Genomic DNA, 134,200 nt, shown 5'->3' with positions numbered 1-134,200 from the left:
AGGTAAACTGACACAAGGTAGAGCTGCCTGAGCTCCTCCTGCACCATACTTCAAGTATGACAAGCGAGGACATTGGGCAAATGAATGCCCTTTCTGCAATCTCAAGTGCCATTGGAAGAGCAACTGTCCTAGTCACCAGAGAGCAGATAAGCTATCCTCTAATTCATTGCCTTCACAGGAGTTCTTGCCACCACCAGATTCATCACTGACTGGTCTACTTGGACTTGCTGTTGAAGACTGAGGGAGCTCAGTGCGCACAGCTCCCATTAAGGTATCCTTCTCCAAGCCTTATATCTCACTGGAGGTCTCAGGTAAGACATTCTCTGTACTTGTAGACACAGATGCCATGTATAGTGTTCTTCCTGAGTTTTCAGGCCATTATATTAAATCTTCAGCCTCTATAGTAGGTGTTGACAGCAAACCTACACAGCTTTTTCAAACAGAGCCCATTCCATGTAGGTTCCAGAATTCCTTCACCCATAAATTTCTGGTAAAACCAATGAGTCCTGTACCCCTCTTAGGTAAGAATCTCCACCAAAAGCTTAACTTCTTTATTCTCTCCCTCCCCAAATACCATCAAGTCTCATCCTCCAAATACCATCAATGCACCACAAAGTCATCCCCTCCTCTCCCTTCTTCTCTGGTCAATCCCATAGTTTGGGATACTTTCAACTCCACCCACACTACCCATGTGTACCTGTTTTAATTTGTCTCATGGAGTTTTCAGTTTTTCACATCCCCCAATATCCTCTAGCTCCAAAACATTTATAAAGGCTTAAATCTATAATCAAGCATCTTTAGACAATGGCTTTCTCAGACCTTCCTACAATTTATCCTACAATACTCCCATTCTCCTGGTACTCAATCCTAATTGTTAATCAGTTATGCTGTCACCCCAATTCACTCAGTGGTGCCAAACCCTTATACTATGTTCTCTCATATCCCTCCCTCCACCACTCACTTCATAGTCCTAGACCTTAAAGATGCCTTTTTTAACCATCCCCCTGCACCCAGATTGTCAGGATTCCTTGGTGTTTATGTAGACTGACCCAGACACTCTCAGGTATCAAAAAATTAGTCAACCTGTTATCTCTGTGTCAGAACCTCTCCTCAGGGACACATGACACCCCTTTCCTTTCCTCTTTCCTACTCATCAATTTCACAGACACATCTTTTGTCAGGACTGGCAGGTAGATTTTACACACATGTTCTACCACAAAACTCTCAAATATCTTTGTATCTTTGTCTGTATGGTTTCAAGATAGATAAAAGCCACAACCAGGGAGACTGCTGATGTAGGGTTTTTTAGGTAGAAATAATACATGTGTTCAGAGAAAAAAATAAACAGTAAGAAATCACTAGTTGATGTTTACATATTGTCATTTTACAAATAGTTGTTCAAGGTACAAGAGCAAGTATCCAACAAACAGTAACATAGTTGTCAATCCTGTACTCTTAAACATACATGCAGTTATCCATATCTTCATTTATGTTTAGATTAAACAAACTAAAGCAGGTTAAAATCATGCTGAACAAAGAATAATAGTATTGCTGGACTTCACATCATGACACTCTCTGTGGTTAGCACTAGGTACTGTAGTGCCCTTTTTTATTTAATTTAAACAAAGGCTAAACAAAACAGAAAATGGGTAGAAACAGTACACAATTTCAAAGAAAAAATAAACAGTAAGAAATAACTAGTTGATGATTACAGATTGTCTTCTTACAAATAGTTATTCAAGATACTAAAGTGGAGTCTATACAGTGGGGATTCACACAGTGAGACTGCAACCAGTTCTATTCAACTATCCAACAAAAACTTAGAAATATGGTTATCAGTCCTATACACTTAAACATACATGCAGTTATCCATATCTTCAATTATGTTGACATTGAATAAACCCAAGCAGGCTAATATCACTCTGAACAAAGTATAATACTATTGCTGGGTTTCACATTATGACAGTCCAGGATCAGCACTGGGTAATTTACTGGCTCCCTTTCTTCAAAGTATCTGTTCATTTCATCATGTGTCATAAAATGTGTTCCCATAAACTATTTACAGAGTCTAAACATGCATGAGTCTTAACATGTATTTCTATCCTTTCTATATTAGAGGGAGAAACAAAACAAAGCATGGCAAAACAAAATATATTCCTATAAACACATGAAATGAAATAAACATATAAGATTATTGTACAAAGAGTTCTACCATGGTTCCTGTGTTGTCTCTTGTTATCTCCAATAGAACTGGCTATATCATCAGACATAGTAGAATTGAATTTATCAGTGCATTACAGCATTAATAAAAACACAACTTTACATATAGTATATTACTTCAAAAACCAGCAGTTATCAAACCAGAATGTGTATCGTAGAGTCTTGTCATCGTCAGTGTAGTTGCCTATACTCTCAGACTTGATACTATCAATCATATCAGTTTTGAATAAAATCTTCTCTGCTTCATTTCTGTTATGCTCCTGTTTACCATCAGTTGTTTGCCTATCTTCTTCATTCTTTTTTGTGCTCCTTTCATTTAGGCTTCTCTGCCACTGTTCCTGGAATCTTAGTACTTTTCTCTCTCTCTAGAATGCCCTGCAGTATTCTCTGTAGACTTGGATTGGTGGTTGTGAATTTCCCAAGTTCGTCTTTGACTTGGAAGCATCTTGTTTTTCCATTAATTTCTAGAGACAGTTTAGCAGGGTATACCAATCTGGGCTGGAGGTTATTTTCTTTCAGGGCTTGGAATATTTCACTCCAGTTTCTTCTTGACTTGATGGTTTGGGTTGAGAAGTCTGCTGTTATTTTGATGGGCATTCCTCTATAGGTTATCTGTTTCCTTTCTCTAACAGATTTTAATATTTTGTTCTCATATTGAATTTGTGGGATCTTGATTGTTATATGCCTGGGTGTAGCTCTGTTTTGTTTGTAGGTGGCTGGAGTTCTGTATGCCTCATATAACAGAATTTCATTTCCTTTTCTTATGTTTGGGAAATTTTCCTTAATTATTTCTGTGAATAACCTTTGTAGTTCCTTTGTTTGTACCCCAGTTTCTTCATTCACATTCTTTATTCTCAAGTTATAGATCCTTTTGTCATCTTCTAGCCTTTGTATAGTTACTGCTTGTTTCCTTGTTATTTTTTAAATGTTTTCCCTTTCATACTCCCACATTTCAAAATTGTCCTCCAGTTTGGATAATCTATCCTTAATTTTTTTCAAGCTGATTTGCCATCTTTCTGTAGAATTTTAAACTTCCTGGTGATGTCTTTGAATCTGCTTCATGTATTTTATATTTTCTTTATATTCTTCATCAAATGGTTGTTTCCTTTGTTTGAGTTCCTCCCTTCTTCCATCTGTGTCTGCTTGAGGGGTGCTTAGCATCTCTTTAATTAATTTTATTATATCTTGCTTTCTTTGGCTAAATATTTCACTTTTGAATTCGTCTATGAGGTCCCAAAAATATCTTTATGTCCACTGGCACTGTGTCTGATATTACATGTTTGCTTTTCTCATTCTCCTTTGAATTTACCTGTCCTGGGTCAGTGTTCTCAGGATTGGACCTGGGGACTTTTTGTTGTTGCTTCCTCTTTTCATCTTTTTTGCTTCTTCCAGGAGGTCCCAGTTTCTTTCTTTGTTGGTTACAATTCCTCTGAAGCATGCTGGCTAGATAACCCTTCCCACTGAAGTGTGTTAGTGAGTTTCAGACCAGGACAGCATATGCTGCCCCTTCCCTCCAGATCAGTCAAGTGCTGTGGCCTGCACTGTATTACTTTGCATCACCTCCTCTCCAGGTTGGCGGCTGCAGTGGGGTCATGGTTGGGGACAGATTGTGGGCACCCAGTCACTCCCAGGCCCAGGGTCACATGTCTCACCGGCAGCCCAGAGGCATCACATGCAGCAGCTGGATTGTGGCGGCCCGGGGTTCAGTCAAGTTGCTGTGAGGTGCACTGCATTTCTTTGCGCCACCTCCCGTCCAGGTCAGTCAAGCTGCTATGGCATGCACTGTCAGTCAAACTTCTGAGATTTCATTGGGTTAGTGTGGTTAGTGTGCACCACCACCGTAGGGACTTGATTTCAGATAATGTATTGGGTCTCAGCCAAGTCACATGACCCAGACCTAGTTCACTCCATCAATCCCATTCAGGAATGGAGCAATTGACTGAAGTCACTGGTGCCCTTTGTACTTGCCAATCCTGCCCAGCCCCAGAATGTTGTCTGCCAGAGCCCCCCTATTTGTGGAATGGATCCACTCCCATCACTCACAGCAGGTCAGTGTCGGCACCCTGCCATCTCAGCTCTCCCTTTGGCTCACTGGCCCCCGAATTCAATGTCAAAGCAGCAGGACCTCAGACAGCTCAGCAAGTCACGACAGGACCTCGGCAAGCCATGGGGGGACCTGGGCAAGCCACAGGCAGAACTGGGGAAGCTGCAGCAGGATGGCATTGGGACCTCAGATGGTCGGCAAGTCACCTTAATTTCTTCTTGGGATGACAGAATTCATCTCCCTCTGTTTGGGGCTCCCCACTCTATTATGTTGAATTCTAAGTTGACTATCTCAGAGAGCCTCTGTAGCCAGTTGTTATCTATCTGCCATCTTGCACTTCCTCCTGCTGATGTAGTTACTAAAATCCTATTACAATAAATCATTCCAAAGTGTGGTCTACCTCAGAGTATCCAGTCAGATAATGGTCCAACCTTTATTTATCATATCACTCAACAGGACTACAACCAAAGTGGAGTGGCCTCTCCTGGTCTTCCTCACAATGCTAATGGTGGTCAAGGTCACTTGGACTGCCATCCTGGTTCCATGTCATTCAAGCTAAGCAGTGCCCTCCTAACCCTGAATCTAAACATCTGGAGTGGTTATCTCATCTTCTATCTCCGACCCTTCTCCACTTCAACATGGCTGCTGCAGCCACAACTTTCAGGCTAGGTCATGTTTTGTTATCCTATTTGGTTCCTAATCCCTTACTTTCTAAACATGAGACCCCTCTTGGTCTAAGCACTCATCTCACTTACCGTGACAAAGCCACAGCCCTTCCCACCCTTAGTTTATATTTTCCCAACCATGATTCAACTGTCTGGCCTTACATTTCTCTGCCTCCCATTCTCTCCAGCTCAACCCCTGGAAGGGCAAGTCCTAGGTACACTTTTACTTTTACTCTTTCAAATAGGGGCATAACTGCCCATAACTTCAACATGTCCAACTCCATACTTATATTTCTGTTTCTTCCTCACCATGGTCCTGATAGAGTGACACATTCAGATCAAGGACAGCTTTCCTTCTAGCTCTCTTGGGTCCTTAATTATGCTAATAACCTGCATCCTCATAGCACCTTGTCTTTTTATTTCTCCTTTCTAGGATGTGAGCATTTACCAGCAAGTTACTCCTTGTCTTGACTGAAACATCTGGCACCAGCTTCTACATAGGCATCAACCATAATCTTGTCAACCCTCCTAAACCCCAACACGATGCCCACATAGAGCAGGAAGTAGGAAAAAAGAGTCTTCACCCTTTTTCTAACAATACAAATTTGTAATGAAAGGTTCTTGTTCTAGTAGAAATTACTGTACAATTATGTCAGGTGGTCTAACATGGCAGAAGGCCAAAGAGGGAATGCTTACCACTTCCTCCTTCTTCTTCAGCCCTAATTACATCTCCCTTTCCTGTTTGCACATGAAGAAAATTCCAATTGATTCCTCACACATCTTCAGTGTCTGCTCCATGCACCACTTCCATTTAGAGGTCATAACCCTCTGCCTCTCTGTATCTGGTCTAAGGAGATAGCCCAAATGCCCTGTGCTCCTTTCCACATTCTCAATAAACCTGTTCTTTTCATTTTTTACTTTTTTCTTCTCTATTGCATCAGAAAACTCTAACATATATGCAATGCTTTGCAGGCAGGCTGTAAATGTGGCCTGACAAGTCAGTTGAGAACTCTGTAGGTGAAGAGTGGTATGAGATGGAGGGAGGTCATAGCCTTGAGCCCAGGATGTTAGCAAGTTTTCTGTGTTGTTCTCAAGTGTTCCCAAGCCTATTTATTCTAGCCTACTAGCCAGTTTCCAATGCCATTAACTTAAATAGAACATAGAACCTATATTTTCCTTGAAATCTCTTTTGAAGTACTTTCTCATTGAATGCCTTTTGTTCTCATTTAGTAAAGAACACATTGTTCTTCTTCTGTATTTAAGGCAATGTGCTCTTTTAGTACATGGAGTGACAATCAGCCTTCTCCTTGTGTAATGAGTCTTTTTTCATCATGTGCCACAAGTCATTGGAGATCAGCCCCAATACTAGTAAGTGGACAACTCCAATCAGTTTAGATGGCATAGATATTTTAAGAATATTCTTGAGATAAGGTATATCTACACACCTCAGAGATTCCAATGTAAACCCTATACAAACTTCATAATCATCCATTGAAATGAAAAGGCCTGGACAGTCTCCTCCTGTATCTTTCACACCCCAGTGCTGAAGACAAAGCTGTTGTAGTCAGGGGTTGCAAGGAGAGCAATTACGTACAGAACTAATTATTTATAATATTATTTATAATGGTCACGAGAAAGTGCAGGAACTCTGTCCACAACATTAAAGACCTAGAAAATCCAGCTGAAGGTCTGGATCCCACATGGGTGTCCTGCATGAGTCCAGCTGAACACCTACAGCTCATAACAATGTCTCCCACAAGTCCAACTGGAGTCCTAAAACACACAACAATGACTCATGCAAGTCTGTTTTACAGATCTGCACCAGGAAGGCCTAAAGGTTTATGGTGGAAGCTAGAAAGTTTGTGCCAGTAGGGTGAAAGATCTGTACTAGTAGGTTGAAGATTCTGTACTGGATCCAAGAAGCAATGCTCAAAATAAGCACCAGGACTCCCCTGTAAAATTCCACATCCATCCTCAATGACAATGAGGTCCTAAGCTTCTCTGATGATAACAGTTGAGTACTTATCAGGAAGCCAGCATTACAAATTTCTCCAGGAGATTGAACAGCACACATCTTCCCATCAAGATCCAGGAAGCAATGCTCAAAGTAAGGACCAGAGCTCCCCCAAACTGAACCACAGCCATTCTCAGTGACAAGGTTCTGAGATCCTCTGATGATAACAGTTGAGTTCACATCAGGGAGACCAGCAAGACAAGCTCCTCCAGGAGAACTAATGGCTCCAAACAACAACACTTAGGAGAACCCACAATTCTGCTCTTCCTTTACAGGTCTCCTTTTTACATTGCCACCTGAACTCAGGTGAATCATTCACACTCAGCAACACATTGATTCAGTTTGACTGGTGTTTAAATTGACCAGCAGTTACCAATCAACTACAAGCCACCCCTTGTCAACTTGATATTCACACACATTTCTTTTTTTTTTTTTGTCTCTTTCCTTTTTATCAGTACCAGGGATCAAACTCATGTCTGCCTGCTTGCAAGGCAGGCGCTTATGCCGCTGAGCTAAATCTCCAGCCCCCCCCACACATTTTCTTAAATCATAGTCTCTAGTGGCAGATTTGTGAAAAGTTAACATGTCTTGGCCTATTCAGATTTACATTAAGACAGCAATTACATATATACATTTCTTATTGCACTCATTCCTGCACGAAAAGCAAAATATACAAATGATGACCAATATTTCAGGTTAAAACCCAATATGTTGGTTAATTAACCTGGTCACAAGCATACAGAAACAACATTAAAATGAAATTTAAAAACTATTACAATCATGGTCCTTATTTCCCATTAACTTTTAACATGGCATGGAAAGGCTAAAAATCAGGAATCTGCTGCAATTCAGATAAATTCTTCCCGTCAGGTGAAAGACTTCAGTTCACTTTTCCACTGTCCTGTTCTTCCAAATAACTATGTTTTGTGTTTTATCCTTAAAATCCACAATTCCACTAGAACCTTCTATCTGGTCAAATGTTACAAATTACTCTACTGGCTCCTTGCTCTCAATTTCTAACATAGATGTGATGAAGCAGTCTCAGCATTAACTTTGCCACCATCTCAATAAAAGCTTGCAATAAGATTTTCCTGCCACCCAGGTAATAGCGCTAAACACAAGAAAATGCAGACCAATTTTTAGCCAAAATGCAATGTATTACCTGGGGTCCAGCAATTGATGCAATCCTCAGTAGAAATGTCCAGAGCTTCATTTTAATCGGCAGCATTTTCATCAGTACTATGATTTTCCAGGTTCTGATCAGAGTGTCCAATATTGTGTCCAATATAGCATGCAGGGGCTGCCTCTTTGGACAGTCTCTCAAATCTTCCCAAATTAAATCCAAAGGCTCTTAAACCACATGGCCAGGCAACACAGCAGCAATGGCCCCACTCCCAGTATCACAGTCTGTCTTGATTACCTTTCTCTCATTGCTGAGACTAAGTATTTGACATGCAAAATGAAGGAAGTAAAGATTTATTTAACTCATAGGTTTTGGAAGTTTCAGCTCATACTCAACTGGCTGCCAGGCAGGGTGACATGGCTAAGGGGCAGCCATTCATGGCAGCTGCAAGTGACAAGAGTGAAAAGAGCAAAAGAGGAGGAGCACTGAGAGAAGACTCTTTCTGTCCCTTATACTCTAGGTAGACCACACCCTCTTGGGTGTAGCACATAGACTTATAATCCCAGCATTGGACTGAGAGGCATTCATAAATTCAAGAAGCCTGTTTCTGTGACTGTATGAGGCTTTGGGGAACATCAAGACTCAAACCACACCAAAAATGTTTAAAGATACAAGGTTCTGTACAGTGATGCACTGGAAGCAGGTAGGACTCATAAGCCACTCCCAGAATCTTGTCCAAACTATCAGGCTGCATCAACCACTTCTTTCCTGAGAAGCGGTGATACTTTTCCTCATAGCTAGCTTGGACTCTGAAGAATGATGATGGTAGCAAATGAAATATAAAATATATGAGTTGGAAAATTCACCCCAGTAACTGCTTTATGTAAGACCAAGCTCCAGGCTGAGAAACTCTCTGGTGAAAATAACTGTGAAACCCAGCAGAAGGAAGGTAACTTCAACAAAAGAGACAGGAGCTGGGGCTGGGCATTTAGCTCAGCAGCATAAGTACCTGCCTTGCAAGCAGGCGGTCGTGAGTTCAATCCTCGCTACTGAGAAAAATGAAAAAAAAAAAAAAAGAATTTCACTTCTTCATTTTCCAGAACTATACCGAGTAGAAGTAGAGATAATTGATACCCTTGTTGTGGTCCTGATTTTAGAGTGAAAGCTTTCATTTTTTGTCCATTTAGTGTGATGCTGGCTGTTGGCTGTTGATATGTCATAGATGGCTTTTATGAGACTGAGGTAAAGACCGTCTATTCTGACTTTCTGTTGGGTTTTTATTATAAATGAGTGCTGGGCTCTATCAAAACTTCTTTCCTCATCTATCGAGATGAACCTGTTATTTTTGTCTTTGTCTCCATTTATATATTATGTTTATTGACTTGCATGTGTTTAGTCATCTCTGTATTCCTGGGATGAATTCCACTTGTGTATAACATCCTTGATGATTTGCTGCATTCCACTTACTAGTAGATTATTAAAGATTTTTGCATCTAAATTTATAAAGGATATTGGCCTGTGGTTCTCTTTCTTGGTTGGGTCTTTTTCTGGTTTTGGTATCAGGGTAATACTTGCCTCCATGAGTAAATTAGGGAGTATGGATTCCCTTTTGATTTCATTATAGAGTTTGAGGAGTACTGGCATTAAATTGCCCCTAAATTTCTTTTAAAATACAGTTGTGAATCCATCCACACTTGGCATGTTCTTTGTTGGTAGGTTTTAAATTATATTTTCCACCTCATTATCTGATATTGTATTATTTGGAGTTTTTAGATCTTCCTCATTTAGCTTTTGTCATTCATGCATATCTAGGAATCTGTCCATTTCTTTTGTGTTTTCCATTCTAGAAAGTAAATATTTTCATAGCAGGTATTGATGATCTTCTGAATTTCCACAGAATCTGTAGTGATTTCACCCTTTTCATTCCTCAATGCACGAATTTCAGTTTTTCTTTCCTTTTTTTATAAGGTTGGCTAAGGGTTTATCAACTTTATTTCTTTCATAGAACCAACTCTTCTGTTCATTAATTCTTGTATTGTTTTCTTGGTCTCCATTGCATTAATTTCTCCATTGTCTTTATAATTTCCTCCCTTGTATAGACTCTGATTTGCTCTTCTTTTTTAAAAGTTTGAGGTAGGTTGTTTATTTGTGTTTGTTCTGTTTTTTGGATTTGAATATTTACCATTATAAATTTCCCTTTTGCACCCATAAGTTCCAGTATATTGTATCTGCATTTTCCTTTATTTGTAGATATTATTTAATGTTTTCCTTTATGTCATCTGTGACCCACTGGTTATTTAGCAGGGTATTATTTAATTCCTATCTGTTTATAGAGTTTTTGTGGTTTATTTTGCCAATTATTTCCAATTTCATTGCACTATTTTAAATAATATGCATAAAATAGTTTCAATTCCACTGGGAAACCAAGCAACCACCTCACCTCCCTGGTAAGTGGCTGTGGTGTGGCAGGCTGCAGCTGCCCCAGGGGGAGAACCATAAGCATCTCCTGAGATACATGCCATGTTGGAACTTAGGGTGCTGGGAAACCAAGCAACCAGCTTGCCTCCCTGCTAAGTGGTAGTGAATCTACCAGCGCATGGGCTGAGAATCCAACTTCCACCTCCCCCCATTAGCAAATGGAAGCCAGAGATCTGAGCCTCTCAAGGGAGGTTAACCATATGAAATATAGCAAATAACAGGGGTTTCTTTCTACTATCTCTTTGAAGGAAATATTTTTACCACTGTTTTGCTTTATTCTGATCAATGTTATTGCTCTATTCAATATTCTGTTTTGATAAGCTCTATAATGTTCTGTATTTCATTTTATTTTACTATACCTGATTGAATGAACAACTATTATAAAGATAATGAGATATACTGTGGTACCTACTACTGTTATCCCAATAACCTGCTGTGAAGTTCTGTACCATTTTCACTAAGCTGTCTAAATTGGCTTTGTTCTATCTTGTTCTGTTGTATTCTGCTACCTTCAGAATAATAAAAAAAATTTAACAAAATAAAATAAAATAGTTTCAATTCCTTTGCATTTATTTAAGCATATTCTGTGGGTTAATATGGTCTATTTTAGAGAACATCCCCATATGTAGGTGAGAAGAATTTGTGTTCCAATGTTGTTGGGTACAACTCTGAAAATATCTACTAAGACCCTTTGTTCACAGGTTTGTTTCATTTCTAATATTTCTTTCCTGTTTTTTTATCTAGTTGATCTATCTCTTTGTGACAATGGGATATTAAGATCCCCCATTAATATCATGTTTTTGCTTGTTTGATTTTTCATCTCTAGTTTTAAAAATATTTTAAAAACAATTTATTTAAAGAAAGACTAAACAAAAACAGAAAATGGGTAGAAATAATACATACTTTCAAAGAAAAAAATAAACACTAAGAAATCACTAGATGATGATTACAGATTGTCTTCTTACAAATAGTTATTCAAGATACTAAAGTGGAGCATATAAAGTGGGGATTCAAACAGTGAGACTGCAAGAAGTTCTGTTCAACTGTCCAACAAAAACTTAGAAATATGGTTATCAATCCTATACACTTAAAAATACATGCAGTTATCCACATCTTCAATTATATTGAGATTGAAAAAACCCAAGCAGGCTAATATCACTCTGAACAAAGAATAATACTATTGCTGGGTTTCACATTATGACACTCCAGGATCAGCACTGGGTACTTTTGTGTCGCTTTTTCTTCAAAGTATTTGATCATTGCATCATGTGTCATAAGATCAGTTCTCATAAACTGTTTATAGGTTCTACACATGCATGAGGCTTAACATGTATTACTATCCTTTCTACATTAGAGGGAGAAACCAAACATAGCAAGACAGAACAAAATATATTCCTATAAACACATGAAATGAAAAAGACATATAAGAGTGTTGTACAAGGAGTTTTACCATAGTTCCTGTGTTGTCTCTTGTTATCTTCAATAGAATTGCCTATATCATCAGATATAGTATAATTGAATGTATTAGTACATAACAGTATTAATAAAAACACAAATTTGTATATAGTATAAAACTTCAAAAACAGCAGCCTGAAGAAACTCACTTCCTTGCCTGGAGACCAGGCTGTGGTTTCCTGCCGGAACCAGTGAGTGGAGCAGCATCACAGAATCTCATACCCGCCTGGCAGAACTCTCTTCCTGGCCTGGGGACCAGGCCGTGATTCCCTGCCGGAACTGGTGAGTGGAGCAGGGGTGTGGAATCCCGTCCCAGCCTGAGGGAACACTCTTCCTTGCCTGGGGGCCAGACCAAGGTTCCCTGCCGGGTCCAGTGAATGGGGCTGCCTCAGGGAACCCCATCCGAGGCTGGCAGAACTCTCTCCCACACTTGGAACAACACTTGAAGCTCGAAAATATAAGAAAATGACAAAACCAAAGACCAAAATGCAATCACAAATATCCATCCCATCCCAAGAAAGCCTAGGAGCCATGTGTATAGAAGAAAACACATGCCACATAGCTGAAATACCTGAAATAATAGTAACTGAAATAAAGAAACAACTCTAGGAAGCCTTAAAGTAATTCAAACTAGAAATAATCTCTCAGGTAAAAGAAGAAATGATAAATGAAATTAAGGAGATGCTGAACATATCTAAAGAAGACACAGTTTAAAAATTTGAGGAACTAAACAAAACATAGAATCCATGGATGAACAATATAAGAAACAAAACAGAATACATGAAGCAGATGCAAAGAGATATACAGGAGATCACAAACTCCATTGAAAGTTGTAAAAACCACCTCAAGGAATGTGAAGATAGAATTTCACACCTCGAAGAAAAGATTGCAGCCAGTGAACAGGAAAGGAAAGATCTTTTAAACATAACAAGAAATCAGGAAATAACAATGCAACACCTGCAAGATGACACAAAGAGGAATAACATAAGGTTGATATGGATAAATGAAAAAGAGGGGGACAACATAAAGGATGTCAAGAGGATATTTAGAGAAGTAATAGCTGAAAATTTCCCAAACAAGAGATTAGAAACTGATATCAAGATCAATGAAGCATATAGAACTCCAAACAGCCATAACCAAAATAAATATATACCCAGACATATAATAATGACCATCCCAGAAATCTAACAAAAGAATAGAATATTAAAAGCTGTCAGAGAAAAAAGACAGATCACCTATAAAGGAAAACCTATCAGAATCACAGCAGAGTTCTCAGCGCAAACAATAAAGTCAAGAGCATGGACTGAAGCATTTCAGATCCTAAAGGAAAATGATTTCCAACCTAGGCTGATGTACCCTGCAAAACTGTCCTTCACAATCGATGAAGAAATAAGATACTTCCATGACAAAAATCAGCTGAAAAACTCCATGAACTCCAAGCCAACCCTGCAAAGAATACTGAAAGACAGCCTAGATACATTTAGGGAAAAAAACATTAAACAAAGCAGACAATTAAACAGAGCAGAAAGATAAAGATGCAACATTAGAAAGATAACATGTCAACATACCCCAATATATAACACTTCTAACTATTAATGTAAATGCTCTCAATACACCAATTAAAAGAAACAGACTGGCAGAATGGATCAAGAAACAAAATCCAACCATATGCTGTCTACAAGAAACCCATCTAAGCCAAAATGATACTCACAGACTGAAAGTCAAAGAATGGAAAACAATACTTCATGCAACAGGAACCCAAAAAAAGTGGGGGTAGCTATTCTGTTTGCAGACAAAGTGAACTTCAAGCCAATAATGATCAGAAGGGATAAAGAAGGTCACTACATGCTGGTTAGGGGAAAACTCCAAGAGAAAGAGATAAGTATCTTAAATATATATGCACCAAACTCCAGAGCACTCAGTTGTATAAAACAACTACTAACAGAAATTAAAAACCAAATTAGCAGTAATAAAATTATAACAGGAGATCTTAACACACCATTGACACCAATGGACAGATCAACCAGACAGAAAATCAGAAAAGAAATAAAATAACTAAATTGCACCTGTGAACAAATGGACTTAATAGACATATACAGAGTATTCCACCCAACAACATCAGAATACACATTCTTCTCAGCAGTACATGGGACATTCTCTAAAATAGACCATATATTAACTCACAGAACATATTTAAACAAATGCAAAAGAGTTGAAATTATCCCTTGCATGCTATCAGACCACAGCACTATGAAATTAGAAATTAATGATAAAAGATACTGCAAAATTCCCACAAAAACATGGAAACTGAATAACACACTCTTGAGTAATCAGTGGGTCACAGAGAAAATTAAAGAAGAAATTAAACAATATCTGCAAGAAAATGAAAATACAGACACAACTTACCGGAATCTGTGGGATGCAATGAAAGCCGTCCTCAGAGGAAAATTTATTGCACTGAGTTCCCACATCAGGAAAACAGAACGAATACAAATAAATAACCTGATGCTACAACTCAAACAGCTAGAAATGGAAGAGCAAGTCAAACACAAAGCCAAAAGAAGAGAGGAAATTATAAAAATCAGAGCAGAAATCAACACAATAGAAACTAAAAAAAAAAATCCAAAGAATCAATGAATCAAAAACTTTGTTCTTTGAAAGAATAAATAAAATCTATAAGCACATAGCCAACCTTATTTTAAACAGCAAAGAAAAAGCTAAAATTCATGCAATAAGAAATGAAAAAGCTGAAGTCACTACAGACTATAGAAATACAGAAGATCATCAATGCCTATTTCGAAAACCTTTACAGCTATAGACCAGTCTCCCTAATGAACACAGATGCAAAAATCCTCAATAAAATATTGGCAAATAGGATGCAGCAAATCATAAAGAAGATTACATAGCATGATCAAGTGGAATTCATCCCATGCATGCAGGGATGGTTCAACATACGTAAATCAATAAACATAATCCACTACATCAATAAAGCCAAAAGTAAGATCACATGATCATTTCTATAGATGCAGAAAAAGCCTTTGATAAGGTCCAACATTCATTCATGATAAGAACTTTAATGAAATTGGAATAGATGGTCTTTACTTTAGTATAATAAAGGCCATCTATGACAAACCAACAGTCAGTATCATACTAAATAGCCAAAAGTTGAAAGCCTTTACTTTAAAATCAGGCACAAGACAAGGATGTCCTTTATCACCACTCCTATTTAATATAGTACTGGAAGTACTAGCCAGAACAATTAGACAAGAGAGAGAAATAAAAGGGGTAAAAATAAGAAAAGAAGAAGTTAAATTATCATTGTTTGCAGATGAAATGATACTCTACATAGAAGACCCCCTAAACTCCATTGAAAGACTCTTAGATATAATAAATAAATTCAGTAATATAGCTGTATACAAAACCAATACTCAGAAATCAATACCATTCCTATACACTAACAACAAAAACACAGAAAGAGAAATGAGAGAAGCCACAATCTTCACATTAGCAGGCAAAAAAATGAAATATTTAGGAATTACTCTTACAAAAGAAGTGAAAGACCTATACAGGGAAAATTATAATATACTGAAAAAAATTGAAGATGATCTCAGAAAATGGGAAGACATCCATGCTCATGGATAGGAAGAACAAACATTGTGAAAATGGCCATTCTCCCAAAACTGTTATACAGATTCAATGCAATCCCAATAAAAATACCATCAACATACCTCATAGATCTAGAGAAGTCACTCGCAAAATTCATCTGGAACCAGAAGAGACCTAGAATAGCAAAGGCAATTCTAAGCAGCAAAGGCAAGGCAGGAGGCATCACAATCCCTGACTTGAAGTTATACTACAAAGCAACTGTAGTAAAATCAACATGGTACTGGAATCAAAACAAAGACGAAGATCAATGGAATAGATTAGAAGATACAACCACAACTACAAACACACTCAACCACCTTATCTTTGATAAAGGAGCCAAGCAGGTTCACTGGAAGAATGACAGTCTCTTTAATAAATGGTGTTGGAAAAACTGGCTCTCCATTTGCTGAAAACCAAAGCTAGACCCATGTCTATCACCATGTACTAAATTAAAATCTAAATGGATCAAAGATCTGAATATTAAAACAGAAACACTAAATCTATTGGAAGACAAATTAGGTAGAAACCTTCAAGACATAGGAGTAGGTAGAGAATTCATGAACAGGACTCAAACTGCACAGGAAATACTTCCCAGAATCAATAAATGGGACCACTTCTTATTAAAAAGTTTCTGCATTTCAAAAAAAGTCTCCAGCATAGTGAAAAGAAAACCCACAAACTGGGAAAAGATCTTAGTGAACTCCCCCTCAGACAAGGGACTTTTGGCTAAAACATATAAAGAATAAAAAAAAACTCAGATCCACAAAATTCAAAGATCCAATCCAAAAATAGGCATCTGAGATGAATACACCCTTCTCAGATGAAGAAATACAAATGGCAAATAAATACATGAACAAATGTTCATCATCATTGGTCATTAGGGAAATGCAAATTAAAACCACACTGAGATTCCATCTCACTCCTGAAAGAATGGCCAGGATCAAGAAAACCAACAACAACAAATGCTGGAGAGGCTGTGGGGAAAAAGGAACTCTCCTACACTGTTGGTGGGAGTGTGGACTGGTACAACCTTTGTGGAGGTCAGTCTGGAGATTTTTCAAAAAGCTGGGATTGGAAGTCCCATTTGTTGCAGCTATTCCACTTCTAGGCATATTCCCAGAAGAACTGAAAGCATCATACCACAGTGATATATGTGCACCTATGTTTATAGCAGCACAATTTGTAATCGCCAGATCTTGGAAACAACCTAAGTGTCCATCAACTGAGGAATGGATAAAAAAGTGATGGTATTTCTATACAATGGAGTACCACTCGGCTATAAAAAAGGATCACATTTAGGTATTTATCAATAAATAGGTGCACGTTGAAATCATACTCATAAGTGAAATAAATCAAACTCACATGTCTGAATACCGAATAGTTTCCCTAGTGTAGGAAATGATTGAAATATATAAAAGTACGTGGTAATCATGATTCCCCACTATGTGGCCTTGAAGCCTTATAAAGTTTTCACTTATTAATTGGAATGGCTTTATTCTGAGTTGCTTGATATTGTTTGTGATGAAATGAACAGCTATTTTGAAGGAAACAAGACATCATAATAACTAGTGCTGATTTAATACCATCTTGTTTTGAAGCCCACCAAATTATGGCTCTTCAGTCTCCATTGGTTTTATCATGTTGTATCATGGTGAATTTTATTATAAGTGATAGTATAAACAAAAATTGTTATAGGAAAAGAGATAATATAGAAACCATTGTTCATTTTCTGTTACCTGGTTGTAAATACCCTACAACACTTTCATCCACTTGAATGGTTTTACACTGTCTTGATATGTTTGATGCTGTGGTATCCAAAGTTATATTCAAATATTTCAAGGAAAAAGACACTGTGGTAACTACTATTAAGTTGGGTTACTTGATTTTGAAGCACTAGGTTGATGAAACTGTCATGCTTTGACCTGTACTGTTATGTTGTTATGTTCTCTTTCATCTCAATCTCTCCCTTATTCATTAAAAAATTATTTAATTATTTTTATTACTTTTTTAACTAAGGGGGAAAATCAAAAAAATTAGCAGGAAATATTATAGTAACTGTTTGGATTTCCTATTAACTTGATTTGAAGCCCTGTAATACTCCCACTATCTTGTTTTGACTGATTAGACTCAGTTCCATTCTGTATGATGGTATCAAGTTTGAGGGTATAGGCAACTACTTTGAAGGCAATAAGATTCACTATGATGCCCATTCTGGTTTGGATATTATCCTCTTTTGAAGTCCTGTAATGTTTACAAGGTTTAGGTTTTATTGGTCTTGTTCTCTACTGTTTTGTTCAACTTTATAATACCTAATGAGATAGACAATTCTTCTTAAGGAAGCAAGAGGCATTATGGTAACCATTGTTGATAACCTTGTACTCTGTTTTTAAATCATGTGCTATGTCTATCCTTGGTTTTGACTGACAGCTTTGTTTCACCATATTTGATTTTATTCTCCCAAAAAAAGTAATAAGAACTATCGGAGTAATAAAACCCAAAATGTGTAAATTTTGTTGTAATAAAGAGAAAATAAAAAGTGCTCTAAAGGATACAACAGCAAGTGTGTTTAGGTGTGTTAAATAGATGACCATAATAATGTTTTTGATTGGATCATTGAACACAACTGTTTTCAGTCTCACTGTTTGAATGTCCACTTTGATCCTGTGACTTGAACCACTATCTCTAAGACGATAATGTATAATCTATTAACTGGTGATTTCTTACTGTTTTTCTTGTAGTTCTGTATTACTTGCACCCTTACACTGTTTTGTTTTGTTCTGCTTTTTCTCTTTTTCCTTTGAAATAAAATTTTTTTAAAAACTTAAAAAACAGGCAGTTATCAAACCAGACTGTGTTTTGTAGAGTCTTGTCATCTTCAGTGTAGTTGCCTGTACTCTCAGACTTGATACTATCGCTCATATCAGTTTTGAATAAAATCTGTTGATACCAAACAGAAATCAAACAAACCAGATTTAACTAAGATCAGTCATGATAAAACAGTATAAATCATGCAGGGCTCCAGATTAAGTTAATAGGAAATTAAATATGATTCCTGATGTTTTTGGAATAGCTGTCTGTGTCCTCAAATCTAATGCAAGTAGACAGATTGGGAGAGAATAAAAATTATCTAAGCAGAGTGGTGTGAGTAATGTGGGTTTTAAACCCTGGTACACTATTAACAACATCTTCTGCCATCTTTTATAAGACTCTCCCTCCCCTCTCTTCCCCAGGGTACACTGTGCATTTTGGGGTGTCACCAAGACCCTTGTTTTTAAATTGGGGGGAAGGCAACCTGTTATTTACCCAAGTGGTTCCAAACCTCTCTCTCTTTTTGGTCTCTAATTCTATTCCTTTACCTACTAGAGCCTGTCTGTCGAACCTATCCACAAATACTGGTCTAGTTGCCCCTTTTTCTCTCTGGTTCTCTGTCACACAGAGCATTGTTTTCCTCATCATTGATTTTCAGTCCATGTACTCTTTTTCATATTAATTATATTTCCTATAAATATCATCTCAGTGGACCATACCTCCTGATCTACTCCACTTGTGGTTCTTTTGTTTTCTTTTTTAAATTTAGTGTATTAAGGCCATATATATTAGAGTTTATTTATTTTTTTAATCATACGGTTATTTTTTTTATTTAAGGAGAAAAAGAAAAGAAAAAAAGCAGAGAAAGGGTACAAGTTATACAGATTTACAGAAAAAAATAAACAGTAGGAAATCACTAGTTAATGGATTACATTTTGTCATCTCAGAAACAATTGTTCAAGTTACAAAATTAAAGCTTATAAAGTGGACATTCCAACAGTGAGACTGCAAACAGTTCTGTTCAATGATCCAACAAAACTCAGTAATATCATTATCTATCTTATACACTTAAATGTACATGCAGTTATATCATTTAGAGCACTTTCTTTTTCTTTCTTTTGTACAATGACAATTACACATTTTGGGTTTTGTTGCTCCCACAGTTCTTATTACTTTTTTGGAAGAGAGTAGAACCAAATGTGACATAACAGAACAGTCAGTCAAATCAAAAGGGTGGATGTAATAGATAATGTAAAAGTATAATACTAGGTGATCAACAATGGTTACCATAATGCCTCCTGCTATCTCTAATACAATTTCCTATATCATTAGTTATAATAAAATTTAACAAAACAGTAGAGAACAAAACCAAAACATTGGAGACATTACAGGTCTTCAAAAGTAGATAATAGTCAACCAGAATGGGCGTCATAATGAATCCTACTATCTTCACAGCTGTTGCCTAAACTTTCGAACCTGGTACTATCAAGCAAAACAGAATAGAGGAACATCAGTCAAAACAAGATGGTGAGAGCAATACAGGGCTTTAAATCAAGATAATGGAAAGTCAAAGTGGGTTACTGTAATATACCCTGCTATTTTTTAATTTATTTTTCCCTTAACTAAAAGGATAAAAAAGTAAACAATAAAATGGAGATTGAGATAAAAGAGGGCATAACAGCAAATCAGTGCAGATCAAAACATAACCATTTAAGCAAAATAGTGTTTCACCACAAGATTATCCCGACCGAAAAGTAGTTACCATATTGTTTCTTTCCTTGAAATCTTTGAGCATAACTTCGTATACTGTAGCATCGAATACATCAAAACAATGTAAAACCATTCAAGAGAATGACAGTATTACAGGGTATTTAGAATCAACTAACAGAAAATAAACAATGGTTTCTGTATAATCTCATTGTCTATAAAAGGTTTTGCTTATAGTATCATATATAATAAAATCCAATAAGATACCACCTGTTTAAACCAATGGAGACAGAAGAACAAAAGCTTGATGAGACTTCAAAACAAGATGATACTAAATCAGTATTACCTCTTAAGACATTATTTTCTCCAAAATAGCTGTTCCTATCATCCAATCTTCTCTGCCTCATTTCTGTTGAGCTCTTTTTCTGTCATTAGTTGTCAGTTTTTCTTCTTCATTTTGTTTTCTGCTCCATTAATTATATTAGAGATTATAACCAACCTTCTCTGTCTCATTTCTGTTATGCTCTTTTTTACCACCAGCTGTCTGCTTATGTTCTTCATTCTGTTTTCTGCTCCATTCATTGAGGCCTCTCTGCCACTGTTCCTGGAATCCTAGTACTTCTCTCTCTCTCTCTCTCTCTCTCTCTCTCTCTCTCTCTCTCTCTCTCTCTCTCTTTCTCTCTCTCTCCCTCTCTCTCATGTCCTGCAGTATTCTCTGTAGAATTGGACTGGTGGTTGCAAATTTCCCCAAGTTCCTCTTTGTCTTGGAAGCATCTTGTTTCTCCATTAATTTCTAGAGACAGTTTATCAGGGTACATCAATCTAGGCTGGAGGTTATTTTCTTTGAGGGCTTGGAATATTTCTCTCCAGGCTCTTCTTGACTTGATGGTTTGTGTTGAGAAGTCTGCTGTTATCCTGATGGGCCTTCCTTTATAGGTTATCTGTTTCTTGTCTCTAACAGCTTTTAATATTCTGTTCTTATGTTGAATTTCTGGGATCGTAATTATTATATGCCTGGGTGTAGCTCTGTTTTGTTTGTAGGTGGCTGGAGTTCTGTATGCCTCATACATCTGAATATCATTTCCTTTTCTATGTTTGGGAAGTTTTCCTTAATTATTTCTGTGAATAGCATTTGTAGTTCCTTTGTTTGTACCCCTGCTCCTTCATTCACATTCTTTATTCTCAAGTTATAGACCCTCTTGTCATCTTCTAGCCTTTGTATTGTTACTGCTTGTTTCCTTGCTATTTTTAAAAAGCTTTTCCTTTCATAATCCCACATTGCAAACCTGTCCTCCAGTTTGGATAATCTATCCATAGTTTGTTTCTTTCAAGCTGTTTTGCCATCTTTCCATAGAGTTTTTAATTTCCTGGTAATCTCTTTGAATCTGCTTCATGTATTCTACATTTTCTTTATATTCTTGATGAAATGGTTCTCTCCTTTGTTTGAGTTCCTCCCTTCTTCCATCTGTGTTTTCTTGAAGGGTATTTAGCATCTCTGTTATTAATCTTATATCTTGCTTTACTTGGCTAAATATTTCACTTTTGAACTCATCTATGAGGTCCCGAAGATATCTCTTTATGTCTACTGGTGCCGTGTCTGATATTGCATGTTTGCTGTCCTCATTTTGCTTTGTATTTACCTGTCCTGGGTCAGTGTTCTCAGGGTTGGGACCTGGTGACTTTTTCTTGTTGCTTCCTTTTCCCATCTTTTTGGTTTCTTCCCGGAGCCCCCAGTTTCTTTTTTGTTGGTTGCAATTCTTCTGAGATGCTTGCTAGGTGACACTTCCCACTGTACTGTGCTAGTGAGTTGCACACAGGGGCAGCTTATGCTGGCCCCTACCCTCTGGACCAGTCAAGCTACTGAGTCATTCACTGTATTACTGAACACTGCCTCCCTTCCGGGTTAGTCAAACTTCTGATGCCTTCACAATGTTTGTGTGCATTGCTTCCATAGGGAATTGATTTCAGATTATCTATTGGGTCTCAGACAGGTCGCATGACCCAGGCCAAGTTCACTCCACCAATGCTGTTTGGAAGGGAAAAACTGACTGAAGTCACTGCTGCCCCTTGTACTTGCCAGTCTTGCCTGGTCCCAGAATGTCATCCACCAGAGCACCCCTTTCTGTGGAATGGCTCCACTCCTGTCATTCACCACAGGTTGATGCAGGCTCCCCACCAGCTCATCTCTCCACTCAGCTGGCCAACCCCTGACCTCAGTGTGATTGCGCCTCCAGTGAGTCAAAGTGGCAGGACCTTGATGGCTTGGCAAGTTGCCCCCTGCGATGGGAGCACTGAACCTTTAGCTGTTCCAATAATAGCACTGGGACTGTATGCTTGTTTCTTCTCATCTTAGTTTCTTCTTGTGACGAGAGAATTCATCTCCCTCTGTTTGGGACTTCTCACACTATATTATATTGAATTCAAAGCTGACTGTCTCAGGGAGCCTCTGTAGCTAGCTGTTATCTATTCACCATCTTTCCTGAGTTGATTTTCATCTCTATTAATAGTTGTCTTATAGAGTTTGGTGCTCCTATCTTTGGTGCATACATATTTATGCTTGTTTCCTCTTCCTCTTGAATTTTTCTCCTAACAAGTATGGCATAATATTTATCTCTTTTGATCATTGTTGGTTTCAAGTTCACATGTCTGTAAACAAAACAGCTACCCTGTTTTTTCCTGTATTCTTGCTACATGGAGTATTATTTTGTTTTTTGAGTTTTTTCACAATATTTTTAAATTTTTATTTAAACAAAGACTAAACAAAACAGAAAACAGGTAGAAATAATACCTAATTTCAAAGAAAAAATTAACAGTAAGAAATCACTAGTTAATGATTACATATTGTCCTCTTACAAATAGTTGCTCAAGATACAAAAGTTAAACATACAAAGTGGGGATTCAAACAGTGAGATTGCAAACAGTTCTGTTCAGCTATCCAACAATAACTTAGTGTCATGGTTTATGTCTGTGTCCCCATGCCTCGTGAGTTTGCATTGTGCGTTTGTAATTGATTCATTGTCTAGTGCTCAGATTGATGATGTCAGTGCTACACCCACATAGGGGTGGAACCAGGATATGATGTAATGGCAGGAAGAAGGTGTGCTTTCTCTCTTTGCTGGTTCCTGCTTGCTGTTGACAGCTGCCATGAACTGTGGCCCAGCCATGCCCGCCTGCCTTGGAGCCAACTGAGTATGGACTGAAACCTCTAAAAACTGTAAGAAATAAACCTTTCCTTTCCTAACTTTGGGCTTCAGGTATTTTGTCTCAGCAATGAGTAAAAAGTAACTAAGACACTCAGTAATATGGTTATCAATCCTATATACTTAAACATACATGCAGTTATCCATATCTTCATTTATGTTGAGATTAAATAAGCCATAGCAGGCTAAAATCACTCTGAACAAGGAATAATAGTACTGCTGGATTTCACATCATGTGACCATGGGATAACCACTGGGTACTGTATTGTCAAAGTAGTTGTTCATTTCACCATATGTTATAAGATCAGTTCTCATAAACTGTTTTTAGGTTCTATGCATACATGAGTCTTAACATGTATTTCTATCCTTTCTATATTAGAGGGAGAAACAAAACAAAGCAAGCAAAAACGAAACATATTCCTATAAACACATGAAGTGAAAAAGACATATAAAACCACTGTCAAGGTGTTCTACCATGGTTATTGTGTAGGCTCTTCTTCAATAGAATTGTCTATATTATCAGACATAGTATAACTGAATACAGCAGTACATAACAATATTAATAAAGACACAACTTTGTAGATAGTATAAAACTTCAAAAACAGGTAATAATCAAACCAGAATGGGTATCATGGTGAATCTTGTTATTTTCAGTGTAGTTGTCTATACTCTCAGCCTTAATACTATCAATCATAACAGTTTTGAATAAAGTCTGTCGATACCAAACAGCAATCAAACAAACCAGATTTAACTAATATCAGTCATGATAACAGCATAAGTTATACAGGGCTCCAGATTAAGTTAATAGGAAATTAAAAAGAGAAAAAAGCCAATCAAAACAAGATAGTATAGTGACACAGGATTTCTTTTTTTTAAATTTTATTTAAGGAGAAAAAAGAAAAAAAAACAGAAAAAAAGATACAATTTATACAGAATTTCAGAAAAAATAAACAGTAGGAAATCACTAGTTACTCATATATTGTCATCTTAGAAATAGTTGTTCAAGTTACAAAATTAAAGCATATAGAGGGGACTTTCAAACAGTGAGACTGCAAACAGTTTTGTTCGATGATCTAACAAAACTCAATATGACACAGGATTTCAAAGCAAGGTAATAGGAAATCAACAATAGGTACCATACTGCCTCTTGTTGTTTTCAAAATAGCTGCCCATACCTTCAGACACAGTAAAATCAAACAAAACAGAAACAGAACAGAAGCAGTAAAAACAAGTAAAGAATGCAATGCAGGCCTTCAAAACAAAATAATAGTAAATCCAAAATTGCTACCATAATATATCTTCTTATCTTCGAAATAGCTGCCCATGCCATCAGACACAACAAAATCAAACCAGATAAAACAGTAAAACCCAACCAAAACAATGAGAATGATACAGGATTTCAAAACAAGATCATAAGGAATTAACAATGGTCACCACCTTCAGAGGAAGATCCCCCATGTATGCTGCATTGCATATTGTTATCCTATGAATAGATCATCAGACTACCAGCTTTAGGCTGGCAAAGTCAGTGAAGCAGTAAATACTACAAGCATTAAGTTGTATTCTACCTCATTAGCTATCATCACAGCCTGTGTTCCTTTGGATCAGCTGGTCACCGATGGGGGGGGGGGAAATGTTGGCTCTTCATGCTAATGGCATTTTGACTGATACTGCATTGAATCTGTATAACAATTTTGGGACTATGGTCATTTTCACCATGTTGGTTCTCCCTACTCAAGAAGACAGAATATTTTTCCATTTCCTTATATCCTCTTAAACCTCCCTTTTCAGAGTATTGTAGTTTTCAATGTTGAGATCTTTTACTACCTTTGTTAGACTGATTCGTAAGTATTTCATTGTTTCATAGATGACTTTTATCAGATTGAGATAAAGACCATCTATTTCAGTTTTCTGTAGGATCTTAATCATGAATGGGTGTTAGACTTTGTCAAAAGCTTTTTCTGCATCTATCAAGCTGATCATGCAATTTTTGTCCTTGGCTCTGTTAACATGGTATACTACATTCATTGATTTGCATATATTGAACCATTCCTGCATCCCAGTGAATCCCACTTGGTTATGGTATATAAACTTCCATACAACTTGGTTTGCTGCATTCCAACTTGATTTGCTGCATTCTATTTGCTAGTATCTTACTAAAGGTTTTTATGTGTATGTTCATTAGGGGGATTGGCTGGTGGTTTTATTTTTGGTTGGATCTTCTGGCCCTTGTTCTACCTGACACATTCCAAAGGCTGAGCCATGCATACGGTTAAGGAATATTTACTAGGAATGCAAAGGAAAGGTTGAAAGCTTTTTAGATCATAAAGTTTAATTCTGATGTTTTTTGTATTTCTTAATTGTAATGGTAAAGCATGCTCTTAAAAATCACATGTAATTAAGTGAATATGTGACTTTGAGTTATGTGACTCAGACTCACTGTCTGCTCACCAGGGAATAACTAAGGATAGTGGTTCCAGATTTGCAGGACTGAAGGCAGCAAACATGATCATAGGGAAGAATATAAAAAATTGCATAAAGTGCTCCAACAGGCTACCACATGCAGCAGTCAGGATGTCCCCAGTTCATTTTTTTGGCCTACATTAAATGACAATGAATTCTTTACTAACTGATTGATCACCAAACTCTTCAATCCAAAGCAATTGCAGGGATAAATCAATGCACATTTTAAAGAGAAAATAATGACATTTGATTTTATTTATGATGTAGAGGAGGAGGAAATTTGGCTGATGAGAGAACCGCATAGAATCAAAGAGTAAAGCTACAGAAATCAGTTACAGAGCAATTATGTGGCAGCCACATCCTCTTGGGAATCTGGGGGTCTTACAGGCCCCTAAGACTAAAGAAACAGAAACTTCCTTGTTTCAAGATTCACCTAGTGTTTGTGGTCAGATCAGATGCCCTGTAGGGGTGAAGAAAAAGTTATTAGAGAGTGCTGACCTTTCTTCCTCTAAATCTGACATAAAAGAATGGTTTTATCAGATAAAACACAGCCTGATTTTAAAAATACTACTGATCTCAGCTTTCTTGCTCAGTAAGAAAATGTTCTTTCCAACATTCATCCAAGGGCTGAGGCTGAAGCATTAGTCCAGGCCTGAAGCCCTGCTCCCTGTAGCCAGTGCTTCAGTGAGAAGAAAGCGCTCACACTCCTCTGCAACCCTCCCCTTGGGAGAAGCAAGCAGGAACATTACCTGCTTATTGAGGTCCTCGCTGACCTGAAAGGAAAGGACAGCAGTGCATTAGCCATCAAATCCACCTCAGATGCCGAAGGAAGCCTTCTCCTCCCACCTTCCACTGCCCAGTGTGAGTCTGGATCCCTGGAAACCACCCTGCACCTGGTGGTTTAGGTCCCAGCCCCGGAATTCCTCTGTCCCTCATCTTGATTCTGACAGTTTGATTACAGTGGCTTCTAGAACTCTGGGGCATCTCTCTTCTGTCTCATCCCTTATCACAGTGAAGGGAAAGTCAGGGAAGAGGTGGCCTCAGTCCCCGGGCAGCTTTTCCTACCTTTCTTGCTCCTCACGTGCATGACGATGCCGACTGTGAGGAAGATGAGCCCCAGCACGAAACCCCCGATTCCAGTCAGCTTCTTGTTCCGGGCAGCATCAGACTGAGCCGCTGACGAAAACAAAATCCAGGGTTACTGTCACCTCCACGGGGACATCCCTGTCCATGTCCTATGTGAGACCCTGGAGTGGATGTGGAACATCAGCAAGAGGCAGTGACCAGGGGACCCACTAAGTCCCGGTTCCAGACTTAGGCTGGTGACTTCAACCACAGGACAAATGGGCACTCTGCCAGCTGCCTCTCAGTACAGGCCGAACAGTGTGAAAGCTGACAGAAGAGAGCAGCTCCTATGTGGGAGGCCAGTTCAGGAGAGTCCCCTGAGTTTCTCATTACTGAAACTCTGCAGGGGCAGGGGAGCCTCTGTTTCCTGAAGCTCAGAATTACACTCAGAAAACACAGTGTGTACTCATGGCTCCAGTGTAGACAAGAAGAGTGGACCTGGGAGCCAGTGTGTTCCCTGCCTTTCAGACTGTGGGCTCTGGAAGGTCCCTGAAGGCGGGAAACTCACTCCACTCCACAGTGACAGGGCTGTCCAGGCTGGGGTGCTCCACGTGGCAGGTGTAGACGTCTCCCTGCTGGGGGGTCACTTCCAGCATCACTAGGATCTGGAAAGTCCAGTCCCCATTATGGATCAGGTTGGTGGACTCGATCCCAGCTGTTTCCTCCTGTCCATTCAGGAACCATCGCACCTCAATGTCACCCGGGTAGAAATCTGTCACGTGGCAGATGAGCTGGTTGTGGTGCTGCAGGGTGCCCTTCTTGGCGGGGGACACATGTACTTTAGGCTGGACTAGGATTGGAGGGAAAAAGGAATGATGCCAGAGATTATTGTTTCTTATATGCTTTCACTAAGAAAGTGTTTTCTAGGTGTTAAACGTACAAATGTCATAATTCGGTGAGCAGATACTGTTTGTACTGCAGTGATATAAATAGACCCTCCAACAGAATATGCCTGATCACTAATCACATAATAAACTACAAAGATTTGAAGGAAGACAAAAGCAGTACTTTGTAATATATTAGCAGAAATTGTACCTATAAGCCATTGATTACCAATAATAGTCTTTTGAAAAAGAATATTTCTCCAGTTTTCAAACTACCTATATTTTCAATGCTGTATCTTTAGCAAAATGAGGCAAAATTGCCTAAACAGGGTAAAGTTAAGATACATAGAAAATAGTATTCTCTTGTCTACCACATTATATCATGAACATTAAAAGTATATAAAACAAGTGTGAAATTGATTTAATTTTCAGATAGTCTGTGTATTTTATGGCCTCTTCTTCCCAAAAGTCCATGACTGATCTCCATATTTACAGTAATACTGTTTCCCAGAAAATATGGTCTACTCTAGAAACAATATATAACATGATTTTAGAAGGCACCAGAACTTAGTTAGGGATAGCTTTATATTTAGGGAATCAGTGCACACTGAAATCTAATATCCCAAGTCCCATCTGTTTGAGTATTAGGAATTCCAATCTATTTTTAATTTTTTTTTAATTTTAAAGAGATTAAGACAAAAGAGAACATAACAAAGAAGATAAGAACATAAAACAACACAGTATTTCACCATAAGACAACCCAATATAACAGTAGCTACCATGTCTCTTTCTTTGAAATAGTTGAGCACACCTTCACATACAATAGTATCAAACATAACAAAATACTATAAAACCATTAAAGAGAGTGAAAATATTACAGCGCATTCAGAACCAAATAACAAAAAACAATGGCTACTCTATTATCTCATTGTCCATAAAAAATTTGTTTATAGTATCACACATAATAAAATCCAATAAATACAACACGATAGAACCAATGGAAACAGAAGAACAAAATCATAGTAGGATTTCAAAGCAAGATGATATTAAATCAGCACTGGCTATTACAATGTCTTGTTTTCTTCAAAATAGCTGTTCATACAGAAATTCCAATGTATTGCAAAGTCTCTCCTATGCAGTCTCTTTCTTGGTTGCTTGAGATAACCTACAAGCAGGTGTTGTCTGTTCCTCTCCATCTTTCTGTCTGATGTTCTGTGCTTTCCTCCGCGTCTTTTTTCTGGGTCACTCTTGCCTGATACTCCTGTCAATTTCCATGCTGCTTGTGATTTTACCAACGGTGAGTTTTTCTGGGTCTCTACTGCCAGCATGTTAAGTCCCTCCCAAGATCAAAAATATCTGTTTACCTCAAGAGAAAGTATATTCAGAATTTCACTCTCCACAGCTTTTAGGTGCTTAATAGCTCATTTTTCCCCAATGTATGTTTCCCATATAGCACAAATACATGGAAGTGAGACAGGGTCAGGTAAAAGGATGCTTCTGAACTGTCCATGGAACCACTGTTTTCTTTAGCAGCTTGCTTCTGTGTCCAGATGTGCCTACACTGCAGCCTTGTCCACTCCAAGTGATTTACATTTAGCTGTACCTTTCATTTAAACACATTTATAAGCTCACAGTTCACCTGCCAGTTCAACACTGCTCTGAGTTGTAATTTGTAACTTAATTTAAATTGCTCTTTTTTGGGGACTCCTTGGTCTCATGCAAATAAGAACCTAAAGTAGCTTGTCTATTTTAAAGCCCAGAATATTCTGTAAGAAACTTTGCCTTGAGTACTGTGAGGAAAGCATAGTCATAAATTAACATAAACTTGTATAATCGTTAGTTACCCAGGAGTTTGTACTTTACTAGGCAACATGATTGTTTGTTCTTGAGGAAATCTTACAATGCATTGTATATAAGGAAATGAAAGCAGGACGTTAGTCCCAGTGGAATGCTGCTGGCACAGCACAAGAGGCTTTGCTAAGATGTGTCCAATTGAAGTAAAGATGATCGTCAGGAAGGACAGTAATAGTCCCTGAGATAGTTAAACAATAGTTGTTCTGCATGTGGCCAGTGTCTCCCCTCTTGTTTTTCTCTTATTGCCTATGAAATGATTGCCTATAAAAGTCTTGAGTAAAATATGATCAAGGATTCAGTCCTAGAAGCTGTAGCCTCTTGATTCCACACCTTTTTTTTTTTTTTTTTTTTTTTTTTTTTTTGGTACCAGGAATCAAACTCACAACCTCGTGCTTTCCAGGCAAGCACTTACACCACTGAGATAAATCCCAAGCCCCCAGCCCAGATCCCAGACTTTTGTTTCTTTTGTCTTTCTTTTAATCTGCTACACCTCATCATGGAGACCTGTCATTTTCACAGAAACCAACATTTTGGTGCCTGAACAGGGACCTGACAATGAAAGGAGACTTCGAGATATCAAGAAGGGATTTTAATGTTTAGCGGACAAGGAAGCATCAGATGGATAAGTAAGGCCAGTCTCCAGGAATTTTGCATCAGGGTTGCCATGGGAAATTCCCTGTCGCAACAAGAATGAGCTCAGATACTTAAAACTTTGTTGAAGAGCCTGGGGGTTAAAGTGAAACCACAGTCTTTCACCAAATTATTCACCTTGATATGGAAATATTGTTATTGATTTGAACCCAAGGGACATAATGTTTTATACTTAAAGCTGTTGAGATTGGTAATGAAAGCTTTGAAATGTACTTATCAGCAAGGGAATTCTATTCCTTTACATGTTTGGTCTTTATGTAATTTAATAACTTTGGCTTTAGAACTCATATAGTCTGAATTTGAACAGAAAATTTTGTCTAATGGGGAAAATGAGAAAGGCAGGGACAGTTCTGACTCTGAATCAGATGATTGTTCTTGTGAGGGGACTACTGCTTCAGAATCAGGGACAAATTACAGAGGAGGTATGGATCTTCTGGAAACACTTCTGTTACACTAAAACCTTCCTTACCATGGCATATTGATAAACCAGTACAATCTGACTTTCCTTCCATGCTGCTTCTTAGGTCCCAGGAGTATTCTGTGGCACCGTTAGCTCCAGTATATGATAAATCTAACCTTTTCTTGATCTATCTCAAATAACTGTTGCAACACCAACACTGATGACCACTGTGGTTAAGGTTTTTGTTCAAGCAAAACAGGAGGGTGATTTGTGCTTGTCAACCTTTTGCTATGTGTCCAGTTACTATCATCTAATTGCCAGGAGATCAGCAAAATCCTCAAGGTTACATTAAATATGGTTGTAACCCACTATAAAAGTTATAGTAGTAACTTTTAAATTTAATTTTATTTTTTGGTACTGGGAATTGAACTCATGACCTTGTGCTTACCAGGCAGGTACTTATACTGCTGAGCTAAATCCCTGGCCCCACTACCTTTAAAGAAAGTTAAGAAAATAAAACAAACTTTTATATCTTATGGAGTAAATTTTCCTTAACTAAAGCTGTGATTTTGGGATTGGCTTAATCTGAACATTTGATTCCATGGGACTGGGTTCTCAGCTCCATTGAATTCTTTCAGTTTAAAACTTGGTGGAGAGATAAAGCAGAATTGACTGCCTGACGCAAAGAACATGCTGACCCTTCAATCTCTCCCTCTGCCAACCAACTCACTGGGTCTGGAGACTGGTTTGGAATAAATCAACAGCTACAATATAATGATACTGCTATTGTTCAGGCAAGAATGTGCTGTTTAAAAGCATGGGAAGAGATTGCTCTCCCTGGACAAGTGGCTCCATCAGTGGTCAAAGTAGTCCAAAGTGCCAATGAACCTTAAGTAGAATTTATAGCTAGATTAACAGAAGTTTTTCAAAACACAGTGTCTCAGCTGGATTTGAGGGACTTTTTTTGCAAATGTTATCTTTTGACAATGTTAATTCAGAATGTAAATGGGTATTATGACTTTGAAAATCTTAGGGAGCCACTTTAGATGAATATATCAAAGCCTGTCAGGACATAGGGTCAGAAACTTTTAAGGCCAGATTGCTAGCAGCCACATTAAAAGAGACTGATCTATTTGCCCCAAAAACTACTAAATGTTTTGGATGTGGAAAGATTAACTATATGAGAAAGGAGCATAAGGCAGGAAAATCAAGAGCAGGAAGTCAAGATCTAAACCAGTAATACTTTTAGTCTTTCCATCAACACATTCATCTACAGCTAAATCATCACAAGAAGAAGCTGTGGTAGAATGGATTCTTCTTCCTACAGTGAACAAAAGAGGCTCACTATGTACAAGTATAAAATAGGCTTTCTGTATAAGGGACACTGTTGCTCATGGCACTTATCAGGAAAAGACCTCATATCTATTATTTTTGCCCTAACAAGACAGGAGATAGAACATGCTTTATCAATAAGTGAACAATGGTAAATGTCTTGCTGACTATATAGGAAAAATAGACAATCATTTTCCTAACTCTAAGTTTTTACAATTTCTTAAGTGGCATCCTTGGATTTTACCTAAAATTGTTATGTATGTTATGAACCTAGAGATGAAGCAGACACATATTTCACTAATGGTAGCAGCAATGGAAAAGCTAGATATGGGGGAAGGGTTTCTAAGGTGTGGCAAACTCTCTTCCATTCTGTACAAAGAGCATAACTTTTATTGTATGTTCTAGAATTGATTAATATTGTTACAGTCTCCTAATCTGTTTGGTTCACAGTCAACCAAAATAGCCACTTTGTATAATGCTAATGACCTGATCAATTGTTCTGTCAACTATAAATTGGTATTCATAACAGATTTTCCTATTTTTACAACTTATATCCATTCTCATTCACAACTTCCTGGTAATAGGGTTAAGTATAAAAACGAAGTAGATCATCTTGTTGCTGTCTCTTGAAAGACTTCTTTAGAGGAGGGGCTGGGCGGATCTGGGGCACCTGAATCAGCCTCCCTGTGTGTCTGGAGGACTGTGGATATCTCAGCAAGCAGGGGAGGATCGCAGGTTCCACAGGCACCGCGGCCTGTGGTGAGTGCTCAGCGCACTCTGCCCAAATCCCAGACTGTTCAGGACCCTCCAGAATTCTGGGTGCAGTGAAGTGGAGAAGTGCGTTTGAGGCCTCTACATCCACCTCCCCATCCCGGCTGCACTTAGAGAACTGCTGAGCTTCCAACAGGTGGGCGGACCCACGCTATCCCTGGAGCCCAGCCTGTTTGAGACTCCCGAACCTCACCATCGGTGTGCAGAGGAGGGGCTGGGCAGATCTGGGGCACCTGCATCAGACTCCCTGTGTGTCTGGAAGACTGTGGATGTCTCAGCGGGCAGTGGAGCATCGCAGGTTCCAGAGGCCCTGCAGCCTGTGGTGAGTGCTCAACGCACTCTGCCCAAAGCCCAGACTGTTCGGGTACCTCCAGGCTTCCAGGTGCAGTGAAGTGGAGAGGTGGGTTTGACGCGTGTATATCCGCCTACCACATCCTGGCTGCGCTTGGAGAGCTGTGGAGCTTCCAACGGGCAGGTGGGCACACAGTGTCCCTGTGGCCTAGTTTATCTGGAACCGCAGAGTTCTGAACAGGCGGAGGATGGCCATTGGTTCTGCAGGCCCAGTGGCTAGGGGTAACATGGTGCGAGAGACTCAGTAGCTGCAAACATAGAAGGGGATTTCCAACAGATCCTGAGGAAGCTTTCAAATAACACTTGAAACACAGAAATATAGGAAAATGACAAAACAAAAGACCAAATTACAACCTCAAACCTCCAGCCCATCTCAAGAAACCCTAGGAGCAATGTATATAGAAGAAAATATATGCCATTCACCTCAAATATCGGACACAATAGCTACTGAAATTAACAAGCAACTCCAGGAAGCTTTAAAGAAATTCAAATTCGAAATAATCTCCCAGGTAAAAGATGAAATGATAAAAGAAATGAAAGAGATTCTGAATATATCTAAAGAAAACACAGATAAAAAATTGGAGGAACTAAACAAAAAGATAAAATCCCTAGACGAGCAATATAAGAAACAAACAGAATACATAATGCAGATGCACAGAGATATACAGGAAATAAAAAACTCCACTGAAAGTTGTAAAAACCGCCTTAATGAAAGTGAAGATAGAATTTCAGACCTTGAAGACAGGATTGCAGCTAGTGAACAGGAAAGGAAAGATCTTTTAAAAATAACAAGGAATCAGGAAACAACAATTCAACAACTGCAAGACGATGTAAAGAAAAATAACATAAGAATGATAGGGATTAATGAAAAAGAAGGAGACAACATAAAGCATGTCAAGAGGATATTTAGAGAAGTAATAGCTGAAACTTTCCCAAGCATGAGATCAGAAACTGACATCAGGATCAGTGAAGCATGTAGAACTCCAAATACTCATAACCAAAATAAAACTACACCCAGACATATAATAATCATCATCCCAGAAATCCAACACAAGAATTGATTATTAAAAGCTGTCAGAGAGAAAAGACAGATCACTTATAAAGGAAAACCTATCAGAATCACAGAAGACTTCTCAACACAAACAATAAAGTCAAGAAGAGCATGGAGTGAAGTATTCCAGATCATAAAGCAAAATGATTTCCAACCAAGACTGATATATCCTGCAAAACTATCATCCAAAATTGATGGTGAAATACGATATTTCCATCACAAAGAACAGCTGAAGAACTTCATAAACACCAAACAAACCCTGCAAAAAATATTGAAAGACAGTTTAGATACACAAAGGAAAAAACCACTAAGCAAAGCAGATAATTAAACAGAACAGAAAGATAAACATGCAACAGCAGAGAGATAACATTCCTACAATTAACCAGCATTTAACAGTAATAACCATTAATGTAAATGGTCTCAATGCACCAATCAAAAGAAACAGACTAGCAGAATGGATCAAGAAACAAAATCCAAACATATGCTGTTTACAGGAAACCCATCTAACCCAGAAGGATACTCACAGACTGAAAGTCAAAGGATGGAAAACAATTCTCCATGCAGCAGGAATCCAAAAAACAGCAGGAGTAGCCATTCTGTTTGCAGACAACGTGAACTTTAAACGAACAATGACCATAAAGGACAAAGAAGGTCACTACATACTCGTAAGGGGAAAACTCCAAGAGGAAGAGATAGCTACCATAAATATATATGCACCAAACTCCAGAGCACCCAGTTATATAAAACAACTATTAACAGAAATGAAAACTCAAATTGTCAGTAACACAATTGTAACAGGGGTCCTCAATACACCATTGACACCAAGGGACAGATCAACCAGACAGAAAATGAGCAAAGAAATAACAGAACTGAATCACACCTGCAAACAAATGGATTTGATAGATATATACAGAATGTTCCACCCAACAACATCAGAATGCACATTCTTCTCAGCAGTACATGGATCATTCTCTAAAATAGACCATATATTAGCTCACAGAACATATTTAAACAAATGCAAAAGAGTTGAAATCATCCCTTGCATGTTATCGGATCATAGTGCTCTGAAATTAGAAATTAATGATAAAAGACACTGCAAAAATCCCGCTAAAACACTCTTGAGTAATCAGTGGGTCACAGAAGAAATTAAAGAAGAAATTAAACAATAGCTAAAAGAAAATGAAAATGCAGATACAACTTACCGGAATCTGTGGGATGCAATGAAAGCTGTCCTGAGAGGAAAATTTATTGCACTGAGTTCCCACATCAGGAAAACAGAACGAAAACAAATAAATAACTTGATGCTACACCTCAAACATCTACAAAAAGAAGAGCAAGTCAAGCCCAAAGCCAAAAGAAGAGATGAAATTATAAAAATCAGAGCAGAAATCAAGGCAATAGAGACTACAAAAACAATCCAAAGAATCAACGAATCAAACAGTTGGTTCTTTGAAAGAATAAATAAAATTGATAAGCCCCTAGCCAACCTTATTTTTAAAAAAGGGAACAAAAAGCTCAAATTCATGCAATAAAAAATGAAAAAGGTGAAATCACTACAGACCCAATAGAAATACAGAAGATCATCAACACCTATTTTGAAAACCTCTACTCTCAAAAGTTTGATAACACATATGATTCTTAGAAACATATGAAGTACCAAAGCTAGATCAAGAGGATGTAAAACTGTTGAATAACCCAATCACTGTTAATGAAATTGAAAATGTAATTAAGTCCTTACCTATAAGGAAGAGCCCAGGCCTAGATGGATTCACTGCAGAATTCTACAAGAAATACAAAGAAGACCTAATGCCAACACTCCTCAAACTACTAAATGAAATTGAAAGGGAAGCAATCCTTCCTAGGTCATTCCTGGAAGCAAATGTTACTCTAGTACCAAAACCTGAGAAAGACGCAACTAAAAAAGAGAACTATAGACCAATTTCCCTATTGAACACAGATGCAAAAATCCTCAATGAAATATTGGCAAATAGGATCCAGCAAATCATCAAGAAGATTATACACCATGACCAAGTGGGATTCATCCCAGGAATGGAAGGATGGTTCAACATAAATAAATCAATAAATGTAATCGACCATATCAATAAAGCCAAAAATAAGAATCACATGATCATTTCTATAGATGCAGAAAAAGCATTTGAGAAGGTCGAACACTTATTCATGATAAGAACTATACAGAAAATTGGAATAGATGGTCTTTACCTCAATATAATAAAGACCATTTATGACAAACCAACAGCCAGCATCATACTAAATGGCCAAAAATTGAAAGCCTTTACTTTAAAATCAGGCACAAGACAAGGATGTTCTTTATCACCACTCCTATTTAATATAGTACTGGAAGTACTAGCCAGAGCAATTAGGCGAGAGAGAGAAATAAAAGGGGTAAAGATAGGAAAAGAAGAAGTTAAATTATCATTGTTTGCAGATCACATGATACTCTACATAGAAGAGCCCCTAAACTCCATTGAAAGACTCTTAGATACAATAAATAAATTCAGTAATGTGGCTGGATACAAAATCAGTACTCAGAAATCAATACCATTCCTATACACGAACAACAAAATCACAGAGACAGAAATAAGAGAAACTACACTCTCCACATTAGCAAGCAAAAAAACGAAATATTTAGGAATTACTCTTACAAAAGAAGTGAAAGACTTATACAGTGAAAATTATAATACACTGAAAAAAGAAATTGAAGATGATCTCAGAAAATGGAAAGACATCCCTTGCTCATGGATAGGAAGAACAAACATTGTGAAAATAGCCATTCTCCCAAAACTGTTATACAGATTCAATGCAATCCCAATAAAAATACCATCAACATACCTCATAGATCTAGAGAAATCACTCGTAAAATTCATCTGGAACCAGAAGAGACCTAGAATAGCAAAGGCAATTCTAAGCAGCAAAGACAAAGCAGGAGGCATCACATTCCCTGACTTGAAGTTATACTACAAAGCAACAGTAGTAAAATCAACATGGTATTGGAATCAAAACAGAGCCGAAGATCAATGGAATAGATTAGAAGATACAACCACAACTACAAACACACTCAACCACCTTATCTTTGATAAAGGAGCCAAGCAGGTTCACTGGAAGAATGACAGTCTCTTTAATAAATGATGTTGGAAAAACTGGCTCTCCATTTGCTGAAAACTAAAGCTAGACCCATGTCGATCACCATGTACTAAATTAAAATCTATATGAGTCAAAGATCTGAATATTAAAACAGAAATACTAAATCTATTGGAAGACAAATTAGGTAGAAACCTTGAAGACATAGGAGTAGGTAGAGAATTCATGAACAGGATTCAAACCGCACAGCAAATACTTCCCAGAATCAATAACTGGGACCACTTCTTATTAAAAAGTTTCTGCATGTCAAAAGAAATCTCCAGCATAGTGAAACCAAAACCCACAAACTGGGAAAAGATTTTAGTGAACTCTCTCTCAGACAAGGGACTTTTGTCTAAAACATATAAAGAATTTTTAAAAACTCAGACCCCCAAAATTCAAAGATCTAATCCAAAAATGGGCATCTGAGATGAATATGCACTTCTCAGATGAAGAAATGCAAATGGCAAATAAATACATGAACAAATGTTCATCATCATTGGTCATTAGAGAAATGCAAATTAAAACCACACTGAGATACCATCTCACTCCTGAAAGAATGGCCAGGATCAAGAAAACCAACAACAACAAATGCTGGAGAGGCCGTGGGGAAAAAGGTACTCTCCTAAACTGTTGGTGGGAGTGTAGACTGGTGCAACCTTTGTGGAGGTCAGTCTGGAGATTTCTCAAAAAGCTGGGATTGGAAGTCCCACTTATTCCAGCTATTCCACTTCTAGGCTTATTCCCAGAAGAACTGAAAGCATCATACCACAGTGATATATGTGCACCTATGTTTATATCAGCACAATTTGTAATCGCCAGATCTTGGAAACAACCCAAGTGTCCATCAACTGAGGAATGGATAAAAAAGTTGTGGTATTTCTATACAATGGAGTATTTTTCAGCTATAAAGAAGGATCCCATTGAGATATTTATCAATAAATGGGCGCAGCTTGAGACCATACTCATAAGTGAAATAAATCAATCTCGCATGTGTGAATACCGAATAGTTTCCCTAATGTAAGTAATGATTCAAATATATAAAAATATGTGGTAATCATGATTCCCCATTATGTGGCCTTGAAGCCTTATAAAGTTTTCACTTATTAATTGGAAAGGCTTTATTCTGGGCTTCTTGATATGGAAATATTTGAAGCTATAGTAGATGAAGTTTTATTCAAATATTTCAAGGAAAAAGACAGACACTATGGTAACTACTATTAAGTCGGGTTATTTGGTGGTGAACCACTAGGTTGCTGAAACAGTCATGCTTTAACCTGTATTGTTATATTGTTATGTCCTCTTTTATCTCAATCTCTCCCTTATTCATTAAAAATTATTTAATTAATTCTTATGTTTGTTTTAATTAAGGGGAAAAATTTAAAAAATTACCAGGATATATAATAGTAACTTTTTTTGATTTCTTATTAACTTGTTTTAAAGTCCTGTAATACTCCCATGATCTTGTTTTGACTGATTAGACTCTGTTCCATTCTGTATGACAGTATCAAGTTTGAGGGTATAGGCAACTACTTTGAAGGCAATAAGATTCATTAAGATGTCCATTCTGGTTTGACTATTGTCTCCTTTGGAAGTCCTGTAATGTTTACAATGCTTAAGTTTTATTGGTCTTGTTCTCTACTGTTTTGTTCAACTTTATAATATCTAATGAGATAGACATTCTTTTTAAGGAAACAAGAGACATTGTTGCTAACCATTGTTGATAACCTTGTACTCTGTTTTACATCATGTGCTATGTCTATCCTTGGTTTTGACTGACAGCTTTGTTTTGCCATATTTGACTTTAGAGAAGTAATAGATGAAAATTTCCCAAACATGAGAATGGAAACTGACATCAAGATCAGTGAAACATATAGAACTCCAAATAGTTATAACCAAAATAAAACTACACCCAGACATAATAATCACCATCCCATAAATCCAACATAAGAATAGAATAATAAAAGCAGTCAGAGAAAAAAAACAGATTACCTATAAAGGAAAACCTATCAGAATCACAGTGGACTTTTCAGCAAAAAACAATAAAGTCAAGAAGACCATGGAGTGAAGTAAAGTAAAATGATTTCTAACCTAGATTGATGTACCCTGAAAAACTGTCCTTCAAAATTGAAGGAGAAATAAGATTCTTCCATGCCAAAAACAGCTGAAGAACTTCATGATCACCAAGTCAACCTTGCAAAGAATACTGAAAGTAAGCTTAGATATACTTAGGAAAAACACTAAGCAAAGCAGGCAATTAAACAAAATGGAAGATAAAGATGCAAGAGCAGAGAGATAACATGTCAACAATAAGCCAGTATATAACAGTTATAACCATTAATGAAAATTGCCTCAATTCATCAATTAAAAGAAACAGACTGGCAGAATGCATCAAGAAACAACATCCAACCATATACTGTCTACAAGAAACCCATCTAACCCAAAAGGATACTCACAGACTGAGAATCAAAGAATGGAAAACAATACTTCATGCAACAGGAACCCCCCCCCCAAAAAAAAAGAGGGAGTAGCTATTCTGTTTGCAGACAGTGTGAACTTCAAACCAAGAATGAGCAGAAGAGATAAAGAAGGTCATTACATATTGGTTAGGGGAAAACTTAAAGAGAAACAAATAACAATCTTAAATATATATGCACCAAATTCCAGAGCACCCAGTTATATAAAGCAAATATTAATAGAAATGAATAACTAAATTAGCAATAAGACAATTATAACAGGAGACCTTAACAAACCATTGACACCAAGGGACAGATCAACCAGACAGAAAATCAGCAATGAAATAACAGAACTCAATCACATTGTGAACAAATGGACTTGATAGACATATACAGAATGTTCCAACATCAGAATACACATTCTTCTCAGCAGTACATGGAACACTCTCTAAACTATACCATATACTAGCCACAGAACATATTTAAATAAATGCAAAAGAGTTGAAATTGTCCTATGCATGTTATCAGATCATAGCACTATGAAACTAGAAATTAATGATAAAAGAAACTACAAAAATCCCACAAACACACTGAAATTGAACAACATATTCTTGAGCAATCAGTGGGTCACAGGGGAAATTAAAGAAGAAATTAAACACCTACTAGCAAATGAAAATACAAATACAACTTACCAGAATCTGTAGGATGCAATGAAAGCTGTCCTCAGGGAAAATTTATTGCAGAGTTCCCATATCAGGAACACAGAACTAATAAAAATAAATAACCTGATGATGCACCTCAAATATCTAGAAAAAGAAGAGCAAGTCAAGCACAAAGCCAAAAGAAGAGCAGAAATTATAAAAATCAGAGCAGAAATTGATGAAATAGAGACTAAGAAAAGAATCCAAAGAATCAATGAATCAAAGAGTGGATTCTTTGAAAGATTAAATAAAATTCATAAGTCCATAGCCAACCTTATTTTAAAAAGAGAACAAAAAGCTCAAATTCATGCAATATGGAATGAAAAAGGTGAAAGCACTAGAGACTCTATAGAAACACAGAAGATCTTCAACACCTATTTGAAAACCTCTATTCTCATAGGTTTGATAACACAGAAGAAATAGACAGATTCCTATAAACATATGAAGTGTCAAAGCTATATCAAGAAGATGCAAAAGTGCTGAATAACCCAATTTCTATCAATGACATTGAAAATGTAATTAAGTCTTGACCTACAAAGAAGAGCCCAGGCCCAGATGAATTCACTGTGGAATTCTACAAGAAATGCAAAGAAGACTGAATGCCGATACTCCTCAAACTCTTCAATGAAATCGAAAGGGAAGCAATCCTTCCTAAGTCATTCCTGGAAGCAAACATTACTCTAGTACCAAAATCTGAGAAAGACTCAACTAAAAAAGAGAACTACAGGCCAATCTCTCTAATGAACATGGATGCAAAAATCCTCAATAAAATGTTGGCAAATAGGATGCAGCAAATCATCAAGAAGATTATACACCATGACCAAGTGGGATTCATTCCAGGCATGCAGGGATGGTTCAACATACATAAATCAATAAATGTAATCCACCATATCAATAAAGCCAAAAGTAAAAATCACATGATCATTTCTATAGATGCAGAAAAACCTTTAGATAATGTCCAACATTCATTCATGATAAGAACCTTACAGAAAATTGGAATAGATGTTCTTTACCTCAGTATGATATAGGCCATCTATGACAAACCAAGAGCCAGCATCACATTAAATAGCCAAAAACTGAAGGCCTTTACGTTAAAATGAGGCACAAGACAAGGAAGTTCCTTCTCACTGCTCCTTTTTAAATAGTACTGGAAAACTAGCCAGAGCAATTAGACAAGAGAGAGAAATAAAAGGGGTAAAGACAGGAAAAGAGGAAGTTAAATTATCATTATTTGCAGATAACATGATACTCTACAGAGAAGGCCCCCAAAATTCCATTGAAAGACTCCTTGATATAATAAATAAATTCAGCAATGTAGCTGTCTATAAAATCAATCCTCAAAAATCAATAGCATTTCTATACACTAATGACAAAATCACAGAGAGAAATAAGAGAAGCCACACCCTTCACACCAGCATCCAAAAAAATGAAATGTTTAGGAATTATTATCATGCAAGAAGTGAAAGATCTATATAGGTAAAATTATAATACACTGAAAAAAGAAATTGAAGAAATCTCAGAAAATGGAAAGACATCCCTTGCTCATGGAGAGGAAGAACAAACATTGTGAAGATGGCCATTCTCACAAAACCGTTATACAGATTCAATGCAATCCCAATAGAAATACCATCAACATACCTCATAGATTTCGAGAAATCACTCCTCAAATTCATCTGGAGAGAGAAGAGGCCTAGAATAGCAAGCACAGTTCTAATCAGCAAAGGCAAGGCAGGAGGCATCACAATCCCTGACTTGAAGTTATACTACAAAGCAACTGTAGTAAAATCAACATGGTACTGGAATCAAAACAGAGCTGAAGATCAATGGAATAGATTACAAGATACAACCATAAGTACAAACATACTCTATCACCTTGTGTTTGATAAAAGGGCCAAACATGTTCACTGGTAGAACGATAGTCTCTTTAATAAATGGTGTTGGAAAAACTGGCTCTCCATATGCCGAAAACTAACACTAGACCCACGCCTATCACCATGTACTAAATTAAAATTTAAACGGATCAAATATCTGAATATTAAAACAGAAATACTAAATCTATTGGAAAACAAATTGGATAAAAACCGGGAAGACATAGGAGTAGGTAGAGAATTCATGAACAGAAATCAAACCACACAAGAAATACTTCCCCTGAATCAATAACTGGGATCATGTCTTATTAAAAAGTTTCTGCATGTCAAAAGAAATCTCCAGCATAGTGAAACCAAAACCCACAAACTGGGAAAAAATTTTAGTTAACTGTCCCTCAGACAAAGGGCTTTTGCCTAAAACATATAAAGAATTTAAAAAACTCAGACCTCCAAAATTCAAAGATCCAATCCCAAATGAGCATCTGAAATGAATACACAATTCTCAGAGGAAGAAATACAAATGGCAAATAAATACATGAAAAAATGTTCATCATCATTAGTCATTAGAGAAATGCAAATTAAAACCACACTGAGATTCCATCTCACTCCTGAAAGAATGGCCAGGATCAAGAAAACCAACAACAACAAATGTTGGGGAGGCTGTGGGGAAAAAGGAACTCTCCTGCACTGTTGGTGGGAGTGTAGACTGGTGCAACCATTGTGGACGTCAGTTTAGAGATTTATCAAAAAGCTGGGGTTGGAAGTCCTATTTGTTCCAGCTATTCCACTTCTAGGCATATTCCCAGAAGAACTGAAAACATCATGCCACAGGGATATATGTGCACCTATGTTTATAGCAGCACAATTTGTAATAGCCAGATCTTGGAAACAACCTAAGTGTCTATCAACTGAGGAATGGATATAAAAGATGTGGTATTTTTTACAATGGAGTACAATTGAGCTATAAAGAATGACCACATTGAGATATTATAAAGAAATGGATGCAACTTGAGACCATATTCATAAGCTAAATAAATCAAACTCACATGTATAAATACCGAATAGTTTCCCTAGTGTAAGAAATGGCAAGAATACATAAAAGTATGTGGTAATTATGATTACCCATTATATTGTTTTGAAGCCTTATAATGTTGTCATTCATTAGTTGGAATGGTTTTATTCTAGGTTGTTTGGTTTTATTGTCTGTGACGGTATAAACAGCTATTTTGAAGAAAACAAGACATCCTAATAGCTAATGCTGGTTTAATTTCATCTTGTTTGAAGTCCCATCAAACTGTTGTTCTTCTGTCTCCATCAGTTTTATCATGTTGTATCTTATTGGATTTTACTATATGTGATAGTATAAACAAAAATTTTCATGGACAAGGAGATATTATAGAAACCATTGTTTATTTTCTGTTAGTTGGTTCTCGGTACCCCGTAATACATTAATTCTCTTGAATGGTTTTACACTATCTTGTTATGTTTGGTACTATAGTGTATGAAGGTATACTCAAATATTTCAAGGAAAGAGACACTATGGTAGCTACCGTTATGTTGGGTTGACTTGTGGTGAAACACTATGTTGCTTAAATTGTTCTGTTCTGACCTGTTTTGTTATGTCCTCTTTTATCTTAATCTTTTTTTAAATAAAAAATATTCTATTCCTATACTGAATTCCTGAGATCTTGATTATCATATGTCTGGGTGTAGATTTATTTTGGTTATGGCTAATTGGGTTTCCATTTGCCTCACTTATATGTATGTTCGGTTATTTTTCCATGTTTGGGAAATTTTCTGCTATTACTTCTGCAAATTTTTTTATGTCACGTTTGTTGATTCCTTCTTTTTTATTGACACCAATCATTATATTACTTTTCTTTGCTTCAACTTGTAGCTGTTGAATTGCTTTTCCCTGATAATTTGTTGTTTTCAAAAGTTCTGTTCTTTCATGATTAGTAACCATGATTCTGTCTTTGAGGTCTAAAAATCTGTCTTCAGTTTCATTAAAGTGATTTTGCCAGCTTTCAATGGAATTTTTGATTTCCTAGATATCTGGTTGAATTCACTTCATGAATTCTATTAATTCCCTGTATTGATCATTAACAATTTTTATCCTATTCCTACCAACATCTATTCTCTTATCTATATCTGGTCTAGATTTGCTGAGCATTTCCTTTAAAAATGTTGACATTTCTTTCTTAACATGATAGAGTATTTCTGACCTGATTTCCTCTATAACCTCATGGGTTTGTTTCTTTACTTCAGTTCCTATCATTTCTAAAATTTCAAGTGTGTCTCTCTCAATTTTGTGTATATTGATGTCTCCTAGACTTGTTCTGGGTGAGCTGGACATCTGAGATCGCTTTTTGCTTTTTCATCTTGTCATTTTCTATTTCAAAAAATTTTATTTTGTTTTCTGTGGTGATTCTTGTGAGTTTTTTGTAGCTAGTAATTTGTAATAGCTAAATCTTGGAAACAACCCAAATGCCCATCAAGTGCCGAATGGATATAAAAGATGTTATTTTTACACAATAGAGCACTACTCAGCTATAAAAAGGAAAAGCTCAAGACTTTTATAGGTCAATTGATGCAACTTGAGACCATACTCATATGTCAAAAAAGTAAGACTTGCATGTGTAAACATCATATTTTCTCAATGGAAAAAAACTGCAAGAGTAAATAAGATCTAAAGTATACAATAGACACTGTAAAAGTGAAAGGTGGAGAAACTGCTTAAAAAGGAAAGAACAACTGGGATGGGGGAAAGGTAAAAAGAAAGAAGGGATCATACACATATGGTAATTGTAATAACCTCTGTTCATCAAAAAAGAATGGTTTGTTTCTAATTATTTTGGTACTGGGAATCAAGTCCAGGACCTTGTGCTTGCCAGGCAGGCACTGTGCCACTGAGCTACATCTCTGGCCCAAAAAGAACAGTCTGTGCTTTCACTGTTTGATCATTTTTTTCTTGTAATCTGAGCAACTACTTTGAAGACAGCAATACACAATATAGTAACCATTATTAATTTCCTATTGTGCTGATTTGAAATTCTGTATCATTGTTTTCATTACTTTTTTGTTTTAAAACTGAAAAAAAAATGTTTCACCAAGGGAAAAGACTTCTCTGTGTTCTAAGACTGCCTCATTGAATGCCCATGAGACACCTGCTTGGTTACTTCTAGAATTTTGTTATATACCTATGTTAAAAATTCTATAGCCTTCATTTTACTCCTCAATTTATGTCTAATTGCTATTCCTCTGATGATATTTTTCTTATTCCATCTCTCTGATTCGAGTCCTCCTCTTTCTAATTCATTTAACACACTGAAAGCACAACTCTGACTTTGTCATTTCCTGTTTAAAAAAAAACAGCTTCTTATAATCCTTACCTGGAAATCACAGAAGAAATAACCAAAACACAGATCAACAAATCCTTATTCAAAGTTACAAAACAAAAAAAGAAAGGAAAAGAAAAAAACCGTATCAGTGCAATTAGAAAAGAAAGAGATGAAAACACAACCAACTCTGTGGAAATCCAGAGGATTATAAGAAAAAAATTATTATATTCCAATGAGTTAGAGAACTTAGAAGAAATTCGGAGACACCTATGGATTATCAAATTGAGCCAAGAAGATATAAAAATTCTCAATGGACCAATAACATGCAATGAAATAGAGGCAGTATTAAAATATCTACTAACATTTAGAAGCCTATGTATTGATAAATTCAATGAAGAAGTCTACCTGAATTTCAGGAAAGACCTAAAGCCAATACTCTGAAAACTCTTAATTGACATTAAAAGAGGACTAATGTTATTCCTGTAAGCTAGCATTACCCTGATAGCAAAATGAGAAGAGGACTTAACAAAAATAGAAAACTCCAGGCCAACCTCCTTAATGAACTGTTACGGTGTCAACCTGAGAAGTCTAAAAGCTTAACTAAGTAACTGAGAAGCTCTACACCCTGAGGTGTAGAGGACATATCCTTACCACTGTAGCATGTTGTTCATTGTGTCAACTCCAGAAGTTCAGAAGTTTAACTAAGTGATTCAGCAAGTCAAGGTCCTCCCTTCATAAACATCCTGAGCCTGTGCAAGAGGAGGACAGGAGATGGTGTGAGTGTTACACTCACCAGGGAGCGGGTAGGGTATCATGCTTACCATATAAGAGAGGAAAAGAGGCTTTCTCTCCTCCCTCCCTTGTTACTTTTGTTGCTTTTGCTTCTTCTGCCACCTTGAAGTGTTGCCCCTGTGCCATGCAACTCTGCCTTGGAGCCAGCTGATTACAGACTGAAACCTCCACAAACCGTGAGCTAAATAAATCCTACCCTCCTTAATTTTGGGTGTTAGGTATTTTGTCTCAGCAATGAGAGAAAAGTAACCAGGACATGAACATAGCTGCAAAATACCTTAACCAGGTATGTGGAAACAGTCTGCCACAAATTAAAAAGATCACACATCATCAGATGGTTTTGCCTCGGGAATACAAGGTTGATTGAACATATGGCAATCAAAATTAAACCAGTAAACCACATAAACGGAAGCAAGGATAGAAGTCAAAATTTCCTATCAATAGCTGCCAGAAAAGGCTTTGACAAAATCCAACATCCAATCATGATAAAAAAAAAAACAGGTATATAAAAACTCTTTCTCAGACTGATGAAGGTCATTTATGACAAACCCACTGCCAAAATCATCAAATGAAGAAAAATTGAAAGCTTTCTCTCTAAACTAAAAAACAAGACAATAGTGTACACTATCACCACTCCTTTCACTCTAGCACTTTACACTTTAGCCAGAACAATCAGGCAGAAGAAAGAAATAAAAGGGATACACACAAGATAGGAGGAGCTCAAATGTCCCTGTTACTAGGAGTCAGTGCTTTGTGCTCTTCTGGCTCCATCTTTTTAAATGACCTTGTCCCACCCAGGCCATGCTCCCTCCAGCCTGTCTCTCCTGTCTGTGAGAAGATCCACCATGCCTCTGTTGGACTACTGTTTTCCCAGGGGTGTTTCTTTTCCCAGGGTACTAGGAGGTGCTGTCTCCTTAATCACAGATTACATGATCCTTCATATGGAAGACCCAAAAATTACATTTAAAGTTTTCTATAACAAAATCAATAAAGAACCAGGACACAAAATAAATACACACAAAAAATCAATAGTTTTCTCATATACCAACAAGGAAACTATTAAGAGAGAAATTTGGTAAATAATCTCATTCATAGTAGCTTCAAAAAATGAAATACACATGAACTAACCTAACCAAGGAAGTAAAAGATCTCTAAATTAAAACTATAGTACCCAAAAAAAGGAGATGAAACAGCACTCCAGAAAATGTACGGACATCTCCTGTTCCTGGATAGGCAGGACCAGTAATGTCAAAATGGCCAAATTACCAAAAATGACATCTCGATTTAATGCAATTTGAATCAAATGCCAAAGGCATTCTTCACAGAACTAAAAACAATCCTAAAATTTATATGGAATCAGTTGAGATCTAGAACAGCCAAAGCAATCCTGGGTAACAAGAGCAAAGCAGGAAGCATCACAATCCTGGATTTCAAATTATATTACACATCTATAGCCATATAAATAGGATGATACTGGACCCAAAACAGAATGTGGATCACAGAAGAGAGGGTGCAGAAACAACCCAGGCACATGCAGCCATGTGATCTTTTATAAAGGGGTGCAAAATGTATGTAGTAGACAAGATGGCCTTTTCAGGCAAATGATGCTTGGAAAACTGGGCATCTGTATGCAGAAGAATGAATTTAGATCCATATATTTCATGCTGTAATAAAATCAAATCAAGAGGGATAAAACCCTAGGTATTAAAATAGAAGCACTGACTAAACTGGAAGACAAAATAGGTTAAACTCTTGAAGACATAAACATGGGCAAGGACTTTCTGAACAGAAATCCCAATTCCACAAGAAATTGCAAATGGTGGGACTAATAATATTATATAAAATTAAAAACCTTCCACAAAGCAAAGCAAACATCCAGTAAGTGAAGAGACAACCTATAGAATGGGAAAGACATTTTCCAGCTACTCACTAGATGACTAAAACCTAGAATATATAAAGAAATAAAAAATTAGCCTCAGTAAATAAAATACTTTTCCAAAATCAGAAATGGAAATGAATATACATTTCTCAGAACCGTGAATGACCAGTGTACACATGAAAAGATATTCGGTATCTTTTATTACTAGAGAAACGCAAATCAAAACAACCCTGACTTTCCCTTTTACTCCATAAAGAATGGATATTATCAAGAACTCAAAAAGCAAGTGCTGGAGAGGCTGTGGGGAAAAGGAATCCTCCGTTGTTGGTGGGAACATAAACTGGTAAGACCACTACGTAAATTAGTACAGAGATTTACTCAAAAACCTCAAAAGACAAGCCCTTCCTGCAAGTCAGTGCCATGCGCAGGCCACTGGGGAGAGAATCAGATGGCAGACTCTTGGCGCATGAGTTGGGAGACAAGAAGGGTCAAGGCCAGTGTCCCGCCTCCCTTAAGCGACTGGCTGATCTCGAGAAACACAGCCTGCAATGATAGCTTTGATACAGCTTCACGCTTACAGTGTTTGGTGTTTCACTGACTTTGCAGGCCTCAGGATAACAGTACCCAATGTAGCATCTATGAGGCATCTCCTTCTGGAGGTGGTATTCATTGTCGATTTCCTATTTTCTTGTTTTGAAGTCCTGATTCATTTTCATTGTTTTGTTGGGTTGGATTTTACTGTTTCGTCTTGTTTGATTTTGCTATATCCAGTGGCATGGGCAGCTATTTCAAAGATAACTAGATATATTATGGTAGCCATTTTGGATTTACTACTGTCTTGTTTTGAAGTCCTGTATTGCATTCGTTGTTTTATTTTTATTGGTTTTATTCTGTTCTGTTTTGTTTGAATTTTGCTATGTCTGAGGGTATGGGCAGCTATTTTGAAGACAATAGGAGGCATTATAGTAACCATTGTTGATTTCCTGTTATCTTATTTTGAAGTCTTGTGTCACAGGTTTTTTTGTTGTTGTAGTTTTGATTGGCTTTATTCTGTTTTGCATTGCTTCGTTTTACTCTCTTTAAAATAAAAATTACAAAAAACAAAAACAAAACCCCTCAAAAAAGAAATTCCATTTAACCCAGCCACGCACCTTCTGGGTATTTTCCCAAAAGGAATTACAGATATCATATTACAGTGATACCTGAGCACCCATTGCTATAGCAGTGCTCACAATATACACAACAGAGTTGTACTGGGCCATTGTTATGGTTTGTGTCTAGGTGGATGCCCCTCATGCAGTGATGCAGGTGGCAGAATCTAGTGATTGTGATTGGTTCTTTGTCTAGTGCTGGGATTGGTGATGTGAGGCTCCACCCACCCAGGGACCCAGCCAGCACACAATATAAGGAAGAGAAGAAGGCGGGCCTATCCTCTTTTTGTCCCTTTTATTCTGCTGCCACTGTGATTGGCTGCCCCTTAGCCACACCACACTGCCTTGGAGCCAGCTGAGTATGGTCTGAAACCTCCAACAAACCTTTCTTTTCTTCATTTTGGGCATCAGCTATTTTGTCTCAACAATGAGAGAAAGTAACCAAGACAGCCATGAACAATACATTTTGTCATTAGTAGGAAAATGGATGCACTTTGAGTTCATAATGTTAAGTGAAACAAATGAGACCCAGCAGGTTAAGTATCACATAGTTTCTCTTACATGAAAAACTAAGTATAAACAAATTAAAAGGCAAAATAAAAAAATAGGGGATAGGCAGATGGAAAGGTGACCCAGGGACGGAAGGGGAGAAAAGGGAAGGGAAAGAAGGAGAAAGAAAAGGATTAAAATGTAGTAACTATATGTACCAAATCTCCATAATGAACGCATTCATTATTGATAGGTCCTGCCAGTCTGGGGCTTAGCTATATCCTCCCAACTTGGAACGGAACCCAGAGAAACAATTTATCTCTTCAAGACTACTATGTTCTCATTCCAGAGATAAACCTCCCGCTCCCTTTCTGCACGTGCTCCAAGCCCTCTGCAACCCCAAGACTCCACAATACCCAAGCCTCCACCTCCAGCCCCCACTAAATCTTTCTGTCTCCTGTTTTGCACAGACAGATACGCCTTCAAATCAGTGGTTAATATGTCGTGCTGTCCACCTCCCAAACTCCTCCCCAGCCGGAACTGAATACAGTAGTGCCACGTCTTCCTTCTCACCTAGAGCCTCTGTATCCCTGCCCTGTGAAGCTTGCCCATGCCTTCAATAAAGGCCTTCTCCTTTGTCTCCTAATCTCTCTCATTTTCTCTGTGCTGCTTCAGATTGAGTGCCCCAAATACTTAAGTATGTATCACAAATAAATACCAATGAAAACAATTTTAAAGAAAGTAAACAAACAAAGATAAAAGAAAACGATGTCTTGTAGATTTATATTCCTACACACTACTGGCAGGATCCTGCAATGGTTGCCAACCATCTTTCTGGTTGTGGATATTTTCACCTAATTACTTTCCCTAAACTCGTCACCTCCAACATCTATGGGGTGTCTAAGAGGAGCCCCATGTCAGTCTCCAAACTCGTGCTCTGGGCTCAGCCTGCAGGGACCGCTCTCAGCCCAGCGACCAGCTCCTTCCTGACATGCCCCTGGCCCACACGGCCCAGCAGAGGACCGCTCCCAGTCCAGGCCCAGTCTGCCCACCAGATCCTCGCTGCGTCCTGCAGAGCAGAGAATCGCCCCGCCCCCACCTCTGCGCATGCGCGCTGCCAGTCTGCTCCTCCAGGGCTCTCACCTCGCACAGCGGACGCCCTGCTGCTGCTCCCTCCTCCCCCCCCCCCCCAGCTCTGTTGTCTCAGGTGACTGTGTCCGGTGCTGTCCGCAGGAAAGCCCCGAGGTGGCGCTGCCCGCCCGCGGCCTCACCTCGGCGCTGCACCGTCAGGGGGGCCTCCAGCTCATAGTTGTATCTGCACACGGAGTCCAGCTCGGCGCGCCTCTCCTCCAGGAAGTCCTTCTGGCTGTTCCAGTACTCGGCGCTCGGCCGCCCCAGCTCGGTCACCGCGCGGAACTCGCCCACGGCGCTGTCGTAGCGCACGAACTCTTCGCGGTTGTAGATATATCGCTCCACCAAGCGCTGCGTCCCGTTGCGCGCGTAGCACTCCCACCGTCTCAGGTACACGCAGTTCTCTGCGGGGAGCAGGGGCAGCGCTGACGAAGTGTCCGGGGTCCCCGGAGCCCGCGACCCCACCTGGGGCGGAGCACCGAGCCGCGATTCCTCCCTTGGCCCCTGAGGCCGCTTCACGGGCCTGGACCCGCGCCTTTGCGTTCCTGGACCCCGGCTTGCCCTGACCACGGCTAACAACTGGCCCGCCAGAACCTTCCCACTCGAGGCTGAGTCTTGAACCACCGAGTCCCGTGGGCCTAGGCTGACCCTGAACCTTTCCTCTCGCCCTCAGACCCTTTCTTTTTCTTTGAGGCAGGGTCTCACCGAGTCGCTGAGTTGCTAAATTAGTTGCCTGGACTGCACTCCAGCTTGCAGTCCTCCTGCATCAGCCTCCCAGAGAATCAGGATTACAGGCGCACACCACGAACCTTCCTGGGCTTTTCTTTCCTGGGTTTTGTCATCCCTACATGGGAGGTTACTAAACAGGTGACACCCTGCCGAGAAGGCTTCAGTGGCTTGGAAAGGAGGGCCTGCCTGGGCCAGCAATGGTGCCATGGTGCCAGGGCTGAGGCAGCCAGAGCTACTTCCCGTGGATCCCTAAGGAGCAGGGCCTCACGGGTCCCTGGACAGAGAAGCTGCAGGGGCAGCAGGGGCTGGGAAGGCACAACCAGGCTGTCTCTCTGTCAGGGTCCCCACCTGACCCACGGGGCCACACCCAGCTCAGATGTCCCCTCCTCAGGGAAGCCTTCCTGGCCTCTTTCTCTTCCCCACCGTGGTGCGCTCCCTTCTGGGTCAGTGTCTTTAATACACCGTTTACTCTGTGTTTTGCAAGCTGGGAATTAGACACAGATTTCCTGCCAACCTTCTGAACCTGAATGTGAAAAAAGGCTGCCCAGCCCGATGGGTAAGGCTCGTTCTCACTCACTTTTCAAGCTTGGCTACAGAAAGACATGATCTCAGAAGGTCTGGAAAGTATTTAATGAGTGAGGTCATCGCAAGCAGAGACCCCTGAGCTGGGCGTCCTTGCTGGAAGACCCAGCTGCCCTGACCCTGGAATTCCCCACATGGAGGAGTGTGGCCGCCTCCCCCAAACGCTGTTCTTTCCTTTCAGGGCCACAGAGTCTGGCAAGTGCAGAAGTCACAGTTAGCTTCTGCAGGGCCCCTGGGCCTGCTGTGTTCCTGACCACACTGGAAATTAAGGTGACCTCTGTGCATGTGAACTCCATCTGCACAAATGCACATCTCAACGCAGATTCTGTTCTATGTCCAATATCTGAGAGTTCTCAGTAAATGTTTCCTCATAAGTGAAGCAAAACAAACCATTAGAGGGAGCGCTAACGAAATTTATGAAGTGTGTTTTTAAACACAGCGATCTTTGACACTTCACTGAAAAGTATATCAGAAGTTTTCTTATTTATTTATTTTTTGGTACCAGGGATTGAACTCACAACCTTGCACTGGCCAGGCAGGTGCTTGTGCCACTGAACTAAATCCCTGACAATATAGCACAAGTTTAAATGCCAAATCCAATCAATTGCACAGTTTCTGAGGCTGCACAGTGTATAGTTGTGGTGCGCCGCAAATGTGCTATGCGTAGGATGCTTTCGATTCTCACTGTGCCTGGCTTTTCCTAGCAATTTACTTGGGAATAAAAATGACAGAAGAGCAAGTCACAGGGAAGGCTGGAATGCACAGTAAGATTCTGCTGGAGGCCAGGTGAGGTGACAGGGGCAGGGGTGCGGCCTGAAGACCTGGCAGGGGTGTGAGGTGAGGGAGACCAGGCCTTAGAGAGCGCACATTAGGTCTCCCAGAGTCAAAGCTTGTGGTCCCCCTCTGGTTCTGCTGTGTGGCTTCTTCCTGGGGTGATCTCTTTACCCCAGCCCTATAGCAGGGGAGCTCAGCCATATCCCCCTGCTCTCTCCTGCCTTTCCTGTGCTGTTTAAGGCTGGAAATCTACACTGAGTGGTGAAGTGTGAGGGGCAGTGTAGTCCGCTCTCCCTGCACCCCCCGCTGCTCTGGAAGTTTTTACTGAAGATTTGCTCTGGGTGGAAGTTACCTTCAGTGCTGTTCACAAACCTGTATGTCTGCGTTCCAGTCCTCCTACCAGTGTCCATCCACCACTCCCCTCCCACTGTCTGCTCCAGCTTGGTGGTTTCCTACCCCACTCCCCCTGCCTGTTACCCCACAAAACTACTCTCACTGAGGGACGCTGACACTGCCTCCCACCCCTGCAGGCTTTTAGTGTCCTCTATAACCTCCAGGCTCCTTCCCCAGGCTGCCTGTCTCTGTGATTCCTAGGATGAGGAAGGCACAGTTCCCACTCAGCTGTGCTGATGTTGGGGCTCAGTGTCCTTTGTGCCCCCCAAGAGTAAGTGCTCCCCACCCTCCCAGCAGGTGGACCTGAGGCAGCAGCAGAGGCCCTGGGGTTTGAGGAGCTGGACTCAGGAGGTTGAAATACAGCTGTCCCAGGAAAATGAGGTGAGATGAGTGTATTTAGGAGAGGTGCGGAGGGTCTGAAAGAAGAAGGCTCTGTGAGGGAAGGGGGAGTTCATGGAAAACTGAGATAATTACTTTACAGCCCTGCCTCCTGTGGTGCTGGGCACAAATTTGAACTAGAAAGATCAAAAGCAACCGAGAAATGCTGACTCACAGAAGTCCTGTATGTTCTAGCCACAGTGGGGCAGCGTGAGGAAGAGCCCTTCCTTTAGTCTCACCTTCCCGATCCTCCCTCCTCAGTCCCTTTCCTCACCCCACACCCCCTCATCGCATTCTCTCTGCAAACCTCACCACTGTGGACCTGGGCAAGCTGCAGGGAGGCTGGAAGAGTCCCCTCGAGGAGAACGGACTCAGAGCAGGACCATGGCCCATCCATCCCTTCCTCTCCATCTCTGCCCCACGGCACAGGCTACGTCTCCACTCTGGGCACTGAGTGGGCAGGGTGAGCTTAGTCCTCAGGGCTGGGATGCAAATGTGAGGAGGCCCCGAAGCCCATCTGGTGTCTGGAAACCCTGTCCCCCAAAATTATTCCAGGTTTCTTGGCCCACTGTCCACAAGAAGCAGGCACATCACCCCCTTGGCAGCTGTCCCCTGCCCAGGAGCCTGTGTCCCGGGAAAGAACTGACTGGCTGGATGGAAAGCAGGAGGTGACTTGATTCTCTAGCTGGTAAGGAAGGACTTGGGCTGTGGCAGGAGAACCCACAGCTGTTCTCAAAGTCTGGTCCCCAAGCAGAAAGTCCCCAGCAGTGACTCCCTGAGCCCGGCCCTCCAGCAGTGGCTGCTCTGCTCTTACCTGGATGGGTCCTGCTCTGAACCACGGTGCTGCCCAGCACTAGCAGCACCACGGTCAGAGCCGATATCCAGGGGGCCTCAGGGACCTGTGGAGCCATGCTGGGGTGGAAACTGCTGGTGAACAGAGAAAGCAGTTTTCAGGGAATGAAGGACTCACTCAGTGGAGCTCCTGTGTGAAATGTCAGAGACCATGAGTCACAGTAGTCTCCTGAGACCCTGTGATTGGACAGACTCTGAGCAAAGAACCAATGGGCACAGAGCTTCCTGTGAGTCATCACTCACTGGGCAGAGGGTTAGCTTGAAAGGTCTGGCAGCTTAGTGTATATTGCCCTGAAGGTTTCAGAGGGAGGAGAGCATTGTCACTTTAATTATGTCTGTAGATCACGGGGTTTTGGAAGATTGCTGTTCTCTTTGATCTTAAAGTGATCTCTAATATTCTGTCATACTGTAGTTACTGCTCTTTATTTTACAAATGAGTGCCCGGATGCCAGCCCAACACGCACTCCTGGCTGCTTTTGGTTCTAAGCACAAAAGGCCAGTCTCAAGGGCCAGCTGAATCTCCTGAAGGAAGGGCAGGTCTCCTGGAACAGGATCACGGTTGTCAGGGTTGGGGCTGCAGGTACAGACTGTGCCATCAGTGGAGGACCTTAATGGAGGATGGACAGATGAAGCTGCCATTGCTAACGTCATGGAGACAAACTGACAGCAGAGATGACGGATATGCAGCACGGCAGCCTTTTTCATAGAACACCAAAACTGTCTCTGGCAAACTCCAAGCGGGTTATTACCACAGCTGGGTAATATTACCACAGCAGCAAGAGGGAGAAGCCATCTTAAGTTGGTCCCGTGTAATGGGAACATCTTTATCATATTCCTGATGCTGTAAAGCACAGCCCCAACTGTGAGTTGTTTGTTGTTTCCAACTCAGTGGATCTCTTGCCTTTTCTGGCTGGTAAGATAAGTGGCTTTCCTGAAAAACGTGAAATTGGAAGTGGTTGCAATCTGGATTCAACTTGGTTTCTTTACCTGATGGAGGAAGGAAGGGAGTTTTCCCACAGAGCTGCCATGGGTGGGTCCTGGGGGAGCATGGAGAGTCCAATGGGCCTGTGTGGAGTGAATGCTGCTCGTGTCTCCCTGAGGGATCTGCACCCCGAGTTGGCACTGAGGGGGATGAGGAGCATTGGAAAGAGCTTCACAAACAGGTGGCTGACAGTGCTTACAAAGTGACAGAACTAAAAGGCCACACATCCCGGGTCATTGGACTGTCTGTGACTGATATGGCAGCAAGCATAATGAAGAATGTTAGAAGGGAGTATCCAACCTCTACCATGATTAAAGGTCTGTGTGGTGTAGAGGATGATGTGTCTCTTAATGTACCTTGTGTCTTGAGACAAAATGGGATATCAGATGTTGTGAAGGTGACTCTGACTCCTGAAGAAGAGACCAGTTTGAAGAAGAGTGTGGATCCCCTGTAGGAGATTCAAAAGAAGCTGCAGGTTTAGTCTTCTGAAGTCACCATGTCAGTGTCCAGGCCCCTAGAAGACTTAGTAGGAGGGGGTGCATATTGTCCTCTTCATTTGATCTGTGGTAAAGAAGTACTATTGATCTGGTCTGGGAAAATCATCTATCCTCCAAAGTTAGAAATACAAATGGTTCATAAATCCCCACAGTTCTGTCCTGATGCTGGATGGCACTTAACCTGTGCAGTCCCATTGGTACCATTGCCAGTGTCACAGGCTCCAGATGCCCTTTGAGACAGATATCTGTTACTCCATTTTCTAACCTCCTCAAACAAGCCTACTCTGATTTTTTCCCAGGTGGTGACATCCTGGGGTCCCGCATACAAATCCAGTATTGCATGTCTTGTATATGATTGTGTTAAGGATTTTATTTTGTGCATTATATGTAAGTCATGTACACTGCCATATGATGTAAAAAGAAAGATGTACCTGAAAACAGTGAAGTGTCATACCAACAAAAATGCCAAAAATCTGAACAGTGAAAAAGTACTTACATCGATTGGTGTGTGGGGATTGTCATTCTCTCAACCCTACATCTCTGCACATCCACAGGACAGTGGGTGGGGCAAGGGCCACCTTGGGGTGTAAAAGGCCATGGAGTGGCATGATGACTTATAGAGACATTAGAGTGCCAAGCCTAGAACCAAAATGAGCCCCAGTATCTGTCTGCCTCTCCTCTGCTCACAGGTGTTCTGAGAATCATCACATCTGTAATTTGTTTTCCATAGGTCTGTACATCCAGAGAGGCACAGGAGCCCCAAGGTGCTTCCATGGGACATCAGCAGTGTGACCGGTGCTCAGTCTGGGGACCTGACATGTGGCAGTGTGTTCACAGCCATGGGGCCAAGTGAGGAGGCTGCTTGAGGGCCATCCCATGGTTTTGGTCTTCAGTCTTTTACACTCATCCATCTGTGGGACGGATGTAATCTGTTTGTGCAGCAATGTTCTAACTTCAAATGAGATAAATATATCTGAAATTGCTTTGGAAAACTATAAAGTCCTTACAGAATGCAAATACACTAGTGATGAAATGAAAAGCAAACTAAAAATTCTGTCTCCTTCAAAACATCTGATTTTGTTGTGTTCAGCATGAATATTTTCACACATTTTGAAAGGATATTACTCCCCACTTTAAAACTGATAAATGTGAAGGACCCTGGGAAACCAAGCAAGCAGATCACCTCCCTGGTAAATGGCAGCAATGTGGCAGACTGTGGCCCTTCCAGGGGGAGAACCACCAGTGTCTTCTGAGATCCACACCATGTTGGAACTTAGGATGCTGGGAAACCAAGCAACCAACCTGCCTCCTTGCTAAGCAATAGTGAACCTACTGGTGCACGGCCTAGAGTCAAACATCCCACTTCCCCTACCCCTCTTCCTCTGTCCCCCCCCCCCTTAGCAAATGGAAACCAGAAATCTGAGCATCTCTTGGGAGGTTGACCATAGCAAATAAGGGGGATTTCCTTCTACCATCTCTTTGAAGGCAAGTATTTTTATTACTGTTCTGCTTTGTTCTGACTAATGGGTACTGCTCTATTCAATATTCTGTTTTGATAAATTCTATAATATTCTGTGTTGGGGGTTGCTCGAGCCGCTCCCCTAAGATGGCGCCCGTTTCCTGCTTCCGGGTCCCTGTTGCCGCGCAAACAACCCTGCCAAAATGAGTGTCTACCTAGCTACCGGTGACTGTGGCCTATCAGCATGCGACTTCTGCTTCGTATTGATTGGTTACTCAGATCCTATATAAGTGTGTGTTTCTGCCCCCAACGGGCAGAAGAGGAAGAAACTTGAGGGTGGCGGATCTTGTCAGATCCAGCTTCGCTGTACACAATAAATATTGAGAGCTGATCCAAACACAGTTACATCTTTCATTGCCCATGGCGCCGTATAACTGGTGGCCCGTACGGGGAATAATTTATTCGACCGCTGCACTCTCTCCGGCCAAGGGACGCGGCGGGCGTGACCTCCATCGCAATCTGCGAGTAACGGAAGATCTGGTCTAATAACAGCGGAGGACCGGGAGCGCCTCTTCTCAACACCCTGGTCAGCTATGCACGATACAGCGGATAAATACCTAGGTCAGGTGAGTACTGGGTCACCTGGGTCGGGTGGACGCGCCCGATAAGCTCTGAGGCATCTCACACATAGACACCGCTGTTATATTCTCTAGCTTGCTTGCCTTCCTTACTTTCGCTTTCGACACCATGGGCAACGCTGCCCGTAAACCCCTTGCTGCTTCATTGAGAGTTCTGTTAAAATCCCGAGGCATCCAGATTAGCCGGGATACCATGTCTCGCTTCCTGGATCACCTCAATGACTTGGCACCTTGGTTCTGGCCTACAGGTTCCCTGACTCTTCCTTCCTGGAAAAAATTGGGCAAGGATTTGTTATGTGCAAAGGAAGGGGGTAATTTGGACCCAATGGTCATGCCCCTATGGGAGCTAGTTAGCACCTGCTTGGCGGATGAGGACGCCCCCGGGCTACACCCAGCCAGACAGACTTTTGCCAGGGCCCATTCCGAATGTTCTGAGGAGCTAGATCCACCGCTTAAACCTGCCCCAGAGCTCTCTGATAGCTCTGAGGACTCGGGGTCGGATTCGGATGACCCAGATGATGTCGCGGCCCTTGACACTGGGGACATTGTTAAAGATACTAAACATGGGCCGAGAAAATCGATGCCTTCCTGTCCCAGGTACACTGACTTACGACAGGAGTTGAGATTCCTTCAGCCCTATGAGGCCTTACAGCCTGCGATTGCCCCCTTGGGGGCACCGTGGCCCACTGCACCGCCGTGGCAGGGGGAGGAGTTACTTCCCGGACTGCCACCCCCACCTGTGACCGGTGGGGGGCGCTCTTTTCATCAGAGAGTCTGGTCGCGCCTACCTTTTGACTGTTCCGGTCTTCATGTCTTCCCTGTTCAAATAGGGGGCAGAGGAGGAGGGGGATATTACGAACCTTTAGAGATAAAGCAATTAAAGGCTATCAAGGATGCAACCTCAGCTTATGGACCTAATGCCCCCTTTACCATGGCCCTCCTGGAAGCCCTGGCTGGCTTGTTGCTGACACCCGGGGATTGGACACAACTTGCACGTGCTTGTCTCTCCCCTGGTCAGTACCTAGATTGGAAATCATGGAATGAGGAATTCTGCACAGAACAGGCAGCAACTAATAGGGATAATGGACATAGGGAATGGAATAGAGATATGTTACTAGGACGGGGAGCCTTTGAGGAAGATCAGACACAGTTTCCTCGCCCTGTATATGAACAGATTAGCCGTTGTGGTGTTCAGGCCTGGAGACGATTGGCGGGAAAGGGTGAACACACGGGTCACCTTACTAAGATTGTCCAAGGTCAGGGAGAACCATTTTCAGACTTTGTGGCTCGCATGCTTGAGGCAGCAAATAGGATTTTTCCAGACACGGAGGTTGCTCACCCTCTTATAAAGCAGTTAATTTTTGAACAATGCACCAAGGAATGCCGTGATGTTTTAAGATCCAATAAAAACAAGACCTTGGAGGATTGGACACGATTATGTCGGGAGCTCGGTGGACCAGTAACTAACCACGGGCTTGCCACCACCATGATAGCAGCGCTCCAGAATGGTAATTATGGGGGTAAACAACTTGGAAAAGGGAATAAAGGTAAAAATCAGGGCACATGCTTCAATTGCGGCCAATCAGGACACATAAAGAGGAACTGCCCTAATAAGCAGTCGAGGGGGGATAACAACCTTAGTTCAGGGTTGTGCCCAAGATGCCGCAAGGGCGATCACTCCGCAGCAGAATGTTGCTCGATTTTTGATAAAGACGGAAGGAGACTCTCTGGACATCCTGAAGGCCAGTCAAAAAACAGCCAGAGGGGACCTCACCGGCAGGCAGGGTCCCCACAAACTCAAACTTTTCTCCAGTTTCAGCCACAACAACAGCAGGCCCCCCAAACCCTTTCAGGCGGGCAACTCCAGGCTCCGCAGGGTTGGACCTCAGTGCCACCTCCGAGCTCCTATTGACCCCAGAGATGGGAGTTCAGTTGATTGAGACTTCCTTCCCAGGCCCCCTTCCACCAGACACAGTTGGGCTCTTGTTGGGAAGGTCCTCAGTTGCCCTTCGGGGTCTCACAGTTATTCCAGGGGTCATTGATTCGGACTATACGGGCACAATAAAAATTATGGTTCAAGCTCTGCAGGGCACTATTCTGATCAACAAAGGGGATAAGATAGCTCAGTTGCTAATTTTGCCAAGTCTTCACAAGCACTTCCCCGCGGAAAGACAGACTCGCGGAGATTGGGGTTTCGGCTCCTCTGGCGATGTCTTCGAAGGCCTACACATGACCCTACAGGAACAGCCTATGTTGACTCTAAATGTCAACGAGAAACCTATTAAGGGCCTATTAGATACTGGAGCTGATCGATCCATTATTTCTCAAAAGGATTGGCCTGGCTCCTGGCCCACAAATGTGTCGGAGCAAAGCCTGCAAGGGCTGGGGTTTGTTCACGCCCCGAAATTCAGCACCTCACTATTGAATTGGCGAGATGAGGAAGGTCATACTGGCCAATTCCAACCCTTCATACTCCAATTGCCTGTGTCCCTCTGGGGAAGAGATGTCTTGACAGACATGGGCATTACATTAACCACTTTATATTCCCCAAAGGCCCAGTCCATGCTATTGAAGCAAGGCTACATCCCAGGAAAAGGCTTGGGCATCAATCTACAAGGCAGAGCAACACCGCTTCGAGGTGCTCCCAAACAAGATAGAAAGGGCCTGGGTTTTTCCTAGGGGCCACTGAAAGCCTTCTCACACCTGCTCCCATAAAGATTACCTGGAAAACAGACAGCCCCGTATGGGTGCAACAGTGGCCCCTACCAAGGGAGAAGGCAGAAGCAGCTTCAGAATTGATACAGGCGCAACTCCAAGCAGGGCATATTAAACCTTCTACTTCCCCATGGAACACTCCTGTTTTTGTCATTAAGAAAAAATCAGGGAAATGGTGACTTCTTCATGATCTGCGAGCAGTAAATGCTCAGATGCAACCCTTGGGCGCGGTCCAGAGAGGTATGCCCACTCTCTCAGCATTGCCACAAAATTGGCCGGTCTATGTGATAGACCTTAGGGATTGCTTTTTCTCCATTCCCCTACACCCAGAGGACTCCCCACACTTTACAGATCATGTTTGCCTCAGCGGAGACTGGAGAAAAGGTAACTCAAGTTATTAGTCATTGTCTCGCAGCTTGGGCTGCTTGGGGCAAACCAGCTATATTAAAGACAGATAATGGCCCTGCTTACACTAGTAAAACATTTCAAACATTTTGTCAGCAGATGGAAGTCCTTCTTAAACATGGCATACCTTATAATCCTCAGGGACAAGGTATAATCGAGAGATCTCATAGAACACTCAAAGACGTTCTGCAAAAACAAAAGGAGGGAATAGGCCATGGCCTACCACCCAGAGGGAGGTTATCCCTTGCATTATTTACCATAAATTTTTTGAACCTCAATAATGATAATCATTCTCCTGCCGCGGAGCATTGCAATCCATCTCCTTCTGATAAAGGCCTAGTGAGATGGAAGGATGTCCTCACAGGACAATGGATGGGCCCGGATCCAGTAGTCAGCTGGACCCGAGGTGCGGTATGTGTCTTCCCACAGGAACCAGGCCGCGAACCCCTGTGGATCCCCGAGCGGTTGGTACGAACGGTGAACCCTCAGCCAGCATACCGGGAAATCCAAGATGACTCATCAAAAGATGGAGGAAAAGCATCGCTGGGAGGACAAACACCCAGGGATCCGGATAAGTAATCTTGTCCTCTGTCTGTTGTATGTGCTCCATCCTGCCGTGGCGCACCCAGAGCCGACCACATATCTGTGGGGACTCTGGAGGCATCCCCCTACTCTAGCCCCTTTTTCTGCGCTATCTCCTAGTGCTCCCACGGTATTTGTGCCTAATGACTCTTCTATATCGCTCCCCTATAAGTGAACTTCCCCAAGCCTTTTTCCCTTTAATGCTTCCTTTCCGCTGAAAGAAGATACCCTTGTTTTCTCCTATGCTAACTTCACCTGCAACGAGTCCTATGCATTATATAATGATTCTCGCCCGTTCATTAACTTCCTCAATTGGACACGCAGAGAATGTCTTGATTCTGTAAGCCAGCAAGGTAATGTAACACGCTGCCTCAAGATGGAGGTAAGATGGCCCTCCATAGATCTTAAAGATTGCAATCGGTCCCCTCATCCGTTGGAACATCCATGGATGGACCCTTGTGTTCCCTCTCATCATCCTGCCTTATTGAGAGGTGATATTATGCAAAATCTTTTCTGGCGCCATTGCTTGCCCACAGCCACACCATAATTCCTTCATGAATTATACTGGACATTGTGATATACAGCATTTCAAGGGCCACAGGTATTTACAGGACATCAGATATGCAACCTGTTAAAGGCTTGTCTGGACCTGAGGCCATTTCTCACCCTTAATGGAACGCTCCATAGTACATCCACGAGCAATAGTGAAAGCAATAGCACTACCCCCCTTCATAATTATGTTTGTGTGGACCCACCCTTCCTATTTCTCCTTGCCACCACACATAACTTCCAACTTTGCAATGAAACCGACTCTCTCTGCAGTTTATCTAACTGCTGGAATGGACACCCGTCCTTCGCTGTCTTGGTATATCGCCCAAGCTTTCTTTGGGTACCAGTAGAGACAAATTCTTGGGTGGGTCCAGTAGTCCAACAGATTTCAGCTTCTCAGTTACCCTCCAGACAGACTAGAAGTGTTAAAGATTGGCTTATTAATGCTCTCGGAGTTGCTGCTTCTGTTTTTGTCCCAGCCATAGGCCAAACGGTGTTACAAGCGTGGACCATGAATCAGATAGCCTTGACCATGGAAGCAGTCAACAATCTTGCCAATGAGACCGCCTACGCCTTGAGGAAACAAGAGCTCCTCATTGAACTTAACAGCCAGACCATCTTAGAGATCCAAAAGGAGATTGACGAAATCGGACAAGAGATTGACAACCGTTGGAATGTAGCCATGCAGCTATGCGATCAAAGATGGCTGTTTGCCCGCCTCTGCGTGACCCCCGCTCGCACTAATTTAACTGGCACTACCAAAAAGGTGACGCACTGGCTCCAAAACACCTACCTTCCTACTTTTAAAAACATCTCCGCAGAGGTGTTCGGTGCCATTGATCGCATGGACAATATCCACCTAAAGCCAGTAACCTATGACCTTGATAGTCTGGGGACAGTCCTGAAATCCATGTGGGATCGTGTAACGTCATGGTTCTCGTGGCCTAACCTCACCACTTGGGTCCTCATAGCTGTAGCCATACTAGTAGGCTTAGTGGTCATTAAGTGTTTGCTTGATCGATTAATGCAGACTCAACAACAAGTTAGGCTTACGGCGCTGGCCGCTATGCAACTTACAGAACAGGGCCCGACAGGGGGACCGGCTGCGGCCTATTTGTTGTGCCTGGCAGAACATCAGATTTAAATTGGCTGTTTGCACCCATGGGTCCTCCTCCTCCTCTTCCTCCTCGGATGTGTTGGGGAGTACGAATAACAGGGGCAATGAGATGCGAGACCAAGGGTACTGCAGTATCATCCACCCTGGTTGAGCTGAACAGGGGGTGATAGGAATGCATGTCTATATGCATCCAGGTTCCGCTCAATAATGCCTGGCCCTGCGAAAAATGAGCACCCCATCTCAAGCATGGTCTTAGCGCAAAGATATGCATAGAATGAGATGGTGCACAGCAGGGTATAGACCTCTGCACTCTCTCTTGTCCCGGCCTGTCTTGGGCCTTCCCCTTTTCTTTTGGCACTGGCCACAGTATACGGGCGGAGGGGAAAAGACCCATGTGATTTGTGTATCAAATTTAAATAAAAAAGGGGGAGATGTTGGGGGTTGCTCGAGCCGCTCCCCTAAGATGGCGCCCGTTTCCTGCTTCCGGGTCCCTGTTGCCGCGCAAACAACCCTGCCAAAATGAGTGTCTACCTAGCTACCGGTGACTGTGGCCTATCAGCATGCGACTTCTGCTTCATATTGATTGGTTACTCAGATCCTATATAAGTGTGTGTTTCTGCCCCCAACGGGCAGAAGAGGAAGAAACTTGAGGGTGGCGGATCTTGTCAGATCCAGCTTTGCTGTACACAATAAATATTGAGAGCTGATCCAAACACAGTTACGTCTTTCGTTGCCCGCGGCGCCGTATAATTCTGTATTTCATTTTATTTTGATATACATAATTGAAAGAACAACTATTGTAAAGATAATGAAATATACTGTGATACCTATTACTGTTATCCTGGTAACCTGCTGTGAAGTTCTGTACCAATTTCACTGCACGGTCTCAGTTGCCTTTATTCTGTCTTGTTCTGTTGTATTTTACTACTTTGAAAAAAAAACTGGTAAATGGTGATTCTGTTGGACCACACATTCTAATAACAAAGAACATGTCAAACTGACATTGTTTATCTATATAGATACCAAAGTTTAAATAAAATAGGGGCATATAAAATTCAAGGAAAGACAACAATTATATAACATAAGGTATTGACTAAGAATGAGGATTTAGCACAGACCTTTAGTAGAACAAAAGGTGAGGTTTGTGAACAAAATTGCTCAAACTGAATCCCTCCTTGTTATTTATCTGCTATAGACAACAGTCCAATACTTACCATAATGTCCATATAATTTAGTTTTAGAATGAACATTAATAAGACAGTCTTGAAATGATGATTGAATCAGATAATACTTGTAAAGCATTAAAAAATGGCCTCTCTCTGTTCCAAAATGTTAATACTTCATTCTTGCTCATGCAAAAGAAGGCTACCACAAAACAAGAGGAATATTTTTCTTATCTCATTAAGTGTTAATTATTTTGCAGTCTTACATGTGAATATCAAAGAAATATTTCAAAGTAAAAATACCTCAAGTAAGGCAAGAAAGGTAACTTCCTAAATATGGAAAATAAAATATAAAGCAAGAAAATGAATACTACTTGTAGTAGGAAAGCATTAGAAAATCCCTAATAAAATAAAATCAGTCTATAGTTCTAGCTACACAGGAAGTTGAAGCAGGAACTCATTTGAGCCTAGGAGTTCATGACCAGACAGGTTTGCAATCTTGTCTCAAAAAACAACAAAACAAAGATTAAAATAAAAATGCCCATCATTACCATGCTCTTAGTTATATTATATTATAATTATAGTATAATGCTCTTAGTTATATTATATTATATTGTTATATTAAAAGGAAATAAAATGACTAGTAATTTAAAGAGAAAAAATGTTACTTCAGATAGCTTATATATCAGAAAAAAAAGAAACCTAGATAAAAAGGACTGTAGAAATCTTACTAACCAAGGTAAACAGAAATTAAATAGCATTTGAATATCAACTCCATTAAAATTTCTAAATAAAATCTATAAGACTTCTATGTAAAAAGACAAATAGAAGGAAGACAGTGCAGATAGTGGGCCTAAAAGAAAGATTAATTTTATTATGTAGAGCATTCATCCTTAAAAAGCAGCAGGATATTTTCATAAACTTGAAGAAATAACTTTAAATTCTTTAGAAAAATAATGGACACAATGTCAAGGATAATTTGAATGCTTAGGATTAGGTATGGGGATTCAATAAGACACGTGGCAGCGCGATATAGAACGTTTGCATCAGAAACATGTACGATTCAAGTCTCTTTCAAGCTCTGAAAATGAACTATGAACTGTAGACACTTGGCTCATGCTGGTTCCTGAAAACCCTCCTCTCTGTTCCAGCTCTCTTCAGTCTCCTGTTTACCCAGCAACAGAGAGCATCAGCTCTATTGCTTCTCTGATTGGTTAGGGCTAACCATGCTCAGGCTGATTTCTTCCACTTACGATTATTATCAGGCTGTAAAGCCCTCAATTTCAGAGCTCTTTTCTGTGCCTTCTCTTCCTCTGGACTTCATCATTGTTCCTTTCCCCACACTTGTCAACTGTAAATTCCACACTGTATGTTTTAAGGAGAGAATGTTCCAGAACAAAGCTGTGATCTTGAGCACCTTCTCCCTGGCTTTCCTGCTGAGTCTCCAAGGAGCTGGGGCCATCAAGGGTGAGTGCTGAGGAGGTGGGAGAGGGTCTGGGTGAGGGGCGGGGGAGGAAACCAGCTAATTGCTTAGGCAATTTTAGGGACTTGTTATTTTCCTCGAAGTCCTTTTTCTTTGTTTCCTCTTGTGAGGTTCGTCTCTGTCCCCCTTACTCCAATGGCCACTCCAGAGAGAGCCCCCACAATTTCCTAGGCATCTATTTCTTGCTGCCCACATTTGTGCCTCACAAGAATGCTCAATGAACATATTATTCCCTTCACTTTAGCGATTAAAATGCTAATGTTCAGTAGGATCAGTACATTAGCCAAGTTTGTACTACAGGTCCACAAGCCAAGTTTCATATTCCGATTGGGTTCTGAAGCTCATGCTCTGCATCCCCAGACTTCTCCACACAGTGACTTTCTAAGGGAGCCCCAACACCCCACCTCTCCTGGACCTCAGCCCTGCTTTGTGTGACTGCTTTTGGGGGGGCCTAGAGGTGTGGGTTCCCTGTGTCAGAACTTTAGGGAGAGATTCCTAAGACAGCGTCTGTATTTGTCCCTCTCTCCCAAGTTCCTACATCTCCCCAGGATCTTTGCAGCTGGTTTTCACGACTTCTTGTCTCAAGACAGAAGCTTTTCCTGTTTTGTTAACCTTGTAATCCGGGTCTTGAGAGACCCACATGACAGTGACTGGCACCAGAGTACTAGACTTTGGGTAATCACAGATTCACCCAGGAATTGTAAATCGTGATATGCTGTTTTTCCCTGCTGCTGACTTTGGAACATCACACTGTAGTGGGTATTTGTCATCCCTCCCCCAATACTAAAGTGAAGGATTAGAACTCCTAATATAAAAGATGCAGGTTGGCCCTCGGACCATTTACTTTAAAGTGAGGAGTTCAGGCGTAGTAGAAGAAGAAGTGGAACAACAGAGAAACAGAAATGCCCATGCCTTGTGCAGGGTCTTTGGGTTATTTGCAATGCTGTGTAATAACAGATTGCACAGTGAGCATCTCTTCACACAGGTATAAGATGTTTTAGGGCTTGTGATGCGCATTACAGACTAACCCAGCGCTCTGTTGATTGCTGCTCTCCCTCCCTGACAACATAGAAACAGGTTTGTAATCTTAAAAACACAAACATGAGCCCACCATGAAAACCCTTTGCTTTACTTTCCACTCTGCGCTGGGGATGCTTTTCCTTTTCCTCAGTCTCATAGCTAAGCTCCTGTCTTCCGTCTCCAGTGTGTCCCCAGGATGCTCGTCGTGGCCATCGCTAATGCCATGTGAGATTAAACCTGGTGTGTGCTCTGTCGGCTCTCTCTGATTTGAATGATTGATAGTGTTTCACTGCAGTTCACTTCTTGCTTTCTAATTGGAAAATTTTTAATGTTTTTGTAATTCACTCTGTCCTTATTTTTCATGTATCTCTGGGCCCTCAATTCTCCTTTGAAAATGGTCTTTAATTCACTAAGAAATCTTCTTGGAGAGCTGTCTCTCTTTGTTTTTCTCTCTTTCCTGAGTGTAATTGCTCTGAAAGGAGGAGGAATTCCTGTGAAAGCTGATTCACTGTCACTGTGTCCAAACACTGCTGAGTACCCACATGATGGTCCGCAATCCCACAGGGAAATCCAGGGGTTAGGAGCTGAAGGAAGCCCTGACGTCCTCTTTCACTCTCACTCACCTGTCACTCTAAGCCCAGAAATTCTCATATATTCTCTTTTTTATTTAAAGATAATATTTTATTTTATTTTCTTAACTTTGTTATTTTAAAGGTATAAACTGAGAAACAAAAATTAAGTCTCTCAGGCCTTCCAAACTCAGCAATACTTATAGTTCCATTTAAAATAAATATTAAAAAGAAAGTTTGAAATGAATACCAAATTATCTGTACTATGTTTTTGGGTATTATGTTTCTAAAATGAAAAAATATGAAAAAAGCTATGCATACTCCAAGTTCACATTTATAAACAAAAGAGAAACTTGAAGAGTAAAAAGAATAATAAAATTTGAATTTTTTTGTGGTACTGGGTACTAAACATACTGTACAACATCCCTGGTCTTGCTTAACTTACTAATCTTTTAAAACAGAATCTTCTCCTCCTCTTCTTCTTCCTCTTCCTCCTCCTCCTTCTTTTTTTAGTAATGGGAATTCAGCTAAGGACTCTGAGCTTGCCTTGCAGGCAGTGTGCCACACTGAGTGATATTGCTGGCCCTTGAGCCAAAATCTTGATCAGTTGCTAAGTTGCCCAAGTGGGTTTGCTTTTTCAATCTTCCTGCCTCAACTTCCCAGAGTGATGGGATTATCAGCATGCACCACCATGCTGGACTTCTGAAGAAACTTTTTTTGTCTCTCAATCTTCCAATTTTTTTTCCTTTTTTCTGTAATGAAAACAATAGTATTCTTTCTTCTTCACTTCCAAAATTCTAAAAACAATTTTACATCTGTGGCACTAGAAGAATTGAGAGCTTTGAGAGAGAGAAAGAGAGAGAGAGAGAGAGAGAGAGAGAGAGAGAGAGAGAGAGAGAAATCTACTGTTGCACAAAGCTGTGTGACATTAAGCCACTTAACTTCTCTGCATGTCCTCATTTGAAAAACAGAACACCAGGTGTGTGTTCCAAGTTTATGGAGACAATTAAATGACTAAGACAAATAAAGTGTTTAGAATGGTGCTGAGAACATAGTGTGTGCTTAAGAAATGTTCCTAGTCACTGTTGTTATTTTTACCTCTGTACGGTTGGAAAATTCACATGTTGAGTGCCCAAGAAGCAGTTGAATGACTCGCTGACCTTTGTCTCCTTTGGTTCCTCCTGCATTTCCTTTAAGAGCTACTCTGATCTCTGCATTCTCTCTCTTTTTTTGGTGTTATTTTTTTCTTCTTCCGTATTTTCATCCTTTGATGTGTTTTCTTCTGCCTTTTATATTAATAAATATTCATTCTCATGATACAGTACTTACATTTTGCCTTTTATATTTCATCATGTTTTTCTCTACTTTCTTTATGCAGCGGACCATGTGTCAACATATGCTGAGTTTGTCCAGAGGAGCAGACCTTCAGGGGAGTTTATATTTGATATTGATGAGGATGAGATGTTCTACGTGGATCTGGACAGTAGGCAGACGGTCTGGCGTCTGCTAGAGTTTGGTCAAGCCTTGAGTCCCTTAGATGCTCAGGCTGCACTAACCAATATTGCCATACTGAGGAACAACTTAAACATCATGATCCAGCGTTCCAACCACACCCAGGCCCCCAGCGGTAATGGCCACTTTTGCTTCTTCCTGTCTGTCACCCAGCTGGGAAGGGATGGGAGGGCTCCTCCACCATTCATAGAGTGGGAGACCTAGGTACTCACTGCTGAGTGACCATAGGCTCACTCCATTGCAGTTGAGGGCCTGCATTGTCCCTGTGACTCAGGAGAAGGGGTGACCTGAGTGAGGCTTATCAGTGGAGTGAGCTCCTGGCTCTGAGCCTGAGATAGATGACATCCAAGGTGGATGTAATTCAATCTCTGCAATTCATCTCTGAACATGGGTGCTCACCAGGTTTTGTCCTCTCTCAGATCCTCCCGAGGTGACCGTGTTTCCCAAGGAGCCTGTGGAGCTGGGCAAGCCCAACACCCTCATCTGCCACGTGGACAAGTTCTTCCCACCTGTGCTCAATGTCACGTGGCTGCAGAATGGGCAGCCAGTCACCGAGGGAGCTTCTGAGAGCATCTTCCTGTCACGCACAGACTACAATTTTCACAAGTTCCACTACCTGACCTTCCTTCCCAACACCGAGGATGTCTATGACTGCAAAGTGGAGCACTGGGGCCTGGACGAGCCGTATCTCAAGCACTGGGGTACAGAGCCTCATTTCCCCTCTGTGACCTCAGTTCCCAGGGTCCGGGGCCTCAGACTCCCTCTCCCCTTACCCTAATGTGCCATCAGATGGTCTGTGACCTTCACGCTCCACAGGCACCCAGGCCAGTCCCATCCCTAGTGCACATCCTGACCCCAAATCTTCATCTTTCCACAGAGCCCCAGGAGCCCGTCCAGGTGACAGAGACAACAGAGACTGTGGTCTGTGCCCTGGGCCTGGTGGTGGGCCTGGTGGGCATCATCGTGGGCACCGTGCTTATCATCAGGGCTCTGCGTTCCAGGCGTGACCCCCGGGCCCAGGGACCCCTGTGAGTTATTATGGAGCTGGGGATCTTAGCACCCCGAGGAAAGTAAAGGAGGGACCTAGTGTGTGTGGTATTTTTAAAAAGGAGAAAAAAAACTATTTGATAACATATACATTGATCTCTTACTGGATTAACAGCAGAGAGCTGCCTAACCATAAGAACACTGATAATTTATTGAGTACTTAATATGCTTAGGCACTATTCTGAGCATTTACATTATCTCATTTTACACTCACAAGTGATCTATGTGTAAGTAAATAATACTTCTCCCATGTTTCACTCCTTGAGAGATACTGATATCTTCATATATACACCGTGGGGTTCAGCAACTAGAACTAGGTCACACACTAGGAAGTTGTGAAGGTAGCATTCAACCCAAGAAGTTTAGATCCAAAGCTGCTGGCTTTGTCTTTGCCTATGCTACTCATTTTATAAAGAAAATACAAAGTCCAAAATCTCCAAGAGGCAGATCAGTGTCTACACACAATCACAACCTGGTGTGACAGGTGCCTGTACCGTTTGCTTTCTTCTTGGGTCACTGAATGGCAAACCTCACAGTACATATTTATAATTTTATGTTTCTATAGTTCTTTCCCATTAGGCAGTGATCTTTCTATCATGATGACTGCACCTTACTAATTCTCGTCATCATCATTACTCAAGCTGGACCCCAGGTGCAAAGGATTAAGTCAGTTACACTACTCAGCAGATGATTCTATGACAATGGGCAACTCCAAGTTCTCTATGGATTTGTTGATTCTACCTTCAGTCTTTCTGTGCATAACGAAGCTCATCCTCTCAGTACACATTCTATATGGATTTATTTGTGTGTATCCTGTGTAACATATAGCATTATTCAAAATATATGCTTTTGTCATTGACCAAAACAGTATTATATTATAGATCTAAGTGAGTGCACACAGTCTGTTGCTTTCTGCTGTTTCATAGTATTTAATTTTATGCACCCACCTGTTTGTATCCCACCTGGAGAATCTGGATCCTTTTTGATTCTGTGAAGAGCAAGCAAATGTTTGTGTTATTATAGGGACCTGCATTCCTGGAATGTGTGTGCCCCAGAAAGTGTTGCAGGGTGAGTTAAGGCAAGCATACATGGCTCACATACTACCAAAAAAATCAAAGAATAAAAGAGAATAACAGAGGCAAAATAATAAGAAGAATGTTATCGCACAAGCTAAGGAAACAATGAGTTTTTGGAATGAAGAAGCGCTGTGTAGTTTCAGATGTTTCAAAGAGGCCCTATGAGAGGCTCTTTCAGAGAGCAGTTTGACACAGATGGCCTTCACAGCCATCACTGCAGAGTTGAGCTTTTTGTTGAGGATGTCTTGGAGACTTGAAGCATGTGGGATGTCCCTAAATTCAGCTGGGAGTGGGTGTGTTCAGTGTCAGAATGCTCCATGACTCCTAACTGCTGTTCCCCTGAAGGACCAGGGCGCATGCAGGGAAAGTCACCTTCTCCCTGGGCCCTAAGTAGAGGGCAGGGGAATGTGGGAATTAGGTACAGAGCAGATAAGGAAAGTGTATCTGAGCTTGGAGACCTGAAACCAAGGGTGACATTTGTAACTGTGTGTCTTGCTGCAGGTGACAAAATTCCTGAAAGAAGATTTAAGAGAAATTTGAATTCTATGTACTCTATAAATTCTAATCTCATCTCTTGTGCTCCCTGTTCCACTGACCAACTCCTTGAAGACCCATTAAGTCTACAGCTATGCTACTCTGAACTCACCTGATATCATTGGAATAAACTTCAAGTCTTTATTTGTGACTTTAAAGAAATTAATCCTTAGTGGTATTCCCAACAAATAGAAGGCAGTGGATCAGTGTTTATACTGGTGTGAGGATCACTCCTTCGCTGGGATTCATAGCCTCTGGTGTTATGGATTAAGAACTGGTGGTCAACTTAATGCCAGCTGGATTAGATCAGCATGGCACTGAGCATAGATGTTCCACCTGAGGAAATTTGCCAGCATAAATAGAGAGGTGAAGAAGGAGAAGGAGGGACATTAATGCATTGTATTGAAGCATTGTGGGTTCTCCTATGAGTTGCTGTTTGAGCCTTTGGTTCCTCTGGAGAATCTCTGGTCCTCACATCAAGCACTGCTTCCTGGCTCTCCAGGGGAAGATGTGTGCCACTTGGTCTCCAGGATGAACTCATCATGCTGGCTTCCTGGCATGTACCCGTCACTGAGGATGGCTGTGGTACCTTTCAGGACAGCCCTGGTCTTGTGAGTGTGACTTCTCAGCTCCAGCATAGAATTTTTATCCCAGGACTTCCGGGAGAACATGGTGGACAGATAGCAGCAGCTACGGAGGCTCTCTGAAAGACTCGGCTTAGAATTCAGGAATGGTGCGGACTAAGGAGTCATAAGCAGGTGGAGATATGCTCTGCTGACTCAGGAACGAACTGGGCTGGGAGAAACCAACTTGGAATGCAGTTCTGGGGCTAGAACAGGAACAGAGAGGCCTCAGTGTGGAGGCTGGAGCCCGCACCATTGGAAACCGCGATTTGGGTTTCCCGCCGCATGGTGGCTGCGTCTACATTGGCTTGGCAGGGAGACAGACGCGCAGAAGCTCAGAGAAGGGAATCGGCGAACGGAGTTGAAAACAGGACGGGCGGCGAGCTGTGCATTGACTTGCAGCGAGGTGAGTGAGAGAAACTGACACTCTTCCCACGGTTTGGGAGACTCCAACAGAGGACATTCTGGGACTGGGCTGACTTGCGGGAGCAGGGCACTGCCGTGACCTCAGCCACGTATCCCCCTCTCAAGCGGGATTGGTTAGAAGTGGCTAGCCTATGTGACGCTACTGGCGGAGACCCAGTAGGCTAACACAACCCAGATCCCAGAGCCTGAGAGTGGCCTGGAGGGGCGGGCCTTGCGTAGGCTGCCTGGTCTACAATTTCCTGGTGTGCTGCGGTGGGCGGGAACACCTAGCCAGCGCAATTCGATCAGGCTGTGGCTGACAGGGAGGAAAGCTGGGCCTCCTATATAAGCTTGCATATATAAGGAACAAAGAATATGAGAAGAGGCAGCAACAAGAAAGGGTCCTCGGCCCCCAATCCTAAGAAACAGGCAATAGCGGACACTGCACCAATAGACATAAAGCGCCATCTAGAGAGCCTCATAGATCAGTTCAGGAATGAATTTATTAATGACCTGAAGCTAGAAATAAGCAGAATAGTCAGAGAAATGCTAAGCACCACCCAAGAAAAAAAACAGATGGTGGGATGGAAGAACAGAAAAAGAGGGGAGAATTGTTTGATGGAGAAAATAGAGAAAGCATAGAATACGTGAAGCAGATTCAAAGAGACTACCAGGAAACTAAAAAGTCTATCGAAAACTGGCATAACAGCTTGAAAGAAACTAAGGACAGACTATCTGAACTGGAGGGCAGATTTGTAATATGGGAGAATGAAATGAAAAACTTCTTAAAAGTAACAAAGAAACAAACAGCAATAATACAAAGACTAGAAGATGATAAGAGGATCCATAACTTAAGAATTAAGAACATAAAAGAAGAAGTAGGGACATAAACAAATGAGCTACAAAAGCTACTCACAGAAATAACCCAGGAGAATTTTCCTAATTTAGCAAAAGGTAAAGATACTCAGATGTATGAGGCATACAGGACCCCAGCCACCTACAACCCAAACAGAGCAACACCCAGGCATATAATAATAAAAATTCCAGAAATTCAATACAAGAACAGAATATTAAAAGCTGTCAGAGACAAGAAACAGACCACTTACAAGGGAACACCCATCAGAATTACAGCAGATTTCTCTGCACAAACCATCAAATCACAAAGAGCGTGGGGGGGAAATAATTCAAGCTTTGAAAGATAATAATCTCCAGCCAAGATTGATATATCCTGCACAACTATCCCTGGAAATTGATGGAAAAACAAGGTGCTTCCAGGATAAAGAGGAACTAGGGGAATTTGCAACCACCAATTCAACTCTACAGAGAATACTGCAGGACATTCTAAAAAAGAAAAATACAAAGAATCCAGAAATAGTGGCAGAGAGGCCACAACGAATGGAGCAGAAAACAAATTGAAGAAGACAAACTGACAACTAATGACAGAAAAAGAGCTCAAAAAAAATGAGGCAGAGAAGATTGGATGATAGGAACAGCTATTTTGGAGAAAATGACATCTTAAGAGGTAATACTGATTTAGTATCATCTTGTTTTGAAGTCTCATCAAGCTTTTGTTCTTCTGTCTCCATTGGTCTAAACAGGTTGTATATTATTGGATTTTATTATGTATGATAGTATAAGCAAAAACTTTTAAAGACAAGGAGATTATACAGAAACCATTGTTTATTTTCTGTTAGTTGATTCTAAATACCCTGTAATGCTATCATTCTCTTAAATGGTTTTACATTGTTTTGATATATTTGATACTACAGTATATGAAGTTATACTCAAAGATTTTAAGGAAAGAGACAATATGGTAGCTACTTTTATGTCAGGATTATCTTGTGGTGAAACACTATTCTGCTTAAATGGTTATGTTTTGATCTGCACTGTTTTGCTGTTATGCCCTCTTTTATCTCAATCTCCACTTCATTATTTACTTTTTTATTTTTATCCTTTTAATTAAGGGAAAAATAAATAAAAAATAGCAGGATATATTATAGTAACCCACTTTGACTTTCCATTATCTTGATTTAAAGCCCTGTATTACTCTCACCATCTTGTTTTTGACTGATGTCCCCCTATTCTGTTTTGGTTGATAGTACCAGGTTCGAAAGTTTAGGCAACAGCTGTGAAGATAATGAGATTCATTATGACGCCCATTCTCATTGACTTTTATCTACTTTTGAAGACCTACAATGTCTCCAATGTTTTGGTTTTGTCGGTTTTGTTCTTTACTGTTTTGTTCAATTTTATTATAACTGATGATATAGGCAATTCTATTAGAGATAGCAGGAGGCATTATGGTAACCATTACTGATCACCTTGTATTATGCTTTTACATTATCTATTATGTCCACCCTTTTGATTTGATTGACTCTGTTCTGTTAGGTCACATTTGGTTCTACTCTCTTCCAAAAAAGTAATAAGAACTGTGGGAGCAACAAAACCCAAAATGTGTAATTGTCATTGTACAAAAGAGAGGAAAAGAAAGTGCTCTAAATGATATAACTGCATGTATATTTAAGTGTATAAGATGGAAAATGATATCACTGAGTTTTATTGGATCATTGAGCAGAACTGTTTTCAGTCTCACTGTTGGAATGTCCACTTTACAAGCTTTAATTTTGTGACTTGAACAATTATTTCTAAGATGACAATATGTAATCCATTAACTAGTGATTTCCTACTGTTTATTTTTTTCTGTAAATCTGTATAACTTGTACCCTTTCTCTGCTTTTTTTTCCTCTCCTTAAGTAAAATTAAAAAAAAAAAGAATTTTTATCCCACCAGCACAGCTCCTTCACCCCACTAGCATGGACTTTCTGGCTTCCACCGCTGACCTGTGGGCCTTCCCAGCGTGGATCCATAAAAGAGACTGGCATGAGTCCTTCTTGTGGGCTCTGGACCTCCAATTGGACTCATGGGAGGCATTATCATGAGCTCTGGGTTTTCATATGGACTCATGTGGAACATTGCTGTGGGATTTAGACCCTTGATGAAATATTCTATGTCTTTGGTACTGTGGACAGATTTCCTGCATTTTCTTGTGTTAATTCCCAGTGACCATCATAAAACAATTTATAAACTCCATGTACTGATTCTAATTGTTCTCTGGGTACAACCCCTAACTACAACATGTTTTCCTCTGCAAAGCCCATCACTGCCCCTTTCCTGAAAACACTGAGACCAACCAATTCTTCAGTATTTCAGAACCAACAGAGTCTGAATTCTCCTTGTTAAAAATCTAGGACTGGGTCATATATGACCAATATTTTATGAAGGTGAGGTTTCAGGTTGGCTTATGGATGTAGTTCTTTACGTTCTCACTTTAGGAGGGTATAAGTATCTGAGAATTTTAATTTACTTCTGATTAACTCAGTAAGCATAGGACAGTATTTGGTGAGGAATTTTGCTGGGATTATTATTTGATTTGATGTAGTTTGAAGACTGAAGTTACTGTGTTTCTAAGTGAAGAGATTTGGGCTCTCTGAGACTAGATATCAGGCTGACCTGGTTCCATTCACAACCCTTGATTTTTCTTTCCGTGTCTAGATTTTATCTAAGGTAATTTCCCATAGAATACGTTTTTCAAATGATGAACCATGAGCTAACAAAGAAAACAAGAAAGTTCTCTCATTCATTTCAACTTATACCTGCCATATATATATATATATATATATATATATATATATATGTATGCATATATATATATTTCTCCAAAGGAGGATGTAAATTATCAAAACGTTTGAGAAAAACAATGCTGAAAATGGAATAAAAATATTTGAGCAAAGATTTTATTTCTTTAGAGAACATTTTCTACATATTAATATGAAAGCATAAGACAGTAAAAATGCAAATATAAAAGGGTTTTATATTTTTTTCTAAAAATTTTACAGAATATTAAAAGGTAACAATTATGACAATGTGTTTCATGTTCATAACATAGCTAACATAAAATATATGCAACCACAACACAACAAATAAGTGGGGAAAATTTAAATATGGTATAAAATTCTTGCATGTTACTATTTGAAGGTAGAATTATTAATTTAAAAGTGAATATTTTAAATATCACAAGAACTATTAAAAAGATATTTAGCTCGTAAGCCAATGAAGAAGATAAATGGAATAATAAGCATAGTCAAAATAAAGAAGTGAAACACAAAATGAAGACAAACTATGAATGGTAGAATTAGTAACAATTAGTTGCATATCAGTTAAAGACTCTATTTACAAGACAAAGGTGGTCAAAATACAGACAAAGTATAATCCAACTGTATGCTATCTGTATAACACTACATGTGAAATGAAGACAAAGCTAACTAAAAAGCTTTTTTAAGGGAAAATCATGGTAATGATGGTAATTTTGGTAGCTATGTTAAAATCAGAAGTATAGCATTTCAGAATAAGGAATCTTGCCATGGATAAAGAAAGACAATTTACAAGTATAAAAAGATAAATCCATCAAGAATGTGTTATAATCTTAAGTTGTATGTGCACCTGATAAAAAACCCTCAAAGCATGTCATATATACAACAGAAGCAGAAATTCACAGTTATATTTTACTATTCAGTACAATTATCTCAGTAAACAGAACAATGTTTAATTGCCCACTTTTTATGCTTTAATTTTGTAACTTGAATAACTATTTCTAAGATGACAATGTGTAATTTATCAACTAGTGATTCCTTAGCATTAATTTTTTTAAAAATCTGTATTATTTATTTTTTTTAAATTCTGATTTATTTCTACCCTTTTTCTGTTTTGTGTTCATTTATTTAAATAAAAAAAGAAAAAACAACAAAAAGTATATGGAATATTTAAACGCCATAACCAACCAACTAACCAACATTACTTAATTGACATTATCTATTCTGCTGTTACACATCATAGCAGCAAAATATACTTTATTTTAAATGGACATAAAACATCCACATGGTTGGTCATAAAAAATATCTCAGGAAACTTAGAAGTGTTGAAACTATACAGAATATATTTTCTGAACACTACAGAATTAAATTAGAAATCAATAACAGGAAAAAAGTAGAAAATCCTGAGTATTTACAATTGAAAAGCAAACTTCTAATTAACACCTGCACTATAGAAAAGATAGGAAGAATATTAGAAAATATTTTGAATTGGATAAATATGAAAATGTACTATATCAAAATCTATGAGATACATAATTGGGGTAATTTATAGCTTTACAAATTTAGAAAACAGGAAAGCCATATAAAAGTCGCTTCTTAAAACTGATAAAAATTATTATAAAAATCCATTCTTAGGAAGCTAGAAGAGAGAGAAGATGGCTGACTAGAGGAGGAGTCACATCAGAGATACTCATGGAAGATCAAATTAAAACACATGTAACTGGTGAAGTGGGGAAGGGGCTTACATCCTGATTAAAAGCAATTTGAAAGAAGACACCTGTAGATCAAACCAAACATCTGGGTGGTAGTTAGAGAGAAAGCAGCTCTGCCAGGACCAGTCCACATGGCCCCGCCCTCCCTCATCGTAGGAGCAGCCATCTTGAGAACTTCTGTGGTATCCTGAGGGAATCTGCTGCAGAGACTGGTCTCCTGAGTAAACAGTTCCTTTTTCCCATCATCTTCTCTCTAAATAATGAAGACACAGCACCCCTGTGGCATCCTTGCCAGTGCTCACCAAGGGCAGGGGAACATTGTCCCCCAAACCACTCCTGGCTCTGTGCAGTGACAGACTAAAGAAGTGAACAGGGACCAGAGTCCACCCATGGCCTGTGTCCACCTGACCCACTGAACAGAGACCAGGCCTCTGTGAATCTCTCTCTGACACACCACATTACTCCTGGGACCAAGTGAGTCTCCATTAAGTGCTCCCGGTCCAGTTGAGTCTCTGCCTGATGCCTCAAGTTGACCCCAGGCCTGCATGAGTCTCTGACTGGCACCCAGCACAGGTCCCGGATCTGTCTGAGTCGCTGGTGCCCTGGTCCTGCTGGAGTCTGCGTCCGGCACCCCAAATCATTCCTAGGCCCTCTTAAGCCTCCTCTGAGGGCCTCAGCCCACCTGAGTCTCCGCCTAGTGATCTGAGCTGCTCCCACATCTACCACAATCTCCATCTGGTATCCAGCACTGGTTCCAAGTCTCCCTAAGTCCCTACTTGTTGTCCTGGATCCACCTAAATCTCCACCCAGTGCCCCACATCCTCCCTGCACCCACCTGAGTCTCCACCTGGCCCTATACCAGATATTAAGCCATCTGAGTCCCTATGTGAAGCCCTATATCCACTGATTCTCAGCCTGGAACCCCACACCTGCCAAGTCTGCTATAACTTGTTGAGAGAAAAGAGTCTGTCAGCCAAGGCTGGGGTCAGGGTCAAATCCTGCCTGCTGGCTGGGGTTGGGGATTGCACAGAGGATAAGTTTATGTGGCTACATTCAAGCAGAACGCACCTAATGTAAGGCGAACTGTTTGGACACATAGGCCACATGGCACGAGGAACACGCGGGAGTCACAAGGATGAGCTCCTGCTGGAGCATTTGAATTGGCTCTTCACTGGATCTTTGTTGTCACTTTGCTTTCCTTCTCTTTTCTCCTCCTTCTCATTGATTTAGTAGTTTCTTCTTTCCCAAACCTTTCTCCAATTCGAACACTTGTAGCAATATTAAATGATTGTTTTTTTATCTGTTTCTCCCACTTTTAAACTTCCTATCAAGTTTTTTTCTTATGCTCTGCTCTTTCTGTCAACTCCCTTTTTCTTTTGCAGTACCTTTCTGGCCTGTTGTACTTTTTTCACTCCCCTTTATCTTACCTGTCTTCCCTAGCTTTTTCTCCACCTTACCGGTGCACAAATACATCAACAGGTTCTGACAACTTTGTAGCCTTCTCAGTCCCAGATTACCTACTCTGCATTTGTCCTCCCTGTATTTTTTCTAAACCCTCAACACTAAGTATGAATCCAAAATATAAAAGGCCTCCAAGAGAAGGCCTTTTAGAGAGGATAAAACAGAATAAAACCAATCAAAACAAACCAGTGTAAATGGTATAGGACTTCAAAACATTACAAAATCAACAATAGTTACCTTAATGCCTTCTGATGTCTTCAAAATAGCTGCAGATAACTTCAGACATAGTAAAAATCAAACAGAACAGAATAGAATAGAAACAAAACAGTGAAGGCAATAAAGGACAATCTCTGCTAAGTCTACTGGATATCACCCATCAGCCTCAAAGGAAAAAATATATTTGTATATACATATACCCAGGAATATGGGGGAAAAAGCCACAGGTCTCCCAACTATCCCAGGGTAGATATAGGGGGCCCCCATGGAGAGGAAAGCAAATGCCAGGCAGGTGAGCACAATTAAAATTTAAAAAGAGATGAAGAAACTTGAAGAGTTCAAAGAGGATATGACCTAAAACTTTATGGAATTATCATTTAAAATGTCCAAAGTGGATTTAGGGAAAGCAAATAAAAAATTGGAAAGCTGGCCAAAACAGTTTAAAACATGAAAGATAAATTCTTCAAAGATATAGAATCCTTAAAAATGTATCAGATAAAACTACCTGAAACAAAAGCTGTATAGAATTCAATTGCAGAAATGACCAACGCAAAGACAGAGTGTGTCCAATTGAGAAGGAAATGGTAAATTATGGAACACAGGAAATAAGAGAACAAGAAAACATCATCCAGCAGTTGCTAAATGATACTATGAAGACCAAGCTAAGGCTAAGCTAAGTTAGAGAAGAGTTAGAAGATGACACAGACCGAACTATTAATGTATAGAAATCATAATCGAAAATTTCCCAAACATGAGAAGAGTGCAACATAAATCAGTGAGGCTTTCGGAACACCAGACGACCGTGATGGCACCGAAGCTCACCAAAGTGCAGCATTACTAAACAACCAACAACAAATCCAGACGTAAAAGAGCAATGAGAGAAAAGCAAAAAATCGCATGTGAAGGTAAACTTGTTAGAATTACAGAAGACTTCTTGATTCAAACCCTAATGGCCAGGGGAGTTTGGAATGACGTATTTCAAGCCTAAGAGCAAACAATATATAACCCAAATCTACATATCCAGTAAAGTTGTTTTCAAAATAAAGAAATAAGAAATTTTCATTTCATGTAAAAGGGCAGCTCAAGAAATTGATGGATACTAAACCAGCAATCCAGAAAATAGTCAAGACTATCCTGGACAGAAAAGATGGAAAGAGTGGGCATGGTAACCCCATAACCCCAGCATTTGGGAAGGTGAGGCAGGCAGATTGCTATTAGTTCCAGACCAGCCTGGGGTACAAAGTGAGTTCAAAATCATCCTGAACTGTATAGCAGAATCCTGTCTCAAAAAAAGAAAGAAAAAGTAACAAAACCAATAAATAAGGCCAAAATTCCAGATGGAATGAAAACACTAAGCAAGCACAAATGGATAAACAAAAATAAAACATAACAAGAAGACAAAACAACAACAAAGGGCTCCCAAACAGAAAAAGAGCACAAAAATAGTAAATAATCAACACCTCTCAGTACTATCTCTCAATGTTAAAGCATCAAGTCTCCAACTTAAAGACACAGATTGGCAGACTTAAAGAAAAAAGAATCCCACAGTCCATCACATTGAAGAAAATCATATAATCTAAAAGATACAGATTAAAACTCAAAGAATAGAGAACAATATTTCATGCACCAGGACGAACAAGGAGGGGCAACAGTTTTAATCTCAGACAGTGTAAACTTCAAGCTACACCTGATTAGAAGAGGAAGAAAAGAAAATTACTACATACTAGTTAAGGGAACAATCCAACAAGAAGAGACAATGCTGATAAATATTTATACACTGAATACTGGAGCATCTATCTTCATGAAACAAATACTGCTAAACACAAAAGATTAAATAAATTCTAACACAATCGTAGTGGACTGTCTTAACATCTCACTTTTACAAAGAAATAGAACAACTAAACAAAAAAATCTGTGAGGAAATATCAGAGCTGAACCACACCGTTGAACATATGGACTTAATAGATAGCCACATACTGATCCATCTTACTACAATAGAATGCACATCCTTTTCTGCAGCCCGTGGTACTTTCTACAAAACAGATCACATGCTAGTCATCAGAGCCTGCTTAAATAAACATAAATGAGTCAGAATCACCCACGTTCTCTACCAGACCACTGTGAAATCAAACTAGAAATCAACCACCAGAAGAAATCACAGAAAATTTAGAGGCACTGGAAAACTACTATCACACTGTTGAACACACAATGAGTCTCTGGAGAAATCAAGGAAAAAAACAATTGTTGGAAGTTAATGATGATGTTTGTGCAACACACTGAAACCTCTCTGGGTCACAGTGAAAGCAGTCCTCAGAGAAAAGTTCATTGTAACCAGGGCTCACATTAGGAAAACAGAGGAGCTCAAATAAATAACCTTTGAGGAGCCCTATGATACCTGAGAAACAGCAACAATCCAGGCCCACACAAAAATTAAGGAGGGAAATCATAAAGATTAGAAAAATATCAGTGAAATTGAGACTAAAAAACAATACAAAGAATCAACAAATCAAAGAGCTGGTTCTTAGGGGCCAGGGATATAGCTCAGTGGCACAAGCATCTGCCTGGCAAGCGTGAGGTCATCAGTTCGAACCCCGGTGCAAAGAAAAAAACAAAGAGCTATTCTTTGAAAGAATAAAAAAAACACATAAACCCTTAGTTAAACTTATGAAAAGATAAAATCAGTGGCAATTACAAAGGAAAAAGGTGAAACCACAACAGACACTGTCGAAGTTCAGAAGATAGTAACCAATATGAAATATTGTATTCTAACAGAATGTAAAATCTTGAAGTGTTCCCCAAAGGCCCTGTGGTAAAGCTTTTGTCCCATGGTGGTGTTTTGAAGTTGGTGGAGCCCTTAGGGAGGTGGGATCCTTGGAAAGTTAGGGAGATCTTCAGATCATTTCTGACACATCCTTTGACTCCATAATGGGAACTTGACCCCTTCTTACACTTTGTTTGTTTTTGTTTTTTGGTGCTGGAGATCAAACTCACAACCTTGCACTTGCCAGGCAGGTGCTCATGTCACTGAGCTAAATCCCCAGCCCACCCTTCTCACACTTTTGAGTTTGGGCCCTGAGGTGAGCAGTTTCACTCCACCATGTGCTCCCACCATGCTGTGCTTCCTTGCCTCAGGTCCCAAATGGTGGGGACCGATTGATCATGAACTGAAACTTCCAAACCTATGAGTCAAAATAACCCTTTTCTCTTTATATGTTGATGACCTCAGGTGCTTTGTTATAGGGATAAAGACCAATTAGCACACATACATTTAACTTTTTGGGCAAGTTTGGTCAAGAGAAGAGAAAAAGAAAATCATGGTTGATTTCATGAATGTTGACACCAAATACCTATACTTCAATTATAGCAGTCCTAGGGAAACAGGAAGGGATATTTTGCTTTATTTATGGGAAAAGTAAATTTATATACCTTTAAAAATATAAAATACATTATTGATTTCATCTCTTTGCTTTAAGTAGAGTTATCTCTTCTTTGTAAAGTGTAGATGGGGTACTTGTCAGCTCCAAGCACTGTGTAAGAGAGAGGAACAGAAACTTCTTCCTGAGATGAGAAAAATTCAAGTAAGAACATTATCTCAGGCCATCCCTCCTTGTAACTTGTTTTCCTATGTTTCCAGCTCCCATAAAAAAGACATTTTTTGACACTGAAGCTCAATCGTGAGATGATCTGAGGTAGCATCTGAATCCTATGAAACTGTCTGCTTATTTCCTGCACTTCCTGTCTGCAGAGAGAGCCCCGCAGCCCTTTCCCTCACTCCTTTGCTGTTTCCCTCTGCTCTCAGCTCAGAGTTGATTGCTCAGGGTTAGCATGAAAAACAGCTGAAAAGCTGTTCCCAAAATATAGCTGTTGTATATTTAACTGTCTGTGTGATAGAGTGAGGCTCTAAGAGTGAGAAGGTTTAGGAAAAGCCGTGAGGACAGGAGCTATGATCATTTCTGTGCAGTGGCTTTCTCTCCACCCAAGAGAAGTGAGATGAACACATCGTCACTTGTGTCCAGCTACCAGAGGTGCTGTGACTGTCCTGAACTGAGCTATAGAGAAGGCAGAAGTGTAACAGAGACATTTTATCCTTCTGAAAAGGGAAGTTACCTGAGAACAGTTCCGTTTAATAGCAGGAAAGTGTACTGGAGGTGTCACATGGACAGAAAGGAGAGGGAACTGAGTGTCTCTGTGGGATTTTGGGGAGGACGTGTCCTTCCTGATTGACGTGATCCAGAGCAGATGCCGCTGTGGTAGGACTGCAGCCTCTGGGGAGAAGTCAGCACAGTCCCCAGGCAGAGGTTTGTGCCAGAAGTGAGAAAACTCATGGAAAGGAAAACTAAGGAGGGAAAATGGTAACAGTTCTGGGAAAGGAGCTGGAAAAGAATGCAGCAATTTATAAGTGCAACACCTGATTATGTCTCTCCTAATGACATTTTACTTTGCATAAAATAGGAAAGTAAGATTGTCGTCTTTAGTCTTCTAGAGAGCTCAGTCTATGATATCTAATAGCAGGTTACTTTTATTAAATTGTTATTCTATCCCTGTTATTTCTCTTCTCATAAACTTACTCTGAGGTAAGGTTACTGAGTGAATTCCAAAATTGTCAAATTAGTCCTATAACCCCTTAGATGCACTCAAAATTCCTGACCTCCTCTCCTTTGCCTTCCATACATGTATATGATGTTTGTGTCTCTTTATTCCATCACCTCTGATTATCTTTATTTCCAAATATTCTCCATGTCCTATTCTCTACTGAGCTTGTCAATCCAAAATTATCAAAGATTTCACAGCACTCAAATTTGAGATAGAAAAGAGAAGCTAACAACTACATTAATAACAGCTTTTTACATTCATTAACTGTGGTCCATAGAACTTTCCTTTCAAATTCTATTTGGGTTGGGAATTTAACTCAGTGGCTCAAGTGCTTGCCTTTTATGCCTGAGGTCGTAAGTTTGATCCCTGGTACAAAAACAAAACAAAACAACAAAAAACAAAACAAGACAAAAAACCATTCGCAATTAGTAATATATTATCACCCTCTCTTTAGTTGATAATTTTCATTTTAAAGAGAATAAACCCAAGCAACCCCAAACAGTAAATCCAATCCAAACAAAACACTGTAAGTGACACAGGATTTCAAAACAAGATAATAGGACATCAACAAAGACTACTATAATACTCTTGTTGTCTTCCGAATAGCTTCCCATATCTTCAGACATAGGAAAATCAAACAATACAGGACAGATAGAACCAATAAAAACAAAACAATAAATGCAATGCAGGACTTCAAAACAAGATAATAAATCCAAAATGGCTACCATAATATATCTTATCTTTGAAATAGCTGCCAATGACATCAGATATAATAAAATGAAACAGGAAAAAACAGAATAAAGCCAAACCAAACAATGAAAATTATACAGGACTTAAAAACAAGATAACAGGGAATTAGCAACAACTACTACCTTCAGAAGGAGGTCTGCCATGATGCTATATTGTGTATTGTTATCCTCTAAATAGATGATCAGACTACCAGCTTTAGGCCTGCAACGTCAATGAAACACTAAACACTACAAACATTAAACTTTATTTTACATCAATAGCTATCATCTCAGCCTGTGTTTCTCCAGATCAACTGGTAGCTTATGGGATTGAGGTGGGTGGACCTTGGCTCTTCTTGTCTCCAGTTCTTGTACCAGGAAGGGCTGATGTCTGGTTCTTCTCTCCATGACCCATGAATGGTGTCAACTCACAGGAAGGGCTTGGTTTCTTGCTGGCTTCTTGTTCTCCTCCCTATGGCCTATGAATAGTGCTGACCCACGGGAAAGGGCTGGGGTCTGGCTCTCTTCCCTGTAGCCTCTGCATGGCACTTACTCACAGCTCTCACCTTCTCTTAAAAGCATCTTCTTAAATTTTATGGGAAAAAGGTAACCAACTCAACTGGGTCCATGTAGCTGGCTGTACAACTGTGGTACCCAGCTCAGTTATCTCACCCCTGGTTTTCTCTCTTCTCTCACCGCACAGTACCAATGTAGGTCTGTGTGATCAGGGGAGTGGGTCAGAAATGACAGCAGGCCACTACCAAGGCCAGGATATGAATGGCACTGCAGCATCTGCCTACACCCTTCTATCTTTCTTTTGGGTTGCTTGCCTGAGTGGAAAGGAGCTGCTGTGTTACAAGTACCCTACCAAGTGTCCACGTGGTAAGGAACTGAAACTTTCCAACAACCAGATAAGGTCTGAGGATTGCAGCCAACCACAGGGATGAGTATGGAAGCTGATTATCTACAGTTAAATCTTCAGAAAATTCCAGCCTTGATTAAAAGTTTGATGGCACTCATTAGACACAACCAGCCCTGCTAAGCTGTTCTTAGATCCCTGACTCTTAGAAACGATGGGAGGTAATAAATATTTTATCATACAGGCTGCTAAATATGGGGAAATTGTAGTGGATAAACTGTTGATAAGTACATCAAATTAGGTACATTCATTCTGAGAGGTTCTCTTTAAAATTTTTCCTTTGGACTTCAGTTCACACACCATGAAAACATAGTCACCTATGTCTTATTAATCCAGAGATAGGGAAATTCTTCCTTTGGCATTTAGGCCATGCACTTAAATGCAGGTGATTCTCTTTCTTTTTTTATTTTGTTTATTGTTTTAGAGAAGAATGTGTTTATTGAGAGAAATAATGCTTCTGTCCAAGAGACAGGGTCTTGAGTGGGTTGCCCTTCTTTTTTACTTTAAAGGAAGTAAAACAGAACAGCAAAACAAAACAAAACAAAGCAGTGATAGGACAGCAGGAAATCCATAATCGGTACCGTATTTCATAATCTTCTCCTTTGATTAGCTGCTCAGGTTGTCAGCCCCAGACTTGCAAAGTTTATCAAACAACTCAAATGTCAAGTTGCTTCCTTACTTCAGTTACTATCATCTCAGTCTGTGTCACATCTGATTGCTCATGGCGGGGAGCCAGGAGAAGGTGGAAGTTGGAAGTGGAGGTAGCTTCCTTTACTGCTTCTCCCTGGCTGGCACATGGGGTGGAGATTGGGGGGCACATGGATTCTTTGCTGCTTCTCCACAGGCAACAGGACAGATGATTCTCTTACCCATTCTTGAGGTTCTTATAACCAAGTCACTAGGATCTTATCTGTATTCTAGGCTATCCTCATACCTGTTGCCAGGTGGAAAAATAATTTTAATGTGTGTTAAATGGTTTTTTCTTTTGTACTTTGGATTGCACTTTGATGAGGAAAATCTGCTGGGTTCTAGACTCTGGACTTCTTATTTTTCTCCTGGCTGTAGCTCTCAGGAGACTATTTAGTGCCTGAGAACCACAGTGGAAAATTGTTTCTTAGCTAAATCCACTGAGAAATGTGATTTCCATATTTGTTTTTATAACTTAGTGTTAGATCAAAAGATTAACAATCATTCTTGTATCCCATGTTGATTTTGCTGAACTGGAAACTGTTTGCTAACTGTTTGTTCTCTAATGAACCAGGAATTACCTGTGTTTTATATGAAGTAAGTGATGCCAGGGCTCTTCGGCCTCCCACTGCCAGCTGCATTCCGCCCTTTAAATGTACTGTGACTATGAACTCCAGTGTGTCTCTCTAGAATTGGTCTTTTCAAATGATAGCATTTGAAGCATAATCCATAAATATGCAGACACAAGAGGTAAAATGTTCTTCAAAGAAGATGTTGAGGCAGTCCACCCAGCTGGAAGACAGTGCATCCATGCTCTGAGCCCCTCCATTACATCCTGGACAGTACGGCTGGGTGCAGAACAGTGAGTCTGTGATCCGGCCACCTCCATTGCACCCTGAAGGACAGGCCAACTGCAAGAGTATAAGACTGACAGAAGCTCCAAGACCTAAGACATACATCTCAGACCTCCAGCCCACACAGCACAAGTTCATAAGACACAGACATAGTAGAAATTACAAGTCACAGATTTAACATTCACCTGATTCTAATATTAATGAGCTTAGAACTCTCTATGCTGTCTTTTTCCCTCAGAACTGGGCTTGAACAATGGTCTTGTACATGCTGGGGAAGTGCTTTACCACTGAGTGGCATCTCTATCCCTTGCTATTATTATTATTATTACTATTACTATTAGTTTATTTTGAGACAGAGACTTTTCAAGTTGCTCAAGCTGACCCTGAAACTTGTGATCCTCCTTTCTAAGTTAGTCAAGCAAGTGGAATTATAGATATGTGGTCAGTCTCTATACAATCTTTTATGTGTTTGCTGGTAACTACACTGACTTGAATTTTCAACTTAATGTCACTAACAGTCTATAATTACTTGCTAGCATTTGGTTCTATTTACCACCTTATTTCACTTGAATTTATTTCTTCAATCATTTACTCTGTATTACTAAATTTTACAGTATGCTATAACTACATTGAACTTCTTACCTTTGTAAACCAAGTACTTGGTGATTTTTTTTCCTAAGGTTGTCCAGGACATTAGTGTAGGCTATTGTTCATTTATTATTGATTTTATTTGAAATATGGGCATTGATGAAAATAATCCTAAATTCCTAATTTATCTGCAATGGTGCTATCAGTGACAACTGGTTAATGAGTATTATTAATTCTAAGAGTACTAAGATTAATGACTAGAATATAGTACCTAGGAATAATAAAAGAATTCCCTTAATCCAGGTACATGACTATATAATCTATGCTTGCTTATTCGCACACACGGACCAAAGAGTTGTTCTAGATCAGCTTCTATTTTGGTTCCTGATATAACAGTCTTAAAAAGATTAATGCCACTCAAAGAGCATGGAGTAAAGCCAGAGAAAAACCAAAATATAAGTTTAAGGGAATTAGAGAGCATTCAAGGCAACCACATTTTGAGTAGGTAAGTTCATGGCGAATTCTGTTCCATTCTTTTTCTGTTCACACTCATAATCTGTCTGCTAGGATTATTAGCCTCTCATTCTACTGTAAAACTGTAAACACTTTTTAAGAAATAAATCAATCACAGAATGTTGGCTGTCTTCTCTTGTCTTTCTTTCATGATTTTATCTGGTCAAAAGACAAGTCTGCTCCACTTCCTTTTGCTCTCTCACTCTCTGGTATCACTCTGGTCACACATATTATCATCTCAAATTCTACTTATACTCCAGGAAACCTAGAGCAATGTGAAGCCATGATATCTCATTGAAACAATATGTTAATCTGAAAAAATTTTCTTTAGTTATTTCAAGTTATTCTTTAATAGACAACATGATTCAAATCAATAATCATTTCCCAGGAGAAAGAATCTTAAATTTAGCTGGGCATGGTGTTGTGAACCTGTAATTCTAGCACTTGGGAGGCCGAGGCAAGAGGATCTTGAGTTTGAAGTCAGGCTGGGCTACTTAGCAAGACTCTGGCTCAAAAATCAAGCCAAGCCAAACATCTAAAACTTAAACATTAGGATGGTCACAGGCTTTGCTTTTCAGGATGGCATCTGAACTCTAGAAGTGACATAAAAATATTTTTCAAAATTCTTTTTGGCACCTGAAACATCCAGTACACAGAAAGAATTTGTGAAAGACAGGGAGCAGAAAGATTCAAATTTAGAAGCAAAACAATAGTCCAGGCAAACACTGGAAAGTTCTCTTGCAGGTGAGAATGCAAACAGGAGGCTAAAAACTTGATGTGGCTTCTGCTGAGAGTGTCAAGGTCTTGGGATCTACTGGCAAAGTTATCAATGGAGGCTTTGCAGGAGCAGCCAGACACAAGAGTTCCTGCCACTCTTCTTCCATTAACTAGGTAATGGCTACCATGAAATCTGTTTCCAAGTTAGAATAATAATGTGGCTGTCACCAACTAGGAGAAAAGGACACCCCTGGGATGAGATCCTGCCCAGTGCCCTTCCTGTCCCTTCTCCGCTCCCATCAAAATCAGGCTGGAACACAGATGCCCTTCAGTCCTACTCCTGTCCTTGAAGAAGCCATGTAGATGGGTACATCAGATCGTCTTATTTGGGACTACAACAAGATAGGCAAGGCTGAAGTCAATGAGCACTTAGAACAAAAAATACTCCCCACCTCAAGACAATAAATTCATAAAATAACAGAATGTAGATATTCTCATGTCTGGTGAGGCATTGCAGGCAAAGTACCTGAGTCTCAGGGTGTTTTTAGTTTAGGATGTATTTAGTGGGCTCTGAAAGTGTTTAAACTTACTGAAAATTAAAGGAGAAATTAACTGGGTCTGGGAGGAGCCCACCAAGAAGATGCCATTTAGTTCTGTTAAGCTGTGTAAACCATGCAGGGCCCAGGAAGAGAGAAGCCAGATAGCAACTCCTGTGAATCAGCGGCAAACATGCTGGGTCTGGGGGAACCCACCAAAAGAAGACGCCATTTAGTTATTCCAGTAAACCACACAAGCCATGCAGGGCCCAGGAAAAGAGAAGCCAGATAGCACCTTCTGCAGACCTACAAAGGCATGGCCTGAGAATCAAGAACATCCCCTGCCATAAGCAACCAGCTGGTTCAAAGCAGTCTGAGTTGACACAACTGAGGTGCAAAAAGCAACTGAATACTTGTATTGCTAGGTTATCTTTGCAGGCCTGAGGCTAGTGGTCTGAGCATCTATCGGGAGGATAACAGTATGTGATATAGCAAATATAGGGCATTTCCTTCCATCTTGCTTTTGAAATTCAATATTGTTCTCTCTGCTTTGTTTGTTCTGATTTATTGTTTTGCTTTATTCAGTGTTATTTTTGATAGGTTTTATTCTGTTTTGTTTTGTTTGATTATACTATGTCTGATGGAATGGACAACTATAGTGAAGATAACAAGCTATACTATAGTAACTGTTGTTAATTTCTTATTTCTCTGCTTTGAAGTGCTGTACCAATTTCATTGCTTTGTTTTGATTGCATTTATTCTGTTTTGTTTTGTTGGGTTTTATTACTTTTAAAATAAAAAAGATTTCTTCTTCTTCTTTCTTCTTCTTTTTCTTCTTCTTTCTTCTTTCTTCTTCTTTCTTCTTCTTTCTTCTTCTTTCTTCTTCTTTCTTCTTCTTTCTTCTTCTTTCTTCTTCTTTCTTCTTCTTTCTTCTTCTTCTTTCTTCTTCTTTCTTCTTCTTTCTTCTTTCTTCTTCTTCTTTCTTCTTCTTTCTTCTTCTTTCTTCTTCTTTCTTCTTCTTCTTTCTTCTTCTTTCTTCTTCTTTCTTCTTCTTCTTTCTTCTTCTTTCTTCTTCTTCTTTTGGTACTGGGGATCAAACTCATGACTGGGGATCAAACTCATGACCTTGCGCATGTCAGGCAGGTGCTTACACTGCTGAGCTAAATCCCCAGTCCTATATTCTTCTTTATACTAATGCAGTTTTAAAATATAATTTGAGGGTGAAGCATCTTCTGAGCAGGATTAGGGGAAGAGGAAGGAGGAAATTATCAGGGGAAAGGATAATTTTTCAAGGCAGGCATGACTATTGAAGAAGCACTTCTGTGATATTCTGAAAGACATTTCTTTCTATCCAATAAAAAGTGGGTAAAGGGCAGGTGTCACTTCTTTCTGGCAGCCTAGGATCTGTGACAATACCACTGAAGAGATGTATGTTAAAGAGGCTGTGCACAGGGTGCTTGATGTCTGCATAGGACTAGTATTACAAGAGGAAGAAGAGAGTTTCATAGCATCAAGTGAAGAGGTGGTGGGTGGAGAAGGCCAAGTGTGGAGCCAGTGTTTCTTTATAAATACCTGGAAAGTCCTGAACTGAGTCGAAAGGTTAGAGTGTGGCTGGACTCTAGAGTCTGCTGTCAGAAAATGAGAACTGATAAGGGATCTCATGTTCAGACTTTGTCAGCTATGAGCTGATGGATATGGGGCTGGGAAGGCCACAATAGGAGAAAGAGATTCCAGGGCCAATTTTTTATAACCCCACAGTCTTCTAAAGGGAGAGTCTGTTATACATCCCTGTATTCCTTTTGTGTTCTTTTGGTATGGATGGGATGCAAGGTCTTGTGAATGCTGAGCATACACACTATCACTGAGCTACTCCTCCACCTCAGTGTTCATTTTTGATTGTTGAGGTCTGTTTGATCCCTTCTTGGATTGTTTTAGGCACTGAAATTCACAAGTGATGGTAGTGACGAAGATGTGGACTTCTAGAGATATACTTGTGTAGGACATTAGAGACTGCAGGTTTTCAGGGCTCACATTTTCCTGTCTCCTCTTGAAACAAGTCTAAATTTCACTTCCCTTCCTGTCATGATTATGGTCTCCACTACAAGAAAATGGAGAACCATGAAAAGACTTTGTAAAAAAAAAAAAGAGGAAACTCATCTGCCTCATCAGAAATTACATAACTCCCACCTCCTGTTATTTGTGTTTCCATGCCATTGTGTTGTACCAGCCCTTGACACTCTTAAATCTCCTACCTTTGGCATCCAGAGGACAGTCATGTGACTCACAGCAGATATAAATGTTCCCAGGGTGCTCTTTGGTAGAAGGTGAATCCCATGTTCTACTTCCAATTGGATTTAGACTCCATGTGAGAAATGGAAGGACAATGAGAGGGAACAGAGATATTATTCTCGTTATTGTTGTGAATCAATGGAAGAATCTGGGGGAAAACTAAATGTTTTGAAGGCAAGGTCTGTGTTATATAAAACAGACATCATCAATGATGATTTTGAATGTGAGTGTGTGAGTTGCCCTGGAAGAATAGTAAAGTGGTCAGGCTCTTTGATGAATCAGTGTTTGGTGAAGAATGAGAGAGGAAGCTAATACGAAGGAAAGAGGAAGGAATAATAATAAGGAAAGAGGAATCTAATATGAAGATATTAGTCTTGACACACGTGGAAAGTCAATAGTAGAACTCAGGGTGAGTATGGGATATTGCTGACATCTCTTGTTGGCCCAGTGACAGCGTTTGTGACTAGGGAGATGAGGAGTGAAAATTAAATCCAGGCTCAGAGGCATCACATTTCCTAAAAATAACAGAGCAAAGCAGAGCAAACCAGAGAGTCTAAGAGAAAAACTTATCACATAATTTGAAGACATTTGGAAGTCCCTGGTATCTCCACTGTGATCCTACAGGTTTTTATGAAAAAATAAAGCAAAGTTTCATAATAAATATTAAGAAAACAAGTCAACACACTGCATATCATTACCTTTTCATTTTATAGTTATGTCCTAAAGCATCCTTTTGTCACTGATTCTAATGAATACAATTAGTTTATTGTTACATTCTACTTTAAAATGCAACTTGTTCTCTGGACTGAAGATAAACATATTTACTTCCCATGAAAATACACACAGTCAATATACAAATATCAAAGAGTTACGGAATGAAGAGGATGTGAGAATCATTGAAACCTAGTGTGTCTGGAAGGATTTAAATCTTTCAGAGAAGTCTCTACTCCCAATTGTGGCACTCGGGCTAAATCAAATCTACATAATTAAATGAGTTAAATGAATGAATAGATGAATGAGCAAGTATAGGTTTTGTTTTGAAAGAAAGGATTAGAGTCAGGGATAATGAAATACAAGAAGGATTTTTGTCTAAAAGAGTAGACCCACAAACATTCCAATATCCTTCATTTTTTTTATTTTAAAGAGATTAAGACAAAAGAGGACAGAACAAAGCAGATCAGAACAGAAAAATGTAAGCAACACAGTACTTCACCACAAGACAACCGGATGTTAACAGTAGCTACCATAATGTCTCTTTCTTTGAAATAGTTGAGCACACCTTCACATACAATAGTATCAAACATAACAAAATAGTATAAAACCATTAAGGAGAGTGAAAGTATTACAGTGCATTCAGAACCAAAAAAAAGAAAATGACCAATGGCTACTATATTATCTCATTTTCCCTAAAAAATCTGTTTATACTATCACACATAATAAAATCCAATAAGATACAACATGCTATAACCAATGGAAAAGAAGAATAAAAGCATGGTAGAACTTCAAAACAAGATAATATTAAATCAGTACTGGCTATTATAATGTCTTGTTATCTTAAATATAGCTGTTTATACCATCACAAATAATAAAATCAAACAAAACAGAATAAATCTATTCCAACTAATGAATGAAAACATTATAAGACTTCAAAGCAATATAATGGAGAATCATGATTACCATAAAATCTTATGTACTCTTACCATTTCTTACATGAGGGAGACTATATGGTATTTATACATGTGAGTCTAATTTATTTTGCTTATGAGTATGGTCTTAAGTTGCATCTATTTATTTATAAATATCTCAATGTGATCATTCTTTATAGCTGAGTAGTACTCCACTGTATAAAAATACCACATCTTGTTTATGCATTCCTCAGTTGATGGACAATTAGATGGTTTCCAGGATCTGGCTATTACAAATTGTGCTGCTATAAACATGGGTGCAATGATGTTTTCACCACTTCTGGGAATATGCCTAGAAGTGGAATAGCTGGGTCAAATGGAACTTCCAATCCCAGGTTTTTGAACAATCTCCAGACTGCTCTCCACAGTGGTTGCATCAGTCTACACTCCTACCAACAGTGCAGGAGAGTTCCTTTTTCCCCACAGCCTCTGCAGCATTGTTGTTGGTAGTTTTCTTGATCCTGGCCATTCTTTCTGGAGTGAGATGGAATCTCTGTGGTTTTAATTTGCATTTCTCTAATGAGTAATGATGATGAACATTTTTTCATGTATTTATTTGCCATTTGCATTTCTTCATCTGAGAAGTATGTATTCATCTCAGAATCCCATTTTTGATTGGATTTTTGAATTGGGGGGTCTGATTTTTTTAATTCTTTATATGTTTTAGACAGAGGTCCTTTGTCTGAGGGACAGTTCACTAAGATTTTTTCCCCACTGTGTGGGTTTTCTTTTCACAATGCTGAAAATTTCTTTTGACATGCAGAAACTTTTTAGTAAGACATGATCCCAATTATTGATTCTGGGAAGTATTTCCCATGTGGTTTGGTTCCTGCTTATGAATTCTCTACCTACTCCTATGTCTTCAAGATTTTTACCTAATTTGTTTTCCAACAGACTTAGTGTTTCTGTTTTAATATTCAGATCTTTGATCCATTTAGATTTTATTTAGGCATGGGTCTAGTTTTAGTTTTCAGCATATGGAAAGCCAGTTTCCAGCACAATTTATTAAAGACACTGCCTGTCTTCCAGTGACATGTTTGGCCTCTTTATCAAAGGTAAGGTGGTTGAGTGTGTTTGAAGTTCTGGTTGTATCTTTTAATCTATTGCATTGATCTTCAGCTCTGTTTTGATTCCAGTACCATGCTGATTTTATTATAGTTTCTTTGTAATATGACTTCAAGTCAGGGATTGTGATGCCTCCTGCCTTGCCTTTGCTGCTTAGAACTGCCTTCTCTATTCTAGGTCTCTTCTGGTTCCAGATGAATTTTAGGAGTGATTTCTCTAGATCTATGAGTTATGTTGATGCTATTTTCATTGGGATTGCATTGAATCTGTATACTAATTTTCGGAGAATGGGCATTTTCACAATATTTATTCTCCCTATTCATGAACAAGGGATGCTTTTCCATTTTCTGAGATCCTCTTCAATTTCTTTTTCAGAGTATTGTAATTTTCCCTGTATAGTTGTTTTACTTCTTTTGTGAGATTAATTCCTGAGTATTTCATTTTTGGGGATACTAGTGTGAACAGTGTGGCTTTTCTTATTTCTCTTTCTGTCATTTTGTTGTTATTGTATAGAAATTCTATTGAATTTTGAGTATTGATTTTGTATCTGGCTACATTGCTCAATGTATTTGTTATATCTAGAAGATTTTGAATGGAGTTTAGAGGGGTCTTCTATGTAGAATATTATTTCACCTGCAAATAATGATATTTAACTTCCTGTTTTCCTATCTTTACCCCATTTATTCTCTCTCTTGTCTTATTGCTCTGGCCAGTATTTCCAGTACTATGTTGAATAGGAGCAGTGATAAGGGACATCCTTGCCTTGTGCCTGATTTTAAGGTAAAGGTCTTTAGTTTTTGGCCATTTAATATGATGCTCGTGGTTGGTTTGTCATAGATGGCCTTTATCATAATGAGATAAAGACCATCTATTCCAAATTTCTGCAAGGTTCTTATCATAAATGACTGTTGGACCTTATCAAAAGCTTTTTCTGCATGTATAGAAATGATCATGTGATTCTTACTTTTGGCTTTATTGATAAGATGGATTATATTTATTGACTTACGTATGTTGAACCATCCCTGCCTCCCTGGGATGAATCCCACTTGGTCATGTTGTATAATCTTCTGGATGATTTGCTGCCTCTTGTTTGCCAATATTTTATTGAGGATTTTTGCATCTGTGTTCTTTAAGGAGATTGGCCTGTAGTGTTCTTTTTTAGTTGGGTCTTTCTCAGGTTTTGGTACTAGAGTAATATTTGCTTCCAGGAATGACTTAGGAAGAAATGCTTTCCTTTTCATTTCATTGAAGAGTTTGAGGAGTGTAGGCATTCAGTCTTCTTTGTATTTCTTGTAGAATTCCACAGTGAATCCATCTTGACATGGGCTCTTCTTTGTAGGTAAGGACTTAATTACATTTTCAATTTCATTAATAGAAATTGGGTTATTCAGCAGTTTTACATCTTCATCCAGCTTTGGTAGTTCATATGTTGCTAGGAATCTCCATTTCTTCTGTGTTACTGAACCTATGAGAGTAGAGGTTTTTGAAATAATTGATGATCTTCTATATTTCTATAGAGACTGTAGTTATTTTGCCTTTTTTATTCCTTATTGCATGAATTTGAGCTTTTCCTTTCTGTTTTTTAATAAGCTTGGCTAGGGTTTATCAATTTTATTTATTCTTTCAAAGAACCAACTCTTTGATTCATTGATTCTTTGAGTGGTTTTTTTAGTCTGTATTGCATTAATTTCTGCTCTGATTTTTATGATTTCCTCTCTTCTTTTGGCTTTGGACTTGACTTGCTCTTCTTTTTCTAGATGTTTGAGGTGTAGCATCAGGTTGTTTATTTGTATGCGTTCTGTTTTCCTGATGTGGGAATTCAGTGCAGTAAATTTTCCTTTGACCATTGATTTCATTGCATCCCATAGATTCCAGTAAGTTGTATTTGTATTTTCCTTTGCTTTTAAGTACTGTTTAATTTCTTTTTTAATTTCCCTTGTGACCCTGTGATTGCTTGAGTGCATTATTCAATTTCTATGTGTTTGTGAGATTTTTGCAGTTTCTTTTATCATTAATTTCTACTTTCATGGCACTATGATCTGATAACATGCATGGGACAATTTCAATTCTTTTTCATTTATTTAAATATGTTCTGTGAGCTAGTATGTTTTATTTTAAATAATGTCCCATGTGGGGGATGGGGATTTAGCTCAGCAGCATAAGCGCCTGCCTTGCAAGCAGGCAGTCGTGAGTTCGATCCCCGGTACTGATAAAAAGGATAAAGACCAAAAAAACCAACCAAACAAGAATGTCCCATGTGCTGCTGAGAAGAATGTATTATGTCTATCCAGTCCATTTGGAGCTAAGCCAATTTTGACAGCATACTGAAACTGGTACATAACTTCACAACAGGTTACTTGGATAACAGTAATACATACCACAGTATATCTCATTATCTTCACAATAGTTATTTCTTAATCAGGTATTGCAAAATAAAATGAAATGCAGAACATTACAGAACTTATCAAAACAATATTGAATAGACCAATACCATTTATCAGAATAAAGCAAAACAGTGGTAAAAATATTTCCTCTAAAGTGATGGTAGAAGGAAATCCCCCCTATTTGCTCTATTGCATATGGTCAACTTCCCAAGAGATGCTCAGATCTCTGGCTCCCATTTGCTAACAGGGGTAGGGTGGTATGTTTGATTGTCAGTGAACATTGGTAGTCTCACTACCACTTAGGAGGGAGGCAAGCTGGATGCTTGGTTTCCCAGTTCCCTAAGCTCCAACATGGCATGGATCTCAAGAGTTGCTGGTGGTTCTCCCCCTGGGGTGGCCACAGCCTCCCACACCACAGCTGCTTACCAGGGAGGCGAGCTGCTTACTTGGTTTCCCAGTGCCCTAAGTTCCAACATGGCGTGGATCTCAGGATACACTGGTGGTTCTCACCCTGGGACAGCTGCATCCTGCCAAACCACAGCTGCTTAGCAGGGAGGTGAGCTGGTGGCTGGTTTCCCAGTGGAATTGAAACTATTTTTGCATATTATTTGACCATAGGGTAATGAAATTGAAAATCACTGGCAAAAGAAGTCACAAAAACTCTATGCACTCATGGGAATTAAATAATACCCTGCTAAATAACCAATGGGTCACAGATGAAATAAAGGAAAATATTAAACAATATCTACAAATAAAGAAAAATGCAGATATGACATACTAGAACTTAGGGATGCAAGAGGAAAATTTATAGTGGTAAATATTCACATCAAATAAACAGAACAAGCACAAATAAATAACCTACCTCAAACTTCTAGAAAAAGAGCAAGTCAAAGCCTATACAAGGGAGGAAATTATAAAGACAATGGAGAAATTAATGCAATGGAGACCAAGAAAACAATACAAAGAATTAATGAACAGAAGAGTTGGTTCTTTGAAAGAAATAAAATTGATAAACCCTTAGCCAACCTTATAAAAAAAGGAAAGAAAAAATTGAAATTCATGCATTGAGGAATGAAAAGGGTGAAATCACTACAGATCCTGTGGAAATTCAGAAGATCATCAATACGTGCTATCAAAATATTTACTTTCTAGATTGGAAAACACAGAAGAAATGGACAGATTCCTAGATATGTATGAATGACAAAAGCTAAATGAGGAAGATCTAAAAACTCCTAATAATACAGTATCAGATATTGAGACTGAAAATTTAATTTAAAACCTACCAACAAAGAACATGCCAAGTGTGGGTGGATTTACAACTGCATTTTAAAAGAAAATCAGGGGCTATTTAATGCCAATACTCCTCAAACTCTCTAATGAAATCATGAGGGAAGCCATACTCCCTAATTTACTCCTGGAGGCAAGTATTACCCTGATACCAAAACCAGAAAAAGACCCAACCAAGAAAGAGAACTACAGTCCAGTATCCTTTATAAATTTAGATACAAAAATCTTTAATAATCTGCTAGTAAGTAGAATGCAGCAAATCATCAAGAAAGTTATACACAAGTGGAATTCATCCCAGGAATACAGAGATGGTTCAACACATGCAAGTCAATAAACATAATATATTATATCAATGGAGCCAAAGACAAAAATAACGAGTTCATCTCAATAGATGAGGAAAAAATTTTGATAAAGCCCAGCACTCATTCATAATAAAAACCCAACAGAAAGTCAAAATAGATGGTCTTTACCTCAGTCTCATAAAAGCCATCTATGACATATCAACAGCCAGCATCACACTAAATGGACAAAAAAATGAAAGTTTTCACTCTAAAATCAGGAACACAACACGGTATCAATTATCTCCACTTCTGTTCAGTATAGTTCTGGAAAAATTAGCTGGAGGAATTAGAAGAGAGAAATAAATAGAAGGAATAAGGATAGGAAAGGAAAAAGGAAGAAGTAAAAATTTTTTATTGGTACCGGGGATCGAACTCATGACTGCCTGCTTGCAAGGCAGCACTTATGCCGCTGAGCTAAATCCCCAGCCCCAGAAGTAAAATTCTTTATTTTCAGATGATATGATACTCTACATAGAAAACTGTAGCAAAAAACCTCTACATTTAATAACCAAATTCAGTAATGTGTTTGGATACAAAGTCAACACTCAAAAACACATAATATTCCTGAATACAAACAGTAAACTCACTGAAGGAGAAATTCAGAAATCATACACTTCACAATAGCATCCAGAATAATGAAATACTATGGAATCAATCTAACAAAGGAAATAAAAGATTTATATATTTAAAATTACAGTACTTTAAAAAACCAAATCAATAAAGATTTCAGAAACTGGATAAACGTTCCTTGGTCATCAATAGGAAGAACAAACATTGGCCACACTCCCAAAATTGTTACATAGATTTAATGCAATTCAGATAAAATTAATATTAGAAAACTTCACAGAAATACAGAAAGCATTTCTAAAATTCACCTGGAATCTGAAGACTTAGACTAGCAAAGGCAATCCTAAGCAACAAAAGCAAAGCATGAACCATCACAGTCCTCGACTTGAAATTACACTACAAAGCTACTGTGATAAAATCAGCATGATGTTGGCAAAAAACAAAACTAAAAACTAAAACAAAACAAAACAAAAACGGACCTGAGGATCAGTGGAACAGATTATAAGATCCATACACAATTACAAACACACTCAGTCACTTCATCTTTGACAAAGGGGCCAACCATGTTCACCACTTTAATAAATGGTGCCTGGGAAATTGGTTTTCCACATGCCAAAGACTGAAACTAGACCCATGCCTATCACCATGCACTAACCACAAAATGAATGAAACATCTAAATATTAAAACAGAAGCACTAAATCTGCTGGAAGAAAAATTAGGTAGAAATCTTGAAGACAGGTGTAGACAGCAAGTTCAACAACAAAAATCAAACTGCACAGGCAATACTTCAAAGAATCAACAACTGGGATCTCATCTCATTAAAAAGGTTTTGCACTGCAAAAGAGATCACAAACAGAGTGAAAAAACTGATAAACTGGGAAAAGTTTTAGCCAACTGTCCGTTGTATGTGTTTGGCCTTTTCAATATTTTATGTGATTATTGATAACGACTGTGACTTGAATTTTAAAGCCAGTAACAATCTATTACTAGTTGCCAGCCTTTGGTTCTATTTACCACCTCCTTACCGGATGTGAACTCATAGCTCCAGTGACTTACTCTCTATTACTAAATTATGCACCAACTATAGACATATTGAACCTCTTAACCTTGTAAATTAAGTACTTGCAGATTCTTTTTCCTCAGACTGAAATGGGCCTGCCCAGGACATCAGCACAGGTTATTGTTTATCTATTGTTGACTTTACTTAAAATATGGACATTGGTGAAAATAATCCTAAATTTACCTGCAACAGTGATGACGAATTGAGTGTCATTAATTCTAAGAGTATCTAATATTAATGACTACACATAGTAACTAAGAATAATAAAATAATTCCCTTAATCCAGGTATTTGGGCATATAATCTATGTTTGTCCACTGCATGCTCTCCCCAAAGAATTGACCAACTTCCATTTTGGTCCCTGATAGAATAGTCTGAAAAAGGTTAATGCCATTCAAAGAGCAGTGGGTAACACCAGAGAAAAACCAAAGCAGAGGTTTAAGGGAATTAGAGAGCACTCAAGGCAACTGTAGCTTGAGTAAGCAAGTTCATGGTGAATTCTGTTCCATTCTTTGTCCAAGCTCATAACCTATCTATAGGATTATCAGCCTCCGTTCCACTATAAAATGGAAAACACATTTTTAGGAATAAACCAATCATAGAATGTTGGCTCTCTTGTTCACTTTCTTCCATGATCTTTTCTCCTCAAAAGACAAGTCCCCCATACTTCCTTTCACTCTCTGGTATGACTCTGATCACACACAGCATCACCTCAGATTCCATTTATATTTATTCCAAGAAACCTAAAGATGGAGTGAAATTAGGATATCTCATGGAAATAATTTGTAAAAATCTGTTCATCTGAAAAAAATCTTTCTTTGGTGATTTCAAAATGTTCTTTATTAGACAATATGGTCCAAATCAATAATCATTTCCCAAGAATATTAAATTTAACTGGGTGTGGTGTTACAAGCCCATAATTTCAACACTTGGGAAGGATGAGACAAGAAGATCGTGAGTTTGAGGCCAACTTGGGGCACTTAAAAGGTGCTGGCTCAAAAACAAAACAAAGATCTTAAATTTAAACTTCAGGAGTAGTATGGGCTTTGCTTTTCAAGATGGCAGCTGAATTGCAGAAATGACAGAAAAATATTTTCAAAATTCCTACTGGCACTTGAAACTTTGAGTAGAGGAAAAGAATTTTTGAAAAAAAGAGTGGAAAAATTCAAATTTAGAAGCAAAACAACACCAAGGCAAACACTGGAAAGTGTTCTTCTGAGGTGAGACCACAAACTGGATGCTCGAAAGATGATGTGGCTTCTGATGAGAGTGTCAGGGCTTGGGTTCCACTGGCAAAATTATTAATGGAGGCTAATGCAGGAGCAGCCAGTATCCAGAAGAATTCCTGATACTGTTATACTACCTGAGCAATGGCTATCATGAATTCTGATTTCAAGCTAGAACAATAAATATGTCTGTCACCAACTAGGAGAAAAGAACACATCTGGGCCCAGACCCTGCCCAGTGCCTTTCCTGTCCCTTCTCTATTTATACCTAAATCAGGCTGGAGTGCAGATTCCCTTCAGTCTTGCTCCAGTCCCCTGAAAGAGCCTTGAAGATGGATACACCAGACACTCTTATGGGGGACCCCAACTAAACATACAAGGCCGTAGGCAACGAGCACTTGTAACAGAAAGAAAAACAGCAGTCCTGCAAGAGACAACAAATTCATTAAATAACAGAGAGTAGATATCACTATATCTGAACAGGCACACTCGACAAGGTGTCTTAGTCTTGGGGTGTTTTTAGGGATCTTCACAAATGTTTAAACATTCAAATTACAGGAAAAATTAGCACAATCTAGACTGCATTATATTCCTCTTTATACTAGTGCAGTCACAAGACATATTTAGAGGAATAGGACCTTCTTCTGACAGGATTAGGGACAGAGGAAGGGTGAAAATATCAGGGGAAAGAATCATTTTTAGAGGGTGTTGAAAGAATCATTTCAACACCCTTCTTGGGTGTTGAAGAAGGGATGCTTCTGCAATATTCTGGAAAATGTTTCCCTCTACCAAAAAAAAAAGTGGGTAATAGGCAGCATCACTTCAGTGTCTAGCAAACTAGACATTGAAAAGGTACCGCTAAAGAGATGTATGTTAAAGAGTCTGTGCACAGCCTTTGTGGAGGTCCGTCTGGAGATTTCTCAAAAAGCTGGGATTGGAAGTCCCACTTATTCCAGCTATTCCACTTCTAGGCATATTCACAGAAGAATTGAAAGCATCATACCACAGTGATATATGCGCACCTATGTTTATAGCAGCACAATTTGTAATCACCAGATCTTGGAAACAACCCAAGTGTCCATCAACTGAGGAATGGATAAAAAAGTTGTGGTATTTCTATACAATGGAGTATTATTCAGCTATAAAGAAGGATCACATTGAGATATTTATCAATAAATGGGTGCAGCTTGAGACCATACTCATAAGTGAAATAAATCAATCTCGCATGTGTGAATACTGAATAGTTTCCCTAATATAAATAATGATTCAAATATATAAAAATATGTGGTAATCATGATTCCCCATTAGGTGGCCTTGAAGCCTTATAAAGTTTTCACTTATTAATTGGAAAGGCTTTATTCTGGGCTTCTTGATATGGAAATATTTGAAGCTATAGTATATGAAGTTTTATTCAAATATTTCAAGGAAAAAGACAGACACTATGGTAACTACTATTAAGTCGGGTTATTTGGTGGTGAAGCACTAGGTTGCTGAAACAGTCATGCTTTGACCTCTATTGTTATATTGTTATGTCCTGTTTTATCTCAATCTCTCTCTTATTCTTTAAAAAAATTAGTTATTTCTTATGTTTATTTTAATTAAGGGGAAAAATTTTTTAAATTAGCAGAATATATAATAGTAACTTTTTTTGATTTCCTGTTAACTTGTTTTGAAGTCCTGTAGTACTCCCACAATCTTGTTTTGACTGATTAGACTCTGTTCCATTCTGTATGATAGTATCAAGTTTGAGGGTATAGGCAACTACTTTGAAGGCATTAAGATTCACTAAGATGCCCATTCTGGTTTGACTATTGTCTCCTTTGGAAGTCCTGTAATGTTTACAATGCTTAAGTTTTATTGGTCTTGTTCTCTACTGTTTTGTTCAACTTTATAATATCTGATGAGATAGACAATTCTTTTTAAGGAAACAAGAGACATCGTTGATAACCATTATTGATAACCTTGTACTCTGTTTTACATCATGTGCTATGTCTATCTTTGGTTTTGACTGACAACTTTGTTTTGCCATATTTGACTTTATTCTCTCCCCCCCCAAAAAGTAATAAGAGCTAAGGAGTAATAAAACCCAAAATGTGTAAATTTTGTTGTAAAAAAAGAGGGAAAAAAAGAGCTCTAAAGGATACAACAGCAAGTGTGTTTAGGGGTGTTAAATAGCTGACCATATTAATGTTTTTGGTTGGATCATTGAACACAACTGTTTGCAGTCTCACTGTTTGAATGTCCACTTTGTATGCTTTGATTCTGTGACTTGAGCAACTATCTCTAAGATGATAGTATGTAATCTATTAACCGGTGATTTCTTAATGTTTTGTTTTGTTTTGTTTTTTTGTAGTTCTGCATTACTTGTACCCTTACACTGCTTTGTTTTGTTTTGTGTTTTTCTCTTTTTCCTTTTAAATAAAATTTTAAAAAAAAAAAAAAGAGTCTGTGCACAGGGTGCTTGGTGATTGTGTAGAAAGAAAGGAAAAGAGGAAGAAGACAGTTTCATAGCATCAAGTGCAGAGGTGGTGGGTGGGGAAGGCTCACATGTGGATGCCTGTGGACTCCTGGAAAATCCCTGGCTGAGTTTAGAATACAGCTGGACTTTCGCGTCGGCTGTCAGAAAATGAGAATTGATAAGGGGTCTCATGTTCAGACATTTTCAGCTATGAGCTGATGGAGATGGAGGCTGGGAAAGTCACAAAAGAAGATATTCCAGGGCCAACTTATTATAACCCCACAGCCTTCTAAAGGGAAGTAGCATTATGCATCACTGCATTCCTCTTTTCTCTTGTGAATGCTGACCATACATTTTACCACTGAGCTAGTCCTCTACCACTGTACTAATTCTTTGATTGGTAAGGTCTGATTGACTACTTCCTGGATTATTTTAGGCAGTGAAACTCATGAGTGATGGTGGTGAAGATTATCTGGTTTAGGAGTGGATTTCAGGAGATAAATAAACTTGTGTAAAATATTAGAGTCTGCTAAACAGTTCCACGAGGGCCCATATTGTCCTGACTCCTTTTGAAACAACCTCTACTTTGCTTCCCTCCCTGTCATGACCATGGTCCCCACTACAACAAAATATAGAACTGAAAATACCTTGTACAAAAAAAAAGGAAGGTAATGACATCCTTTACTCCCACTTCCTGTTCACTTATATTTCCTTGTCAGGGTATTGTACCACTCCTTGACATTCTTTTTTAAAATTTTTTATTATTTTGAAGGTAGTAAAATACAACAGGACAAGATGGAGCAAAGCCAATTTAGACAGTGCAGTGAAACTGGTACAGAACTGCCCAGCGCGTTACAGGGATAACAGTAATAGGTACCACACTTATCTCATTATTTTCACAACACTTGTTCTTTCAATCATGTATAGCAAGATAAAATGAAGTAAACAACATTATGGAACTTATCAAAACAGAATATTGAATAGAGCAGTACCATTAATAAGAATAAAGCAAAACAGTGATAGAAATATTTCCTTCAAAATAAGGAAATTCCCCTTATTTGCTATAGTGCATATAGTTAACCTCCCAAGAGGTGCTCAGATCTATGGCTCCCATTTGCTAATGGGGGCAAGGGGAATGATTGATTCTCAGCCCTTGCACTGGTAGGCTCACTACCTCTTAGGACGGAGGCAAGCTGGTTGCTTGGTTCCCAGTGCCCTAACTTCCAACATCATATGGATCTCAGGAGTCACTGGTGGTTCTCCCCCTGGAGGGGCCACAGCCACCCCTTGACACTGTTAAATCTCTTTGACATTTAGAAGGCAGACATCTACTTCATAATAGATATAAATGTTACCAGGGTGTTATTTGGTGGAGGGAGGACCTCATGTTATTTTTCCAACTGGAAATAGACTCTGTTTGAGAAATGGAAGGATAGAGAGGGTACAAAGACATCATTCTCAGAAAACTGGCTGTTTTGAAGGAAAAGTCTGGTTTGTATAAAACACACATCATGCATGATGAATCTGATTGTGATTGTGATTGAGTTGCACTGGAAATAGAGTAAAGTGTTCAGGCTCTTTGATGAATCAATGTTAGATTAAGAAGGAAGGAAGAAGGTAATATGCAGGTAATATGTTAGGCTTGACAGGTATGGAAAACCAATGGTACAACTCAGAGTGAGTGTGTGGTATTATCGGCATCTCCTTGTTGGCCTAGTGACAGCATTTGTGACAAGGGAGATGAGGAGTGAAAATAAAACCCATGCTCAGAGGCATCACATTGCCTAAAAATGACAGATCAAAGCATCCCAGACAGTCTCAAAGAAAAAGTCATCACATAATTTAAAGGCATTGGGAAATCTTTACTATATTAAAGGCTCTCATTCTGTGGGTTTTTATGAAAAAACAAAACAATATAATAAGAGAATAACAATAGTCAACACACTGTATATCATTACCTTCTCATCTTGTAGTTATGTATTAAGTATTCTTTCCAAAAGTCACTGATTCTACTGAAGGTGGTTTGTTTATTGGTACATCCTACTTAATGTGTGTTTTATGAACTGAAGATACACATATTTGCTTTCCATGAGAGCACTCATAGTCAATTTGCAAATATCAAAGTGTTAGTTACAGGAGTGAAGATGATTGAAATTATTGAAAATTGGAATAATTGGAAGGATTTAAGTCTTTCAGCGGAGTCTGTACTTCCAATCTTGGAACTCAGGCTAAATCTAATATAGTTAATTAAATGAGTTAAATGAATGAATAGGTGAATGGGCAAGCATGGTTTTATTTTGAAAGACAGAAACATTAGAGCCAGTGGATATGAAATACAAGAATGAATTTTTCTAAGAATAGATTTACAAACACTCTAATACCCTTGATTTTTGCCTGAACACCCCAGTGTAGCTATCTACATCACTTATTTACACAATGAATGCAAAGAGATGAACCCACATATCTCTTCATTCATAAATACTATGTTTTATACACTAGAATAAGAACCAGGCATATAAATTTGAAGGAAGACCATGGCTCTGACCTCATTCTACTTTCCACTTATTACAACTTATCTGTTGTGCTTAGGTACCTTTCTCCTAAATCTATGTTGGAATGAGTCATATTTATTGTGTCTCTCTGCCTTTTCCAATTTTTAAGTGAATCAGCATTTCTTCTTAAGTGAATCAAGATTTTTGAAGGTTTTGTGCCTCGAGACTAGGTAATGTTATAGGAAAATTCTCAAAAGAATATGTATATGTTTCAGAAACAGAAAAACTATCCTAAATTTTATATGGCTCTCAAGAAATCTGAAATACTAAGTTACTTAATTAAAATATCTTAAATATTCTGAACACTCACACATCTTCATTCCAGACATCTTGCAAAGCTACATTAAGCAAAATAATGCAGCACTGGAATAACAACATTCAGATGGACCATTTTAACAGATCAGAAAGCCCAGAAAGAAATGTGGCCAGGAACACATAATGGGGAAAGGACGGTCTCTTTAGCAGACAGTTCTAGGAGAACTGGATATCCACATGTAAAACAAGAAAATTGGATGTTAGCTTATGTCACATACAAAAATAAACTGAAAGTACATAAAAGAACTTGAAGTATAAAACTTCAAGAATAAAATAGGAAAATTTTCATGGCACTGGATTTCTTGTATATGATACTAAAAGTATATTCAACAAATAAAAAAAACAAATCCAACTTTGTAAAGCTCACATATCAATGAAAAATGCATTAAAAGATTACCTGCATGAGAGATAATATTTGCAAGTTATCATTCTAATAAGTTAATAACCAGAACATAAAAGAAGCTTCTACAATTCAACAACAAAACAAAACTAATAACTTGAATAGAACTTCAAAAAATAGTAGTAAACTGAATTCAGTAGCACAATTAAAGGACTATTTAGCATAATTATGTGTGATTTATTCCAAGGATGTAAGATGTTTAAACATACTCAAATCTGTAAATGTGACACCCCACATAACAAGATGAAGTACAAGAACCATATAGTCATCTCAGTAGGTGAAGGAAAAGCATTTCGCATAACTCAATATCCTTTTGTGATTAAAAATCTAAAGCTGAGTGTGGTGGCTCATGCCTGTAAACCCAGCACTCAGGAGGCTGAGGTGGGAGGATCATTTTGAGTTCGAGACCAGCCTGGGCTACAAAGTGAGCTCAAGGCCAGCCTGAACTGCATAGCGAGACCCCGTCTCAAAAAAAGACCAAAAAAAATCTAATCGCATAACATATAAAAAGTGTGAATTTCAACACATAATACATGGTGAAAAGTTAAAGGCTTGCTTCTAATATTAGGCACAAGGCAAGGGTGCTCACTCTCACCACCTGTATTCAACTTAGTAGTGAAGATTTTACTCAGAGCATTAGGCAGGAGAAAAAATTAAAAGAAATCCATGTTGCAATGTGAAAAGTTCAATTCCTATTTCAGATAGCATGATTTTATATACAGAAACTCCAAAGACATCACTAAAAAGTATAAATTATAAATTACTTCAGTAAGTTATATGAAACAAATCACATTCAAATGACAGTAACATTTCTGTACATTAAAAAAATTATCTTTGAAAACAGTCAAAGGACTAGGGATATTAGAGTGTCTGCTCACCATGAATGATGCTCTAATTTCAATCCCTTTTATAATTTTTTAAAAAGGAAATCATCACATATATAATGGGTATAAATAAATAAATAAATAAAATTCTTATTTAAACAAGGAAGAGAAAAACCAGTGGGCTTAAATATATAAAATATTGATGAACACAGATATTTTATTTCTGAAATGATAGCAACTGAAGGGAAAAAAGCCATGAGACTATAGAGGAAATCAGTACAGAAATATTCTCTCAGTTGAAAAAAAAAATGACAGCAATCATAAAGGAAATGCTCAGCAAATTTAGAGTAGTTCTAGAGAAAAAGATAAAGGACAATAGGAAAATAAAGGAAACCATGAATGATCAATATAGGAAAGAAGTAGAATATATGAAACAGATTCACACAAATATCCAAGAAATTAAAACTTCTTTGAAAGTTGGCAAAACTGCTTGAATGAAGCTGAAGATAGACTTTCAGACCTTGAAGACAGGATCATGGCTAATCATCATGAATGTAAAGATCTCTCAAAAATAACAAGGAAGCAAGCAATGATTATAAAAATATGGACATTATATTTAAATAAATAAGAGATAAGATTGAAAAAATCTTAGGAAACACTAAATGTAAAAGTAACACCATATTTGAAAAGAAACCAATTTCTATTAATTCTAAAATTAAAAAATAACTAATACAAAAATACAAATCTAAACATATAAAGGTAGATTTGGGTTAGACAAATAACTTGTAAACTGGGAGACAGATCAGGATGAAATGTTCAGATTATAGAAAAAAGAAAACAATGGAAAATATTTCTATATAAAGTTTTTAAAACTTTAGTTTTATCAATAGAATTTTTATTTTTATTAAAGTAAAATGCATGTGAAAATATTTAATACATACCCTGACATCTAGGAGGTACTCCAGAAGGGTTTGCTACATTTGAAGTTTAGAAAGTTACTTTGACTATTTTGCAAAAAGAAAAATAACAAGGAACTAGTAAATAACAATTCAACACCTGAAGGTGATGCAAGGAAAAATAATTTAAGTTTGATTGGTGTCAGTGAAAAAAATAGGAGTCAATACAAATGACATAAAAATACTATCTACAGAACTAATAGTAGAAAATTTTCTAAGCATGAGAAAAGAATCTGACATGCAGATAAGTGAGGCATGTAGAACTTTGATAGGCATAACCAAAATTAATCTACACTCACACATATAATAATTAAGATCCCAGAAATGCAGCACCAGAAAAGAATATTAAAAGCTGTTAGAGAAAAGAAATGGATCATCTATAAAGGAAAGGATCCTGTCAGGATCACAGCAGACTTCTCAGCACAAACGCTTACATCAAGAAGAGATTGCAGTGAAGTGTTACAAGTCCTGAAATAAAACACCTTCCCACCCAGATTGATGTACCCACAAAACTTTTTTCAAAATTAATGAAGAAAAAGACATTTTCATGACAAAGAACAACTGAAGAAATTCATGACACCAAATCAACACTCCAACGGGTACTGAAAGGTATCATAGACAGAGATAAAAGGTACCACAACAGAAAGAATCCACCAAGTGGGGCAAGTAATAAGACAGAAAAGAAAAGCAGGAAATCAACAGCAGGAGAATACCATGATAAAAATGAGCCAATGCAAATCTTTTATTCAAAGTAAATGGCTTCAATTCACCAATCAGAAGAATCAGATTGGCAGAATGGATCAAGAAACAAGATGCAACAATATGCTGTATACAAGTAACACATGTACCTCAAAAAGAAATTCATAGACTTAAAAGTGAAAGGATAGAAACAATACTCTATGCAACAGGAACCCCAAAAAAGTAGGGGTAGCTATTCTCTGTGCAGATAGTATAAACTTCAAATCAGGAATCATCAAAAGATATAAAGAAAGTCAGTAAATACTTGTTAGGGGAAACCTTCAAGAGGAAGACATAACAATCATCAGTATGTATGTACCAAATACAGGAGGACTCAATTACATAAGGCAACTATTTATAGAAATAATCAAATGAGTGGAGAAGAGCATAAGTCCATGTTCTGTGAATTTCTTCCATTGCCTCAAAATAGTAGGGCTTGTGATAAGAGTGTAAGTTCACATTGTGCCTGCCTTTCCTCCAATGCCCAAAGAAAAGAGGTGCTTGTATGAGTCTACACTTTGTGTATATTACCTCCACAGTCCCTGGGACAGACGTACCTGTTAGAAGGGCATGAGTCCATGCTCTGTGTTTCTTCCACTGCCCCAGGAAGATGGTGTCTGCAAGAGGAATGTAAGAACATGTGACTTTGGTGGGTGGACTTACCAGAATCAACAGTTAGGCCTTGGGTGCATGGGTGTGCACACGCCTTTGGAGGGCAGAGTAATTAGTGAGACCAGCAATGTTAAGCTTCTCAAACAACAATGAGGAGACAGTATTTGGGCTCTGGGGAACCCCACTAACAGAAGACAGTCCCAGTCCTCACAGCCAGAGGCCAAGATCAGCTCTGTACCCAGCAAATTTCTGGGATTAACCATGGACAGTATCACAGAACTGTAAGCACCAGAAGTGTCTTACTACTTTTATTGTCCTTGTTTGTCGGGTTGGCTATCCTTTTTCTGTATGGTTGAATGTTGTCTTGCTTTGTTTTGTATTCTGTGGTTAATACCCTCCTAAACAACCAATGGATCACAGATGAAATAAAGGAAGACATTAAAAAGTATCTACTACTAGATGAGAATGCAGATACAAAATACCAGAACTATGGATGGAGGAAAATAGTCCTTAAAGGGAAATTTATAGTGGCAAATTTTCACATCAGGAAAACAAAATGAGACAAACAAATGATCTAATGTTATCCTTCAAGCTTCTAGAAAAACGAGCGCAAAACAAATGCAAAGCTTATACATGAAGTTACAAAGATCAGAGCAGAAATTAACACAATTGAGACCAAGAAACAATACAAAGAATTAATGAATCAAAGAGTTGGTTCTGACTGTGCCCACTCACCTCTCCACACCTAGACAATCATATCTGAGGCCTGAAGGACTGGGACTCTGTACCCAATGACCTGTAGTCATCCACAAACCATTGATGAGCCTCTTGGGGAATGGGAAGCTGTACCCAGTCACCCACCCACACCTGGACACCATCTCTGAGGCCTAAGTGGACTGGGAGTCTGTGCCCAGTGACCTGGAATCACATGGGAAACCTTGGTGAGGCTTTTGGAAACTGGAAAGTTGTGTTTAGTGATCCATTGTCACCTGGAAACCCTCAGGGACTCCTGAAAGGACTGGGAAGAGGCACCCAGTTATCTTCCCACAATCAGGAACACTTGGTGAGGCTCCCAGGCAACAAGAGGCTGTGCTCAGTGAACTGTCCACACCCAGGAACCACCTCTGAGTCCCACAGGGACTGGGAGTCTGTGCCCAGTGAATTGCAGTCATCTGGGAAGCCTTAATGAGGCCTTCAAGGACTAGGAGTCTGTGCTCAATGACTCATCTACATATGGGAACCATCTCTGAGGCCTTCAGGGACTGGGAACCTGCACCCAGTAACCTGCAGTCATTGGGAACACTTGGTGTGGCTCATAGGGACCTGGTGTCTGTGCCCAGTGACCCTGAGACAACAGCAACACTTGGTAAGGCCTGTTGCTGGACAGCCAGACAGAACAGGAAGCACCTAGATTTTGACATTTGGCTGATTCAGAGGAGCACAGGAACAAAAGCAATAAAAAAACTTCCAGCCCATCCAAATCAAGTCCAAGAGACACAGACATACATGAATTTGGAAATTACACACTTGAACTCTCAGAAATGATAGCAAAGGAAGTAAAAACATAACTCCAGGAAGGAAATTAGATTTTTAAAAACCCTCAGGTAAAAACACAAACAATTAACATAATGAAAAAATTGGTGAGTATATCCAAAAACATACAGCTTAAAAAAATTTTTTAAAAATGTAGGAAAGTGATGGAAATCTTGAATGAATGATACAGAAAACAATTAGAATACATGAACTATAATCAAGGAGATATTCAAAAATTCTATTGAGAGCTGGCAAAACCACAGGAATGAAACTGAAGATAGACTCTCAGACCTTGAAGACATAATTGTGACTATTAATCATGAAGGGAAACAGTTCTTACAAATAACAAGAAACCAGGAAATAACCCATTCAACAGCTGCAAAAAGATGCAAAAACACACAAAACAAGGATGATAGGTGTCAAAAAACAAAAAGGAGACCACACAAATGACATAAAAAGACTACTTGTGAACATAAGAGCAGAAAATTTCCCAAACGTGGAAAAAGAATGTGACATACAGATAAGTGAGGCATATAGGACCCAATTAGCCACAAATAAAATAAATCTTCACCTTGACATGTAATAATCAAGATCAAAGAAATTCAGCATAACAACAGAATGTTAAAAGCCAACAGGGAAAAGAAACAGATCACTTACAAAGGAAAGCCTATGTGAATTACAGCAGACTTCTCAACACAAAACAACAAGTCAAGAAAAGCATGGAGTGAAGTATTTTAAGTCCTGAAAGAAAAAACTTTCCAACCCAGACTGATGTACCCTGCAGAGGCATCTTTCCAAATCAATGGAGAAATAAGGTATTTTTGTGACAAAGAACAACTGAAGAACTTTATGACAACCCAACATATCCTACAGAGTACTTAAAGATATACTAGAAAGATAAATGATCACAATTCCAAGAACAATAACAGAAAGAATAAGCAACCAACAAACAGGGCAAGCAATTAAACAGAGGGGGAAAAGCAAGGAACTAACAATAGAGAGATAATATGAGAAAGATACGCTAATACATATCAGTTATAGCCACTAATGTAAATGGCCTCAACTCACCAGTCAAAAGAAACAAACTGGAAGAATGGATCAAGAAACAACATGAAAGCTCATTTCCCTGCCCTCTTGGTAAGCATCCGTGGCGTGGGCCAGGAGGAAGACCAGTGGCTAATGTGAGCCTGCCAGTGCATGGGCTGATAATCAAACAACTCCCCATAGCTTCTGCAGATAGATGTCTCAGCATCTCCTTGAAGGATGACCATATGTAATATAGCAAATATGGGGATTTCTTTCTATCTTCTGTTTGAAGGCAAAGGTTGTTTTCACTGTTTTGTTTTGTTATGTTTCTTTTGCTCTATTCAGTACTCTCACCTGGCTTTATAATGTTCTGTTTTTGGTTTGATGTCACTATACCTAATTGACTAGACAACTATTGTGAAGATAAAAAGATATACCATGGTACCCATTACTACCATCCCAGTATCCTGCTGTGAAGTTCTGTACCAATTTCACTTCATTGTCTCGATTTGCTTTATTCTATCTTGTTCTGTTGTATTTTTACTACTTTCAAAATAAAATTTAAAAAAGCAACAACATGAAACTATATGCTTGTGCAAGAAACACATTTAACTCTAAAGGAAATTCATAGACTGAAACTCAAAGGATGGAAAACAATACTCCATGTGAAGGAACCCAGAAAAATATAGGGATAGCTATTCTATTTGCAGACAATGTGAATTTCAAACCAAGATCAAAAGTGATAAAGATATTCACTACTTACTTTTTAAGGGGAAACTTCAAAGTAAGAGATAACAAACAGAAACATATATGCACCAAATATGGGAGCAAAAAGCTATGTAAGATAAATATTAATAGGTGTGAAAAATCAAATAATGAATAATACAACCATAACAGAGGACCTTAAATACTCCATTGTCATAAAAAGAGAGATCAACTAGACAAAATATCAACAAATATATAACAGAGATAAATCAAACATGCAAACAAATGGACTTAGTACAGAGTATTCCACCCAACATCAGAATACACATTCTCTTCAGCTGCACATGGGTCATTCTCTAAAATAAACCATATACTAGCACATAGAACATGCCTAAGTAAATGCAAAAGAACTGAAATTATCCCATGAAGATTATCTGACCACAGTGCCAGAAATAAAGAAGAAATTAAATAATATCTATAAGCAAATGAAAATGCAAATACAACTTATCAGAATCTGTAGGAGGCAGTGAAAGCAAGTCCTCAGAGGGAAATTTACTGTGGTGAATTCTCACATCAGCAGAACAGAATGAACACAAATAAACAACCTGATGCTACGCCTCAAACATCTTGAAATAGAAGAGCAAGTCAAGCCCAAATCTTAAAGAAGGGAGGAAATTATAAAGATCAGAGTGGCAATTAATGCAATAGAGACTAAGAAAATAATAACACAAAGAATTAAAGAATCAAACAGTTGGTTCTTTGAAAGAATAAATGAAATTAATAAACCAAAATTAACAAAAAATCATAAAAACTCAAATTTATGCAATAAGGATTGAAAATGGTGAAATCATTGCAGACTCTGCAAACACAGATCATCAATACCTCTTCAAAAAGATTTACTCTCATAGGTTTGATAATGCAGAAGAAATGGACATATATCCCTAGAAATATATGAATTACCAAAGCTGAATCAAAAATACTTAAAAATGCTGAATAACCCAATTTCAATTAATGAAATTGAAAATGTAACTAGAACCTTACCAACAAACAAAAGCTCAGATTCTGATGGACTCCCTGAATTCCACAAGAAATTTGGGGAGGACTTAATGTCAACACTTTTCAAACTGATGAATGAAATTGAAAGGGAAGCAACTCTCCCTAACTCATTCCTGGAAGCAAGTATTTCCCTAATAACAAAATCAGGAGAATACTCAATCAAAAAGAGAACTATAGGCCAATCTCCATAATGAACATAGAAGCAAAATTTCTCAATAAAATACTGGGAAAAAGAATGCAGCAAGTCATCAAGGCAATTATATTCTGTGACCAAGAATGCAGGGATGGCTCAACATATTCAAATCAATAAACATAATACACCACATCAATAGAGCCAAAGACAAGAATTACATGATCATCTCAGTAGATTCATAAAAAGGTTTTGATAAAGTCCAACACTTATTCATGATAAGAACACCATGGAAAATCAGAATAGATGGTCTTTATCTCAATCTGATAAAAGCCATCTATGACAAATCAACAGCCAGTATCATATTAAATGCTCAAAAATTGAAACTTTCACTCTAAAATCAGGAACAAGACAAGGCTCTTTATTATCATCACTCCTATTCAATGTAGTGTTTGAAACATTAGTCAGAGCAATTAGACAAGAGAGTAAAATTAAATAAATAAGGAAAGAAAAGGAAGAAAGTTAAATTACCATTATTGGTGGATGACATGATACTACATATAAAGACCCCCAAAAACTCCATTGAAAGACTTCTAGATGTAATAACCAAATTTAGTAATATAGTTGGATACAAAGTCAACATTTAAAAATCAATAGTATTCCTGTACACATACAACAAACTCACTGAGAGAAAAGTGAGAAACCACATCATTCACAATAGCATCCAAAAAATGAAATACTTAGAAATCAATCTAACAAACAAAGTAAAAGATCTATTCACTAAAAATTACAGTTCTTCAGACAAAGAAATTGAAGAGGATCTCAGAAAACAGAAAGATACGCCCTGTCCATGGATAGGAAGAACAAACATTGCAAAAACAGCCATTCTCCCAAAATCATTGTAAAGATTTAATGTAATTCCAATCAAAACACCATTAGCATACTCCACAGATTTAGAGAAATCATTCCTAAAATTCATCTGGAACCAGAAGAGATCTAGAATAGTAACGGTAAAGGTAATTCTGGGCAACAAAAGAAAAGCAGGAGGTATCACAATCCCTGACTTGAAGTTGTACTACAAAGCTACTATGATAAAATCAGCATGGTACTGGAATAAAAACACATCTGAAGATCAATGGAATAGACTGGAAGATACAAACACACTCAGCCACTGTATCTTTTGACAAAGAGGCCCAACATGTTCACTGAAAGAAAGATAGACCCTTTAACAAGCGGTGCTGGAAAAACTAGCCTTCCATACGCCAAAAACTACACCCATGCCTATCACTGTGCACTAAACTAAAGTCAAAACGGGTCAAAGATCTAAATATTAAAACAGAAACACTTAATCTTCTGGAAGGCAAAATAGGTAGAAATCTTGAAGACATAGGTGTAGGCAGAGAGTTCATGAAGAAAACTCAACTTGCACGGGAAATACTTCCCAGAATCAACAATTGAAATCTCATCTTATTATAGTTTTTGGGTGTCAAAAGAAATCTCCAACATAGTGAAAAGAAAACCCATGAATTGGGAAAAATTTAGTCAGCTACCCCTTAGACAAAAGATTTCTTCCAGAACATAAAGAATTTTTAAAAATCAGACCCCTAAAATTCAAAGACCCAATCCAAAAATGGGCATCTGAGATGAATACACATTTTTCAACTGAAAAAATACAAATGGCAAATAAATACATGAAAAAATGTTCAACATCATTGGTCATTAGAGAAACGCAAATTAAAACAACTCTGAGATTGCATTTCACTCCAGAAAGAATATCCAAGATCAAGGAAACTACCAAAAACAAATGCTGGAGGAGCTGTGGAGAAAAAGGAACTTTTCTGCACTATTGGTGGGAGTGTGGACTGGGGCAATCACTGTGTAATTCAGTCTGAAGACTCCTCAAAAAGCTGGGATTGGTGCTCCCATTTGACCCAGCTCTTCTGCGTCTGTGTATATTTCCAGAAAAACTGAAAACATCATACTACAGTGATATATGTGCACCCATGTTTTTAGCAGCACAATTTGTAATAGCCAGATCTTGGAAACAATACAAATGCCCATCACCTGAGGAATGGATAAAAAAGATGTGGTTTTTTTTAAATTTTATTTAAGCGGAAAAAGAGAAAACACAAAACAAAACAAAGCGGTGTAAGGTTACACATAATACAGAACTATAAAAAAAACATAACAGTAAGAAATCACCTGTTAATAGATTACATATTATCATCTTGGAAATAGTTGCACAAATCACAGTATCAAAGAATACAAAGTGGACATTCAAACGGAGAGACTGCAAACAGCTGTGTTCAATGATCCAAAAACATTAATATAGTCAGCTATTTAACACCCCTAAACATACTTGCTGTTATATCCGTTAGAGCTCTTTTTTTTTCCTCCCTCTCTTTTTTACAACAAAATTTACACATTTTGGATTTTATTACTCCTTAGTTCTTATTACTTTGGGGGGGAGATAATAAAGTCAAATACGGCAAAACAAAGCTGTCAGTCAAAACCAAGGATAGACATAGCACATGATGTAGAACAGAGTACAAGGTTATCAACAATGGTTATCAACGTTGTCTCTTGTTTCCTTAAAAAGAATTGTCTATCTCATTAGATATTATAAAGTTGGACAAAACAGTAGAGAACAAGACCAATAAAACTGAGGCATTGTAAACATTACAGGACTTCCAAAGGAGACAATAGTCAAACCAGAATGGGCATCTTAGTGAATCTTATTGCCTTCAAAGTAGTTGCCTATAGCCTCAAACTTGATACTATCGCACGGAATGGAACAGAGTCTAATCAGTCAAAACAAGATCATGGGAGTACTACAGGACTTCAAAACAAGTTAATAGGAAATCAAAAAGAGTTCCTATTATATATCCTAATTTTTTAAATTTTCCCCTTAATTAAAATAAACATAAGAAATAACTAAATAATTTTTTTTAAAGAATAAGGGAGAGATTGAGATAAAACAGGACATAACAATATAACAATAGAGGTCAAAGCATGACTGTTTCAGCAACCTCGTGCTTCACCACCAAATAACCCGACTTAATAGTAGTTACCATAGTGACTGTCTTTTTCCTTGAAATATTTGGATAAAATTTCATATACTATAGCTTCAAATATTTCCATATCAAGAAGCCCAGAATAAAGTCTTTCTAATTAATAAGTGAAAATTCTATATGGCTTCAAGGCCATATAATGGGGAATCATGATTACCATATATTTGTATATATTTGAATCATTACTTACATTAGGGAAACTATTCGGTATTCATACATGCGAGATTGATTTATTTCACTTATGAGTATGGTCTCAAGCTGCGCCCATTTATTGATAAATATCTCAATGTGATCCTTCTTTATAGCTGAATAATACTTCATTGTATAGAAATACCACAACTTTTTTATCCATTCCTCAGTTGATGGACACTTGGGTTGTTTCCAAGATCTGGCAATTATAAATTTTGCTGCTGTAAACATAGGTGCACATATATCACTGTGGTATGATGCTTTCAGTTCTTCTGGGAATATGCCTAGAAGTGGAATAGCTGGAATAAATGGGATTTCAAATCCCAACTTTTTGAGAAATCTCCAGACAGACCTCCACAAAGGCTGTACCAGTCTACACTCCCACCAACAGTGCAGGAGAGTTCCTTTTTCCCCACAGCCTCTCCAGCATTTGTTGTTGGGTTTCTTGATCCTGGCCATTCTTTCAGGAGTGAGATGGTATCTCAGTGTGGTTTTAATTTGCATTTCTCTAATGACCAATGATGATGAGCATTTTTTCATGTATTTATTTGCCATTTGCATTTCTTCATCTGAGAACTGCGTATTCATCTCAGATGCCCATTTTTGGATTGGATCTTTGAATTTCGGAGGTCTGAGTTTTTTTAATTCTTTATATGTTTTAGACAAGAGTCCCTTGTCTGAGAGAGAGTTCACTAAAATCTTTTCCCAGTTTGTGGGTTTCCTTTTCACTATGCTGGAGATTTCTTTTGACATGCAGAAACTTTTTAATAAAAAGTGGTCCCAGTTATTGATTCTGGGAAGTATTTCCCGTGCGGTTTGAGTCCTGTTCATGAATTCTCTACCTACTCCTATGTATCCAAGGTTTCTACCAACTTTGTCTTCCAATAGATTTAGTGTTTCTGTTTTAATATTCAGATCTTTGACCCATTTAGATTTTAATTTAGTACATGGTGATAGACATGGGTCTAGCTTTAGTTTTCGGCAAATGGAGAGCCAGTTTTTCCGGCACCATATATTAAAGAGACTGTCATTCTTCCAGTAAACCTGCTTGGCTCCTTTATCAAAGATAAGGTGGTTGAGTGTGTTTGTAGTTGTGGTTGTATCTTCTAATCTATTCCATTGATCTTCGGCTCTATTTTGATTCCAATACCATGTTGATTTTACTACTGTTGCTTTGTAGTATAATTTCAAGACAGGGATTGTGATGCCTCCTGCTTTGTCTTTGCTGCTTAGAATTGCCTTTGCTATTCTAGGTCTCTTCTGGTTCCAGATGAAATTTAGGAGTGATTTCTCTAGATCTATAAGGTATGTTGATGGTATTTCTATTGGGATTGCATTGAATCTGTATAACAGTTTTGGGAGAATGGCCATCTTCACAATGTTTGTTCTTCCTATCCATGAGCAAGGGATGTCTTTCCATTTTCTGAGATCATCTTCAATTTCCTTCTTCAGTGTATTATAATTTTCACTGTATAAGTCTTTCACTTCTTTCGTAAGAGTAATTCCTAAATATTTCATTTTTTTGCTTGCTAATGTGAATAGTCCAGTTTCTCTTATTTCCCTCTCTGTAATTTTGTTGTTTGTGTATAGGAATGCTATTGATTGCTGAGTATTGATTTTGTATCCAGCCACATTACTGAATTTATTTATTGTATCTGAGTCTTTCAATGGAGTTTAGGGGCTCTTCTATGTAGAGTATCATGTCATCTGCAAACAATGATAACTTAACTTCTTCTTTTCCTATCTTTACCCCTTTTATTTCTCTTTCTTGCCTAATTGCTCTGGCTAGTACTTCGAGTACTATATTAAATAGGAGTGGTGATAAAGAACATCCTTGTCTTGTGCCTGATTTTAAAGTAAAGGCTTTCAATTTTTGGCCATTTAGTATGATGCTGGCTGTTGGTTTGTCATAAATGGCCTTTATTATATTGAGGTAAAGACCATCTATTCCAATTTTCTGTAAAGTTTTTATCATGAATAAATGTTGGACCTTATCGAAGGCTTTTTCTGCATCTATAGAAATGATCATGTGATTCTTATTTTTGGCTTTATTGATATGGTGGATTACATTTATTGATTTGCGTATGTTGAACCATCCTTGCATTCCTGGGATGAATCCCACTTGGTCATGGTGTATAATCTTCTTGATGATTTGCTGGATCCTATTTGCCAATATTTTATTGAAGATTTTTGCATCTGTGTTCATTAGGGAGATCGGTCTATAGCTCTCTTTTTTAGCTGGGTCTTTCTCAGGTTTTGGTACTAGAGTAATATTTCCTTCCAGGAATGACTTAGGAAGGATTGCTTCCCTTTCAGTTTCATTAAATAGTTTGAGGAGGGTCGGCATTAGGTCTTCTTGTATTTCTTGTAGAATTCTGCAGTGAATCCATCTGGGCCTGGGCTCTTCTTGGTGGGTAAGGACTTAATTACATTTTCAATTTCAGTAACAGAGATTGGGTTATTCAACAGTTTTACAACCTGTTGATCTAGCTTTGGCACTTCATATGCTTCTAAGAATCTGTCTATTTCTTCTATGTTATCAAACTTTTGAGAGTAGAGGTTTTCGAAATAGGTGTTGATGATCTTCTGTATTTCTGTTGGGTCTGTAGTGATTTCTCCTCTTTCATTTCTTATTGCATAAATTTGAGCTTTTTCTTCCCTTTTTTTAATAAGGTTGGCTAGGGGCTTAACAATTTTATTTATTCTTTCAAAGAACCAACTCTTTGATTCGTTGATTCTTTGGATTGTTTCCTTAGTCTCTATTGCATTGATTTCTGCTCTGATTTTTATAATTTCCTCTCTTCTTTTGGCTTTGGGCTTGACTTGCTCTTCTTTTTCTAGCTGTTTGAGGTGTAGCATCAAGTTATTTATTTGTATTCGTTCTGTTTTCCTGATGTGGCAACTCAGTGCAATAAATTTTCCTCTCAGGACGGCTTTCATTGCATCCCACAGATTCCGGTAAGTTGTATCTGCATTTTCATTTTCTTTTAGGTATTACTTTCTTCTTTAATTTCTTCTGTAACCCACTGATTACTCAAGAGTGTGTTATTCAGTTTCCATGTGTTTGTGGGATTTTTGCAGTATCTTTTATCATTAATTTCTAATTTCATAGCACTGTGATCCGATAACATGCAAGGGATGATTTCAGCTCTATGCACTTGTTTAAATATGTTCTGTGAGCTAATATATGGTCTATTTTAGAAAATGATCTATGTACTGCTGAGAAGAATATGTATTCTGATGTTGTTGGGTGGAACATTCTGTATATGTCTATCAAACCCATTTGTTCACAGGTATGAGTCAGTTCTGTTATTTCTTTGCTCATTTTCTGTCTGGTTGATCTGTCCCTTGGTGTCAGTGATGTATTAAGATCTGTTAAATTTGTGTTACTGATAATTTGAGTTTTCAATTCTGTTAATAATTGTTTTATATAACTGGGTGCTCTGGAGTTTGGTGTGTATATATTTAAGATAGTTATCTCTTCCTCTTGGAGTTTTCCCCTTACGAGTATGTAGTGACCTTCTTTATCCTTAATGGTCGTTGTTGGTTTAAAGTTCACGTTGTCTGCAAACAGAATGGCTACTCCTGCCTTTTTTTAGATTCCTGCTGCATGAAGAATTGTTTTCCATCCTTTGACTTTCAGTCTGTGAGTATCCTTCTGGGTTAGATGGGTTTCCTGTAAACAGCATATGGTTGGATTTTGTTTCTTGATCCATTCTGCTAGTCTGTTTCTTTTGAGTGGTGCATTGAGACCAGTTACATTAATGGTTGTTACTGTTAAATGCTGGTTTATTGTTGACATGTTATCTCTCTGCTGTTGCATCTTTATCTTTCTGTTCTGTTTAATTATTTGCTTTGCTTAGTGGTTTTTTCCTTTGTGTATCTAAACTGTCTTTCAATATTTTTTGCAGGGTTGGTTTGGTGTTCATGAAGTTCTTCAGCTGTTCTTGTCATGGAAGTATCATATTGCACCATCTATTTTGAATGATAGTTTTGCAGGGTATATCAGTCTAGGTTGGAAATCATTTTGCTTTAGGATCTGGAATACTTCACTCCATGGTCTTCTTGACTTTATCGTTTGTGCTGAGAAGTCTGCTGTGATTCTGATAGGTTTTCCTTTATAAGTGATCTGTCTTTTCTCTCTGACAGCTTTTAATAATCTATACTCATGTTGGATTTCTGGGATGGTGATTATTATATGCCTGGGTGTAGTTTTATTTTGGTTATGACTATTTGGAGTTCTATATGCTTCACTGATCCTGATGTCAGTTTCTGATCTCATGCTTGGGAAATTTTCAGCTATTACTTCTCTAAATATCCTCTTGATATACTTTATGTTGTCTCCTTTTTCATTAATCCCTATCATTCTTATGTTATTCTTCTTTGCATCGTCTTGCAGTTGTTGAATTGTTGTTTCCTGATTCCTTGTTATTTTCAAAAGATCTTTCCTTTCCTGTTCACTAGCTGCAATCCTGTCTTCAAGGTCTAAAATTCTATCTTCACTTTCATTAAGGCGGTTTTTACAACTTTCAGTGGAGTTTTTTATTTCCTGTATATCTCTGTGCATCTGCATTATGTATTCTGTTTGTTTCTTATATTGCTCGTCTAGGGATTCTATCTTTTTGTTTAGTTCCTCCAATTTTTTATCTGTGTTTTCTTTAGATATATTTAGAATCTCTTTCATTTCTTTTATCATTTCTTCTTTTATCTGGGAGATTATTTCGAGTTTGAATTTCTTTAAAGCTTCCTGGAGTTGCTTGTCAATTTCAGTAGCTATTGTGTCTGATATATGAGGTGGATGGGATATATTTTCTTCTAAATACATTCCTCCTAGGGTTTCCTGAGATGGGCTGGAGGTTTGAGGTTGTAATTTGGTCTTTCGTTTTGTCATTTTCCTATATTTCTGTGTTTCAAGTGTTATTTGAAAGCTTCCTCAGGATCTGTTGAAAATCCCCTTCTATGTTTGCAGCTACTGAGACTCTGGCACCACGCTACCCCAAGCCATTGGGCCTGCAGAACCAATGGCCCTCCTCTGCTTGGTCAGAACTCTGCAGTTCCAGACAAGCTGGGCCTCAGGGACACTGTGTGCCCACCTGCCCCTTGGAAGCTCCACAGCTCTTCAATCGCAGCCAGGTTAGGGTACTCACCACAGGCCACGGTGCCTCAGGAGCCTGTGATCCCTCCCTGCTTGCAGAGATATCCACAGTCCTCCAGACAAAGGAAGGCACGGCAGCAAAACGGGCTGGGCTCGGGGGATAGTGTGGGCCTGCCCACCCGTCGGAAGCTCAGCAGACCTCCAAGTGCAGCCGGAATGGGGAGGCGGATGTAGTGGCCTCTAACCCACTGCTCCACTTCACTGCACCCGGTAGCCTGGGGGGTCCGGAACAGTCTGAGATTTGGGCAGACTGTGTTGAGCACTCACCACAGGCCGAGGTGTCTCAGGAACCTGCGATCCCTCCCTGCTTGCAGAGATATTCAGTCCTCCAGACAAAGGAAGGGGCTTCTGCAGGCACTCCAGATCCGCCCAGCTCCTCCTCTGCACACCAATGGCTAGTCGATGGCTAGGCGCGGCTGGGCTCGGGGGATAGTGTAGGCCCACCCTCCCGTCGGGAGCTCAGCAGACCTCCAAGTGTAGCCGGGATGGGGAGGCGAATGTAGTGGCCTCTAACCCACTGCTCCACTTCACTGCACCCGGAAGCCTGGGGGGTCCGGAACAGTCTGAGATTTGGGCAGACTGTGTTGAGCACTCACCACAGGCCGAGGTGTCTCAGGAACCTGTCATCCCTCCCTGCTTGCAGAGATATTCAGTCCTCCAGACAAAGGAAGGGGCTTCTGCAGGCACTCCAGATCCGCCCAGCTCCTCCTCTGCACACCAATGGCTAGGCGATGGCTAGGCGCGGCTGGGCTCGGGGGATAGTGTAGGCCTGCCCACCTGTCGGGAGCTCAGCAGACCTCCAAGTGTAGCCGGGATGGGGAGGCGGATGTAGTGGCCTCTAACCCACTGCTCCACTTCACTGCACCCGGAAGCCTGGGGCGTCTGGAACAGTCTGAGATTTGGGCACACTGTGTTGAGCACTCACCACAGGCCGAGGTGTCTCAGGAACCTGCGATCCCTCCCTGCTTGCAGAGATATTCAGTCCTCCAGACAAAGGAAGGGGCTTCTGCAGGCACTCCAGATCCGCCCAGCTCCTCCTCTGCACACCAATGGCTAGGCGATGGCTAGGCGCGGCTGGGCTCGGGGGATAGTGTAGGCCTGCCCACCTGTCGGGAGCTCAGCAGACCTCCAAGTGTAGCCGGGATGGGGAGGCGGATGTAGTGGCCTCTAACCCACTGCTCCACTTCACTGCACCCGGAAGCCTGGGGCGTCTGGAACAGTCTGAGATTTGGGCACACTGTGTTGAGCACTCACCACAGGCCGAGGTGTCTCAGGAACCTGCGATCCCTCCCTGCTTGCAGAGATATTCAGTCCTCCAGACAAAGGAAGGGGCTTCTGCAGGCACTCCAGATCCGCCCAGCTCCTCCTCTGCACACCAATGGCTAGGCGATGGCTAGGCGCGGCTGGGCTCCAGGGATAGTGTAGGCCCTCCCTCCCGTCGGGAGCTCAGCAGACCTCCAAGTGTAGCCAGGATGGGGAGGCGGATGTAGTGGCCTCTAACCCACTGCTCCACTTCACTGCACCCGGTAGCCTGGGGGGTCCAGAACAGTCTGAGATTTGGGCAGAGTGTGCTGAGCACTCACTACAGGCCGAGGTGCCTCAGGAACCTGCGATCCCTCCCTGCTTGCAGAGATATTCAGTCCTCCAGACAAAGGAAGGGGCTTCTGCAGGCACTCCAGATCCGCCCAGCTCCTCCTCTGCACACCAATGGCTAGGTGCGGCTGGGCTCGGGGGATAGTGTAGGCCCGCCCTCCCATCGGGAGCTCAGCAGACCTCCAAGTGTAGCCGGGATGGGGAGGCGGATGTAGTGGCCTCTAACCCACTGCTCCACTTCACTGCACCCGGAAGCCTGGGGGGTCCGGAACAGTCTGAGATTTGGGCAGAGTGTGCTGAGCACTCACTACAGGCCGAGGTGCCTCAGGAACCTGCGATCCCTCCCTGCTTGCAGAGATATTCAGTCCTCCAGACAAAGGAAGGGGCTTCTGCAGGCACTCCAGATCCGCCCAGCTCCTCCTCTGCACACTGATGGCTCAAGATGTGGTATTTTATACAACAGAGTACTACTCCGCTATAAAAGGGATCACACTGAAGCTTTTATATGTAAATGGATGAAACTTGAGTCCATAATCATAAGTGAAATAAATCAAACTTACATGTGTAAATACCATGTTGTCTCCCTAGTATAAGAAACTGAAAGAGTAAATAAATACAAAATCTTCAATAAATATTGTGAAAGGTTAAGAAACTTATCAAAGGGGGAAAAATAACTCAGAGAAAAGGAGAAAAGAAGGGAAAAGGGGATAAATTTGTATACAGACATTTAAGATAGCCAAGATGATTGTACTACTAATTCTATTCGTTCTTGGAGCAAAGCAGTTAACATTCATAGGATTAGATCAAGTTACATGTCTATATCTGGTAGTCTGAGTAACTCTTTTGATGTTAACTATGCAAAATAATAACCTTTATTATGTTCCTTCACTTTGCTTTGAAAGCCTGTATTGTTAATGTTTTGGGCTCTTTGTTATTGTTATTTATTTGTCTTTTTTTTTTCTTGTATTTTGTTTTGAGTTTCCATCTAATACAGAAAGGGTAAGTGTATAGACTTATACATGCCTAGAATTTCTCTTAAAGACTTCACAAGAATTGATTTTATTATGTGTGATGGTATGGACAGCTATTTTGAAGAAAATGAGACATTATGGTAGCCATTACTGATTTCCTATCATCTTATTTTGAAGTCTTATAATGATTTTATTCTTTGTTTTGATTGGTTTTAATCTGTTTTCTATTATTTGATTTCCATATGTGTGAAAGTATGGACAGCTATTTTGAGAACAAGAGACATTATTATGGTAGCCATTGCTGATTTCTTATTGTCTGGTTTTGGAGTCCCATAATGCTTTTGTTTTAATTGGATTTATACTATTTTGATTTGCTTGAACTTATTGCATGTGAAGATATAGGCAACTATTTCAAAGAAAATGAGACATTATGATAGCCACTATTGATTTTTTGTTATCTTGTTTTGAAGTCCTGTATTGCTTGCATTGTTCTGTTCTGACCTGGTTTTTCTGTTTTGTTTTATTCTCTTTAAAATAGAAAAAATTGGATTGCAAAACTGCCTAAAACGATTTCACAATTCCAATAGAATTTGCTTACTGATATTCACTGATTTGCTTTCATAAGAATTGTTTCTAGTTATAATTACCTAAGATTATGGTAAATAAAAATGAGAATCAACTCCATACATCAACCCCATGCTTGGCACATATTGATCACAAATACTAATTTTTCTTTCATTATTATCTTTAAAAGATATGTACAAGTTTTACAAAACATGCCAACTTTAGTGAAAGCTACTTGCATAGAAAATAGCCATATGTGAGGAACTTAACCTGGCATATATTGAAAAAAGTATCTTTTCTGAGGAACATGATAAAATTTATTTAAATGACTGATAAAAAATTCCTCACCGCCTTTCAAAATCTAATAAAACTTCATGTTACAGTTTAAGAGGTCTTTCAGAGAATCACTTTTTAAAAAATTACAAATCTATGTGATGAAGAAAAGTACTAAATAACTGAAACACTGAGAAATATTCTGCTTTCTACACATATGGCTCAGTCAGTTTCATCTGAATTTTAAAAACCCACAAGAGTTGTCTACTTGAAATATTAAATGAAACAACTAAATTAATGTAAAGAAGCACAGTGAATGACAAACATATAACTCTGTCACTAGCTAACCCTTATGAAATACTTTCAGCCCTGCTTTTATTTTAGACAGTGTTATACTTCCCTTTGTAGAATACTACCTCTAACAACAGTTGGAGGAGAGGCGCCTGGCCATCGGTCTGTAGAGGAGGAGCTGGGCATATCTGGGGTGCCCTCAGCGGCCTCTCTGCATGTCTGGAGGACTCTGGATATCTCCGCCCAGACTGCTGGAGTTCCCCCAGGCTTCCAGGTGCAGTGAAGGGGAGAGGTGGGTTTGAGGCTTCCACATCAGCCTCCCCATTCCGGCTTCACTTGGAGAACTGCTGAGCTGCCGACGGGTGGGCGGGCCCACACTATCAGCCTAGCCCAGCCTGTTTAGCTGCCATGCCTGGCCATCGGTCTGCAGAGGAGGAGCTGGGCAGATTTGGGGTGCCTGCATTGGCCTCTCCATGTGTCTGGAGGACTGTGGATATCTCTGCAACCAGGGAGGGTCCACAGTTTCCTGAGGCACTGTGGCCTGTGGTGAGTACCCTAACCCGGCTGCGATTGAAAAACTATGGAGCTTCCAAGGGGCAGGTGGGCGCACAGTGTCCCTGAGGCCCAGCTTGCCTGGAACTGCAGAGTTCTGATCAAGCAGAGGAGGGCCACTGGTTCTGTAGGCCTAATGGCTTGGGGTAGCGCAGTGCCAGAGTCTCAGTAGGTCCAAACATAGAAGGGGATTTTCAACAGATCCTGAGGAAGCTTTCAAATAACACTTGAAACACAGAAATATAGGAAAATGACAAAACGAAAGACCAAATTACAACCTCAAACCTCAAGCCCATCTCAAGAAACCCTAGGAGCGATGTATATAGAAGAAAATATATCCCATCCACCTCATATATCGGACACAATAGCCACTGAAATTGACAGGCAACTCCAGGAAGCTTTAAATTCAAACTCGAAATAATCTCCCAGATAAAAGAAGAAATGATAAAAGAAATGAAAGAGATTCTAAATATATCTAAAGAAAACACAGATAAAAAATTGGAGGAACTAAACAAAAAGATAGAATCCCTAGACGAGCAATATAAGAAACAAACAGAATACATAATGCAGATGCACAGAGATATACACGAAATAAAAACCTCCACTGAAAGTTGTACAAACCACCTTAATGAAAGTGAAGATAGAATTTCAGACCTTGAAGACAGGATTGCAGCTAGTGAACAGGAAAGGAAAAATCTTTTGAAAATAACAAGGAATCAGGAAACAACAATTCAACAACTGCAAGATGATGCAAAGAAGAATAACATAAGAATGATAGGGATTAATGAAAGAGAGGGAGACAACATAAAGGATGTCAGGAGGATATTTAGAGAAGTAATAGCTGAAAATTTCCCAAACATGAGATCAGAAACTGACATCAGGATCAGTGAAGCATATAGAACTCCAAACAGTCATAACCAAAATAAAACTACACCCAGACATATAATAATCACCATCCCAGAAATCCAACACAAGATTAGATTATTAAAAGCTGTCAGAAAGAAAAGACAGATCACTTATAAAGGAAAACCTATCAGAATCACAGCAGACTTCTCAGCACAAACAATAAAGTCAAGAAGACCATGGAGTGAAGTATTCCAGATCCTAAAGCAAAATGATTTCCAACCAAGACTGATATATCCTGCAAAACTATCATTCAAAATAGATGGTTCAATATGATACTTCCATGACAAAGAACAGCTGAAGAACTTCATGAACACCAAACCAACCCTGCAAAAAATATTGAAAGACAGTTTAGATACACAAAGGAAAAAACCACTAAGCAAAGCAAATAATTAAACAGAACAGAAAGATAAAGATGCAACAGCAGAGAGATAACATTCCTACAATTAACCAGCATTTAACAGTAACAACCATTAATGTAACTGGTCTCAATGCACCACTCAAAAGAAACAGACTAGCAGAATGGATCAAGAAACAAAATCCAACCATATGCTGTTTACAGGAAACCCATCTAACCCAGAAGGATACTCACAGACTGAAAGTCAAAGGATGGAAAACAATTCTTCATGCAGCAGGAATCCAAAAAAAGGCAGGAGTAGCCATTCTGTTTGCAGACAACGTGAACTTTAAACCAACAATGACCATAAAGGACAAAGAAGGTCACTACATACTCGTAAGGGGAAAACTCCAAGAGTGAGAGATAACTATCTTAAATATATACGCACCAAACTCCAGAGCACCCAGTTATATAAAACAATTATTAACAGAAATGAAAACTCAAATTATCAGTAACACAATAGTAACAGGAGACCTTAATACACCACTGACACCAAGGGACAGATCAACCAGACAGAAAATCAGCAAAGAAATAACAGAACTGAATCACACCTGTGAACAAACGGTTTTGATAGACATATACAGAATGTTCCACCCAACAACATCAGAATACATATTCTTCTAAGCAGTACATGGATCATTTTCTAAAATAGACCATATATTAGCTCACAGAACATATTTAGGCAAATGCAAAAGAGTTGAAATCATCCCGTGCATACTATCGGATCATAGCGCTCTGAAATTAGAAATTAATGATAAAAGATACTGCAAAAATTCCGCAAACACATGGAAACTAAATAACACACTCAAGTAATCAATGGGTCACAGAAGAAATTATAGAAGAAATTAAACAATACCTAAAAGAAAATGAAAATGCAGATACAACTTACCGGAATCTGTGGGATGCAATGAAAGCCGTTCTGAGAGGAAAATTTATTGCACTGAGTTCCCACATCAGGAAAACAGAACGAATACAAATAAATAACTTGATGCTACACCTCAAACAGCTAGAAAAAGAAGAGCAAGTCAAGCCCAAAGCCAAAAGAAGAGAGGAAATTATAAAAATCAGAGCAGAAATCAATGCAATAGAGACTAAGGAAACAATCCAAAGAATCAATGAATCAATGAGTTGGTTCTTTGAAAGAATAAATAAAATCGATAAGCCCCTAGCCAACCTTATTTAAAAAAGGGGAAAAAAATCTCAAATTCATGCAATAAGAAATGAAAAAGGAGAAATCACTACAGACCCAATAGAAATACAGAGGATCAGCAACACCTATTTCGAAAACCTCTACTCTCAAAAGTTTGATAACATAGAAGAAATAGACAGATTCTTAGAAGCATATGAAGTACCAAAGCTAGATCAAGAGGATATAAAACTGTTGAATAACCCAGTCTCTGCTAATGAAATTGAAAATGTAAATAAGTCCTTACCCACCAAGAAGAGCCCAGGCCCAGATGGATTCACTGCAGAATTCTACAAGAAATATAAAGAAGACCTAATGCCGACACTCCTCAAACTATTCAATGAAATTGAAAGGGAAGCAATCCTTCCTAAGTCATTCCTGGAAGCAAATATTACTCTAGTACCAAAACCTGAGAAAGACCCAACTATAAAAGAGAACTATAGATCGATCTCCCTAATGAACACAGATGCAAAAATCCTCAACAAAATATTGGCAAATAGGATCCAGCAAATCATCAAGAAGATTATACACCATGACCAAGGGGGATTCATCCCAGGAATGCAAGGATGGTTCAACATATGCAAATCAATAAATGTAATCCACCATATCAGTAAAGCCAAAAATAAGAATCACATGATCATTTCTATAGATGCAGAAAAAGCCTTCGATAAGGTCCAACACTTATTCATGATAAGAACTTTACAGAAAATTGGAATAAATGGTCTTTACCTCAATATAATAAAGGCCATTTATGACAAACCAACAGCCAGCATCATACTAAATGGCCAAAAATTGAAAGCCTTTACTTTAAAATCGGGCACAAGACAAGGATGTCCTTTATCACCACTCCTATTTAATATAGTACTGGAAGTACTAGCCACAGCAATTAGGCAAGAAAGAGAAATAAAAGGGGTAAAGATAGGAAAAGAAGAAGTTAAATTATCATTGTTTGCAGATGACATGATACTCTACATAGAAGACCCCCTAAACTCCATTGAAAGACTCTTAGATACAATAAATAAATTCAGTAATGTGGCTGGATACAAAATCAATACTCAGCAATCAATAGCATTCCTATACACAAACAACAAAATTACAGAGAGGGAAATAAGAGAAACTGCACTCTTCACATTAGCAAGCAAAAAAATGAAATATTTAGGAATTACTCTTACGAAAGAAGTGAAAGACTTATACAGTGAAAATTATAATACACTGAAAAAGGAAATTGAAGATGATCTCAGAAAATGGAAAGATATCCCTTGCTCATGGATAGGAAGAACAAACATTGTGAAGATGGCCATTCTCCCAAAACTGTTATACAGATTCAATGCAATCCCAACAGAAATGCCATCAACATACCTTATAGATCTAGAGAAATCACTCCTAAATTTCATCTGGAACCAGAAGAGACCTAGAATCGCAAAGGCAATTCTAAGCAGCAAAGACAAAGCAGGAGGCATCACAATCCCTGACTTGAAGTTATACTACAAAGCAACAGTAGTAAAATCAACATGGTATTGGAATCAAAACAGAGCCGAAGATCAGTGGAATAGATTAGAAGATACAACCACAACTACGAACACACTCAACCACCTTATCTTTGATAAAGGAGCCAAGCAGGTTTACTGGAAGAACGACAGTCTCTTTAATAAATGGTGCCGGAAAAACTGGCTCTCCATTTGCCAAAAACTAAAGCTAGACCCATGTCTATCACCATGTACTAAATTAAAATCTAAATGGGTCAAAGATCTGAATATTAAAACAGAAACACTAAATCTATTGGAAGACAAAGTTGGTAGAAACCTTGGATACATAGGAGTAGGTAGAGAATTCATGAACAGGACTCAAACCACACGGGAAATTCTTCCCAGAATCAATAACTGGGACCACTTCTTATTAAAAAGTTTCTGCATGTCAAAAGAAATCTCCAGCATAGTGAAAAGAAAACCCACAAACTGGGAAAAGATTTTAGTGAACTCCCTCTCAGACAAGGGACTCTTGTCTAAAACATATAAAGAATTAAAAAAACTCAGACCTCCAAAATTCAAAGATCCAATCCAAAAATGGGCATCTGAGATGAATACGCACTTCTCAGATGAAGAAATGCAAATGGCAAATAAATACATGAAAACATGCTCATCATCATTGGTCATTAGAGAAATGCAAATTAAAACCACACTGAGATACCATCTCACTCCTGAAAGAATGGCCAGGATCAAGAAAACCGACAACAAATGCTGGAGAGGCTGTGGGGAAAAAGGAACTCTCCTGCACTGCTGGTGGGAGTGTAGACTGGTACAGCCTTTGTGGAGATCTGTCTGGAGATTTCTCAAAAAGTTGGGACTGGAAATCCCATTTATTCCAGCTATTCCACTTCTAGGCATATTCCCAGAAGAACTGAAAGCATCATACCACAGTGATATATGTGCACCTATGTTTATAGCAGCACAATTTGTAATCGCCAGATCTTGGAAACAACCCAAGTGTCCATCAACTGAGGAATGGATAAAAAAAGTTGTGGTATTTCTATACAATGGAGTATTATTCCGCTATAAAGAAGGATCACATTGAGATATTTATCAATAAATGGGCGCAGCTTGAGACCATACTCATAAGTGAAATAAATCAATCTCGCATGTGTGAATACCGAATAGTTTCCCTAATGTAAGTAATGATTCAAATATATAAAAATATATGGTAATCATGATTCCCCATTAGGTGGCCTTGAAGCCTTATAAAGTTTTCACTCATTAATTAGAAAGGGTTTATTCTGGGCTTCTTGATATGAAAATATTTGAAGCTAGAGTATATGAAGTTTTATCCAAACATTTCAAGGAAAAAGACAGACACTATGGTAACTACTATTAAGTCGGGTTATATGGTGGTGAAGTACTAGGTTGCTGAAACAGTCATGCTTTGACCTCTATTGTTATATTGCTTTGTCCTGTTTTATCTTAATCTCCCCCTTATTGTTTTTAAAAAATTATTTAGTCATTTCTTATGTTTGTCTTAATTAAAGAAAAAATTTAAAAATTTAGGATATATAAATAATAACTCTTTTTGATTTCCTATTAACTTGTTTTGAAGTCCTGTAATACTCCCACGATCTTGTTTTGACCGATTAGACTCTGTTCCATTCTATATGATAGTATCAAGTTTGAAGACATAGGCAACTACTTTGAAGGCAATAAGATTCACTAAGTTACCCATTCTGGTTTGACTATTGTCTTCTTTGGAAGTCCTGTAATGTTTACAATGCCTAAGTTTTATTGGTCTTGTTCTCTACTGTTTTGTCCAACTTTATAATATCTAATGAGATAGACAATTCTTTTTAAGGAAACAAGGGACAACGTTGATAACCATTGTTGATAACCTTGTACTCTGTTCTACATCATGTGCTATGTCTATCCTTGGTTTTGACTGACAACTTTGTTTTGCCATATTTGACTTTATTCTCTCCC

At 39.0% G+C, this 134,200-nt stretch overlaps 2 protein-coding genes, 1 long non-coding RNA gene and 1 pseudogene across 4 annotated transcripts; 2 read left to right on the top strand and 2 right to left on the bottom strand.

Annotated features, from left to right (window-relative positions):
• Positions 1-26,045: 26,045 nt before the first annotated feature.
• Positions 26,046-55,005, bottom strand: LOC100714501 (HLA class II histocompatibility antigen, DP beta 1 chain). The gene is made up of 6 exons (XM_003473711.5): positions 54,798-55,005; positions 51,268-51,531; positions 27,456-27,737; positions 26,888-26,998; positions 26,572-26,595; positions 26,046-26,282 (listed from the first exon to the last, which is right to left on the bottom strand). Exons 1-5 carry the CDS (start codon positions 54,892-54,894, stop codon positions 26,576-26,578), a joined length of 774 nt encoding a protein of 257 aa, XP_003473759.3. The 5' UTR covers positions 54,895-55,005; the 3' UTR covers positions 26,046-26,282; positions 26,572-26,575.
• Positions 29,948-51,025, bottom strand: LOC134473731 (uncharacterized). The gene is made up of 3 exons (XR_010044148.1): positions 46,337-51,025; positions 42,115-42,166; positions 29,948-33,378 (listed from the first exon to the last, which is right to left on the bottom strand). It is a non-coding gene; the product is annotated as an uncharacterized LOC134473731 (long non-coding RNA).
• LOC134473777 (L-lactate dehydrogenase A chain-like) lies at positions 54,987-56,298 on the top strand (annotated as a pseudogene).
• Positions 56,299-66,153: 9,855 nt separating this feature from the next.
• LOC100713671 (HLA class II histocompatibility antigen, DP alpha 1 chain-like) lies at positions 66,154-76,301 on the top strand. Of its 2 annotated transcripts, none has more exons than XM_003473710.5 (5): positions 66,154-66,409; positions 69,393-69,641; positions 69,946-70,227; positions 70,404-70,554; positions 72,151-76,301. In XM_003473710.5, exons 1-5 carry the CDS (start codon positions 66,169-66,171, stop codon positions 72,152-72,154), a joined length of 927 nt encoding a protein of 308 aa, XP_003473758.3. In that variant the 5' UTR covers positions 66,154-66,168; the 3' UTR covers positions 72,155-76,301. The 2 variants fall into 2 exon arrangements, with proteins under 2 accessions (XP_003473758.3, XP_063095151.1); XM_063239081.1 differs by lacking the exon at positions 72,151-76,301 and adding an exon at positions 71,139-71,469.
• The last annotated feature ends 57,899 nt before the right edge of the window (positions 76,302-134,200 follow it).

This window comes from Cavia porcellus, unplaced genomic scaffold (assembly GCF_034190915.1).
Source record: "Cavia porcellus strain 051 isolate PalLab524CR breed Dunkin Hartley unplaced genomic scaffold, mCavPor4.1 scaffold_28, whole genome shotgun sequence".
NCBI classification, from domain to species: domain Eukaryota; kingdom Metazoa; phylum Chordata; class Mammalia; order Rodentia; family Caviidae; genus Cavia; species Cavia porcellus.
This window is presented reverse-complemented; position numbering and strand designations above follow the sequence as displayed.

What these genes read in the sequence shown, in the direction of transcription:
- LOC100714501 (XM_003473711.5), bottom strand. Translation starts at nt 54,894, where the DNA reads ATGGCTCCACAGGTCCCTGAGGCCCCCTGGATATCGGCTCTGACCGTG. An exon ending in CCTGACGGTGCAGCGCCGAG is followed by an intron (nt 27,738 to 51,267) that starts GTGAGGCCGCGG and finishes CTCCAATCCTAG; the next exon opens with TCCAGCCTAAAGTACATGTG. An exon ending in GCACGTGAGGAGCAAGAAAG is followed by an intron (nt 26,596 to 26,887) that starts GTAGGAAAAGCT and finishes CTTTCCTTTCAG; the next exon opens with GTCAGCGAGGACCTCAATAA.
- LOC100713671 (XM_063239081.1), top strand. Translation starts at nt 66,169, where the DNA reads ATGCTCAGGCTGATTTCTTCCACTTACGATTATTATCAGGCTGTAAAG. An exon ending in AGGAGCTGGGGCCATCAAGG is followed by an intron (nt 66,410 to 69,392) that starts GTGAGTGCTGAG and finishes TTCTTTATGCAG; the next exon opens with CGGACCATGTGTCAACATAT. An exon ending in CCACACCCAGGCCCCCAGCG is followed by an intron (nt 69,642 to 69,945) that starts GTAATGGCCACT and finishes GTCCTCTCTCAG; the next exon opens with ATCCTCCCGAGGTGACCGTG.